This window comes from Indicator indicator, chromosome 38 (genome assembly GCF_027791375.1).
Source record: "Indicator indicator isolate 239-I01 chromosome 38, UM_Iind_1.1, whole genome shotgun sequence".
Lineage (NCBI taxonomy): Eukaryota > Metazoa > Chordata > Aves > Piciformes > Indicatoridae > Indicator > Indicator indicator.
In genome coordinates, this window is record NC_072047.1 from 4,033,247 (window position 1) to 4,171,658 (window position 138,412).

A 138,412-nucleotide genomic window follows, 5' to 3' on the forward strand; every position below is an offset into this window, starting at 1 on the left:
AAAAATGGAAGTCCTTTGAATTCTGCCTCTTCTGGTTAGCAGTGACTGGAGGAAAAGTCCATTTAGTGCATCTGAAGAATCCCAACTTTATCTTTTAGACTCTTTTGGTTCAAAAAAAAAAAAAAAAAAAAAAAAAAAAGAAATTAGTCTTATTAATGTGTATTTCTACTTCATCTACAATAAAAAAAAAAACAACACAAACCCAAGCAACCAAACAAACAACAAAAAACCCACTTTACATTCCAGGGTGTCCCTTTTTGCACTGGGTGACATGCCAGCAGTGGAGCCAAAGAGTGCAAATGGGATGCAGCAGCACCAAAGAGCACAGCCCTGCTGCCTGCACCCCACGGCGGCGCTGGGGCTGTTTCACTCCTACCAAACAGTCCAATTCCCTTCTTTTCCCACAGCAGATCACATGTGGGGAGATTCCTAGGAAACAGAGTGGGGGAATCAGGGAGAACTTTGCTGGCTCCCCCCAGGGAGGAACTTCCTACCCCAGAGCAGGACCGGAGGAGAGACAAGGACACCACAGGGCTCTCATCGAGCCAAACACAGAGTTGGCCCTTCGAGACGGCCTAAGCAAAGAGGTGAAGCAGCAGACCACTGCAAACAGCTTTGGGAGCTCAGCCTGACTCCAAGGCTCACAATCAAGACCTTCAGCACTTGAAAGTACATCCTAAAGCAGAGCCTGAGATGGCAGAGATGGGACTGACTTTACCAGAAGAGCCTGCAAACACTTTCTTGTTCTCACAGCGCTTTCGCCACCCCATCCTCCTCCTCCTGACCATACCAGGACACCAACAGCCCTCTCTTGCTTGAACCAGCTCAGTGATAGCACAGGTGTGCATGCATGGCACCTGCTTGGCACCTGCATGGCAGGGGAGGGAAGGGGCTCACTTGAAAGGTACATTTTCAGCATGAAACAGACAATTGCAGTCAACTCAGCTACAAAACCACCAAGGTGAACACCTTCTTGTTTGCACATTAACTCCAAATTGTACTGAGGCTGATGGAGTCAGGGAATAGCTTTTTTTACATTTTCTCCTGATTTGCAGAAATAAAAGAGCTTCATTTATCCTGTGTCCCCTTCCAACTCTCCCAGTAAGTGCCTTCTGCTAGAAGTAGGAAATGCTAGGTGGAGGTTAGAGGGAAGGGTTACTGCTGGGTTGCTGCTGTTGTTTTCTTTTGAGATGTCAAACACTTCACATGAGTGCAGCACTAGAAACTGCATACAGAGGGGGCACAGGGGAGGGAGGAGGACATACAGCTGAAAACAAAAACTGAAATTGAGGAAGATGATTTCACTGTTACACAGATTCTGTCCACATTGTCAAAGTAAGGCTCTTTTAAAATTATTAAAAGACTTTTTTGTGCATGTTTTTCCCCTCTAAAAAACTTCTGTAAATGTTTTTTTTTTTTAGCTGTAAAATGTTTTCAGGATTGTGAAGAAAAAACAAAACAAACAAAAAAACAAAACCAAAAGCAAAACAAAATCCAAAAAAATAAAGACCAGGCTTCCTAAAAAAATAAAATAAACCAAAAAAAAAATCCCTCTAAAATCTACAGCAATATTATAACTGGAAAAAAGGTCCATTTTCTCTGGTTCGTCAGTATAAAAGGTTCCTTTATTTATATATATTTCAGTTTCTAAGAGGCAAGTTTCCTATCTTGCTCATCTTCTCATGTATGGTCCATTGAGAGACTGCTTGGGCACCCCAGCAGCGTTCATGTAGCTGTGATGGGAAGGGCCAGTGTACATCATGTTCCCATGAGGGTTTGGCTGCATAGGCTGCTGGGGGTAGGCCTGGCTGCCCATCATTCCCATCTGCATCTGCATAGGATACTGTGCTGTCTGGTTCATGTAGGCAGGGTTACTGTGGTAACTGCTGTTCATCATGGGCTGCGTCATCCGGTAGCTGTTCATGGCGTTCAGGGTGTTCATATTCATGGAGTTGACGTTGTAAGGGGCGGTTGGCATGAGGTTGACTCCCATGTTCATGCCCCTCTGGACAGCCAGGGTGCGGGGCCCGGCCTGCATGGCCACTGCGGGAGGGCTGCGGCCATAGAGCTGCTGCTGGTGCGCGGTGGCGGAGGGCAGCGGCGCCGACTTGGAGCGGATGGAGATGTGCCCCTTGACTGGCATCTGCCCCTGCAGCCTCTGCGTGTGCGGGATGCCGATGTTGGTGGCAGACATGTTGCACTGCAGCAGAGGGGAGGTGAGGTTCATGGTGGTGGAGGCCAGGTTGGGCGGAGGTGTCATGGTGGCTTGTGCTTGCGGTGTGCCTGCCAAGGGGTGAGAGGGAGCGAGCTGGGCCAGGCCTGTGTTGGACAGGGAGACGCTGGTTGCATAGGAGGTCACAGCAGGAGAATGGCTATAAGGCATGGCATGAGGGTCCATAATGGTGTTGGTGAGCTGCTGCAGCTTGGCTAAACTGAACGTGGCTGACGGCTGGGAGTAGCTCCCGGCACCAAAATCCCCTGGGATCCTCTCATAGATGCTGATGTTGCCAGTGCTGCCTGACTCTGGTATCTCCATGATCATGGGTGCTGGGGTGAAGCTGTTGTTCATGCTACACTGAGACAGAGGAGGCTGCTGCTGGGGTGGGGGTGGGGGCTGTGGCTGCTGGGACTGAGGCTGCTGCTGTTGTGGCTGTGTTGTTGGTTGCTGGTTACTTGGAGGCCTCTCCACTACACAGCTCTGAGGGGACTTGATGTTGCAGTTTGCTGCAGGCTGGACAGTGTTCTGCTGCATCATGCTGCAACTGCTGCCAATGTTTGCCATTTGCTGGGTGACAACACAACTGTTCTGGGTGAGGCTGCTGGAAGAGGAGAGTCCTCCATAGGAACAGCTGCTCTGGGAAGAGTTATTTCCACAGATGCTGCCTCCCATCGTGGAGTCGTAGCTGCTGGGGTTTTCATAATTCTCTGTAGTGCTCTCAATGCTGCCAAGGTCACTGAAGCCACTATCCACCACCTGCTGAGAGTGGTCTGATACTGAAGGCACATCCATCATGGGGCTGGTCTCCATGTTCTGCATAGAGGGTGCGGACAGGGATCCTTGCTCAGGGCTGATCTGGGTGTAGCTGCTCTCCAGAGCAGGCACGTTGGGGCTGCTGACAGACCGAACAGACTGGCTGGGGTGGGACTGCACAGAGGAAATGGGACTGTTGTGTTCTGAGGCCTGGCAATCTTCAACCATTGAGATCTGAGGTTCCTCCTCAGTCTGGGTGTAACTCTGCAAAGTATGACAAGCTGCAAGAGTCTCCTCACAGTCCTGGTAAGCTACATCATGCTCGTTGCTTTCCTCCTGTGTCAAGGACTGGACTGCTTGAACAGTCTCCAGATCTAGTTCACTATGAGGAATCTCTTCCTCTTCCTTTAATTCAATTAATCCTTCTTTATTACTTTGCTCTTCTTCATGATCATCCTCAGATCCAGGGACATGGTCTGAGCCCACCGACGTCTCATTGGAAGCCTGCTCTTCCTCAGAGTCTGCCTCAGTTTCATCTTTTTCTTTTGCATTTTCCCTGCTGCTTGGTATGCTTGTTTCTAAAAAACACTCTTGCACCTGAGGCTCCTCCTTCACCCCTTCTCTAACAGGCTGTTCCTCCAGTTCTTTTTTCTTTACAGACTCCAGATGACCGTCATCTTCATCATCAGCATCATGATCTTCATTTTGATTTGTCACTACTGCAACCTCCTCTTCTTCCTCATGGTCATGCTCAGGTTCATCCAGTTCTTGCTGTTCTTCTTCTGATTGCCTTTGCTCCTCCAAAACCCGTGGCTTCTCCTCCACCTCCTCTTCTATCTCAGGCTCCTTTACTTCTGGCACTGGACTGCTGTTGCTGTCCACAGGGGAAACTGCTCTTACTTCACTGCTGGCTGTATCTTCTTCTTCTCCCTCCCCTACCTCTTCAGCTTCCATAGCTGCATCTTCCTCTTTCCTCTCCTCAGGAAGAGGCAGCTCTTCCTTCTGCTCCACACTTTCTTCTTGATCTGAAAGTTTGGGCTTACGCCCTAATTTTGAATTGGCCACCACTGCCTCAATTCCCTCTTCATCCTCAGCTGCTGGTGGCACCTTCTCCCGGTTCAGTTTGAAACCTGGTTTCCGACCAGGTCTCTTCTTCCAGTGGACTGGCTTCCGGCTTTTCCCTTTTGGCCATCCCTTCTTCTTTTTCATGGGGGTAGAAGCATCTGGCTCGAGTGAAGAATCCTTTGCTTCACATTTCCTCAGCATAGATAATGGTTTTGGAGTTGAGTTACCTGAAAACACAAACCAAAAGACACTGTTCAAATGTCTGTGTTTGAGCTAAGCAATCAGGGAAGCTTCCCCCAGCATTCCCATCACGTTCACCTCCCTTACCCATCAACACCAGCTCAGAGATTTATTGTGAAGGGTAACAAGAAGGATCAAGGGCTGCTCATTAGCAATCACACTGCACATTACATTTTCAAAGAGCATCAATGCTTTCAAGATTTGGCATGGTCAGGGATCTGAACCTTTCATGCACCTGGCAAATTAAACTCTGGGCTACAGCATGAGGACCTGGGAAGACTCAGCTCCCATGGCAAGTTTTGGTTATCTATGATGTTCAGAAATTAAAATGTCCTAATGCAGGGCAGCATGAGAATCTGCAATAAAAGCATGTTGCCATTTAGAGCTGTATTTTGTGAAAAAGGAAATACTTTCACTTTCTTTGCATGACTTCTGCTTTTAAACACCAACAGAAATACACAGCTGACTAAATTCAGCTAGGTTAATATTTTTCTAAATCTGAGAAATTATGAGAAGCATTCTGGAAACGTTCTGGGTATTAAAAAAAAGAATTTAAAACAAATACTCAATCCAAAACTCAACAGCTCCTTGAAGTTACCTGTAAAACAAATATTGAAATGTGAATAAAGCCATCAATTAACGAGTTTGTTCCACCAATGATTGTTTTTATTAGGGGACAACAGCACCATGCTTCTGTCACACACTTCTTCATCTGTATCTGTGTGACTGCCTTGCACTCTGTAGCCCATCAAAAGGGCAGAACGCACCAGAGCCACCATGGAAATTACTGATGGAGCATCTCAGTGACAGATGTTGCTTCTGAACTGTCAGTGCCCTCTAAGTAACCAGCTCCAACCAAGTAATTTTATTTTATGAATTGAAGATTCAGAGAACTTGAAGAAGATCTGAGAAGCTGAGAGGCAGGATGTGCCATGTGCTGAAGAACAGGATCTCAAAAGAGACAATTAATTATTTCTCTTTGTTATGTAAACCTAAGGGCTCTCCAATTAATTTCTGGAAGTGACCCTGATGCATAGGTTCTTCCACAATCACAGACATCAATCCCACTAGGAAAGCTGAATCAAAAGGATACCCTGTCAGCAGGTCACTGCTATTAAGACAGTTAAAAGCATGCCCCACATTTTCTCAAGACTTGGGAATGCTTGAGGCTGCTTTGCCTGGCAATTTATGCCTCATCCTTCATTTTAGCTTGAAGTTACAAGAAAAGATAAGCAGCTTGCTCCATCCTGAGCTAGCACCATCCAACCCTTGTTGCCACACCGCCTCTAGCAAACCTCCAACAGCACAGCACCAAACATACCGTTAGTGTCATCAGACTCCTCCTCGTCTTTGGACTTCCTTTTAGAGGAGGGCCTGTGCCTGAGTGTGTCTGCTGGGGCTAAGTGCCGAAAGTATCCACTGGGCAAAAGTTCATTCTCCTCTTCTTCGTCCTCCTCCTCCTCTTCCTCCTCCTCGATCTCGAAGGTAGGCTCTAATCGGGGCATTGGTCGCTCAGAGTCAGAGTCCTCAAAGGGCTCATCCAGCACTTCCGTGGTCTCCGAGATGGTCTCAGTGACGACGCTGCTGTTGTGGTGCTTGCGCTTGCGCACTCGCCTCTTGCGGTGGAGAATTGGCTTCTGGAACGGAAGGTGAGAAGAGAAGAGAAGACACCTTATCACATGCAGCAAATAGAGAAACCATGAACAGAAGAGTTCAGGCATCTAAGCAGGACCAGAGGGCTCCCTTCTGGAATCCAGACTTCCCTGGGAATACTGACTGGCACATCATCCAGTTCCAACCCCCTGCCATGGGCAGGGACACCTCCCACCAGCCCAAGTTGCTCAAGGCCTCATCCAAATTGGCCTTGTACACCTCCAGGGATGGGGCAGCCACAACCTCCCTGGGCAAGCTGTTCCAGAGTCTCCCAACCCTCACTGTGAAGAATTTCTTCCCAATTTCTACAGATGCCACCTATATACTTCATGCACCTCTCAGTAATGATCCAATCTGAATTACACAAGACGCAAGGCTCTCACCTTCCGTTTTAATGTTGGCTTGGTGAGAATAGGTGGAGAGCTTGACCGAGGACTCACAGGCTCATCATCCTCCTCCTCACTGCTCTCACTGAAACACCTCAGAAGGGCCCTGTCACTGTCACTGTAGCGCCGGGGCAGTCTGTCACAGTCCTCTGGGAACCTGCACTTGAGTGGCTCCGTGTCCTTCTTCAGCTGTCCCCTCCACCTCTCCATGCCTTCACTGTAGCGCCGCCGGGGAACAGCTGAGTTTTCCCCTTTGCTGCACTGTCCCTGGGGAGCTGCAGGCTGCTCCTCATCTTCGGCATAGCGGCTTCTCGAGGCTGGAGACTTCTCCTCGCACTCTCCACACCTTCCCTGCAAAGCTGCCGACTTCTCCTCGCAGTCACTGCAGCGGCCTCGGGAGGCTGCTGACTTCTCCTCGCACTCACTGCAGCGCCCGCTGGGCACTGCGGCTTTGTCCTCTGCGGGCAGGAGCTGCTCCTGCTCACAGAAGGCTTCCCGAAGCTTTTTGCCTTTGCGGTTCCATCGGCCTCTCCGTGAGGGCTGACTGTTTGCAGGAAGACTGTCCAGGGGGAAAGTGTGCTTGTTTGGCCGGGCAGAGTTGGCTGGAGCAATGATGTCTGGCTTTTTTTCACTCTCTGGAGGTGAGTAAGGCTCTTGCTCCTTCTTCTCCCACGAGATAGATTTTACCATCTGATAGAAACAAAAAACAGATTTCACACTTCACAGAGTGTACTGGGTTGGAAGGGAACCTCAAAGGTCATCTTGGGCAACCCCCTGCAGTCAGCAGAGACATGCCCAACTAGTTCAGGTTGCTCAGGGCCCCATCCAACCTTGCTTCCTGCAGAAGAATCTCTTCCTAAGGTCTCATCTAAACCCAGCTTTTTCCAGTCTGAAGCCATAACCCCTTGTCCTGTCACTCTGCAGGTTCAAAGAGCCTTTTTACTCCTTTCTGAGGTAGTCTTTACCATTTCTCTAGACTGTGCTTCCCTGTTTATGGTTTAAGACACAAACTACCCACCGTAGACTGTGCTGCTTTCTATGATCACGCCAAAGCCCAAGCTTGCATTTGAAATCTGATTAGCACTGCCAGTACAAGCACCAAATGTGCACTACAGAAGTAACAGATTCACTCTTACACTGGTCTCTGAATCCTTTTCCTTTTGCTGCTGCTGTTCTTCATTTTCTCCATCCTCTGTTTCCTCTTCCTCATCTTCAGAGACCACAGAGTTGGAGACTATGACAGGTGTCCAACGCAGGCACTCTGCATCCACGTCTATGTGCCTGACGTTGGTTCTGAGCTTTGCCATGTGCTCCTGGATGAGCTTCTCCCGACGGATGATCACAAATCTAAACAGCAACAGGACTCTGATCAACAGCAGGCCACAAACAGGACAGGCTACCAGTGAAACAGAGCATAAGACTGCAGAACAATGTGTGTGCTGCCATGAGTGACTTCAGAGAGCACAGAAAGCCCATTAAAATTGGACTGTGCTGTCAGACTACCACAGAAAGCACCTTGAAACTGAGGAAACGTGAAATTCTTTCCACTTCTTCTTAATGAGGAAGCAATTACTCTTCCATGGGTAACATTCAGCTGTAGAGTGCCCCTTTTACTAGGTGTTAAATGCACTTGGAGAAGAGGCAACATAAGGTGAGAGATATTGAATGGTAATAAAAGGACTGCTTTAAAACTTAACAGTCCCATTGCCAGAGAGGATTTTATTTAGGAGGCTGGCAGTAATATAATTGTTAAAATAAATATACATGTGTGAAACAGGACACAAAACACAGGTGGAAATCCCATGCAACTTTAGCACTGAACAACTCATGTCACACAGGAGCATCATAAATCACTACAGCCAGCATTGGGACACTTGAGTGTCCAAATCCAGCTTATGAGATGTGACTTGTCCGCAGCACCACTCAATTCCATTCAAATGCATTTCCAAAGAGGTTCAGATGTAACAGGACTCCTCCACTCACTGATCACTGCGGAAGTCGAGCATCCGTAGGTGGTGCAGAGTGGAGGTGATGTCTTGAGGGCAGATTCCAGTCAGCTTACTCAGCTTCTTGATGCTCAGCTGCTTGTCACGTTGATGGTAAAGGCACTCCAATATGACACTTTTCCAGTAAGCCATGTACGAGAGGCGCCCCAGGTCCGATAGGGGCTTCTCTGGGGACCCTGCTTGACCCTCACGCTTTGAGAGCAAATAGCCTGAAGACAGATGAGAAATAAGAGACAGAAAATTAGCATCTAGAGCTTCTATATCCATCCCAGCTTCTACAAAGGCATTTTTCCAGAAAGCAGCTGAATGCTGCCTACAAGACAGAGATGATCATTTTGAAGGATCTACTGAGCAGCCTGGCCAATCATTTTTTGGGGTTCAAACTCCTGTTATTCAATGCCAGAGCATGAGATTTGTAACCTCCATTGTCCCCAGACTCTGGCTGTGGGCAATGCCACGAGATGGCAGCAGTTGTGTGTCTAGAAAACCGCACTAAAGCTGTGGTACACAAACAGAATGCTGAGTGTCATAGAATGGCTCAGAGCTCAGCTTAGAGCTCACCTACTGCAACCTCCCCACCATGGGCAGGGACACCTCTCAACTAGACTCAGCTGCTCAAGGTCTCACCCAACCTGGCCTTGAACACCCCAGTGAGGAAGCATCCTCCCACAGTAAAATCTTTCTTTAAAATATAAAAAGACAAAGACTACAAAAAAAAAGTGAAAAAAAAGTTCCTTACTGAAGTCAATTAGGAACCTGCCATAGCCCTTACGCTGGTATTGTGGAAGAATCATTATACAGGAAACATTGTACTTCTGCTGGCAGTGTTTTTCCTGTTGGAAAAAAAAAACCAAAACAGCACATTAAAAGAGAAGAAAAAGAGACCAGAAGTTATTCTGTAGCAAAAGCTGATACAGAAAACTACAAAATCTCTAAGGAACAGTGCACAGAAGCCAAGTAAAGACTAGGAGGAGAATAAAACGCTTCTTAACACATCATTTCAGTTCAGAAATACAAAAAGAATGAAATCTTGTCCTAACTACCACCATCTTAGATACAATACTGCAGACACCACAGGCTGCAGAGCAGATAAAGCTCAAAGCAGAAATCTGAACAAATCCAGGTGGGGATTGAAACTCTCCAGAGAAGGAGACTCCACAACCCCTCTGGGCAGCCTATTCCTGGGCTCCAGCACCCTCACAGCAAAGAAGTTTCTCCTTCTGTCAAGGTGGAACTTCCTGGGGTCCAGTTCGTAACTGTTGCCCCTGAAGAACTGAGATTTTTCAGCTACTAGCTGCAGATCCAGTTCCTTGGAGGATCCAAGCTCTTCAACATTATCAGGAAATCTGGGGGTCTTCGAATGCAACATCAATAAAATCTACTTGCAACAGATACATAATGTGTGATACAGAATGTAAGGGCTTAAAGGAGAACAATTTAAAGCCTCTGCAGCAGCATTTGTCACCATGGCAAATGCAGTTCCAAGTCTGAAGTACCCAAATACTTACCTTGGAAAAGTAGCCAACAAGGTGACAGCCCTTGACATCATTCTGTGTCAGCACGTAGAAGAGAAATGGCTCCACGTCATAGTAAAGAGTCTTATGGTCCAGGAAGAGTTTGGCTAACAAGCACAGATTCTGGCAGTAGATAGTGCTGACATTGCCATCAACCTTACAGAAAGGAGGAGAACTTCTGTCACTCCATGGAATCATGGAATGGTTTGGCTTGGAAGGGACCTTTCAAGGTCATCTAGTCCAAGCCCTTCCCTTTGCAGAGGGAGCCCTCCCACATTTCATGGCTGAATGATCTATACAGGAGGTCAGCTCCCACTGCTTAATTCTTCACTCTTAGCAACTGAATGTTTCCACAATGAAGATTTTCAGAGCTATGGAATAGTTACCACATTGTTCAGTGCTAACTCCCCTATGAAAGTGAGAGGTTTACTTTTCTAACTTACCTCAAAGACTGAAATATTGTTTTTCCTGTAAATTTCATTGGCTGGAGGATGAAACCAGCCACATTTTTTCATATGCTGTTGGAGAATAGTTCTGCTTTTCATATACTTGAGACAGAATTCACAAAGGTACAACTTGGGTAGCCTATAAGCAAAGATAAAATAAGATCAGAGACTGAAGACACACACTTTTGTAGAGAATTCCTCACTCCTGCAGACAGAGAACTTGATGAAAACAAACCAAGCAGATACTGGCTTTGTTTTTGTGCTTGTCAGGCACTAGGACACAGAATTCCCAGACTGCCAGGTTGGGAAGGACCCCAAGGATCATCAGGTCCAACCGTTCTAGGTCACAGCAGAGCTGCAACGAGCTGGGCCCAGCACCCTGGCAAGCTGAGACTTCAAACTGCCCAATGGAGGGGACTCCACTGCTTCCCTTGGGAGGTGATTCCAGTGTCTGACTGTGCTCACGGGCAAACATTTTCTTCTGGAGTCCAATGGGAATCTCTCCAGCAATAACTTGTCCCCATCACCCTGAAGGGGTATAAGCTACTCCTGGGGAGACTCTGTGTACTTTGCTTCTGTCCTACACTCAGAATCTTCTTAAGACTTCAATGCCTGCTGGAGTAGAGCTTTGCCATAGACACTGAAGCAAAGGAGAATGTGCTCATACCTGGAGTATTCCTGTGGATATGGGGAGGAGTACCAGGTCTGGATTTCATACTTGCCAAATTCAATGACAGAAGGGCATCGGACTTGTGGATCAGGAGGCCCAGTCACTCCTACTTTCTATGCAAGGAGAAAAAAACACTTGTCATGAATTTCCAAGTGAATGACTTCTAAATTAAACTAAACTAAAACATTCTTATCAACATTCTTATCTACACAATGCATCCTACTTGAACTCAGAAAGAATGAGGAAGATGCAGATGCTGTTTTCTGACACTAAGAACCAGTTCCAGTCACACTTGAGCAAGCATGGGAGTCACAGAAGGGAAGAAGTAGCCAAATGAAGTCTCTGAGCTTACTACCTGCACATGATCCACAACCACTTCATTCATTTTTTTCCACCATCAGTGTATAGATTTATTCCTTACACTTCTCCTTTCATCTTAGGTTACCCTACTACCATGGAAAACCCCTAAGGCTTTCTGGATGCACACCTTAACCTCTTCTGCTCTTCAGCTCTCAAGGTCATTTCCCCACCACTCTCAAGCAGCACAAACCAAGCGTATTAGCTTCTATGACAGATTGACTCAACTGGAGTCTGCATTTCTTGCTGGGGGCTTTTGGTTTGTTTAAATTTCCTTTATGAATACTTACTGCCAGACTCTGAAACTTTAACTTTACCTGCAGTGCTTGTTCCTGAATATCTCTGAACAGCTCCATGTCTTTCTCGGTTAAGACATCCTGGCTCCCAAAGAAACGCTCTTCATTTTCCTGTTTTCCATCCCAGCCATCCTGATTGTCTGTAAAAGAGAGAGAAAATTGTCTTCACCCTCATTTCCAAAGGAGCAGCTGCTTTTTAGTGCAGCAACAAACATCTTTTGGATGCATTCAAACACTGCACCAAGGGTTTTTTTTTAAATGGGATTTTGTATTCACATTTGGGACTACAAAGGAAGAACCAGTTCTGGATTTGTGACCATGGAAGAAGTATTATCATGTATTTGACCAGGTCTCAAACTCACCACTTAGGCATTTACAGTATGATGAAGGCATCTGTAACAGTGAGACTGTTTGGGATAAATGGTTTACCACTATGCCTGCTTCCCACAAACAAGGATCACAACCTAAACCAGGAGACTTATCTTTACCACCCAAGAATCATTCCTTCCACACAAAAAAGAAAAAAGCAAACAAACCCCACAGGACACTTAACTCACCCCCAAAGTATTAAGACACAGGATTGTCCTTCCAGCAGCAGCCAGGCTAAAGCACGCAACTATTCTAAACCTTGCATGTTATTGGAGAGGATTTTCCACTGCTTGCTTAGGAACAATTCAAACTATGAAACTATTCAACATGACTGCAAAGATCTGAATACAGAGATTAAATCAAGATCCAGTCACAGATTAATGTCTCAAGCTAGAAAAGAAAACAAGGAAAGCAGAGGTGTGTTCAAAGGAAGGGATGCTCTCTGGCAAGAAGGTGCCAAACTGCACAAAGCAGGCTCCTCTGTGGTGAGAAAATTCAGAAGCATTTGCATGCAAGCCTGTACTATAGATTGGAAACTCATGGCTCTGCCAGGCTGCTTTTCATTATCTGTTTCCCATTCCATACTTCTAAATCACTATTCTTATTTTCATTAACTTCTACATTACTTCTTCAAATGTCACATTACTTAGCACATTTTCAGGGCTACCTGCAAGCCCCTTGTTCCCAAAAGCCACTTTACATCACAGTAAACCTTTAATCCCTCATCACAGAATCACAAAACCTCGTCACCACACAGAGAGGCAAAGGTCTCTAGGCTTGCTTCCTCTTTCCAACTGGCACTCTCCCTCAATGCAACAGGTAACTGTATTTTAACTTTCAGCTCAAAGTTTCCAGCCTCTAGCAATTTTAGTCACTTATACATCCTAGCCTTTGAATGTTTTCTTGGTGTACAAGATACTTACATTGGCAGGGTGAAAAATCTTTACCTGTGGGCCATTCTGAAGTGCTAGATTTCCTGGTACCCTTTTTCCTGATCCTATACTGCTGAGAATAGTCTACCACTTCCCCTCGAGCTTTTCGGCCATCAGGGGACGGGGTGAAGAATTTAGTAAGGCCATCTATGAGCCCTTTGGTTTTCTTGTTAAACTTCAACGTGGCACTGCCATCTCTGCAGAAGTCCAACCCATCTGTCTGCTCCAGGTATCCTCCTTCTGACGATGCTGACTGGCTGGACAGAGTGATCTTACGCTTCCGACCCCGACCAGGGCCAGTTCGAACTTTGCTGAAAGGGCCTTTTGATCTAAAGAATGAGAAGGGGAAAGGTATGGTCAGAAGGTTTGGTAAAGCAAAATTAATCTCTAAGGATTAGTTCAAAACTCCTCCTTCCCAAGACTTACGTTGTGTTTTGGTTCTTTAACCTGTTTTTGGGCCGTCCTATCGGGTTCGCGTAGCGTCGTTTGATCTGGGCTGCTTTCTTCTGTAACAGCTTTCTTCCTTTCTTCCGGGGCCGACATATTTGACATATCCACATACCTGCAAGACACATATCCCGACACTAAATGCAAGGGACGTTTACATAGGACAAAAAAAAAAAAAGAGAATTACAGGCCCTAGACCTTCCAACAGAAAGGGCAGGAACAGTGCCAAAGGCCCCAGTCATCACACACATGCTCACCTTTTGGCATCCGTGTAAGAGGGGGGTCGCAGCACTCCATGTGGAAGCCACGGTCACACGAGTCACAGAACAGCATGTTGTCCTGTTGAACACAGAGAAATTCAGCTCTCTCTAGATGTGCAGCAGCACCAAGCCCTCCATTCGTCACCCCCTCAGAGAACATGCACACAGTTTCCAGCTACAGACAGCCCATGGGACTTCCCAGGCCTCTGCAAGACCATCAGACTCAAACAAAAGCTGCAGATATTTGACTCTAGAATGATTTTAGCTGGGCAGAACATTCACAAGACTGAGATCTCTTCCCTCAGCCCACACTTCACTGTACTCACAGCATTTTTGCCCTGATCTCGACAGGAGCTGCACGTTTTGCACTCAATGCACTGCCACCGCAAGGCCTTCACTCGAACTGTCAACTCTGGAGAGAACTTCAAACAGGACGGATGACCTACAGTCAAGGAGAAAGTCATAGAAGCCATGGCTTGAGCTGCAAGACACCTTCAAGATCATCTAGTTCCAACCCCCCCCAGCCATGGGCATTACACCTCACAATAGGTCAGGCTGCTCAAAGCCTCATCCACATGGTCTTAAACACCCCCAGGGATGAGCCCTGAGCAGGCTGCCCAGGGAGGTTGTGGAGTCTCCTTCTCTGGAGACTTTCAAGCCCCATCTGGATGCGTTCTTATGTGACCTGCCCTAGGTGAACTTTGGCAGTGGGTCCCTTCTCACCCCTGCCATTCTAACAGGCTCTTGTCTCAAGAGCAGCAGCACTGTAAATGGTCACCTACCACTGTTGCCACAGTCAGCACAAGAGATGAGCTCTTCAGGCTTCTTCTCCCGATTTTGCTCTTTTGTACCAAGGCAGAAACTGCAGATTGGGATTGGTTCAGCAACCGGCTGTAAGGGAGACAACAGAAGCACTGAGGAGATCAAGGGAGCATACCACAATATACCAAACCACATAGGCATGTATTTCACATGTAAATAGCATGCAATATGCACCCTGCCTCTCAGATATTAGGTGGTTCTCACCACTGTTACTGCATTAACTGTAACCTGAATACAAACTGGAACTCCAAAACCAAGAGACATAATCCCACATCTTAAAAACAAATGAGCTGCAGGTTGGGGGAATAAAGAATAAGATTGTACTAGGATTCAAACTGGTTTAGAAGAATTAAATAACTTGGAATGTGGAAACCAAGCTACTCCTCCCCAGCTCCTGTGTGAGAATGTGTTCTGCTAAGTATAGAGAGATTTCAGTGCTGCTGTGTTTGCTCAGCAAAGAACATCCTGGCAAGTGCAAAACGCAAGCACACAATGAAAGATTGGTGAAAACAAGACTGGAAGCAGCCAGCTCGGTTTCATACTGCAAATTTTTGGCAGACAGTCAACTCCTTCTGCTGTTTTTCTTGCAAGCACATCTATCTGTGTGATGTCACCAGATTCAGCGAGGGAGGGAGCCAGAACAAATCGGACTGACAGAGTCTTCAGCCTGCCAGCCTCTCAGCACATGTTGTTACTATACAAAGGGTGTCTAGAAGCCAAACGCACTCTATAGATTCAAACTGCAGCCCCTTCTGAAGGCGACTATGGACAAGTGCCAATGGAAAAGTGGGCACTGAGCAACCTGGTCTAGTGGAAGCTGTCCCTGACAATGCAGGGGGTTGCAAAGAGATGATCTTTAAGGTCCCCTCCAACTTAAACCATTCTATGAATCTATGAATGAATTCACTCTGAGATTCAGCACTCCAATCAAAACACCTCATTACTACAGATCCATCACTGAGTCTCAAAGACTGGGAAGAAACCCAATGCCTTTTCTGACCACCTCTATGACTTGAGGTTAAATTGCTGGGAAACTAGAAGGGTAGGGACAGAATTATCTGCCCTTATTCTTTCTGCTGTTTCTTCCCTTGCTGCATAACAAAGCTACCACTGGAATAAAGTTGTTGTTTATTTGGCAATGTTCTCCCTGTCTGACTGTATTTTAAAGCTTTATAGCAAATAAAGTTCAGAGATGGATCATTCTGTACCTGCCAGCAACTTCCAGCACAGAAAAGCCCAACGAGAGGGATCCAACCAACAGACCAGACTAGTCTCCTGCTTTCTAACCTGCTACCCTATACTCATCTTCTGCTGAGAACTCTATCAGAGAATGACATTAACTACTCCCCAGCAATACCCTACCCATGCAGGTACTCATCACAACATCTGATGTCTTCCTGCAGTCAAACTTTGCCTCCAAGTAACCATTACTCCAAACATTGCCAAAGCCCCTCTTGGTATCATCCCACATCACATCACCCTAAGTGCACTGTCTCGTAGCTGTCCATGACAGTAACACCTCTGACATCTTTACATTCACCCTATTACTGAGAGCTACTTCATCTGTTCACTAATCGAGTGAATCAAGTTCAAAGTAATTTTTTAGCACTCGAGTTTCCAGAGTTAGAGAGAGTACAGATGGAGGCCATCTGTTATCAACCACAATTTTTTTTTTTTTTTGAGACAGAACTACAGCCTTCCACACAACCAGCTGGAAGAGAGTGAATCCTAATTCTCCTCCAGCTGGAAGCCAAAGCTTGAAAAGCGTCCTTGGAGAGCAAGGGTGAGCTCTCAAAATGTAATTGCAATGCTCTGGTTGCAGCTCGTTTATGTACTCCACCCAAAACAAAGCAGTCAAATTCCTTACCAGCAACGGGACAGCCCCTTGCTTTAAGAGATGAATTAACAGTTACTGACCTAAACCAGGTACAACACAGCAATACCTGTCAGATACAAAGACCTTCAAAACAACTATGATGGCCTCAAAGCATGTGAGCTTTCTGAAAAGAAGGGCAACCAAGCTGGTGAAGGGTCCTAAGAACAAATCTTATGAGGAGAGGCTCGGGGAACTGGGGTTGTTTAGCCCAGAGAAGAGGAAGCTGAGGGGAGACCTCATTGCTCTCTACACCTGCCTGAAAGGAGGTTGGAGCCAGGTGGGGGTTGGTCCACTGCACAAGTGCCAGCATACAGGAATTTTTCCTCCAGGAAATGGAAAAACAAACAACTTTTAGAAGTACAAATCCTTTTCTAGTCTGCAAATACACTAATTACACATGAAACAGAAGTGACAATTATACTTTAATCTTTCATGTATATTGAACCAAAGCTTTACTGCAGGAATTGCACAGTAACAGTGGGATGACTTCTTTCAGAGTCTGGCTTGCACAGGATTGCTCATTCCCTACAGATGTCACTGATGGATGGTGACTACATGCCAAATGGTCTTTGCTCCATGCTTATCACCTCTGTGGCTGACCTAATGTGGGAGGTCTGACATCTACACTTCCTCACTTCCAGCTATGCTGAAGGGACAGCACTTGCTTGATACTCACTCAAGGGGCAACTCAAGCATCTTCTCTTTCATTGCACTTTTAGCATGAACAACCTTTACCTTCAGACATTGCAATAATTTGCCATCAGCCCCCCTTATCTCTTCCCACAACAGGGGTAGGTATTGTGAGTATCACCAGTATGTCACCTAACACAGAAGCAACACCAAAGTCAAGTCCAGCAGTTAGTCCAAAATATCACAAGGAATGCAAAAAAAACCCCAAACCCCTGCAATTCCCATTTTGGCTTCTAAACTACAGGAAACTGCAAAGAAATGGTTGCTTGGTTGCTTCCCTAAAGCCTAGGCCAGAGACTTGAAACTGAAATTAAAGACAACTCCTCAGCCATTGTCACTAACAGATGAGCAAACTTCATTACTGGTTTTCTTTTTTGCTTGTTTTCATCCAAGCAGTGTTTTTAGGCCAGGGATTTAAACCCAGCATGTCAGCAGCACGTCATTACTACCTGGTAAACCAGGACACCTTGCCAGGGTTTCCTTGCCCTTGGTATTCACAGAACACAGATAAAAAGACCATAAGATTGGAAAGAAAGCAAATAATATTTACTAAACAAAATTTCTGCAGCACTGCTTTATGATTATTTTGCTAAAAAAAATTAAGCCTCAACCTTCACAGACCTCCAGCAAGACATTCAATTTAGTAATACACAGCAAAATAGGCAGAACTGAATGTTCACTTGTAGGCACCTAAATAAGGTGACACTCCCAGCAAACAGATAAGCATTTGCAGCTCAGTGACAACCTACATCTGAGCAAATGAAAAGAAGAAACATTGCAGGTTTAAGATCTGTAAATCTGGATTATGGGATATATTAAGAGCTCTTAAATGGATGTTTAAGACTAAATAGTGCAAGGAGAAAAGATTAACAACAGAGAATAAGAGACAGATCATTAGGAATTCTGGTTTGGGAGGTTGTTCATCTTGTTGCCAAAACTCTTCAAAGAACCAAGAGAAACATTGTCACAATGTATCTGTACTGAATAATTCCATTAAAGAAGAAAAAAAAAAAAGAAACAAACCCAAACCTAACCAATCCCCCCCAAAATCCTTCACCACTCTCAAGCATCCAGTAAGTCAAGAAAATCAGTGAAGAACAGCAAGATTTTTGCACCTGGTTAGGATAAAACACAAACCAGCACAGCAAAGGAAAATAATCACAGTGTCTTCATTACAACAAAACCAAGGGCAACCCACAAACAATAAAACAAAGGAAAATAAACAAAACCCCCAAAACCATCTTTAAAATGCTGTAAGATACGAACTGATCTTTTGGCTTCCACTGATTTGCCAGTCAATGCTGGCAGAATCTCCATAGATGATGTGATATCTTCGAAATTGCTGAAGAAATTAGTATGAGACTCAGCAGGGGTTACACAGCACAGAGTTAGTACATCAAAAGCAGATATCTAGGATGTCAGTTTCAAACACAAAAATGAAATTAGAAGAATTTACTGAAGAACTCCCTTTAAAAATTGCTGCTCTATCTCCTGTGCTTTGTAATGTTATCAACAAACCTTTCAGTGTTCAAGCCGCTCAGACCCAGGCAGGTGGAAAGGATTTAGGGATCACATCTAACAGCCCAAACCACACACACACACCCCTTGCATGTGTTAACATTCATGCACACACAAGAACCTGAGATGAATAACTTATCAGGGGATAAAAACCCCAAAGCCCAGGCCAAACACAGTATTTATAATAGCCTGTTATCATTCACCACTGCTACATCCCGTTTTAAGAGAACCCCAGGAACCACTTCATCTGCAAGAATATCAAGCTGGTCCTGAGTTTTGGCACATGACAAGAAGGCTGCCTAGGCTGCAAAACACACTGTGTCAACAATAATATGCACAGCTAATATTTTCCACTGTTACTACCACTCTCAATCCAGCTGCCTTCTGTGCCAGGCTTGTTTACTTCCAGTTTTCATACCATTTTACAGCCATACTTATTTTAGTACAGATAAAGTTGGAGAAGTACATAGGAAACATTTGTTGACAGAATACTTACAATTGAAAAAAAAAAAAAAAGAAGGCTAGAGGAAGCTGCTGGAATTTTCAGCATCGGAATACTTCCTACATTCCACCAGCCCACAATGCAATGTCCTGACTAGTTACTAGAGGCCATAGCACAGCTCCCACAGCTAAACCAGAACTTCAGAGAAACTTCACTGGGGATAAAGCAGCTGTGCAGATTTGCTTTCAGGGTGCCTACTCCTCCAGTAAAGTCTTCAAACCTTAACAGATCATCAAGCAGCTCTCTCACCAGAGAGCGAAACTGACTTGAAAGAAACATGAGCAGCACACACTCTAAGAACTCAGCCCTGAAGAGGATTATTTACAACAACAAAAACTTTCTAACACTGCTGAAAAAAATATCTCTGCTATGGAGCGAAAAAAAATTATTTACACATTCTGTAATTCCTGGAGACCAGCAGTGAAAGACAGGAATCACTGCCAAATCGATCTTCCATAAACAAAGACAGATTTCCATTTTACTCTACTGCCACAGTAGCACAAGGACAAGAAAGATACTGACTGGGTGTGAATCTCACTCCACAGCTTCGTGTTCAGGTTAGAGTGGAGGGTCAAGGACCCCAGCCACGGAAGAGGATGGAAGAAAGAAGGGGATAAAAGCATAAAAATAGCAGAAAACAATAGGAAAAAACCTTTGGTTTATGCAACAAACTGTATTTAAGACAGGTAAGGGTTGCACACAAAAGGGGAAATAAATCTGTAATTCCAGCATTTCCAGGCTCTCTACATCCTCTGATCTCACTCTTCTGTTCATCTGCTATATCCCATGTCTCTTTTCTTCCTACTTGGTAACAAAGATGTTCTGGGACAGAAAGTGTTTTTTTTTCATCGTGAAGAAAGCCTTTATGACAGCATTAGGTAGCAACTGCGAATCAGTGCTTCACTGTATTTTCAAGGAAGAAGTCAAACTGGCAGTCAAACAAAAACATCATAATAAGAGATGATCTCAGGTTTTCTTTGCAAATCTACCTCAGCTTAAAGTGAGGAGGCTTACATCTCATGTTTTGCTACCATAGCTGTAGTAAGCCTGTCATCATACATTCAATTCCACTGCACAGTAGCATGAAGAGGTAAATTCCCCACAGCTCACTTGAAGTTTTAAGCCCTAAGCACCAATTACAACCTATCATTCTTCCTCTGATTACACTTGAAAATTTGGGCACAGTAGGATCCTAAATGCACATTAGTCATTCCTAACTTACAGGATGCAAGTTAAACAAACCATTGACCTCACCTTATGACTCTCCACTTAATGACAAGAAAATGCCCATGCAAACCGGGTCTTACCTTATCCTTTTCATGGGGAAGGAGACACACTGGAGGGAGACAGGAAAGAGACTCAAAACTCTCCTTCCCATCAGCATTAGTGGTTGCTTTAGCGTTGAGTTGGTACAGAGGTCCATCTTTAAGGAGCCTGCCATGGCCAACAGCACGTTTGACAGCTAATCGTAATTGCTGGTGAAAAACGGAGGCATTGCTCCCTCCAAATAACGCAGAAACATCTTTCTGACCCTTCAGAAAGCGCTCGATGTTCTTCAAGGATGAGCCACTAGACTCAGCCAAGCCCTCAATTGCCCGCTTGATAAGTTTATTCCAGTCCACGTTTGGTTTACCATCCAACTTGCCATGGTTCCGAGGCTTCGGAAGTGCTATTCTCCCGGGATTATCAGGATCCTTGTAGGAGTTGAGACCCTTGTTGGAGACTTTTAAAATAGTTCCATCTTTAACACTCAACTCTAACTGTTCCAGGACAGTTTTGCGGTCCAAGCCGTGTGAAGATGACACCGCATTGCATATCCTCTCTTCTGAAGGACGCTGTTTTTGCTTCTTTACCTTTTTGATTGCCTCCAAAATCCACTCTGTGTACAGCGGGTTGGCGAGTTTTACCATGGTGAAGAACTCTGTATATCCATAGAGTCGTTATCCTTTATCCCGGTGCTGAACGAGCTTCACACAATGAGAAAACAGATTCTCGACTGATGGGAACCAGCTAACCATAGCATACACGTTTTCTGTTCTGAATGACTTCTCCTTGCTCAAACGTTATTTGCTTTCACACTGAAAAGATGAAAGCAAAACAATTTAGAGATTTCCTCATTCTTCCCAAGAAATCCTCCAAGCTTCAGAGAGATGATTTCCACAAAGGCAGAAAGATTTCAGCGTATCTCACCTCAGCTTCTGCTCTGTACACTCACAGCCAGAAGATAGGAAACACTAGGCCTGGAAGACAACAAGAAGAGAGTTCCAAACAGTTAGGGATAAAAAATAAAAATAGCAGCCAACATTAATTCATTAAATACACAGCAGTTTTAATCCACTACTACAGCTCTGAAATGGTGAAGCAGTACTTAAGGTTTTATCTTTGCTATTGGTAAAGCATGCTATTACTGAAATAACTCCTTAGAACCTAAAGAAAAAAGGTATGTCCTTTTTTGTTTCAATCCTTAAATCAGTATAAATTCAATAGCAAGTTTATATCATTGCTGAGCTCAGCCTAAATTAGCATTTGGGAAAAAAAAAGGCAACCCCACTACAAGAAAAATCTTGTGAAAGCAGCAGCTCTCTATTTTTGCACACAGAAGACACTGCCTGAAACTTCAATAGAAAGCAGTGGGAACAGCCAAGAGTCTTGAGCAAACAGCAAGAAACTTTCAGAGTGTAATCACAGGTCTGATTCCCTCCTGCTATGAAAAGCTTTGACAGTTGTTCCATCAAGGAAAAAAAAATAAAAAAAGGAAACACAGCTGGAGATTGTAATTAAATGTTCCACTTTCAGAGACCACAGCAAAGAAGAATACAACATTATCATCTTCAGGAGAGATGAGGCACACTGCAAACACTTGAGGACAAAGTAACAGGTGACCATACACAATGAAGAGGGAATGCTTATGACATTGCTAATTAAAGATACAGATGGGAGGGGATGAGGCTTGACTTCACAGCCTTTACTTGTCTTCAACAAAGATTTTTGTCTAAGCTTGCTAACCGTGTGTTGTACTGGAGTTCTACTGCAAAAGTACACTGACTGAGAATGATTTATAAACTGTTTATCACAGGGAATAACGATTTTCTGCAAGGGAAATTCTAGTCATGAGCTAGTAGTCAACACAGCTCTCTCATTCTGCTTTCTAGTAAAGTACTGAAGAATTTATCCGCACACAGAGCACATTTGCATACAGACAGACATCAGACTCAATTGCACAGCTCCACACAGCCAGTACTGGAAAGATTCTAAACTACTGTTCAGCCCACAAAAGAAGCAGTGCTTACCTAGAGTTTTCTTTACCCCGCGAACAACAAATGGAAAAGGAAAGACGGTCCCTGAGCCCTGCCTGCCTGGCAAAGGCAGCCGTGCTCCCGGGCTGCCCCAGCAAGCTGGGATTCCGGGGCCGAGAAGGACGCAGCGCTCTGTCCTCAGCACAGCTCCGTGCGCAGGACGTTACGTAACCGCTTGGCCAGGCCGGGGCGATACCGGGACGGTCCCATAGCCGGGATCCCTCGCTCGCTATCTGCGTGACAAGCGGCCCCTGCACCTGCTACCGCTCGTCCCCATCCCTAACCCGGATAGGCCCCGCACACGGCGCCCCGAGAGGCGCACCGCCTCAGTTGAGGGACTTACACCAGCGCAATCGGGAGAAACGGGGCGCAGGCCGCAGCCCCGGCAGCCAGCCGGGCCCCGCACCGTTCTTCATCCCCACGGGGACGGGGCGTGCAGCCAGGCTCCGCGTACCGGTTCGGCCAGGCCCGCGCCCGCCTCAGCCGTGCTCTCTCGCGCCGGAGACAGAGCGAGCTCAGCCCACGGCCCCCCGGCCTGCACCGCTCGCCACATCCGCGCCGCGGCCGCCGCCTCCCCAGAGCGTAGGCCCGGCGGGCCCCAAGGGAGCAGACGGCCGGGCCCGGGCCTGGCGCAGAGCGGCGGCGGGGCCGGAACAGGCCGCGAGCCTGGAGCGCCCGGCGGGCCTTCCCCGTTCCCTGGCCACGGAGCTCGCCAGCCGCCTGTCCCCGAGTTCCCCGGCACCAGGTACCCAAGTCGGGATGGTCCCGTCAGCACTACTTACCGAGGCCTGCGAGAGACGGGAACCGAGAAGCAAAGGCCGGACGGCGGCGAAGCCCGAAACTGACACGGCGGCCATCTTGGGTCCGGAGCTCTGCGGCGGGGGGAGGGGGCGTGGGAGGGGAACAGCCCGCGGCGGGCGGGGGCGCGCACGGGGAACAGCGCGGTGGGGCGGGAGCGGTCGCCGCCGCCGGCGGGAAGAGCCTCGGAGCCGGGGGCTGCGGCAAGCCAGGCCCGCGGTGGGGAGGGGCGGCCAGGCCGCCGCCCTGGGGCCGAGCTGCCGAGGGCCCGGCCCGCGGCGCCATATGGAGGTAGAAGCGTGCGGCGCCGGGGCGGGAAAGCGGCGGCGCTCGATGAAGACTGGCTAGGAATCAACGCTTGAGCGGCAGCGGGGAGCCCTCTGCGCTCCGAAACCTCGGGGCTGCTACCGAGGGTATGGCTACCGGCTGCTCCCACCGCCGAGGAGCAGGCGGGAGGGCTAACGGCCGTGGTCTGGTAATAGACGGTTATCACCTGTAAGGTAAATCCATCTCTTAGGCTCAATGAAGCTCGCCCTGGGTACAGTGACAGTGAGGCTTTTCTCACCTAAGGGTACCAGAGTGATGCAGAATTCTGAAGTGATGATGCCATTAAGTTCAGGGAGTGGGTCTGCCTTTGCCTCTGCAAGCCTGCTCGATCCTTCGGCATCGTTGTGAGGTAATTTGTGTAACTTGATAACAGCTTAGATACATTTCGGTTTGCAGAGTAAAAGCATGCCGCCGAAACGGAAGGAGTCCGGGAGCTGTCTCGGTGCTTTTGTGGCTCCACAGAGCACCTGAAATCAAAAGGATTGTGTCCGAGAACAGAGGTTTGCTCTTGGCTCATGTATAGAGAAGCAAGGGCCTCTTACACTATAGCACTGCACTAGCATGTGCTGAAAATTGGCAGAAATAAGCAGAGCAGATTCCCATCTTACAGTATTCTCTCCAAGGTTTTATTCGATTGACAGAATCCCATTTTGTTACCCATGCTGAATGGTTATGTGCTGCATGCAGTTCTCTAACCTTTTCTAACCTCTGGCTCAGTTTCCCAGTTGTGTATTAAAAGTAAAGTGATTATATTATAATAAATAAATATTTCAAATTTAGAGGTGCTGTCATTAAATTACAACTCATTGCTCTTTTGTTGCTCTCAAATGTGCAGTTCATTACAGCAAATTTCATTGGGCATTAGAAAAAGATTGACATTTAAAAAATGCATTTGGTGCAAATCATGACTTTAAAAGAGAGGGACACTGCACAACCTCTCTGGGTAGCCCGGTCCCATGCTCCATCACCCTCCAAGGGAAGAAGTTTTTCCTTATGTTTAGATGAGTCTTCATATTCTCACCTGTGCCTGTTGCCTCTTGTCACGGAACACTGCTGAAAAGAGACCTTTTGACCTCTGCCCTTTAGCTATTGATAAGCTTTGAGGAGATCCCATCTCAGTCTTCTCCTGGCCAAACAGCTCCGGTTCTCAGCCTGTGCTCAAAATTATTCGTGATGGCATCTGCCAGGTGCACAAGGCCAGAGCTCTGCTCTATGGACCTGAGGCACCCGTTGTAATGATGCAAAGGGATGCTCAGCATGGAGTTTAGATGTGTTTTGCATTAGTTGTCATTTTCATGCCAGCTGAATTGTGTTTGCAAACCAGCAAAAGAATACAGTGGGAAACACTTGACTAGCTGCTCCTTGCTGTGAAAAGTGGGTTACTTAACACGTTTTATAGACTACACTAGGCTTTCTACGCTAAAAAAGGTCCCCTTTAAACCGTTCAAGGCAGGCACCGTTTTGTAAGGCCGCAGGCACCGTTATACGCAACGGGGAGGGCAGCTCTGACTACCTCAGTGTGGGCAAGCAGCTCCCCTCAGGGAGGAGCAGGACATGCAGCAGCTCCAGGGCTGAGGAGCATGGACGGTTAACTCTCCGGTGGAGCGGGGGTTGGTGTGCGAGGAGCGATGTCTGCCAAGCCGTGCTTTCCTAAACCGAAGCGTACCGTGCCGAGCCGTCCCCGCTGGAACTCGTTCCCGCGCCGTCGTGCACCACAGCGCTCCCTGGCGGCCCGCGGATGGTAACGTGTTGCTGCCTGGGAGCGGCGCGCGCTCGGGGCCGTCCCGCCCCTTCCTTCGGCCTCCCAAGCGTGGGGCATTGCCGGTCGGCGTTCCCGATCGTGCCTGGGGGCCGGGCCAGGCGACTGCCGGCACCAATCGGTGCTGAGCGCTGCGCAGGTCCCTCGCGTCATCGCCGGCACGCCTGCCCTCGGCCTATCAGGCGTGGTCTTTAGTGGGTCACCCAATCACCGTGCCCGGAGGGGTCAAGGAGGTGTTTTCCCTACTGCCAATCAGCGCACCAGGGGTGGAGCTTGTGGGCTCGAGGACGCGGGCGCGAGGCGGGGGTGGATGTTGTGCGGCAGCGGGGTCCGCGGGGAGGGTTTGCTCTGAGTGCCGCCGCTACCGCTGCACGGCTCTGTCGTGTGCTCCGTCCGCCGCAGCCATGATCCACAGCCTGTTCCTCATCAATGCCTCGGGGGACATTTTCCTGGAGAAGCACTGGAAGAGCGTCGTCAGCCGCTCCGTCTGCGACTACTTCTTTGAAGCGCAGGAGAGGGCCTCGGAGGCTGAGAATGTGCCGCCAGTGATCCCCACGCCGCACCACTACCTCCTCAGCGTCTACCGCCACAAGATCTTCTTCGTGGCCGTTATCCAGAGCGAGGTGCCGCCTCTCTTCGTCATCGAGTTCCTGCACCGCGTCGTCGATACCTTCCAGGTAGGGCTGGTGGGGCCGGGTAGCTACCCTGTTCTCAGGGAGAGCGCCGGGGACAGGAAGCCCTCGAGGTGGGCACCGATTAGTTTTGTCATTTTGACAGACTCACGGAACGGTAAGGTTTGGAAGGGAGCTCTGGGGATCATCCCATCCAACCCCCCCTGCTAGAGCAGAGGCACCCGCAGCAGGTTGCCCTACCTGTGTGGTTACATGCGGTGATATTTCTTGGCAGTGTATTCGCTTCCCGAAGAAGCGAATCACAGGAGTAGCCCCAGAGCAGTGATATTCCCTCGGTGCTGTGGCTGACATGACCTGTGTCAGTTTAGGGTAACAGTGAGAATGTTCTGAAGATGTTCTTCTGCCTGCCAACAAGGATTATGCCTTGTGACCAGCATTCAGCAGAACACAGGCAATGGGCTTGCTTGGTCAAATGAGTATCATGTGAGCTTTTGCTTTTACAGAAAAGAATTACGAGCAGATGGTGATGTGGTGATTTGCCAGCCTCTTGGGGCAGTGTCAGAATCATAGAGTTCTTTGGGTTGGAAAAGACCTCTAATGTCATCCGTTCCAACCATCAACCCAGCACCACTGTGACCCCAGGTGCCATGGCTACACCTTTCTTGCCTCCAGAGATAGTGACTCCACCACCTCCCTGGGCAGCCTGTTCCAATCTCTGACCACTCAGGTGTGCTGAGAGATGTGTGTGTCTGTTGGGAGTGGTCAGTCTGATGTGCTTGCACTAATGCCTGGAGTTTCAGTGTTGTTTCACCTCAGAGGTTTGATTTATTTCTCTGTGGCAAGAAACAAGACTGAAGGATAACTAAGACTCCCTTTGAGAGATTATTGAGTAATTGTTTGTTTTTTTTTTTTTTTCACAGGATTATTTTGGTGTCTGTTCAGAGGTGATGATCAAGGACAATGTTGTGGTAGTTTATGAGGTGCTGGAGGAGATGCTGGACAATGGCTTCCCATTGGCAACGGAGTCCAATATTCTGAAGGAGCTGATAAAACCTCCGACCATCCTGCGCACAGTTGTCAACACCATCACAGGTACAGGGAAATGAGAAGCAGTAAACTGGGGAGGCTGTGTGGCAGTATTCCTGCAAAAGTCAATTAAGACTTGAGTGAAGAACATTTGTGCTGCCCCATGCCATTGGAGAGCCCAGCACAGGTGTGTTTAGGGAGCCCTGGGTTAGTGCTTTGCTTTGAGCAGCACGAACTACACTGGGTTTATTTTTTTTCAACCAAAACAGATTGCAGCTGCAGTTGCAGCCATACCATGACTTCCTGGATGAGTTAGTTCAGTGTGGCAAGGCTTTTTGGTTTGTTTTCAGTTACACTTCTTGTTTTTGAATTGCAGTTGAGAGAGGTGTAAGTTGCACAATATAAACTGAGCCTGGAAGAGGAACAGCCTAGCTACGAAGGGATAGAGGCTCTCAGGGATTAATTATCATTAAGATACATGAGGCCAAGGAGTTGTTCTGGAGCACTTCTGTGGTTGTTGGATTTGTCTTTCTATTTTTGCAGGAAGCACTAATGTGGGTGACCAGCTTCCTACAGGACAGTTATCAGTGGTGCCCTGGAGACGTACTGGTGTAAAATACACCAACAATGAAGCTTACTTTGATGTGGTTGAGGAGATAGATGCAATCATTGACAAATCAGGTATGGCAGTGGCTTCTGGATAAGGTGGGGGTAACTTATCACAGAAACACAGAATCATTAAGGTTGGAAAAGACCTCTAAGACAGAATTTATTTTATTGTTTTAGGTTCCACAATTACTGCTGAGATCCAAGGAGTGATTGATGCCTGTGTCAAGCTGACTGGGATGCCAGACCTTACCCTCTCCTTTATGGTAAAGCTGAAAGATGTGTCTTTACTTTAGGACTTTGAGAAGAAGAGGGAGTCCAGTAGCACTGCCTTCACCAACCTTGTGGCTTGCTTTGGTTGCAGAACCCTCGGCTGCTGGATGATGTCAGCTTCCATCCCTGTGTGCGTTTCAAGCGCTGGGAATCAGAGAGAATTCTTTCCTTCATTCCACCTGATGGGAATTTTCGCTTGCTCTCCTACCATGTCAGTGCTCAGAAGTAGGTGATGAATGTAGATTCACAGAATGGGTTGGGTTGGAGGGGACCTTAAAATTCATCCAGTACCAGCCCCTCTGCCATGGGCAGGGACACCTCCCACCAGCCCAGGTTGCTCAAGGCCTTGACCAACCTGGTCTTGAACACCTCTAGGGAGGGAGTATCCATGGCCCAAACCAAAGATGAAGGCAAGAGGCTGACAAGGACTTTCTGCTCTTGTGTTTGTTCCAGTCTGGTGGCAATTCCTGTCTATGTCAAACACAACATCAGCTTCCGTGACAGCAGTTCCCTGGGACGCTTTGAGATCACAGTGGGGCCAAAGCAGACTATGGGGAAGACCATAGAGGGAGTGATGGTAACTAGCCAGATGCCCAAAGGTGTCTTAAACATGACCCTCACCCCCTCTCAGGGAACACATGTCTTCGACCCTGTTACAAAGGTGAGAGGAAAGAGAGATTAAATCCTTTATTTACATCATTTTGACCTTTCAGCAAATGAAGCTGAGCTGTTCATGCTTACCTAAACATTTCCTGCACACTGCTTTCCTGAAGGCAGTGCCTGTCCTTGGGGTGAGAATTTCTTCTGCATGGTTGCTATACTAGAAGCTGGTCCCTCACTAAACAGCTGAGTGTCTGAGTGGTTGTAGTTCTGCCTGCTTGGGGTGTGCAGAAGATCCAAGAGCTGGTATTCTCCATAAAATCCATTAAAAGCTGTCATTAGAAGGGGACTGTTCTTTAGAGGGTGTAACAGCATTTCTGTTTCACTGCTGCATTTTCTGTTCCTTGAAGTTGCTGTCATGGGATGTTGGGAAAATAAACCCCCAGAAGCTGCCAAGCCTGAAGGGGAGTGTGAGCCTGCAAGCTGGGACTTCAAAACCAGATGAAAACCCCACCATTAACCTGCAGTTCAAAATTCAGCAGCTGGCTATATCTGGTAAGTGACTGTCAGGCAGAGAAGCTGAATGTTGGCTGCTGTGTCAGCGCTCACTTTGCATGTAGCTGAAGTAGCTCTGCAGGCCTTCTGAAGTCCATTCCCTCTGGAAACTATTCTCCATGTGAAAAAAGATGTGTGCTTGGGCTACAAAGGGTGGATTTGTTCTCTCTGATGCTCTGTGAAACTGCCTGTCTGCATTTCCTTGCATCTTGTGCTCACATACAAAGAATTTGAGGGTGTGGATGTGCTTGTAAGGAAGAAATCTGACAATTGGTAGCTGTCAGCTTTTCTCCTTTCTGTTTAGTGCTTGCTAAAACTCTCTGTGCTTTCTGCACCTCTGGTATGATCCATTTGTTGATCCTGAGGGCTGCTCTGCTCAGTCCCTGGCAGCTGCCAGTCTTACCCTGTGTTTGTTTGCTTGTAGGACTGAAGGTGAACCGCTTGGACATGTATGGGGAGAAGTACAAACCCTTCAAGGGCATAAAATACATGACTAAGGCTGGCAAGTTCCAAGTCCGAACCTAGAGGATCCTGGTAGCAAGGAGCAGCACTTTTCTGTTTCTTCTGTCTCTGGCTGCTGGATGCCATCCATCTGTTTAGGGTTGCTCCCTTGCCTCTAGCAGCATGAGCAGCAGAGTCAGTGCATAGGGTGCTGGGGAGCAGGGAAAAGTAATGCTGACCTGAAACCATTTCATCTCTAGCCGAGTCTGAAGTGTTTGGAACAATGGCAGATGGGAGAGGTGTTCAGATCCCTTGGGATTAGTGAGTCATGGGTGCAAGCTTGTATCACCTTCATTTTGCTGTCTTCAAGTACATTGTAGGCATTTATTGCTTTTTGTACCTCCTTTATATTCCTGCTGGCTTTTATACCCTTGTAGAGTGATACAAAGTTGAATTCCCACAAACTTCAACTCCACTGTGACAGTCCAGGATCTGCCCTTCTCCATCACTGGCATTAGGGTGGAGAGCTGCATGGTTCTTGGCAGCAGAAAAAATCATTTAGCCTCTGCCTCAGAAGGACTGGAAGAAGTGTAAAGAGAGATTGACCCATGTTAAGAAGCCTGAGATGGGGGATGGTGCCACAGAGGGAGAAAGAGAAGAAGTGGAAGCTTTTTCTAGGTATTTCATAAGCCATCTTGGTCATCAGGTATCTTGAATCTCTGGAGACAGACTGAAAACCCACCCAAATCTTCATAAGGTATCCTAGGAAGGGCTGATGGTAGCACATGTGGTCTTGTAACTGCTGGATGGAGACAGCTGAATGTACATCTGCTTCTCTTTGTCAGTATGTGGGAGAATCACTACCTCCAGCTTCTCTGGAGGGTCAGGGAAGACACAGGCAGGAGAATTTTTGTGGAGACAGCACTCTGGAAAACAAAGCTGTGGCTGAATGAAGATTATAACTTGTGGGAACTTCTGTTTGTCTCTGCCTGCCCATTGCAAACGAAGGTGATGCCACTGTTCTCCTGCTCACTGCTGTCTTTGCCATAGTTGTGTGCTGGTACCTTGGTAGTTTTTCTGGCTGTCCTACCTCACTGTAGTTCCTGTATCAGTCAGCTGCTGTGCAGGTGGGTTCAAGCCTATACTGAATTTTCCCTGGGACCATTGTGCAGGAGCTTTAGCTGTACCTGCCCATTCCAGTCTGTGCTGCATCTCTCTGTATAGCATCAGTATGAGACTGGAAGCATCTGCACTGTTCCATGTTGTCTGTAATGTGTTCTCTGGCCACTAGATGCCAAGGTGTGATCTCTGTGCTAGCAGAGCTTGTCCCTGTGCTGCTGTACATGGGGCTACAGATTCTGGCTGTGGAGTCCAGATGTTTGTGAGCAGAACAAGGTGACCCTAAACAAAGGGTAGTATCCATTCTGGTTTGCATGTGGTGGATACTTGCAGTGGATGAGTGGTATCTTGCTTGTGGAAGCGCAAGCTCCAGTGCAGCTGAAGCCATAGCAGGTGACCTCACTGCTGAGCATGTCCAGTGCAAATAAAACCTTCAGCAAAGGCATCAATAAAGGTCATTTTTACATGTTTCTGTGTCACTGCAGAGTGGTTTCTGTGGGCTTTGCAAGAAATACAGTTGGCATTTGGGGAAGAAGGAAAATGATGCCACTTGGATTGTGGATAGCAGGTGCCCTAGGAAGATAAATTTCTTCATGCAGCTGTGAGTGTAAAGCTAACATTAATTTCCTGGTCAGTTCTCTTAGTGTTCCCCAGCTCATCAGAATGTCAGTAAATGTTTTGAGTTAGAATGATTTGAGTTTCCCAAAGTCAAGAGCCTGGCTTTGTAGCTACACTGCCCATGTGATAGATACTAAAGCTAAACTTCTGGAGCCTAAATGGAACGTTTTCATTTCACACCTTTCTCTTTATAAAGCAGCTGGACAAGAGAGAACCTTTGAAAGAGGTTTAACTGCTGGCATGTGCACAGACACCACTTAGTGTCACATGGCAACCACACTGCAAGGCAGTAAAGCTGATTATTGAGCTTCTGGTTCACAGTGACATGGAGATTCCTGCCCTGTCTTCTGTTAAAGGACAAGTGCAGCCTTGGGACATTTGAACTAACCTTTGCCTGTGGATGTAAATCTAGCAGGCACCTAAAATTGCTAGCATTACACTTGTCCTTTGTTCTGCCCTGCTGTGCTAAAGAGAGCTGCTGCTTCCCTGTGATTAGATGCAAGGAGAAAGCTTGGAGTTGTGGAGGGAGAGGAGTGTTAGCTCCCAATAACCTGTGATAAGGAAAGGGGAGTGAGCGGAGAATGTGCCCCTCCCACACTGCAGGTTGTCTTCCTCTTGTACTGAAAGTCCTCTGGATAAAGAGGAAGCCCTGTCAGCGTCCTTAAAGCCCCAAGAAGAAGGCTGCAAGGGCATGGCCACAAGCTTGTAGGTGGTTCCTTTCCTTTCTCAGGGTTTCATGTTGTCCTGGATCCAGTCAAGGTAGCGACTGACGTTGGTGTAGACCCCAGGCTTGTCCTTGCGGCCGCAGCCGATGCCCCAGCTGATGATTCCAATCAGGAACATCCTCTCCTCCCTCATGCAGACCAGAGGCCCTCCAGAGTCACCCTGCAGGGAAGCAGCAGGTTAGTAACAAACTCCTTTTTTAGCTTTTGTTTTGTGTCCCCTCACTGGCTTTTGCAGTGCACTAGGTCTTAGACCTGCCCTGTGTAGGATGCATGGAAATAGAAAACAGCACTTCCACATAAGGCACTTTTGTGTTCCTCCCACCAGCCCAGGTTGCTCAAGGCCTCATCCAGACTGGCCTTGAACACCTCTAGGCACAGGGCATCCAACCTCCCTGGGCAACCTGTTCCAGTGTCTCCCCACCCTCACTCTCAAGAATTTCTTCCTCACCTCCAGTCTCAATTTCCCCTTTTCCAGCTCAAAACCATTGCCCCTTGTCCTGTCACTCCCAGCCCTTGTCTAAAGTCCCTCCCCAACTTTCTTGTAGTCCCCTTCAGGTACTGGAAGGCTGTTCTAAGGTTTCCCTTGACACTTCTATCAAGCAAAATTACAACAGAGCTGTTCAAATGGAAAAGCTGTGGACTGAATGTGTGCACTCCTTTTTCTTTGGTATAGCTGCTGATTCTCCACCATTTTTGGGCCTCCATTCTTTCCTCCACCTTTCAGCAGAGCAGCACACCATTGCTCTTACAGGACCTCCTGAAGAGTGTGTTCCCTGTCTGCATAACAGAAAATATTGGGAAATGGTGCTGAGGTGGAGTTTCCTGCTCAGTTTTGAGGCATTTCCTCTTATTTGGGATTTTCAGGCTGTATTGTTCTGGTTTGCTTGGTTAAGTGTGTGGCTTTACTTTCTCAGCTATGAGAGGAAAGGGTAAAAAAACCCAGAAGCCTGAAGTTGTGTTTAACCAAAGTCTGCTAGAACTTCATGGAGCCAAATGCAGATTCTCATAGAATCACAGAATTGGTTAGGCTGGAAAAGACCTTTCACATGGCTCAAAGCCATTGCCCCTTGTCCTGTCACAAGCCCTTGTCAGAAGTCCGTCCCCCCCTCCCCTGCAGCCCTCTTCAGGTACTGGAAGGATGCCCCCTAAGGTCTCCCTGGAGCCTTCACACTCCATTTACTGTTACACACAGTAGCATAAAGGGGAGACCTTAGAGCAGCCTTCCAGTACCTGAAGGGGGTTACAGGGGAGAGCTGAGGAAGGAGTTTTGACAAGGGCTGGGAGTGACAGGATGAGAGGGAATGGTTTTCAAGTGCAAGAGGGGAGATAGGACTGGAGATTTGGAAGAAATTCTTTGCAGTGAGGGTGGGGTGACACCGGAACAGGTGTCCCAGGGAGGCTACCCCCTCCCTGGAGGTATTCAGTGCCAAGTTGGATGAGCTCTAGTGGAAGCTGTTCCTGCCCATGGCAGGGGGTTGGGACTGGAGGATATTCAAGGTCCCTTCCAACCCAAACCACTCTACAATCTTATGAAAGCAGAGAAGAGCAGAATTGGGTTTACCTTGCAGGCATCATCCAGGTTCCTTGTGTCCCCTGCACACAACATGTTGTCTGTAACTGTCCTGTTGTCTAGGTGCTGTGCTGTGCACCGACTGGCTGGGAACAGCCTGACGTGGCCTTCCTTCAGCTGCTCGGAGTAGAATGGAGAGACTGGAAGGGAAATGACCCCCTCAGTACCTTCCTATCCCTCTGGGTGTACAGAGACACATTTAATTTCATTTCTTAATTGCAGTTCAGTTTCTGTAGGTTAGGGGAAAAGTAAACAGAAGTACTTGGATTGGGGAGGGGGTGGCTAAACAAATGTTTCCTTGCCAGAGGGTCTCCTTTTAGTCCTTGGAGGATCTGCTTTGATAGTCACAACAGCTTCTATCTGTTTGAGACAGAAATTGTTTCTTTAGCAAGCTTAAAGGCTGAAGAGGCTTTTGGAGGCTCCAAATTAAAGGCTGCTTATTTTCTGGGATGGGTAAGCTGTCTTTGCACAGCTACATCAATCAGGAGTGGAGTCACAGCAAGTGTCTTTGAAACCCTCTAGCTGTATGAAACAGGATTCTGACCTATTTAATACTGGACTTGGACAGAGAAAAGTGAGATGCAATACTGAGTAAGTGGACAGGAATGTACACTTGTGTTAGAGTGGAATGGAAGGGATTTGTTTGTTTATTTTGGGCTCTGGTTTTACTTTCCTGCTGAGCTGCCATTGTAGAAAGCTGAATGTTGGCAGGACTGTTGTTTTTTCAGTCTAGTTTTGAGTTAGTGCAGCATCCTTCCCCTCTTCAGGAGTTCATCCTGTACTCCCTGTAAGCAATGCTGAGCACAGGCCCTGAGAGAACTTTAAACACACTTTATGCCACAGTTAGAGGTTCAATCTTCAAGCCTGTTCCAAAACCTCTGAGTTCAAATCATGCTTAGGTCTTGTTATGATGGATGCTGATGTAAGCCTATATAATACAGGGAGTGACACTAAGAGCCACCAAAAGCTGGAATGCTTTGAGGGCAGGGCCCCAGATTTTGGCCAGAGCATCTTCTACTTACATTCTTCATCTCTGCCATAGCCAGAGATCTCACATTCAGTCCAGTCAGGCAGCTGCAGCTGTGGTGTTGGGAGGCAGGCAGCACGAACAGTGTCTGTCTCAATAGCACAGTCCTCTGTGTTTGAGTTCAGCTGCAGCAGAGCTGAAGAGTGAGGGGGAAAAAAAAAAAAAACCTCATTCATTAATGACAGCTTGAGCCAGCTGTGACCTTTCCCAGTCATGGATCACAAAAGTTCTTACCAATGTCATTGTTGAAGTTCTCTGAGTCAAACTGCTGGTGCACAATGTAGTTCTTCACTTGGAACCTCTGCTCATTTTCCTCAGGGGTGGCTCTGGAGGTCCTGCCCAGCACAATCTTCAGCTGGCTCTTGCTAAAGCTGAAGAGTAAGTGTCTAAATGTCTTCCCATCTTAACTGGAGTGGACCCCTCCCTTGAAGGTGTGCTGTTGGAGCTTCTGCTTCTCTATATTAGCACTGTTACTGCTTCATTTCCCAGGCAGTTTGACCTCAGGAGGCTCTCTTTGCCTTCATTTTTGCACAAACTGCTTACAACCATCATGGCAAAGCTGCTCTCCCAGCCCCTTGCTCTCAAGTTTCAGATGGCTCTGCATCTCTGCTGACAGCTTTGTTCCTCAGCTATTTGATATCTGCTGTGCCACCTTTGTGCCATGCTGCTGGCTGGCCTAACAAAGGCCTGCCTGCACTGCTCAGCACCTTAACCCTTACTCTTCAGTGTAAAGTTACTGACTGGGATGAAGAGCTTTCACCCTTCCACTCAGGCTCTGCAGGAGCTTCCAGTTGGATGCTTCCATTTTCCAGATCATTTTTCCCCAGCCAACACTGAACCTTCAACTTACCCTTCCTCAAAACAGTGAGCAGCTGACAAAACCCAGCAGGAGCTGATGAGAATTCCTCCACAGAGGAAGTGCTCTCCCGGCGCTCTGCGGTACCGCACGAAGATGGCAGCTTGCCAGGGGTGAGCGGCGATGTCTGCGGAAGAGCCTCCCTTGATCCTGTACTGCTGGGCCCTGCGCTGCCGCAGGCCGCAGCTGGCTGTGGAGGACAAACCCAGGATCAGCTTCTCCTTAAGGAATTCTTGCTGGGAGTGTGGCTTGAGGGTAGAGGGCAGGGTTAAGGCAGCCTGGCATGAACTGTTCAGTGTCTGACTCATTCCTGTTTCCTAGGAAACTTGAATCCTGATTTGAAAAATACAGTAAGGAGAACTCTCTGCCTTTTCTGTTCTCCATTTCTGCAGCCTTCCCTCCTGGCACTTCTGTGAGAGTGGAGCCACAGAGTCCCTTTCTACACCAAAAGCTTTTGTTTCCCCCCCCTCCCCGCTCTTATTATACTGTTAAGAGGCTTAAATTCAATACAAATGGCATGCAGAAAAGTAATGCCTCAAAGAAAGAGAAGAGTTAGGAGTGCTAGGATCCTTACAGCAAGTAGGCACATTGCAGTACTCCCAAGTGAGCTGATTTCCCTTCAGGACGTGACACCAGGGCTCGCTGTCATTGTCAGGGTTCCTGCAGCACAGGAAAAAGAAGAGCTGTTTGTAGTATGAGATCTACAGGGAGTTTGGGGAGACATAAAGGTGGCAGCCTGTGACCCCACTGTATTCCTTTGGAACTGGCCCTAGGGGCCTCTGGAGTTTGCATTTATGGAGTCTGACATTAGAGAGCTATGGACAGGTCAGGTGGAATAGAATTCCTGTTGTCAGTGAATTCCTTTCCTAGCAGCAATCTATTTCCTGGGTTTTAATAACCCATGTGAAAGAGCAGAGCCCTGCCCCGAGAGCAGCACAAGAAAGCTTGCTGGGATTTCCTTTTTAGTTCTCTCAACGAGTCCTTACCGGCAGAAGTTGTGAGTGCCAAGGCCCAGCTGGGAAGCATCTTTTCTCCAAGCAGTGTATACCCTGTTGGCAAGGATTCGGGAATTCCACCTCAAACAGGTAGCTCCAGACCTGGTAATGCTCTGGGTGCCTCTGTAATCTGTCCCTCTTCCAGATTTGCAGCTGATGTTGCCAGCTGCAATAAGAAAGCTGCACGTTAACTGAAGGATGTGAACCCCTCAGATGTTCCTAACTGATTTCCCTTCAGGCATCTCTGTAGCAGCTCTGCTTACCTCAGTCTCTTGGTGTCATAAAGCTTAAATATGATTTAATGTGAGAGTCCCAACTTTACAGACTACAGGAATAGTACAGAGATCCTTATACATGCAAGGTCTAAAGTCCACTCCATGTACCCCCAGCATGTACCTTTGGAACAGGAGGGCACACTGCAGTGTTCCCAGCTGTACTTCCCTCCTTTATAGATGTAGCACCAAGGTCTGGAATCCTCATCTGGGTTTCTGGAAGGATGATGATACTATGCATCATTATAAAGCTGTTAGTAGTAGTCCCCTGTCTGCCATCTAGTTTGGTAAGAATGCTGCTCTGTGGGCTGAACCATCAGAAGTTCAGCTGTCTGAACATGAGCCAGCAGTGTGCTGAAGGGGCCAAGGTGGTCACCAGCATCCTGGATTGGATCAGGAACAGTGTGGCCAGCAGGAGTAGGAAAGTGTCTGCCTTCAGCCCCTCACCTGCAATAGTTGTGGTTGCCCAGCCCCAGCTCAGCAGCATCCTCTCTTCGGGTGCTGTACCTCTGCTCCATCAAGCCATTGCTGTTCCAGTTCAAGCACTCAGTTCCACTCTCTGTGGTGCTCCAGGTACCCCTGTATGCTACTCCAGCATCTTTGTAACACTTAGCTTCAGTATCTGAACAAAAGGGAACGAAATGTTACTGCAAGGACAGCATCCCAAGCTCTGCTGAAACTTGGCTTCCAGGTGTCCAGAAAGGCAGTGCAACAGCCCTGCCAAGCAGGCTGTAAGGTCTTCAGCTCCAAAATGCAGAGTTTTATTGAAGCACTGAGAACAGCCCAGGTGTCCTTCTTAAAAGTTGTTTGTAGCAGTAGCTTTAGAATAAAGAGAGTCAACTTAACTGAGAGCCCAGCGTGCAGCTTCTGCACTCCTGCACTGCACAGCAAAGCCCAGCAGCACTGCTGCCAGCTCCTGGCATGGGGCACTCACCTATATCACACTGCTTCCCAGAGAAGCCCTGGTGGCACTGGCAGAGGAAGAGCTGTGGGGAATAATATGCCTGTGAGCACTGGCCCCCGTTGTAGCATTTGTTTCTAGTGCAGGCTGTGGATAGAAGCACAAGGCAGGAAATGCTGTTAGGTTCCACAGGTGAGAGCCTGGCAATGGCTGCCCATCTGTGCTCTCCTGTCAGTCTCCTTTAGCCTCTTCTCTGCCCCACCTGCCTGTTACTCTCACGTGCTCACATGCAGTGCTTACATTCCTCCTTTGCTCCACCAGCCCCACATGCATTACCAGGAGCCTTCCTCAGCCTCTTGCCCACTTAGTCCTGCCTGAGTTACCTGTGTTCCTGTTATATTTCATGACAGATTTTCTGTGTGGTAACTCCTTCACTGACCAGTGAGTGCTTTTGTAGGCTGATTAGACAGACAATCTCTCATCCTGCACCACTTCCTTTCTCTTGTCTTCTTCATACTCACCTCTGATAGGCACAGTGTGGCAGCGACTCCAACCACTGTCACACCTACAGTATTCTATTCTGCTCCCTGAGAGCCTCAGCCAGGTCCCCCTGTGCTGGTAAATTTCTCCAGATGATTTGTCTGTGCAAATGGCTGTAATTGGAGAAAAGAAATCCTCTTTCAGAGATACAGGGAAAAGACCTGGCTGAGCAGAACAACTCCCTTCTCTTTCCAGGAGAAGTGTGTCTGCAGTAGGAGCATCTTTTGGGCTGCCCTTTCTCCTTCTCAGACCACAGCTGCCCCACATCTCTCAGTGTGTTGCTGGGTGTGCTGATGCTGAACAGCCTCTTGTTCTTTGAAGAAGAGCAGAAAGAGTGGAGAACTCTGCTCTTTGAGTTGTGGATGGTATTGAGGGTCTGGTACTTTGCCTTCTGACTCTCTCATCCAGAGAACCATGACAAACAGCTTTCAGGCTCTGTGCCCTCAGCATCATCTGCTTTTCCCTCCCATGATCAGAAAGCTCCAGGGAACATGGTCCTGGCTTACCTCTAGATCTGGCTCCCCGTTTGAAGCGCAGGTGCAAGCCCTGCAAGCAAAGAAGATGAGTTCTGTAACTGCTCTCTGAAGAGTGGAGAACAAGGGCCCCCAGAGAGCCACTCCTCTTGGTGAGGTCTGGTACAGCAGGGGAGCTCTAAGCAGCTGTCTGTCCTCCTTGTCAGGCAACAGAGTGAAAAGTGCCCTGGGTGCCTCATCATGGAAATCATTGAGCTGCCAGGTGACTGCTTGTCATCTGAGTGAGGTGAACTTGGAATCATAGAATGGTTTGGGTTAGAAGGGACCTTAAAGCCCATCTAGCTCCAGCCCCCCTGCCATGGGCATGGATACCTCCCACCAGCCCAGGCTGCTCAAGGCCTCATCCAGCCTGTCCCTGAACACCTCCAGGAAGGAGGCAGCCACAGCCTCCCTGGGCAACCTGTTCCAGTGTCTCACCACTCTCACTGGAAAGAATTTCTTCTTAATAACCAGATTCTGATGTAGACAGCTGGAGTCTGATGGCAAGGGAGTGCTGTTGAAAGGAGGCTGGCAGAGCACTGTTTGATGGAGTAACTTCTTACCTGGCATTGAGCAGTCACGATTGCTCCCACCAGCAAGAGCAGGCATGGGAGTCTGCCTTCCATCCTGAGTATTTTCCACATCACCTTCAAATCTCAGGTTATCTCTAGAGACAGAAGGAAAATAAGATGTGGAACAAATATTTTTTTCTGATTTAAAGCTATCGTTTCCTTCCTAAAAGTAGTAGTTACTCCTGCACATAGTAATAGTGGCTCTTCAGCTGGCTGTGCTGATGAATCACGAGAGCATGGTTTCGATCATGAGTGTGTGATGTAGATGCTTTGAAGAAATCCAGCACCAGAGATCTGTTTTCTCTCTTCCTATAAAAAATATAATGGCTCCTATACAGACCAAGAGCTGGGAGTGAGCCAGAGTAGGAGGCAAGACAGAATTTCATCCCCAATCTCTGTGATTGTTCTGCAGTTTCAAAACTGAGATAACCTTTAGGCATTGTCTCCCACACCATCAGCTTTTCATTGTCTGCATTATATGATCCCTAAACAAGTAGAAAGCCACCACAATTCTTACTGCTTCCAGAAATTAGGGGCTCAAACTCTTTCTATAAAGTCAGAGAAGGCAGCTGGATAATAACTGGTGGAATTGGAGTATGACAGACGAGTGAGTCATAAATTGGGACTCAGGGCTATAAAAGGGAGAGACTTTGTGGGTTTATAGGCTTTTACTTTAAAAAATAAATTAAGATTTGTTCTAAGCAAAAGGCACAAATATTCCAGTGTCTGGAGCAGAGCAGGATAGCTTAGGCTATGGTTTCTCATCACTAGACAGCACAAAGAAGAGTTTTAAGTTGCAAGTCAGGCTGAAAAGATTCACAGGAACGGCTTCTGAGATCTTAGTTACTCCAAGTCATGTCTTTAGGTCACACCTTGATGATGAGATCCATCTGTTAATATTTATTTCTATTTTTAAGGGCATTTTGGTCTTGGAGGCTGACAAGAAAGGAGGAGTCCCTGTTTTCAAAGCACCTGCATGGTTTGAGCAGGTTTATCCCATCAAGCCTGCTGTACAATCCCCTCCTGCCCCGCTCCTTGGGAGGACGCTTAGCTATCCCTTGGTGCTTGCTCTCCCACTGTGCATAGAAAATTGGTAACAGATGTTGCCAGATGTTTGTTTTCAGTTTCAAGAAAGGTCACAAACTCAGGCCACTCCAGTGGAATGCTGCAGATAAGCCCTATCAAACCAAACTCATCTGGCTGTTTACAGGCCTGCAAGCAGAACCCCACCAGCTGTGTGCTGCCTTAAACACTTTGTGCCTTCTGCTTTCACCCTTGGCTCTCTCTCTGATCCAAAACAGTCCAGCAGTAAGCCAGAAGCCCTAGAAGCATTTTCCTTCTATACTTTCAGGTACATCAGGACATGAAGGTATTCAATGCTCTAAATTTATCTCTGTGTTTTGAAGCAGCAGCAGGAATACTTTAAATCCCCCAAGCACTAAGAGTGTCTTACCTTACTGAGGAGGAATAAGGTCTAAAAGGGATCTGTTTTATCAAAGTTGAACAAAAAGTCATTAACAGAAATTAAAAGTAGTTCTTCCCCCTGCTTTATGTCTCCCAATAACCTATTCTTTCCATCGCAGAATACTTCTGATTCTGCATCTCTAGCACTAAGAGCTTGCTTGCTGCTGGGCAGCTATCCTCAGTTCAAGCAAAAGACTGCAGATCCTTGCAGTTTTTTTGCTGCCTTTTGGAGCAAGTGCTTCTGTATTGCTCTTCTAACCAGAGCAGAGGAAAATCACAGTCAGACTACTGCTATTTAAAATACATCAGCAGGCAGACCTCTGCTTTTGGAGAAAGGAATTAACACAGCAACACAAGCAAATGAAAACTAAATTAAACAAGATAAAACAAAACTCCCAAAAGTAAGATTCTGTAGTCTTCAAAGGCATCAGAGGAAATGGATATTTCCAACTCTGGCTTGGTTTGGGGAATCAGACTCAATAGTTCCTGTGGTTTTGGCTGCATTTGAAAGGAGTCTTGTTTAGAGATAACTGCAGAACAGCCCTCCTCTTTTGTCCCTGCATTGTCCTGCTGGGCAGCCTAGGATGAGAGGCAGAGTCTGATCTCCTCTCAGGAAGGTCATACATTAACCTTTCACTCCTAGCTCTCTGGGACTCTTTCTCTCTCTCTCTCCCAGCAAGATCTTTGTCTGCAACTCTTAAGCTCTTCTGCTAATGTTCTTTGTGCAGGAGCCCTCTGCCTGCTCACTGCTCTAATCTGAGGCTGGAAGCCCTTTTTCCCTTAACTGAAGTTTTCTTGAAAGAGCTGAAAGCCCAGCAGCTTGACCCAGCATTATGAATCCCTTCAAAAGCTGAAAGGCAATAGCTCTGGTTAGTTCATTACCATGGTGCTTCAGTGAGATTTAATAAGTGACAGCAATTAATGCCAATGCCATTGATGCTGAGAAGGGGAAATGCACTTTTTGAATAGGTGCAGAGCAGTACCTACCTTTTTGCTTTTTCTCTTCTGTATTCTGCTGGGATTTACCTTCCAGACCAGCCTGGGTTTGTTTTCTGTGTCTCTGCTCTCCCTGCACAGCTCCTATCCTACTTAAGGCTCAGCTCCAGGGGGTGGAGACTCAGTGCCGAGGGCAGAAGGGCGGCTTCCCCCCTGGCTTCCAGAGGCTCTGGGAGTGATCCAGGACCGGCTGGCTTGCGTCCAGACCGTGAGAGGGAGGCTGTGCAGGGCAGGAGCAAAGCTTGCTTGCTGCAGCGACTGGGGCATGCTGGATTTTGCAGCCACTTTTGTTCTTTCGCTCTTCCAGTCAGGGAGCAGATTTGGTCTTCAGAAGCTTTTCCCCACTGAAAACCTTAACTTTCAGTGACACTGAGATTAAGCTGGAAGAAGAGAGATTTAGATTGGAGATGAGGAAGTAATTCTTGACAGGGAGGGTCAGAAGACACTGGCACAGGTTGCCCAGGGAGGTTGGGGATGTCCCCTTCCTGAAGGTGTTCAAGGCCAGGCTGGATGAGGCCTTGAGCAACCTGGGCTGGTGGGAAGTCCATGGCAGGGACTTGGAACTGGATGATCTTTAAGGTCTCTTCCACCCCAAACCATTCTATGAACCTATGGTTTTGGAGGTGAAGTTGGAGTAGTAGAGGGTAATGAGGTCTCCTCTCAGCCTTCTCTTCAGTGAACACTCCCAGGTCCCTGAGCCCCTCTTACAGGGATCCTTGTTGAAGATAAGATCCTGTTAGAGCTAAAACTCATGCAGAAAGGCTAAAACAACAGAAGCAAGCAGATTTGACACAGATCTTGAAGGCTATAGTGTCTGACCAAAGGCTTTCTCCTAATTATCTGCAAAACAAATATCAAGGTGCACAATGGCAAAGACGGTAAAGCCTAACAAAGTGTATGCTAAACACACACGAGTGTTGCTCAACTCTCCACCCTAAACATCACAGACAGCTGGGATTAGGAAAACACCTCTAGGGAGGAGGAAAGACTCCAGATCTAGAAACAAAGGTCAACAGGCTGTGCTCCTCTTCCTTCACCCAACCCAGGGACAGCTTGTTCGAATAAGAATTGTGCCTTTTGCTGCATTTCTACAAGGCGTTAACACTGCTGCAAAGCCCTGCACCGCCCACCCTGCCGTCTGGTTCCCGGCAATCTCTAACTGCAGCCGGAGTTTTGCAGTTAGTGCCTTTACCCCTGGCAATCCCCAATCTGCTGTAGCTGTTGCTTTAATAAATCAGGACCACCCACCTCTGAACTTTGCAAGACTGTCTCAGTGAAAGTCCTTCTTGGGGTCTGAAACAGGCAAAACGTTCGCTTTGCTCAGTGAAAGGCCCGAGGGCTCTGAAACAGACATGAAGTTGACTTTGCTGAACAGCTTCGGGGGCTCTGAAACGGGCAAGCACCAAGCTCTTACCGGTAAGGCGGCGGCAGCGCGGCGGGGAGCGGAGCTGAGGAGCACATTTCAGTGCGTTTCGAGGATTTTAAAGCAGCTGTGAGCAGAGGGCAGCTGCTGCACTGAGCCAGCCCCGGACCTCCTCTTCCCTCCGTCCACCCCAGGTCCCTGCCTCTAGGGAGGGTGGCAGCCGTCATGCCCGGCCCCGCAGCTCCGGCGGAGTAGGCTCGGCAGACAGCTGGGAGCGGGGCCCCGCGTAGCGGCTGCGGCTCCTTTAAGGGCGGGCGGCGCCGAAGCCGGAAGCGGCGGCGGACGCGGCCAGGCCCGGTGGTGCCGGAGCGCTGCGGCCCCGCCATGAGCCGGCCGCCGGCCCTGCAGGCGCAGACCTGCGGCCCCTGGGAGATGAAGGAGCGCCTGGGCACCGGCGGCTTCGGCAACGTCATCCGCTGGCACAACAAGGTAGGCGCCGGTCGACAACCCCCCTCGGCCCGGCCTTGGCCCGGCGCCGCTCGGCCCCCGCGCTCAGCCCATCCCCTGCTTGTGTCCGCAGGAGACCGGCGAGCAGGTGGCCATCAAGCAGTGCCGGCAGGAGCTGAGTCCGCGCAACCGCGACCGCTGGGCGCTGGAGATCCAGATCATGAAGAGGTGAGGCCGGGCCGCGGCCTGCGCCAGGCGGCGTGGAGTGGCCGCCAGGCGGCGCTGCGTCACGGGGGCGGCCTCCGGGCGCGTATCTAACGGCGGCGGTGGGGGAGTGCTGGTAGACACTGCCTGCCGCTTCCTCCGGGAGGGTGCACGGCCCGCTGCACGCTGGAGAAACCTCATCTCTTGTTTCGTGACAATCTCGACTCTCAGGCTTCTTTCCACTGCCCTCAGCGTCGATGCAGGGCTCTCCTGGGGAGCGCTGGGTGGGGTTTGTGGGATGCGATGCGCTGGTTGCTGTGCGAGGCTTTGCTAGAGAATGGCACCAGACTGTGCCACGTTCCTTTGCCAGGCGCCTTCCCGGAGCTCCCAGGCAGATCTGTGCCTTGAAGGAACGCACAGACTGCACGTGAAATGCACGGAGCTGGGATTGAGTCTGGGCCAACGGAGGACCTTTAGAATATATCGAGTTGTGGAACGGGTTGGGTTGGAAAGGGCCTTAAATATCATCTAGTTCCAATCCCCTGCCTCAAGTTTCAATCCTCTCGTCTTATTGCTGCAAGCCCTTGTCTGAAGTCCCTCCCCAGCTTTTCTGTAGCCCCCTGCATGTGCTGGAAGGCTGCTCGTTCACCAGTTCAGTTTATAAAAGGTTTGGTGTCCTTGTAGGACTTCATGTGACAGCCTAGGGCACATGGATGTGCACAGCTGTCACAGAACAGTTGTCCTTCAGGCGTTGCTCTGGTCGCACTCATCCTGTGTGCCTGTCTCATTTCTTCTCCTTAGGCTGAACCATCCCAACGTGGTGGCTGCCCGTGATGTCCCTGAAGGGATGCAGAAGCTTGCACCCAATGACTTACCCTTGCTGGCCATGGAGTACTGCCAAGGCGGAGACCTCCGCAAGGTGAGGTCACTGGGGTGGTGACCAAGGGCTGCAGATCAGGTTTCTGTTGATGTTTTCTGGGCTCAAGTTGTGCCAAGGGAGGTTCATGTTGGATATTAGGAAAAAATGAGGTCTTGAGCAACCTGGTCTAGTGGAAGGGGTCCCTGCATATGGCAGGGGGTTGGAACTACATAATCTTTAAGGTCCCTTCCAACCCAAACCATTCTATGAATCTAAGAAGTGGCCATTAGGGATGGAGCAAGTAGAAGGAAGAGAATGGGGATGATGCTGACTTCTTTCAACCGCTCTTTTTTCCTCCTATGCAGTTAGACCAAGGCATGAAGCTGTAATTGCTGCTACCAGAGCTCACAATCCCACAATGTTTTGTGCTTCTAGAGAATTTCATTGCTGTTCTTGCAGCCATGAGAGTTTGTGGGGCTGAGCCTTGCTCAGGATACAGGAGGAAGACACTATTCTATGTTGTTTTCTTGCAGTACCTGAACCAGCTGGAGAACTGCTGTGGCCTGCGGGAAGAAGCTATCCTCATCCTGCTGTCTGATATTGGTGAGTGGCAGCAGTGCTTTCATTTGTCTCAGCTGTGGAAGCCCTTTCAATGCTGAATCCACTCTAAGGACCTCAGCAGTGACCTTAATGACTCCACCTTGGACTGCCCTTTGAAGAACATGCTTGTTTCAACTGTGTGAGCTGAGCTGTAGCTGATAAGAAATGGTTTTGCCTGCTGATCTAACATGTTCTCTTGGTGACACTTACAAGTGGCTTTTTCTGTGTCTCAGCTTCTGCTCTCAGGTACCTTCATGAGAACAGGATCATCCACAGGGACTTGAAACCAGAGAACATTGTGCTGCAGCAAGGAGAGCAAAGGGTAAGCAGGAACCATATGTGCTTCATACAGCTACAGAGGTCCCTCTGCAAGAGCTCCCACTCAGGAGAGCAGTAGCTCAGATCTTGTGTCAGATGGGCAGCACTCTGTGTGCAGCTGAGGTGAAAGCTTCTCTTAGATGTCTGGTAGCACCTAAGGTTTTGATGTTCAGCTCTCAAGGGTAGAACCAGGCTGTACCTTTTAACCCAAGATCCAACTCAGCAGTAATGTCTCCAGGTCAGTATGTGTCAAGGCAGTGCCAGCCTTACGTATTTGTCATTTTAGGAGTCTACAGGAGCTTATTTCTGCTTCCATCCCTTCACTGGCACCTTCCCTGTGTAACTTGGAAGAGCTGAACCTTTTCTTTCTCTGCTAGGTTGTGTGCTTTTCACAGGACTTCTCTCTAATGTTCTTGCTCTGGTTTGTGTTTCAGCTGATACATAAAATCATTGACCTCGGGTACGCCAAGGAGCTGGATCAGGGCAGCCTGTGCACATCCTTTGTTGGGACTCTGCAGTACTTGGTAAGGAAGGAGCTCAGCTAGAAGAGCAGCTGCCACTTTGCAGTGGGAGAGAGTTACCTGTTGGGCTGGGCTGGAGCACTTGTCCTGGTGCTGCAGCTGGCAAGGTGTCTGGTTTTTGTTGGCACTGGGTTCCTCAGTGGTTGCTTGCTGTGTGTGTTACCAGCCAGAAGCAGGGGTGCCAGTAACCTCTGCTGCTCACTCAGCAGGGCAGAGCATTCAGCAGCATCTTCAGTCTGTTGTACAAATGTTAATGAGCTCTTGATAAGGAAGAGAGAGCTAAGAGATGGGTGGCTGCATCTCCTGTGTGTAAACTCCCAGGCTCCAGAGCTGCTGGAGCAGCAGAAGTACACAGTGACAGTGGATTACTGGAGCTTCGGCACGCTGGCCTTTGAGTGCATCACTGGATTCCGACCGTTCCTACCCAACTGGCAGCCAGTGCAGTGGTGAGTGAGTTGGGGGCTGGTGACCAGAGTGCAAACTGGGGCTGTCCTGTGCACAGGAGTGTGGTCCCTTGGTTCTTGGTGTCATGTCCCCATGCTCCCTGCCCTTATGGAGGCTGAATCATCACAGCATTCCTGATACTGGCTCTCTGGGATCAGGACTGACTCCTGCAAGACAGGCAGCAGAAACCAAAGCAGTATCTGTATTAGATCCATTAGGAGTACATTTAGGAGCCAACTACCATGCAGGCTGGGGAAGGCAGGTGCTTATTTCACCACTGTGCTTGACTCCCTTAGGCACACCAAAGTGCGCCAGAAGAGCGAGCTGGATATTGTGGTTTCAGAAGACTTATCTGGAGAAGTCAAATTTTCTAGCAGTTTACCCTGCCCGAACAACCTGAACAGGTGAGGAGTGGGAAGCTGTTGTGCTGTGCTGGGATAAAATTCTGCAAAGTGACTGAGTTCCTGTTGGCTGCCTTGCTGTGGTAACTGAAAACAAAGGGAGTGCATGGCACAAACCATGCCTGGGTGCCTCGTCAGACTGGGGTGGCTGTGAGTCTGTTTCTGCCTTCTAAACCATGACCAGGCTGGGTGAGGAGGTTTCACAACAGTCAAACACCTGCAGAGAGCAGGCCATGTGGGGACTGCAGATGCTCTTTAACTTCTTCTGATCCTCCTCTTCTGGGCCTACAGCGTTTTGGCTGGGAGGCTGGAGAAATGGCTGCAGCTGATGTTAATGTGGCACCCACGGCAGAGAGGCACAGATCCTACCTATGGGCCCAATGGATGCTTCAAAGCTTTGGATGACATTTTGAACTTGAAGGTGAGCAGTGGGTCTTGGTTACCCTGAAGAGCTTTCCAGAGAGCAGCTGCCTGTGGTACATGAGAGCAGAGGCTTGAGTTTCAGACCTGGGAGGAGGAGCAGCACAGAATCCCATGCAGCTGTCTCCTGACACTTAGTGACAGGTGCTTTCCTCTTGTCTCTGTGAGGAGCAAACAGCTTCTGTGTGTGTGCTTGGTTCTGTATTCTGGCAGAGGATTCTATGGCTGGAGCTGTTTAATTGCCACGTGGCCTCTCTTTCAGTTCATTGAGGACAAGGACTTTGGCTTAGTGCTATGGAGTAGCTGTAAAATGACTCCCTGAGCCCTGCGAGTGCTTTGAACAGTTTCTTGGTGTCTCAGTCCTGGGATCTCAAGCTCCGATGTGACCAATGTATCTTCTGCCCATTTCATGCTACCATACTCTTCTTGTAGCTGCTTCATGTTTTGAACATGGTTACGGGCACTGTGCACACCTACCCTGTGACAGAGGAGGACACTCTGCAGACTGTGAAGGCCAGGATCCAGGCAGATACTGGGATCCCAGAACAGGACCAGGAGCTGCTGCAGGAAGCTGGACTCGCATTGTTTTCCCAGAAGCTGGACACTAAACACATAGCTGATAGCAAAGTGAGTCTGGATGCTCCCTCCCCTGCTGCTCTCCCCCTGGCAGCAGCACTCCCTGCTCTCTTGGCACCTCTTGTGCTGGTGAGAACACAGCTGACAGCCCTTGCAGGGTGGGCTTCCTGTAGCTTTTGGTGTCCATTCTGGCTGAGGAGAATTCTCTTTATGGTGTTACTGAGGTTTGGTTTTTCTAGCTGAGTCTTTTGCATTCTGCAGGTGAATGATGCTGCAGCTGCAGACACAAACCTCCTCTTCCTCTTCGATACCCAGAAGGTTGCCTATGAGGCTCAGGTCGCTCTGCGTCCTCATCCCGAGAGTGTGGACTGCATCCGTAAGGCCCTTTCCTAGTGTGGGTGTGCTGGGGGAGCTGCCCTGCTTCTAGGCTTCCTGTTGATGTGTTCTTCTCCCTCTGCCCTTCTGTTTGCAGTCCAGGACCCAAAGAGGACTCTGCACTTCTTCCAGCTGCGGAAGGTGTGGGGGCAGATCTGGCACACGATCCGGACGCTGAAGGAGGACTGCAGCCGGCTGCAGCAGGGACAGCGAGCAGCCATGTACGGTGCTGCTTCCCCTGGCACGCTCACCTCTGCCTGGGCTCCTGGGCAGGGGAAGGGCAGCAATGTGGGACTCTGCTGGCATGGGGGAGCTGAGGAGTGGAGCTGTTAATGAGAGCTCTGTTCTCTGACACAACTGCTGTGTGCCCAGTTACCCTGGGGGTATCTGCTTGGGACATAAGAGGCAGTTTTCAGCTGGGGAGGGTGACAGAGCTCCCCTCTGGTCCCTGCAGGATGAATCTGCTGCGTTACAACAGCACCCTCTCCAAGATGAAGAACTCCATGGCCTCCCTTTCCCAGCAGCTGAAAGCAAAACTGGACTTCTTTAAAACAAGCATCCAAATTGATCTGGAGAAATATAAGGAGCAGATTGAATTTGGAATTAGTGAGTATAGTAGCTAGCAAAGAGAGGTCTGTTTATGCCTCTTATCCCCAGAAAGCATCTGCCCTTCACTGTATGAACTTGAGGAGCAGTCACTCTTCTTTCATTCCTGTAGCTTCTGAGAAGCTGCTGTTTGCCTGGAAGGAGATGGAGCAAGCTGTGGTGCTGTGTGGGCGAGTATGTGTCTGGAGAACTGCTTGTCCTAAAGCCATTTAGAAATGTGAATGGGACAGGAAGAGGCAGTGCCAGAGCCTGTCTCATTGCTTGTGTTCTGCCCTGCTTTCAGGAGGATGATGTGGATCAGCTAGTGAAGAAGATGATGGCCCTGCAGACAGACATTGTGGACCTGCAGAGAAGCCCACTAGGTCGTAAACAAGGAGGAACCCTGGAGGATTTGTGAGTTGAGCTGCCTTGTACTGCAGAGGCAGGAGTAGTGTGGCTAAGCTTGCTCACTGCAGGACAGTAGAGGTATTGTCTCTGCAGCCCAAGTCACAGGAATCTCGGAGCACTTTGACACTAGAAGGCAGTGTTTAACTCATTCTATGTCACCAGTCTGAAATGGCAGACTGGTCTAGAAAAGATTGGAGTTCTTGAAAGAGTTGTTCTAGAGAAGTCCTTTGTGTGTCCTGTGCCTTTTCCTTCTAGAGAAGAACAAGCCAGAGAGCTGTACCGGAGGCTGAGAGAGAAGCCAAGAGGTAACAGACATTTATTTACCCCAGGCTCAGCTTGCTTTGTGTGGCTGTAACTTTGGAGAGGCAGTGATGGGCTCTGAGGAAGCTCCCTGCATTCTAGGCCTGCCCATTTGCTAGCTGCAGATGGACTCCATGGGGCTCCTCTGGCTTTGGAGAGGGGAGTTGGGCAGTCGGTTTTAATCTAGGCCAATCTTGCCTTCTGAGCTCTGCTTAAGTTCTTCTGGAGCTCTTCTCAGCAAGCTGTTGCTGCCAGCATAGGCTGCTGCCTCCAGGGGGGAAGAGTGAAAGGCACAGGCTGCTCCTTTTGAGCAGCTGTAGACCCACCCTGCCAGCTCTGCTTTGCAGGTCTCGTGTTGAAGGTGGCTAAAGTCCAGTGCAGTTCATCCCACTCAAACTTGCATGCCCTGAACTTGGGCTGTTGTGCAAAGCAGCCACTAAGAACCTTCTGACTGTGTCCTACAAGCCTGCCCTCCTTTGTACCACTCTGACTCTCCTTTTAGACCAGAGGACAAGTGGTGACAGCCAGGAGATAGTCCGACTGCTGCTGCAGGCAATCCAGACCTTTGAGAAGAAAGTCAGAGTCATTTATGCGCAGCTCAGGTGAGCTCTGTGGAGTCAGCTTTTACTGAGGCTTCAGAGAAGCACTGTCAGCAAGAGGGTTTGTTCTAGAGCTTTGCAAACCAGCACACAGCTCGTGAGAGTTCAGTGTGTCACAGGAAATAAGCTCCAGAAGTATTTTTCCCCCATTGCAGCTGCGCACCTGTGATCTAATCGATTTGTTTTTTCATAGTAAAACTGTAGTTTGCAAGCAGAAGGCACTGGAATTGTTCCCCAGAGTGGAGAAAGTGATGAATCTGATGAATGAAGATGAGGAAACAGTTGTTAGGCTTCAGGAGAAACGACAGAAGGAGCTGTGGAACTTGCTGAAAATTGCTTGTGTGAGTAAAAGGAAAAGAGGGTTTGTGGCACAGGTTGCTGCAATCATTAATAGTAAGTTGGGTTTGTCCTTGGGGCTTTCCTCTGGTAATTTGTATTAGAATTAAAGAAGTTCCAGGCTGTCTCATGCTCCTGGCTGCTGGAACTCAGTGGAAATCATTGCAACCTGAATCTTCTCTCTTGTCCTCAGAGCAAAGTTCGTGGTCCTGTGACTGGCAGTCCAGAGAGCATGAACACATCACGTCTTGGGAGCCCTGGCCAGCTGCTGCTGCAGCTCCCTTCAGGAACCTACAATTTATCAGAATCTGTCAGGAAAAGGTGAGGCAAAGTCTGGAATTTTGTAGCTGCTAATTCCAGCACTCCAAGGCTGAGGCTCCTGCTTTGTGAGATACTGACCCCCACAGGCTGTGTTCACAGGTTGTGTTCAGCTTCCAGCAGTCTTTTCTACCTCCTAGCTGGGCTTCCTGGGGCTTATGAAAAGGGAATCATGTGGATTGCCTCAGTAATAGCGGGTTTGGTTTACCCGGAATGGTTGAGCTCACCTGAAGTGCACTGCCAACAGGAACTGTTGGAGCACTGTTTCCAGTCCTCTGCAGCACAGCTGCCAGAAATATCTATTAGAGGTAGAGGCAGCATCCCTCTAAACCAAAGTGCCATGGAAAACACTTGTGTAGTAATTCCTTGTCCCTTTCAGTGAGGAGCTGCTGCTGGAATCACAGAAACTCTGTAGCCAACTTGAAAATGTGATGCACGACACAATGAAGGATCAGGATCAGAGCTTCATGGTAATGTTTGATACTCTCCTAGAAATGGACTGGGGAAGCTCAGGGCTTCCAAATTCTGCTTCTGTAACTTTGCCAGCACTAAGTAATAGAGGTGATAAGAATCTGCATATTCCACTTTTGGACAAGGAGGGGTTGGGAGCTGTGGGAGAGAGGAAGCACTCATGTGCCCCTAGAACTGCTGACTGACACATTCCCTGCATGCTGGGGGCTGAAGCTGTGCCAGACAATGAAGGATGGGGAGAGGTGCTGGGCTGTTGTACAAAAACACCACAAAAGAGCACTCTCTACATTGGGCTGGCATGGCAGGGAGTGGCAGGGCTGTTAATGGAGCAGAATAGTGTGGGGAAAGTAAAATATTGGACAAAATAAGTAGCTTAAGGGTTTCCTTTGCAGCAGGCACATGGTCCAGCATGATTCTAAATCTTGCTTCCTCTCTCTGCTGGAGCAATCTGAACTGTAAGCTAGCTGTCACCTTTGTAGTTCTAAATCATTTATTCCTTAGGCCTTAGACTGGAGCTGGCTGCAACTTCAGGTAGAAGAAACAAACAGTCCAGAACAAACCCAGATGTAAAATCACTTTGGTTGCCTCTGAAAATGTGCTGCTTCAGGAAGCCAACTGTGAAAAGCTGCTGCCTCTGAGAGGGAAGTTCAAGTGCCTCCTGCTATTGTCACCTGCTGCTTCTGTGATCCACGTGGCCTAGCTTTTAGTATCCACCTCTTGGATGCTTTTTCCAGAAAGACAGAGGAGGAAGTGCCTGCTGTAGCTGCTTGGGAGAAGGTCTGGATCATGCCTTAGGACAGCAGATACTCTGTCTTGCTGCAGCTTCCCTTAGGCATCACCTTTTAAGCTTTCTGAAGAAGAAAGGCAACACCTGCAATCAGCTTGCACAGTCAGCGGTAGATATCACCTTCCTAAGAGACTTGAACTGGGAACTTGATTTCTAAACTTTGCTGATTTGCACTTTTTTTCCCCCAAGTGTAATGGTTGTGCCTACCTGATACTTGTTTCCTGTATGGGAACGAACCTCAAACATGTAAACTTTGAGTTTGCTTTTTTGATACTGTCAATAACATTTGAATGAAAAAGCCTCTTCCACTGTGCAGGTCTCTAAAAGGTGAGAGACAGAGGGATGGGGTCCTGGAGCCCACAGAGGAAGTGGTCACAGTGCCGCTGTGGGGGTTGCAGACTTGAAACGGTGCTTGAAGTTGTACCAGAAAAAAAACCCCAATGAGTGGAAGGGACCCTGCAAGGGCATCTTGTCCCAGACCCCTGCACTCAGCAGGGACCCTTCCAACTGGAGGAGGTTGCTCAGGGCCCCATCAAGTCTGACCTTGAATGTCTCTAGGGCTGGGTCCTTTTCAGATCCCTGGGCAGCCTGTGCCAGTGTCTCACCACCCTCACTGTGCAGAACTTCCTCTTGATGTACAACCTAAGTCTTCCCTGCTCCAGTTCCAAACCACTGCCCTCAGCCTATCCCCATAGGCCCTTCTAAACAGCCCCTCCCCAGCCTTCCTGTAGGCCCCCATCCAGATACTGAAATGCAGCTCCAAGGTCTCCCTGGAGCCTTCTCCAGGCTCAACAGCCCCAACTCTCCCAGCCTGTCCCCAGAGGAGGTGCTCCAGCCCTCTGACCATCTTTCGTGGCCTCCTCTGGAGCTCAGCATTTTATGAGCCTGAGAGACAACACAAACCAAAATCATGTTCCAACTGTGACCAATTTATTTCATTCTGATGTAAACCAAAATTTCCACTACAGCACAGAGACCACCTTTGATAAAAGGTTGTGGAGGACATGCAGGATGCAACACCATCAGGGGGAGAGGTGGGAACTTTCTTCTCTTTTTAGGAACAGACTGAAACCATGGGCAACCAAAGTGAAATGTGGCACAAACATCACAACTTCCATGCATGTCTTCAAGTAGCTCCCTCTGGTAGGCTGGCACTCTCTGGCCATCAGTGCTGGGTTGAAATGATTCTTTGGAAGAAGAGAAAGTTCACACTTCTTGGAATTTCAGAGTAATATTAAGGCCGAAACACACTGGGTTCACTTCTCCTTGATCTTCCAGAGCTCACCTGCTGTCTCACTTCAAGCTGCATTAAGCTTCCAGCTCAAATCCCAGCCCAACTTTGTGCCCTCCAGCACTGAAATTCTTGCCATCAATCAAGCCCGAGAGGGTCAGCTTCACACCTAGGAAATCAAAGGAGACCCTTCAGACTCTCATGTGCTCCCTCAAGTACTCTGAGCCTTACTAATGTGTCTTAGCTGCTACAAGAACTTCTGTCCATCCACATCCGTTACTTCTAGGAGCCTGGGTAAGGCTTCCAGCCCATTTTTTGGACAGTAAAATAACCTCTGGTACAGTTCTAAAGCTGCTTGCTGCTAGCAGTCGATACCTACCAGGGCGGAGGGCATGAGTGTAGCCAATTCCAATGAGGCTGGCATTGTTCACTTTGGCCTGTAGGAAAGAGAAATCACATCAGTTCTGCACGCTGAATGTGCAGGCAGTGCCCAGAGAAAGTGGCATTCCTTCAACTCCCTGCACACTAACCTCCAGCAGAGGTGCACTCCAGTCTTTTCTCCACAAGGCTTTCCAGTTAAAGTAACAGCTCCAATCTTTGCCACAAAGTGTGACCCCAGCAGCTTCCCCCCTGCCCTTCACTGCCCCTTCATAGCCTTTGCAGGGTTGGTTACTCAATGTCAGCAGCCACTTCACAGACCCCTCAGTATTCAGCCTTTGTTGTTTGGGGTTTTTCCCCCCCCTCAACTAAAACTTGTGCAAGAGTGTGCAAGTGTCCTGTTGGGAGCTCAGATTGTAAACTTATTAAACAAGAATTTAAAAGGCCAGAGCATGACTTTTGGAGACACACTGAGCACAGGCTCCAAGCACAGACTGGTGGCTCCTCCACCATGGCCAAGCAGTGCTGTAGGTATTTATTTACTTATTTTCCCCAACATTTCACAAATCTGAGCTGTGAGACCCCAATTTGAATCTGAACCAGAAGCCAGTTTGCTCTCTACCCTCCTTTCTCAGGAACTACTTAAAGCAACTACCTACGCCACAAATACTCAGTGTTTAAGGGAGCCTGCAGTACTTGTAGCAAGATCCTTACCACAATGGAGGTCTTCTCATCCATCTGGTACTTGGAAGCAATCCCAAAACGTGTGTTGTTGCTGCCAGCAGTCCATGCAAGATTGACTGATGTCTCAACCTTGTTGTTAACCTTTTGATAAATGGAGCCACCAAACTCAGTGCCATCATTCCTGGTGGGAACAGAGGCAGATGTGTCAAGCCTTGCCTTGGATAACTCACAGGAACCCTTTAGGTTAACCTTGCCCCACAATCATTGCCCATGATCTCTTGCAATGGTCCAACACTTCCTTGTCTCCATGTTCCTCTGCTTTCTAGCTGGAGCTGCCTGATGCCTGCACACCTTTATGTTACCCAAATTGACTTTCCAACAGCTGGGACCTGTGATTTGAAGTTCTAACAAGAAAGCCCCAGACAACCTGCATGCTTGTCTCAAAGCCAGGCTGCCGTAGCACAGGAAGGGACATGTTTTGACAAGGGCTGGAAGTGACAGGACAAGGGACAATGGCTTTGAGCTGGGAGAGGGGAGATTGAGACTGCAGATTAGAAAGAAATTCTGTACAGTGAGGGTGGGGAGACACTGGCAGAGGTTGCCCAGGGAGGTTGTGGATGCTTCCTCCCTGGAGGTGTTCAAGGCCAGGCTGAAGTAACCTGGGCTGGTGGGAGGTGTCCCTGCCTATGGCAGGGGGGTTGGAACTGAATGATCTCTAAGGTCCCTCCCAACCCATTCCATGCATCTGTGAAATCCAGAAGGAGGTTTACATCAGCTTTGGGAATGCTGAGGCTGCAAAGTGTTCTGCACTGCAGTCGTCTAATTCCACCATCTCCAGAGGCTCTCACTGGGATGGAAATAGAAGCACCCATGCACAGTGCAGCAGGCATCTCTCTCCTCCACCTCTGACATTGCTGAGCCAAAAGCTTTGCCTGGTGGGGAGCAGGGGGAAGCTGCAGTAGTTTAATGAAAGCTTTTTTATCAGAACTGTCACAGAAGATTTTGAAAGCCAAATGAACATTCTCAAGTTTTACACCACTGTCTCCTATACACAAATCCCAAGACTGCCCTCAAACAAGGTCTCAAAAGAGCCCAGGGTTGGGAAGCTGCCTCTGCTTTAGCTGTACTGAAGATGAAGATACTGAATATGAATTATTTCAAAGCAAATCAGCAGCTCCTCTACCCCCCAGCTTTCACCTCACTCCTCAGAGCCAGCTTGGCTCCCTCAGGCTCAGATGCTACTTACACATGGGTGTGCAGCTGGAAGTCTCCTGCCTTGTATCCAAAGGCAAAGTTATTTTGTGAAAGCTTGGACTTGGCTGTATCAAAAGCCATCTGGTACCCAGCCAGCCACCCTTCATAGCCCAGCACTGCCCAGCCATAGATGGTTGGTCCAGAGACATCAATGTCTATGTTGCAGCCTAGGTTCACATAGTCTCTTTTGTAGGAGGTCTTCAACTTTCCACTCTTCTTCCTGCAGAGAGAAAGAAGCCCTTCAGTCCCTGGTGGTGGACAGGTCTGTGTTCTGTGGAGGTCACTTCATGAAATGCCTACTCAAAAGATTAGCAGCTGCTGAGGAGGCCATGGGATAAGGGGGACAGTGGTAACAGATTTATGTGCTGCCACTTTTTTCTCCACCATCTCAAACTCTTTAAATCCTCAAGGGAAAAAAGACAAAAGCACATTTTGCTGTCCCCAGGTCAGTGCAGTGCACTATGGCATCATCAGTTCCTTCCAGGAGCATCCATGACACCCTGCACCCACAGCTGGCCTTAGATAACGTCATCACAAAATACTTACCCTGTGTTTGGTACAAATGTAGTGTCCAGAGCCACCTTCAATCCTTCAGCCAGCTGCAAAGAGAAACAGAGACATCTGCTTAGGACTCTGCTGAGCTGAGCTCTTACATTCCACTACTGCAGCTCCACTTCCAGTCTAAAGACTGAAAACCTGAGCAAAACCTCTCCCCAGCTACCACCCTAGAACTCAGGATGGTGTCTCTCAGTCTGCAGGTTCTGCAAACACACAAAACTCCTGTCCAACACTCCAGACACTCTGGTGCAGCTTTCACTCTCCAGTGTTTTCCACTCCACTCCACAGCTTCTCCTGTCATCTGCAGAAATATTTGGAGAGTATCTCCTTCCTCTTACCTGATCCTCTATGGAAACTTCTGTCCCCAACACGTTGTCTGTGTTCCATTTCTGGGTGAATGTGAGTCCATACTCTTTGAACTTATATTTGGTCTCTAGACTGCCTGAAGCCTTGCCTGTGTCTGTGTTGGAAGAACCAGTTGTAGTGAATTCCTGCCAAGAGCAGAGTAAGAGTTTCACCACTCTGATATTCAAGTACTTTCACATTTTTCACTTGTCAAGTGCCAGTACTCACACCTTAGGCCCTTAGGCCTTTTGCCAGAACCCTCAAAATCTTCCTTCTCTTCCCTACCCCCACCAAAAACCTTGATTTTTGCACCACAACTTGGCTACTCCTTTGGCATCTCTGTTCTTCCTTTTGCTGAAGGCCTCTCACACAGAGAGGTCATACAGCAGATCAAGAGCTGCAGACACAGGACGTGGATGGTAACAGGACACAAACAATGGCACAGCTTGTGAAGCACAAGTGTGCACCACATAAAACCTCACCAGACACAGCAGTACAGAAACAACACTGCAAAGGTCACGCTCCTTACCAGCTAGATCAGCATCCAGCAGGGCAGTTGCATGGAAAAGGAAAAGCTCATTTTAGAACTTAATCAGGGTGTTCATTTCTGTCATGTTTAGAAGCCAACATCATTAACCATTAGCAAATTACTGGAGAATCAAAGCTTCCAGGCAGGAAAGCAGATCATGAGCAGTCAGTAAATAGCAGCAGTGATAGTTTACAGACTACACAGCTCCTGGTACACAATACAAGCAATAATCCACACCTCAACTGAGCCAGAATGCAGCACTACAAAAGGAGTGACTTCCACCACCTGCATGGCCAAGGTGCAGGTGAAGGTGGAGCTACGGCAAACGAGGTCCTGAAGAAGGCTGAAAAGCAGCAAGGGTCACCAACCAGAAGAGCATCAAGAACTGGCTCAGTGTAAGGAGAGGCTTAACCAGTCCCCAGAATATGCCTGTGGCTAACCAGGGAAGTTCTGAAATCCATTCCTGGGTTTGCCAGCCCTGCTGTGAAGTGCTGAGGAAGCTGCTCTACTCCATCTCTGAAGTGGGGATCACAGTGTTCTGTAGTTACCTGAACTGCTAAAGCTGCATTCATCTCTGAAAGGTTCTCAGATTCTACATAAAGGGTCCTGCAGGAGGACTGTTTAGTTTTAATGAAGTCTTGCATTGCAAGCACAGAGGCAAAATGAAGCTGAGTTAAGCTGTGACTCTTATTTGCCCCGTTTGGATAAAAGTGTCAGGGCTCAACAATCTTGTAAAAGACAAGAGCTGAGAAACTCAGCTGCATTCAGAAGCAGAACTGAGGGCAAATTAGGGTGAAGAAACTCTTCTGCTTGTGATGTGGCACTGGGAATGGGGAGGAAAGCATCAAGTCCACGACAAAATGCTTGAGACTGTTTGCAGGCTGCAGGAAAGCAGCCCTGCTGCATCAGCTCCACAGCAGGGCAGCCACACTCCAGCCAGCTACAGCTTTGAAAGTATAAGTGAAGGAGAGAAGCAAAACCTCCTCACAAGTGGTTACCAGCAGCCAGCCCTGGCACAGATCCTGCCATTGCAAGTCTCAGTACTCACCACCCCACTCGAAGACTTGGTCTTCAGCTCTAACTTGACCAGTCCAAATCCTGCGAAGAGAAGAGCACAGCACCAGCCTCACTGCAGTGTCTAGCAAGGTTTGTTTCCAGCACAGCCACAACAGCTAGGGGACACTGACCTGAAGCAGCCTCATTCCACCTTTTAACTGCTATTGGTCTTACTGAGCAATGACTGAAGGAATTCTGACAACCCAAAGTGGGTGGCCTCAGTTTATGGTCCTAAGTCACCCATCACCACCTTCCACAGCTGAAGTCTAAAGGCAGAAGGGGCTTGACCATAGAACTGTTGGGGTGGAAGAGACCTTTGAGAGCATCAAGTCCAACCACTCACCCAGAGCTCATAATCCCACCACTGCTGCTCAATTCCTACCACAAGATACTTTGGGAATCTCTGGGGCACAAGTAAAAAAGACAAAAGGTTCTCAACCCACAGCCACCTTACTCACCATATCCCTTATTGAACACGTCCCTGGCAGCCTTTCCCAAGTCACTGTATGATGGTGGGACAGCCATTGGATCTGAAAAACATTGGGAACTGTTGGAATCCTGGATGTAAGAGCATAAAATCTATCAATGCAAGGATTCAATTATCCTTATGGGTCCCTTCCAACTGGAGAGATTCTAGGACTCTATGAATTCTGTGGGATTAGAGGATCTAAATTAGCTGGGCATGACTGCAGGTTCCTTATCTGAAGATCAGTAAATCAGAGAGGCACTTTTCAATGTGTAAAAGCCACCAGGAGGGGAAAATTACAATCAGTGAATCATGAACTGGCTCAAGAGACACAGAAAAAGCACTTTTGTGACAGCAGTTTAAATTATTGCAACAGTTTTAGCAGCACAGGGGTGGAGCAGAGCTTATCTTTTACAAAATCTTTTTTAAATTCAGGGTGGGGCTTTTTGTGCTGTTGGTTGAGTTTGGACATTTGATGTTTTGCTTTTTGTCCAAATCTGTCACTGGTTGATGTGAAGCAGCAAGAACTCAACTTTACCTACAAGAGATGACAGCTTTTTGCTGTCTCCAGATGCTGCTCTTAATTACCAGGGCTGGTTTCTGACAGCTTGAACCTGGAGGTCACTGTGTCCTTAAGGGCCTCCTGTCCTTACCCTGCTTCCAGACCAGCTCATTACGTGCTCATTCAACCGGGAGGTTTTTAACTCCATCCTTCCCACACTAAACCGAGCTTCACCTTCACCGACGGCTCCCGGTGGCCCCGCAGGTCGGGGCGCAGGGCCCGGGAGTAGCGGTGCCGGCTGCGCATCCCCGAGCGCGGCCCGGCGAGCCCCGGAGCGGCGAGGCCCGGCCCAGCCCTGGCCCCGGCCCCCTGCCTCTCCTCCACTGGTACCGCCACGCGTTACGCAACGGATAACCGAGCGCGGCCCGCAGGACCCCGCTGAACCCTGCGGCCGCCTCTGCTCAGCGAAGCGGCGGCGCAGCTCGGCCGCCGCCGTCCGCCGGTGCCTCCCGGCCGGGAAAGGAGAGCGTTAGCAAACCCCCACCCGCCACCGGCCGGCCCGCGCCTCGCAGCCATCGCCGCCGGCAGCCCGCAGCCGCCTCACCGGGCCTGTGGAAGCGGAAAGGGCTGTGCACGCCCGGTGTCTCGCCGGGGCTCAGGCCGCGGCAAGGTGACCCGAGGGACACCCGCCTCGGACCGGCAGACAGCAGCGGGTTCCGCCTGACAGGACCGCCGTGGGACCCAGATGCGGTGAGCCAGCCGCACGTCCCGGCCCCGCCCGCCCCGCTCCGCCACGGCCCGAGCCCTGCCGTTACCTGCCGGCCGCGCTGCCTCCGGTAGAGGTCTCGGCGCCCGCGAGCCCGCATGCGCCGCGCACGCGCGTCGGGCGCCTGCCGTTACCCGGGCACCGCCCTGCGCGCGACTGAGGCGGGCCGGGAGCGGGCTCCGTGCGGCGGCTACCGGGACCAGGCTGCTCCGCACCCCGTGGCGGGACGGTCCCGCGCCCCGGCCGCTGCAGAGCCTTGTGACAGCCGCTGGTGGCTGGGGAAGGGGAGACCGAGCGCGGGCGAGGCGAGGGCCGGGCCGCGCCTCTGCCCTACCCGGGGAGAGAAAGGCAATAAAGGGAGAGCCGGGCGGGCTTTGATGGAAATAACAACGACGTGAACCAACCCAGAAGTGAGGCCAGCCCCTGAGACTGCTTCTGTCACCACCGCTGCTGCAGGCAGGCCCTGGGGAAGGCCCAGGCTGGCACCCATGGCTACATGTAAGCTTGTGCCAGTGCTTTTTAATGCTCTGAACATTACTGCTAAAATAAAAAAATAAATAATCCAAGAGGGTGGCAGAATTCTCACTTTGTTTATTTCCAATGATTACTGAGGGAAACATTTACACTTCTACAACTTGTTCAATAAATACAGCACCCAGGTTGGTTTGTAAGACTTGGCAGCAACTCCAGAGAAGCAGCAGCAGCAGCTGGGCTACCAGACACCATCTTCAGCTGCTGGCACTGAGGGGGAGGAAAGATTTTGCCTTTGCATCAGAACCCTCTGCTTCTCAGGCCTTAAACAGAAACCCAGCACTTACCTTCTAAATCCCAAAGCAAAAGGCAGTAGGCATTCTCCAAGGGGTCTGACTGCCGCAGCACCTTCCCCACAGGGTGTTCTAGGGTTGCAGTCAACTCAGTTAAGCACCAGAAGGGTTTGTTGTGGTTTTGACAGCTTTGAAGGTGAGGAGGTGCAAGAGGGAGGGACGGAAGGAGGGAGAGATCAAAGTGAGGTCTCACAGTATTAAACCTTCAGGACACATTCTGTGCTCGTGCCATGGACTTCCTTTACACACCAGCAATGTACCATTTGTGAACAGCATCTCAGTGTACTTTGCCTGTTCACAAGGAACCACAGAAACATCTCCTGAGGTTCCCAGGCAAGGAGTCATTCGCTGCGGTCCTTCGGCTCTCGGTATTGCCACTGGATGTAGTCAAAGATGTCTTTCTCACATTCCACTGGCAGGGGCTCCCCAGCAACTCCTGCAAACAAATGACAGATGCCATTTGACACCTGGAAGGTGTTCATCAGAAGTGTTCCTAGCACACTGAGAAAGGCTTTCAAGGAAAGTTTCCCATAGAGCCTGGAAGCAGAAGGGAGGCCCTGTGCAGAGCCCATACTGACCGGTGACCCCCAGGGCACGGATGGAGTACTCATTGATGGTGAAGCCCATTTCCAGGGCATGAGCCCTCATGTTCTTGTTGAAGATGTCACTTCCTGTGAAATACAGCACCCCACAGTAGTACTGATCCTTGGGGATAAGCCTAGGAGAAGAGGGAAAGAAAAGGACAGGTTTAGAACAAATACATAACACAAGGTACCAGCCATTCGCAGTGCAGCCACTGACACTGCTCTAGATTTATTTTAGGTACTCTACTCACCCAAGAATGAAAGGAATTGGATACCAAAGCAAGGTTCAGCACATCTACCCTGACCCCGAAGTTAGTTAGTGGTGTTCAGCCACTACATGACTATTAGAATCACAGAGTGTTAGGAATTGGAAGGGACCTCTGGAGATCATCCAGTCCAAGCCCCCTGCCAGAACAGGGTCACCCAGGGCAGGTTACACAGGAACACATCCAAGTGGGTTTGGAAAGTCTCTAGAGGAGACTCCACAACCTCTCTGGGCAGCCTGCCCCAGGGCTCTGTGACTCTCACAATAAAGAAGTTTCTTCTCATGTTCAGATGGAACCTTCTGGGTTCCAGGTTTGTGCCTGTTGCCCCTTGTCCTGTCACTCTGTCACTGGACACCACTGCAAAGAGCCTGGCTCCTTCTTCTTGACACCCGCCCTTCAGATACCTATAAATAAGATCTCCTCTCAGTCTTCTCCTTTCCAGCCCCAGCTCTCTCAGCCTTTCCTCATCAGACAGATGTTCCAGTCAAAACACAGCAATCTTGCTGATAACTTGTTGTAGATACTGGCACTGTGCAGTGGCCTCCAGAAACCCTGTGAGTGCCATGTTCTGAACACTGAAGTAGAGATTTCAATGCCTGCTATGTAGCAGGCAGCTAAAGCAGAGGGGTTGGGGTTATTTGGTGTCCATACCTGATGTCAATCCTCCTGTGTGGAAAGGCTGTTCCATCTTCTTTAGTGGGCAGCTGACAGACACCCTGTGAGCAAGTAAGGAAATGCAGAATGAAATTAAACAGATCTGAGATCAATCTTCACCTCCCCACCCTGAGACAGCCTCTAAGCAATCCTCAGTCATCCTGGAGAGCAAAGTGAACTCTCACTTTTCTGATTAAGCATGTTGCTAGGAGAGCTGGATGTCACAGCATGGCCAGCCACCAGCATTCCAACACTGCTAGGACTGCAGTCCAGAGCAGCAGACAACTGTTCTCAAGCTGTTCCAATAGCTGAGGGGATCCTGCAGGAAGGATGCAGAGGGACTTTTCATGAGGGACAGGACAAGGGGGAATGGTTTGAAGCTGAGGGAGAGCAGGGTTAGACTGGAGCTGAGGAAGTTGTTCTTCAGTAGGAGGGTGACCTTACCATGAACTTAGTGTCACCTTTAGACAGCACATCTGTGACAAAGTGGACTTTTTCCAGCTGTTCCACAACTTGACGCAGAAGCTTTGGCTAGGAAGGAACAGTGACAGCACAGAAGAAATGAGAACAAACAGTGGCTTGCAGGACATCACTGTACCTATTACTGCATCTGAAATTTGACCCAGAAGGTAACAATTCTGAGAAGAGGCTGTGAAATTCCACTTCTGCAGTGTAAGTCAGGCTGCTTTCACTGGGAAGTGAAACACAAGAAGCTGCAGTGCAGGTCTAAAGCTACAGATATTCTGAATCTGAACATCCCCTGGAGCAATGCAGCAGAGAAACTGACCTGTTTGGATGATTCAGATGTGAAACTGGGATGGGTTAGGAGAACATCCATATCACCACTTGACTCTGCACCTAGGCAAGCAAGAAGCAAAGAAAAATCATAGAAGCACAGAACTATTGAGGTTGGAAGAAGCCTTTGAGATCAGAAAGTCTAGAACCCAGAGCTCACAATGCCACCATTGCTGCTATGCCACTGCACCACGTCCCTCAGCACCATCTCTAGATATTGAGTCTTGCTTATTAGCACAAAATAAACACAGATCACAGAATACCAACCTCGTCTAAAACTGCCACAGACTGTAGCAATATAGTTGGGGTCCAGCTTCTTTACCTCTTCCAGCACAATCTCCTATGTAGAAAGAAAGTTGTGTTTAGAGATGACAGCCACTGACTGCCCACCGGTGCCTCACACCTTCAATAACCCTCACCTGCATTTGCAGCATTTCTTCCCTTGGGATTCTTTTCTCAAAATCTTCAAAATATCTGCAAATGTGAAAAACAGAAGTGTCTGAAGGAGTGGCAAGAGCAGCACCTTCACATTTTAGTCAATTAAAAGTGTGTCAGAGGAAGGAATGTGACTTTTCTTCCTGCTACAGCACAAAACCCTTCCGGTTCTCACCAAACATCTTAGAAAAATTCTTGCCAAGCTACAATGAGAACTCAGAGCTGCAGCTGGACAAAGCTCAGGAGATGGTTTTGCTGCACATTATTTCCTCTGTACATGAAGAGCTACTCTAAGGTGACAGCAATATTCCTGTGCACCCCCACATTACACCCTGGTGCCTGAAGGACTCATTAGGAAAGCCAAGCAAGCTTACTTCAGCCCAATCTGCTGGTGATGTGTCAGCTTGTGCTCAATTTTTCTGAGATCTGGAAGAATTAAGGAAAAAAACCCAAAAGTTACTGAAGGCCTATAGATCTTACAGCTCATTTCCAAAGACACACAGGCCCTGGCAGGGAGGCTGGAGCAGATGATCTCCAAGGTCCCTTCCAACCTGAGCCATTCTAGGATTCTATAAGAAGAAAACTGCAACTGCAAACAAAGGAAGAGGTTTGCAGAGTGACTGCCCAGGTGGGATGAATAGGAATGTAGAGAGCACTTCCCAGTAAAGACTGCAAAAGATCACTCACATCAAAGCCAAACTCCTTAGTATTTTCCATGTAATCCCTAAATATTTTACTCTGGGTATCTATGTAATGCCTTTAGCCTGTACACTTCAGCATCTCACACACTCTCCTCAAAGCCTAGAGTATACTGACAGAAAAAAACACATACTGGAGTGTGAATTGAGGAGCCAGATTTAACACTTACCTTCTAAAGTCTTAATTCCTTCCTCAACAAACTTCCTAGCAGCAGCAGGACTGCAAAGAGACAAAGCAATCTGCCATTAGAACAGCAGGAATCTTACAACACTGAACAGGACTTCAGAATTCACTGCAGCTCTCTAGGTTCTTCAAGCAACTTCAAGAAGTTGCTTCTGATGCTTACTGTCAATCAGCAGAGCTGGCTCAGAATCACAGAATCAAACAGGTTCACATTTTGTAGCATTCCTAGAATTATAACCTAAGCCTCCCCTGGGACAATTTCAGGCCATTGCCTCTCCTATCACCTGAGACTAGGGAGAAGAGACCAACTCCCACCTCACTCCAGCCTCCTTTCAGAGAGCTGTAGAGAGCAATGAGGTCTCCCCTCAGCCTCCTCCAGACTGAACACTCCCAGCTCCCTCAGCTGCTCCTCCCCAGCCCTGTTCTCCAGACCCTTCCCCAGCTTTGTTGCCCTTCTCTGGATCTGCTCCAGCTCCTTAATTTCCTTCTTGGAGTGAGGAGCCCAAAACTGAACCTAAGATTCAAGGTTTGGCCTCACCAGTGGCGCAGTCCAGGAGCATAATCACTGCCCTGCTCCAGCTGGTGCCACTGACAAAGCACCACTGTCTCTGTGCCCATCTGCCCAACAAAAGTGCCAAAGAGATTTCTCAGTCCTCCACCACAAAGTCTGTCATTGACAATTGTCAATTTCTTATCAGCCAGCCCTGCCATGATAACTATGGTGCCTCAGTGTGAGCACTGCAGTACCAGCTCAGACCCATGCTCTTCATCATTTGCAAGCACTCCAATTCTGCTCAAAGCTCCACAATATTAACAGAAGGGAAAAAACCCCAAACCAACCAACAACCAACCAAACCCTACCCAATGCCAGTGACCCGCGTCAGGAGGTTGATAGATGCACTGGTGTCATCCTGTCGGATCTGCAGAAACAAAACAGCACAAAGCAGACCCTCCCATGTGCAAGGAGAAGAGAAACCTTGACAAGATAAACCAGCTTGGCCAGACTCTGCTTTGGAGGCTTAGCATAAACAAGTGCAAAACATCTGCCCTCACTCACACAGAACCTAAAACATTTCCAGAAATAAGATGTGAGGCTTTGGCTGAGCTTCTCATTCCCTGCTCTCTACTTGCCCTAGACTCCACATCCACAATTCTTAAGACTGACATCATTCCCTCCAAAGACAGTAACAGAAATTCCACTAAGCAAGCAGGGCCACTTTGCAAGTTACAAAGAAAAGCAGTAACTGAGAAAAGCAACAAACCTTTTCCAGCTTGCGCAGCTTCCCAGTGGACAAGAACTCATCTATCTTCTCAGCTATTTTAGCTCCTACTCCATCCTAAATATCGGGGATAAAGCAAGACAAGTTAACTTCAAGACCACTTAAAACAATTAAGAGCCAGAAAAAAAAAGAATCATAGAATCCCTGCATGGTGGCAGTTGGAAGGGACCTCTGGAGATTATCAGGTCCAATCTGTTCTGGTGCAGGGGATTGTCAAAAGGAAACCTGCCACAGCAGAATCTTGCTACAGGCAGAGAACCAGCTGAAGCCCCCAGGTCCAGGTGTGAAACCCCACAGCAACCACACCGTATCCCCATTCCCGAACCCCGGCACCGGCAATTGGGAACAGACAGAGGCTGGGTCCGCCCCACGCTTCCTGCGAGCCGCCGGCACCGCGATCCCACTCCAGCCGCCCCAGGGACCTCCCGCCGGCAAACTGGACACCAGCACCTACCAGCTTCTTGGCTTCGGCCCCGCTCTGGATCTTGCTGGGATACCGGGAAATCACCGAGGCTGCTTTCCTGAGGAACAGCGCCGGTCAGCACCGGCGGAGGCGCTGGTGGCGCGGCCAGCCCGGCAGCGGACCAAGCCCCGGGACCAGGGCACCGGCGGGGAAGGGGAGGGGATACCTGTAGGCGTTGTACTTGTGAACGGCTCGGTTCACGTTGCGCTCGTAATTGGCCAGCTCTGCGGGGAAAAGCACGGTGAAGGCCGCGGCTCTGCGGCCCCTGCTCGCTCGCTCGCCCGCCCGCCCGCTCGCTCGCCTACACCTACCCGTGAGGAAATCGGTGATGCCCTCGTTGGGACCCTCCTGGGGAGCCTTCCGCTTGCTCATGTCTGGCAGCGGCGCACAGAACCGCGGCACCGGGCACCTGAGGGAGCAGCACCCGGAACCGCCAGGCCGCTACACCGGGCACGACTAGCAGCAGCTTCCGGAACTGCTTCCGGCGCTTCGGGAAGTGACGTCATAACGACAACCGGCTGGCGGTGGCGCTCGTGGGGCTGTTCGGGGGGGCTCGCGGGGCTGTTCGCGGGTGGGCTCGCGGGGGGGCTCGCGGGGCTGCTCGCGGGCGGGACGGGGACAGGGAGAGGGAGAGGGACAGAGCCGGGCTGTGGTTTCTCTGTCAGTACTGGGACCAGAGCATTCATCAACGATCTGAGTAAGGGCACAGGAGGCACTGTCGGCAGGTTTGCTGATGACACCACGCTGGGAACTGTGGCTGACATCCTCTCAAGCTTGAAGCCTTCTGCCATCACTTTTTGAAGCAACGTTTTCTTACTGAAGGTGACTTTGAAAATGCATCTCCTGGAATGTGCTCCTGAAATTCCCATTCTCCGTCAAGGAAGCAGTAAAACAAAGCAGCATTCCAGCTGTTCCTGCCTTTCCACGGGTTACAGATATTCCTCTATTCTGCTTATTTCAGCGTTGACTTAATTTTAAATTAGGCTGCTGTGCCTAATTGCTCGGGAAATACACCTTTCAGTGAAGAATGTTGCTGCTTGCTCCCTGTAAGAAGCTAAACAGCTCCTCACAAAGACACATTGCACTCCATAAATGCCTGTGTTAGAGCTCATTAGCCTGATATTTTAAAGTCATTTTAAATAATGTGGCTTTCTCTTTAAAGCTGAATAGAATAACCAAATTGCTTTTAAAGGGAAAATTATATCATGGAAAATGATAATTTATGACTTCTGCTCTGGCAGGCTAGACATCAGTTTGATGTTGTTCAGCTAGTACTGCAATGGCATTAAAAGTTGCCTTCCCATCCCAAAACAACAAATGAGTTTTGATTTCTCTTCATTCAATGCATCGTTGATTCCTCCTCCTGCTTTCTGTTTGTTTTCCCTTCCATACTGTCTTGTTCTGTAAATTTAATTCAGGCAGCACATCCATCACATGCTTGTAATTAGCACTTGGAAATATGAAGTCACAGAATCACAGATTCACAGAATGGGAGAGTTGGAAGGGACCTCTGGAGATCATCCAGTCCAAGCCCCCTGCTAAAGTAGGGTCCCAGGAACGTGTCCCAGTGGGTCTGCGAAGCTCTCCAGGGAAGGAGACTCCACAGCCTCGCTGGGCAGCCTGGTGCAGGGCTCCAGCAGCCTCACACCAAAGAACTTTCTCCTTAAGTTCAAATGAAACCTCCTGGGTTCCAGTTTGTGCCCAGTGTCCCTTGCCCTGTCACTAGGCACCAGTGAGAAGAGCCCAGCCCCATCCACCCTTTAGCTGTTTCTCAGCTCCCTTTAGCTGTCTCAGCCTTCTCTTTTCCAGGCTAAACAGGACTCTCAAATGTAGTGAATTTAATCAGAATTACCCAGGTTGAACAGGGCACACTTTGAACACTTTGGAGAATATAGGCAAACCAACCAAAAAAAAAAAAAAGCCCCAAAAAATTCATGACCAGTAACCCTGTAAAAACTGTTGTGACTGAACTGGATGTTGTTGTATTTGGGAAAGCCAAGGTGGTACTGCAGGGAGGAGGAGGTGTGGGGGCCAAATGGGGCAGACCCTGCTTTAACTGGGAGCATGCCTGTTGCGAGACTGTAAGCTTGTGTAGCCTTTCATTACATTCATTTCATCTCTTTTGCTTCTCCTCCCAGCTCTGAAGATGACTTTCTGTCTCCAGGCACGAGCACTAAATATGGTCCCAGCTGTAATTGCTTCTGAGGGTGAGTAAATAAACAGCAGCGTAGTGAGGACGATAGGACAGAGTAATGAGACCATTGCTCTGCCTGCAGTGATTCCTGGGATCTTGGGTGAATTTAGGGTCTTGATTTAAGAGCCTGCACCCTGTGACTCCATCTGGGTATTGCTGGACAAAGAACAAGTAACTGCTGGTCACCAGGCCCCACTTTATCTGTCCAGCTGGGGTAATGATGCTTATCTCCTTTATAAGATCCTTCCAGACGTCCATTTGAGAAGCTTTATGTAATAAGCAGCTTTGACAAATTATCTCAGTGTTTTATACATGGGACTGAGATTCCAACCATGGAAGGTCAGACAGTGTGTTTGGTACTTGCAGTAGAGTCCTTAGCTGTCACCTTAGCCATGGGGATTTTTCTTTATGTACTCCATGCTCCGCTGTCTGCTGTGACTGCACAAGCCTCTTCCTCTGATTCCCTCTCAGACTGCTTTAATGGTTGCCCTCATTCCCTTTAATGATTTTAAATCACTGCTTTTGATGTCCAGTTTATCTTCCCAAAATGCAGCACCCCTGACTGCATCGAATTCACTCCTTAATCCCCTTAGCCTCTCTGATCACTCAAGACCAGAGTTAGATAAACTCTCTCAGGTAGCCTTTGACGTCTTTCAAGCGGCCGCTGAACGCCATGAGATCCATCATGCTTTCCTTGGTGTCAAAAAGGTTCTGCTATTAAAGATTAGGGGGGCTGGAGGTCACTCCAAATCACAGCATTGTTCACTTTATAAGCCCATTTTATCCTGTCATCTAGCATTACCCTTTCAAGATGTTTCTGAGCAGTCCGTGGCATATATCAATTCCTTGCCCTTCAGTCCTTTTAAAGCCTGGGGTTTAAGCACTGATTGATTCATTGAATGTCCCCAAAGTCAAACAATTTCTCTTTTTCACTGTATTTTATTGTCTCTATTTCCTGGTGCCTGACTCAGAAGTGTCCAGCACAACACTGAGCTCTTCTGTTCCTTTACATTTTTACATACATGAGAAGAGGCACCTGCACCGGCTTTTATCCAGCATTCAGCACTGCAGGTGACATTTGGGCCTTTTGGCTTTGCTTTTACAATAGAACTGATCCCCAGCTGAGATTTTCACCCTTGTTCTTTTATTCAGCCTTACTGGCCTTGTTTTGCTTCAGGTCTTTAACCCAGGTCTTTAACAGGACATGCCTGTATGTGTTTAGGTAGCTAATGGGCCAGAAACGAGGATCTGGCCAGCCTGGATCCGTGGGTTGAGGTCAGTGGGATGAGGTTCAGCAAGGCCAAGTGCTGGGTCCTGCACCTTGAGTCCCAACAACTCCATGAATGCTCCAGGCTGGGGGCAGTGGCTGGAAACTGCCTGGTGGAAAAGGACCTGGGGGTGTGTGTCCGTGTGAGCTGAAATTCCCCCCCCCCACCAACAGGGTGTTGGTGGAGAGTGGCTCAACATGAGCCAGGGGGTGCTAAGGTAGCCAGGAAGGCCACCAGCATCCTGGCCTGGATCAGCAATGGTGTGGCCAGCAGGAGCAGGGCAGGGATCATGGCCCTGAACTGAAAGGAGGCTGCAGTGGGGTGGGGCTTGGTCTTCTTTTCCCAAGTAACAAGTGGCAGGACAAGAGGAAATGGCCTCAAGTTGCACCAGGGGAGGGTTAGGTTGGAGATGAGGAAAATTTTCTTTGCTGCAAGAGTGGTCAGGGATTGGAACAAGCTATCCAGGGAGGAGTCTCCATCCCTGGAGGTGTTCAGGAAAGTTGTGGCCATGGCACTTGGGGCCATGGTTTAGTGGCCATGGTGGTGCTGGGTTGATGGCTAGACTGGATGATCTTAGAGGACTCTTCCAACCTTAATGATCTGACAGTTCTATGACTCTCCCAACCCAAAAGTCCAAATTAATGTGCTTGGAATGTAAACCACAGAAAGACTTTTCCATGAGTGCCCTTGTTTGCTTTGCTCCAGTGGGTGTTTGCTGTGGGAGCCTTGACAAATCTGTGTAGCCACAGAGGTTGCTGATAGATGATCTAATCCAGCCTTCATGGCAGGAAAATAAAAATCAGGGCTGTTGTAAGGTTGCAAGCAGCTTTCCTGCTCTCACATTAGTCATTGCTCAGAAACATCTTAGCCAATGTTACAAAATAAATTTAGATTTTGATCCCAGTTTAATAGAATTCAAGCCCAATATATCCATCCTCCTGAGCTTGCTTTAGTCGCATTTAAGGACAAGTGATAGGAAAGGGAGCAGCAGCTCTGACTTCTAAAAGGCATTGGGTTTCAAATTTTCCATCATGAAGATAGAATCACATCACAGAATGGTTTGGATTGGAAGAGGCCTTAGAGATCATCCAGTTCCAACCCCTGCCATGGGCAGGGACACCTCCCACCAGCCCAGGCTGCTCAAGGCCTCATCCAGCCTGGCCTTGAACACCTCCTGGGAGGGGACATCCATAGCCTGCCTGGGCAACCTGTTCCAGTGTCTCCCTACCCTCACTGGCAAGAATTTCTTCCTCTTCTCCAGTCTCAGTCTCTTCTCTTCCAGCTCAAAGCCATTGTCCCTCATAGCCCTTGTAAAAAGTCCCTCCCCAGCTCTCCTGTAGCCAGGTACTGGAAAGCTGCTCCAATGTCTCCCTGGAGCCTTCTCTTCTCCAGGCTAAACAGCCCCAGCTCTCCCAGCCTGTCCCCACAGGGGAGGTTCTCCATCCCTGTGATCATCTTTGTGGCCTCCTCTGGACCCTCTCAACACTTCCAGGTCCTTCTTGTGCAGGGGCCACCAAAACCATGTCATAAAACTTCTACCAAACATTGCTGCCTGCCATAACATTTCTTCCAAAAGATCTTTTCACTGGAGGGGGAGCACAGGATTTCTGCTACATAATTAGCTGTAGAGAATTGAAACCCACAAATTTCCAAGTAATTTGTGTTTAAGAACATTTTATATGTCATAAGTTTTCCATGAGGCAAAGAAATGTGTGTTTATAGGATTGTCACCTAGTGTTTGTCACAAGAAAACAGCTCAGGAAGCTCCATCCAAAGCTCTTCATTGTTTGTGAAGTATCATTTCAAATACTACTTTAAGGATCCTCTGCTTCAGGGGAAAATCTCCAGGGAAGGTTTGAAACAAAAACATTTTGAAATGGCTGTCAAAAGGGAATCAGGAATCTTTGTGTAATGGCTTTACAAGCACAAGGCAGCACCTCCCCTTATCCCACTGGAGACAGAGCACAGGAAGAAAAGGCAAGCTACAGGAATCAGGCTTTCATCAGGGGAAATATTTCCTCCTCCTAACAGTTTATCCTACCACATTGTGGGACTTACTCCCAGGCTGGCTTTCTAAATCTTCCTGCTCACAGAGTGCCCTGAGCACACCTCATGATCCTGCTTCCCCGACACATTTTTCTGCAAACCCCCTGGGTTTTTTTCTTTTTCATCTTGGGAATTGGCTGAACAGAAATGCAGAGGCACAGACAGGTGTTGCAGAATCCACCACAGTGCACTGGAGTCGTACTCTGGTTTGGGCTTTGAGGACTGGTTTGAGGCTGGAGGGAGAAAAGGCTCTTTGCGTAGCCACTAGGTGGAGCTGAGGGACTAAAGAAGCAGCGAAAAAGCAATGCCTGAGCCCAGGACCGTGCAAACCCTCCCGTCATGCTCCAGCAGAAGCAGAGGGAGAAGCCTGCAGAGGCAATCGATGCTATTGAAGTCCCTTCACTCACTTGGCTTTGTGATAGGAGAGAAGGGAGAACAGAATCTGACTGGTGAGATATTGGTGTGTCAGCTCTTCTGAAAGGCCAGGGACGTGTTCTGAGGTGTGAGCTGTGAAGGGGACACGTCTGGCAGCAGCACTCAGACACAGAACTTGCCTGCAAACAACTCTCTCAACTGAGCCTGTCCCTATGTGCTGTGAAGGGATGTGAGGCCACATCTGGAACACTGAGCCCAGTGCTGGGCTCCCTCGTCCAAGAAGGACAGGGACTTGCTGGAGAGGGGACAGAAAAGATGCTGAGGGGAGTAGAACATCTCTGAAGAGGAAAGGCTGAGAGAATTGGAGCTCTTTAGTCTGGAGAAGAGCAGCCTGAGGGGGCATCTCATCAGTGCTGAACACTGGTGAGTGGCCAGGCTTCATTCAGTGGTGTCCAGTGATGGAACAAAAGGTAACAGGCACAATCTTGAACATCAGAAGTTCCATCGAAACATGAGGAGGAGCTTCTTGAATTTAAGGCTGCCAGACCCCTGGAGCAGGCTGCCCAGAAATAGGGTGGAGTCTCCATCTCTGGAGACATTCAAAACCTGCCTAGATGTGTTTCTGTGTGACCTTCTCTGGTGGTCCTGCCTTGGCAGGGGGGGTTGGACTTGATCTCCAGAGGAAATAGCATAACTCTCAAATACAATATCCCTTGTGTCAGAGATAAGGATCTTAACTGCCCTTATCAATCCTGCTGCAAAGACCTGTTGTCTGAGCAGCCTTTGCACATGTTAAGGTGTTAGGCTCTGTCAGTGTGTGTGAGTAAAGAAATGCTGTGATTCTATGAAACAGCAGCCAGCTGTTGTCTCATTTGCTCCACAAAGCCTAAATGAAATTGCTGAAGGTTTAAAGATTTGTATGAGGCAAAGGATGTTTTTCTGCCATCAGTCCTGGGCTGTTCTCAAATTGCTTGAGGATGTAAACAGGAGAAAACACACCCAAACAATTTAATTTGAAATGTCTAATGTACCTGGTGAGAGATTATCTGCTCTGCTTCTATCACTTCTTCTATTTTAAGTCTTCTAGCAGCAGGAGTTCTTGTTTGTTGCTTGCTTGTTTATTGCACAAATGCTTTAAGTATCAAATAATAGCATGGGGTGAAGAAATGGGGGTGGGGAGGTGGAGAGAAGCACCAGAGAAATCTAGAAACCCTTTTAAGCCTGGAGGTTGGAAAACGGTCCAAGGGGAAAGACAGCACTGTGAGACCTGGGCAACAACCAGAGCTGTGGGCAGCAAGGAAAGACTTGCTCTACAAACCATAAAATCATGGAATGGGTTGGGTTGAAAGGGATCTTAAAGATCATCCAGTCCCAAGCCCCTGCCATGGGCAAGGACACCTCCCACCAGCCCAGGCTGGTCAAGGCCTCATCCATCCTGGCCTTGAACACCTCCAGGGAGGAGACATCCACAACCTCCCTGGGCAACCTGTTCCAGTGCCTCCCCACCCTCACTGTCCATGGCAGGGGGGGTGGATAGATGATCCAACCTAAGCCATTCTATGAGTTGTGTATCTTTATTGCAAGCCAAATTTTCAAAGAGCCTTTCTAAGGGAAATGAGTCTTGAAATGTGAGTCTTGCTGGGTGACTCACCCACAGACCATGTGCCATTATTTAGGGTGTATGCAGTCAAATTCTTGCTCACAACAAAGATTTGTTCACATTTCCCTGCTGCTGCTGTAAAGTTGATGGATTTGTAACGTGCTGCATAATTAACCATTGCAGAGGTGCTGCCAAATTTGTAGGGGGAGCAAGTAATGAAGGGGATATAGTAAATTGGGGTGATTACAGATACAGTTGTTTAGCCCAAGCTTAGCAGGGTTTGCTTTGCTGATTAAAGGGGAAAAAAAAACCCTATCTGAAAGAGCACAATTTTGATTAAGCTCTGCACTGCTCTGCTAGCCATGGATTAGGTTATTAAAGTAGATTTTCCCATTAATAAAACAAATGTTAATGCATTGTTTGATGCTAATAATGAAACCATTGTAAGAAGCAGAGCTACTTCCATTAACATTTATCACCTCTTTCACTACATCTTGTCAAGGCTGGGGATGAATTCAATACTTCCTTTGCTCGAGAAAGGTGAATTGGGAAGGCACAGCTCTGTGGGAAGCTTCAGTCTGCTTTGTGTTTGCTGTGCTCCCCTGGACAAAGCTCAGCCAAGGGCTACAGAGAGCTGAACTTTAAATACACCCCATCGAACCATCTGCTACAGCACTTCTCTGGCTTCATTAAATTGTATTAATTCATAGGAGACTGAGTCAAGGAAAAGAACTGCCAAGCTCTTCCTGCTTCTCAGATCTGTTAGCAGGCTGTAAAATGCTCCACCTGCTGTCGTGGTGCTGTGCAGATAAGGATCTGTGTGTCCTTTGGCACTGCAGCCTGGATTCTGCACTGGGTTTGGCTTTACCCTGGGCAGCAAGCCCAGCATGGTTAGGTCTGGCTGTCTTGCATGTGGGCATTGATCAGGGGATGGAGATGTTAAATACCTTGCCCAGCTTTTTACAGAATCACAGAATACATTGGGTTGGAAGGGACCCTTGAAGGTAATCTTGTCCAACCCCTCTGCAGCCAGCAGAGGAGGACTTGTGGTATCTTCAGTGGGCCTCAAACTGGGTGTTGTTCACTGCAAGGAGAGGGTCTGGAGCCTTCCTCTGTCTCTGTTAGAGGCAGTTGTGCATCGTTCCTTTATCTCTGGCAACGCTGTCAGGTAGCTGGGGAGAGGACAGGAGATAAGGCACCTGCATGCTGTTTGTTCTTGCTGTCTAAAGCTCTGTGCAGACACTTAAACTGTAGACATTGCAACACAAACAACTCCAGCTGCAGATAAACTCTGCAAATGCCAGCCTGGGAGAATAGCTGCAGGCTCCCCCTCAGTGACTTTGGTGAGGCTGGCCATGAAATTTCCCCTGCAGCTGAGTTGCAGAGGGCACAGTGAGCTCTGCGGAGCTGTTAGTGCTGCTGTTCGCAGCAAGCTGCTTTCAAGGTCTGCTGGAGCTCTTCGAGCAGGGACACAGCACACACAGGTGTCTGTCACAGGATGTCAGCAGCTTCCATCAGAAATAAATGAAGTCAAGCTCCATTCCTAGGCATCTGAGGGCTGCAGCTCACAGCTGTGTCCTCCTGAGCAGCAATTCAATTTCTTTCGCAGGGCAAAGCGGGGGCCCTGAGTCAGAGGCGTCAATACCGGAACCAAGCAGGGTCACAGAGATGCTGCTGGGCTATTAGGGAGAAGATTTCTGTGTCCTCTAGCAGCATGACTCTGTCAGTTCTAAAATATCACAATTTACAGACGTGCTTCAAAGAGTAAACTGAGTCATTGATGTGATGCTTCAGAAGCATGGACAGACCTTAATCTGTTTTATCAAAGAATAATCTGTGGTGTCAAGACTTGGAAGAAGGCTTGATTGAAAAAGCAAGTGAGGTATGAACACTGGCATCTGAAGAGTGCAGAGGAAGCATTTGTTTGTATAATGAGGGAGTTTGGTAACGTGGACCCTATTTAGGGCTGCATCACTGGCTCTTGTTCCAGCAGGCTTAGACACAAGCCAAGGTTGGTTATCTTCTGCTGGGATTGTGTCTCTGCTTTATGGCATTCTCCAGGCTCATGGTGTTAGAGACTAGACAAAACCAGTAGGTCCTATATAGAATCATGGAATTGTTTGGGTTGGAAAAGCAGAGTGGTCAGGGACTGGCACAGGCTGCCCAGGGAGGTGGTGGAGTCACCAGCCCTGGAGGTGTTCAAGAAAGGTGTGGCCATGGCACTTGGGGCTATGGTTTGGTGGCCATGGCACTTGGGGCTATGGTTTGGTGGCCATGGTGGTGTTGGGGTGATGGTTGGACTGGATGATCTTAGAGGCCTTTTCCAACTTCTATGATTCTGTGATATTTGGCATGAAGAATATTTTCTATTAGGCTGCAAAGGATTATTTCTGGTGGAGAACCCAACCCCCCCCATCCCTTCCATACCTCCATGGGGTTGGAATGGTTACCCACTCACACCTGCAGATCTTCTTTATGATCACCCAGGGCTGCTATTCCCTCAGAGTCATGGGGATCCACTGCTGTTATTTGGAATAATGCTGGAGCTGGGGGCTCCTAATCCCTGCTCTCTTGACAGCTCTCTGCTGTGTGCTGGGCCACATTAATGTTAGACAGGATGGAGCTGAGCAAGTACAGCCTGCTTGAATCTCTGCCCTGAAGTTGTGTACAGCACAGTTCAGCAGCTGGGAATAAACTAAGTTTTGACTAAAATATGAGAGTTTCTGCTAACAATAACTGCAGTGCTTAGGTTTATTTCCCTCTTGAGCAGAATATTTTTTTTCTGAAAGACTTAAGTGGTACCATTTAGGTTTGCCTGTATTCTCCAAAGTGTTCAAAGTGTCCCCTGTTCAACCTGGGTAATTCTGATTAAATTCACTACAACATTTGAGACTCCTGAGGTTGTTTAGCCTGGAAAAGAGAAGACAGAGAGGGGATCTTCTCAATGCTGATCAGAAGCTAAAGGGTGGAGGTCATTAAGATGGGGCTGGGCTCTTTTCAGTGGTGCCCAGTGACAGGGCAAGGGACAATGGACACAAACTGGAACCCGGGAGGTTTCACTTGAACTTAAAAGAAAATTCTTTGGTATAAGGGTGCTGGAGCCCTGCAGCAGGCTGCCCAGAGAGGTGTGGAGTCACCTCTGGAGACTTTCAAACCTGTCTGGACACTGTGATGCTGGGCAAGCTGGTGTAGGTGCCCCTGCTTTAGGAGGAGAGTTGGCCTGGGTGATCTCCAGAGATCCCTTCCAATTCCCCCATTCTGTGACTCTGTGATTCTGTGACTTTGTATTTCCAAGTACTCATCAAAACAAACAAGATGAGCCTCAGGATGCCCTGGGTGGAACAGAGGAACCTCTGATGATTCCAGCTCTGCTGGAAACCAGCAAATACCTTGTAAAAAACAACTAGAGAAAAAAAAAGTCAAATCCCTTTGAGACTCCTGATTACTTTTATTTATTTCCCAGTATTATAAACTGGGTATTTTGGACACTTCAGACCCTGCAGTCTTGGCTTGCTGCTGTTTTACCTCTGGATATGTAGAAGTATTTTGCCTATGAATGCTCACAGCAGCTGTTAGAAGAACTTTAACGTGATAGCTGCAGACGAGGTAGTTGTTAACAAGACCTGAACACTTCGAGAGGCTCCTGTGACAAGCAAGCTCCTGAACACTGCAGGCAGCGGTTTGGAGTTGCTTTGTGCTGCTAAATACCTGCCCTTGGGTGTATTGAAGCCTTTCAGTCAGTTCTGATGCTGAAGGCACACGATGGTCCTGTTTCAGCATTTTAAACAGGCTCTGCTGGAGCTTATACTAATGAAAGACTTTCAAGCTTTGTGTAGTGACAACAAAAAAACCCAGGAGATGTTTCCATGCAACCTTCATGCTTGCTCCCTGAGAACCCAGGGAGTGCAGCATGCTTGATCTCTGCTCTGTTTGTAAAATTGCTCAGGATAAGTGAATTAAAAACACATGGTGTGCTTCCATGGCATTCCTGGGACATTCTGGGCCTCTCTTGCTGTGTTGTGATTCTCTGAGCAAACGTTGTTGCAAGTTTAGTGGCCAGGTTTGTGGTGTTACAGTACAAGAAAGAACAGGAGCTACAATGTGGTGTGGCTGTTCTGTGTGATGGTACTGCAGGCTTTCAAGCTAAGAGCAGATGTTCCAGGGAAAATATTTTCTTGTTTTGTGGAGCACATGGGGCAGGATATCTGAGCAATTCCCATGCAAACAGGGTGGGTCCTCTCACAGAGGTCACTTCCCCTGCTGTTGCAGAAACCTCCAGAGGCAAGCTAGAACCCAGTGGAACGCAGTGATTTGCCTCCTGCAGTTAAGATCATACCTCTGTATATTGGGTGATGAAGATATTTGCAGCTCAGCTGCTTCCATGGGGTTGCCTCCTGTTTGTTCTTTAATAGTATATAGAGAAGGAAGATCCAAGGTCTTTCTTCTTCTTTAAATCTATATTCCACTGCTGTCTCATCTGTTTAATACGTTTCCTTTACAAATCTAGACTTACGTTTTAGCTTAATGCCAGCAAGAGCTCTGGAAGGATTTATTCCTCTGGACCCTAATGTAAAATGAGTAATGCTAGAACTGGCTCCCTTGGTAGCAGCAACACTTTTTACTACTGATTGTCAGAAACAATAAAAAAGAGAATATGTTGGTAGTTTCTGTGCTATTTGCTTCCTGGGATTTGTGTCCTGAGTTAACCTCCACAAATATATTGCATGAGTAACTTTGGAGAAGTTCTCAGCATGTGTGTGGGAGACAAGCAGGGAAAAGAAGTCAAGTTGTTGGTCCAGGTTTTCATCACAAACATCAAGGAAATGAGACACTCATCCCAAGGCTCCATGGGACCTGTTGCACAGTGGGTGTCAGGTGTCCCTCTGGATTCCTCAGGGGACAGAAGCCATCCACTGGCAGCACTTTGGCAGTAAGTCCTGCTACAGCTCTCCCTTTCATCCAGCACACTCTGGGTGGGTGCTGCAGGCAAAGCCTGGATTTAAATCCCCTTGAAGTCCAATTCTCGTAAAAGCTGTGATCTGTCATGTTCTCTAGGCCCCAGCACAGGCTGAGGTCCCAGGGAAGAGGTGTGCTTTTGAAGCAATGGTTAATCATCACTTGGCTCAGCAGCAGGATTCCTCAGAAGCAGGATCTGCTTGATTGGTTGTGTGGGGAAGTGTTCCTCCTTTTTATAACTGGAGCAGAAAGAGCTTCCATGGCCTTGTTTGGTAGATGCAAATACTCTGAAAGCTCATTTGTTAATGAGTTTGATTGAGTGGGTGGGGAAGCCTTGGTGCTGAGTGTACTCCAGAACATTTTCAGTAAGAATGATTGAATTGTTTTGGTTGGAAAAGACCTTTAAGGTGGTTTAATGGCAATGGTGTTGGGTTGGTGGTTGGACTGGATGATCTTAGAGGACTTTTCCCACCTTACTGATTCTGTGATTCTCCCTCTGACTGCCATGAAAGGCATGAAGTGCAGTCAGTGTGAGAAGAGGCTCTAGGGAAAGGGCTTTTCCTTTGCTCTGTGGAATAGGGTGAGGGAAGCATCACTTCTCTCCTTGGCCAGAAGAGGTTTTGCAGAGTTTTAAGGCAGGGACCTGTCACATTCTGATTGCTCTTCCATCGGGTCCTTAATGATGTGATAAGACGTCTGATGCAGTCTGTGCCTTCGATCCACGTCCAGCTCTCTGCTTGCTCTTGGATCTTGGTGGGGAATATTGTTGTCCCACAGCAATATCTGCTGCTCTGTCCTTTGCCATTCCCTGTCTTGTGCTGTGGCATTTTGTGATGGATGTGCTAAGCTACACAAATAAGGCTTTTAGAGCATTTCTTTGGCTCATATTTTACAGCAGTGCAGGTGGTGATGATCCGGGAAGCAGAACAGAAGTGACTGTGCTGTAATTTCAGTGGGGTTTGGACAAAACTGTCCCATTAGGAGTCTTTTCTCCTGGCCTTGTGTTTGTGAAGTTGCTCTTCAGCAGCCTCACTGTGCTGCAAAGGACACAACAAGGATTTTACATTTGGTTTATGTTTGTTGGACTAAACTTCCAGAGGCTTAAAATCTAATATTCCACCTGTCCTTTCTGTCGTTCACTTGAGAAGGACGAGAGGCAATTAAAATCAGCAGCAGTGTCGGGAACATGACAGGAGCTGACATTTTGAGGTTGTGGAGCATTCCCTACGATGGATGGCACTGCAGTAATTGTCACATCTCATCTTTGTCTCCTGCAATCAGCTTTGCTTTTTTTGAAAATGCTGCTGGCCTCTCCAAATTGCAGGCCTTTAGCAACAGCTACCACTTGGGTTTGTTGTTTCTCCTCGGTTTGGGTTTCAGCTGGGCAGAGCTTCCTTCCTCAGAAAGGAAGTCTGATGTTTCAGAAACACCAATGGGATGTTGGGGAAAGAGGTCCAAGTCCAATTTATTTCAAGCTTTGGTTTATTTATTTGGAAACAGCAAGTTGCAAACTTTTAAAAGATGACTTCCTAAATTGGAATAATTTTGTACTCAAAATCAGCTGAAGGATGGAGCTTGTAACAGTAAATGATGCCTCTGGGAAACCTGATATTGCTTTTAGCCAAAGAGATTTATAGAGATAACAATGAGTGGAGATAAATGCAGTGAACTTAGTCTTTGGGAACTAAGACTGATTTATAAGTTTTGGGTTTTGCAGTTTGTACCCAGAGATTGATTTATAGTTTCCTAGAGTAAATTCATCATCATTTAGACAAGATTTTTTTTTTTAAAGAGGGTTGGATCTCACTGAAAAAATCAAGCAACCTTTTGGACTCAGAATTGTTATCTATTAAATAATCAAAACAGATAAGGAAACCCCACAGCTGTGGTTTAACCCCAGCCAGCAATTAAGCCCCACACAGCTGTTCTCTCACTCCCCTCAGTTCCAGTGGGATGGGGAAGACAACTGAGGGGAAAAAAGGTAAAGCTCATGGGTTACCATGGGTTACCATAGAGACAGTTTAATAGGGGAAATAACAACAACATCAAACAGTAGAATATACAAAGTGATGCACAATGCAGCTGCTCACTACCTGCTGACCAATGCCCAGCTTGTCCCCAAGCCACAGTGGCCCTGGCCAGCCCCTCCATGAGGCTGTGTGGTCTGGAATATACTCCTTGGTCAGTCGGTGCAGATGCCTTTGTGAACAGCATCTCTCAGCAGGGCTTGGACCCCCAGCACAAGTTATGGATGTGTGGAGCACAACTCTGCCAATTAAACTGGAGGTGAGCTGTGAACCAGCAGCAAGAGATGAAGCAGCTCCCTGAATTGGCCAGTGACAAAGCCACAGGCAGGACCCTATTCCTTCTTTAATGCCCCTCTTGCTGGACTGCTTCTTAGGTCACACTGACAGCAAGATGGTAAACTTCAGCCTGTGGAGCTGCCTGAGTGCTGCCTGAGATGGTTACTGTTAAATAATTGCTAGAGTCTGTTCTGTGCAACCATTCATTTTCATGTTGCTAGCTCATTGTGGGCTTGCTTCATCTCCTGCCTTTGCTGTACAAAGCAGCATTATGTTTGATTAGCATTGGCTGACCTCTTTTTTTTATTATTATTATTATTCGGTTGGTAAAAAGGTTATTTAAGTTCTTAAGAAGAATTACTTCATCTAGCATTGACCTGATAATTGATGCATTGTTGCTGGGGGTAATTGTGCTGGCTGGGGCCTGGGCTGAGGAAAGCTGTGTGCATACAGGTCACAGAGAAGACAGCAGGGATAAACTGGTAATGTTCTCTAACAAGGGTCAAGACATGTAGTTAAGGAATAATAAAAGCAGTGACAAACCACTTAGCAGCTGGTGGGTTCTTAGGAGAGAGATTGACTCCATCAAAAGCATCTCCTTGTACCTTTCCCAGCAAACATTCCAGTTTTCCTTCTAACTGCAATTAAGGATGTAGGAGAGTGAATGCTTGGGGTTCCACCTGCTGCTGCGTGGCCCAGTGATTGCAGGGATTAATGGGGGAAATACCAGTAAGGCTGACCTAAAAAATGGCTCTACTTTGGGTGCAATTATTTCCCATTGAGGTAAACCCAGCAGCCTGTGCAGAAGCACAGACAGCAGCAGACAGCTGTGTGCTGTACCTGCACTGCTTTCATCACCTGTGCTCATTCTTATGGCTCAGGTTTGCTCTTTTATTATCTTCAGTTTGCATCTCTGAAAAACAAATGCTGCTGTTTGCTGCACTTAGAATTGCCTGCTGTCCCCAGTGCCTGGCACAGCCTGCTCTGAGAAATGAGAATAGGAAACCTTCATTAAAAGTTGATTCCCAGACAAAGCCATGTGCTGAGCTGGTGTTCTGCAAGCTTCCCTCTTGAAAGCCCTGGGAAAACACAGGCTTGAAAGGCTTCTTGAGGCAAGGTCTGAACCACAGCTCTCTTCAGTGTCTTTTGCATCAGGCTACAAACCATGGAGGTATCTTACTGCTTTGTTTTGTTCAAAAACCTTCCTGACTGTTCTAGGCACCAGTCATTAGCACATGTTCTGCAGCTTGCCTGTGTGTTGTCTTGCTGGATCTGCACAGCTGATAGAACCATGGAATTGTTTTGGTTGGAAAAGCCCTTTCAGATCCTCCAATCCAACCATTCTCTAAGTCTGCCAAGTCTGGGGCTAAACCATGGCCCTCAGCACCACAGCTCTGCAGCTTTGAAACCCTTCCAGACATGGGGATTCAGCCACCTCCCTGGGCAGCTTGTGCAGTAGTTGAGAACCCTTTCAGTAAAGAAGTTTCTTCTAATGTCCAACCTCAACCTCCCTGGGGTAACCTGAAGCCATTTCCTCTCATCCTATCATTTGTTCCTTGAAAGAAGAAACTAACCCCCACCTGGCTCCAGCCTCCTTTCAGGGAGCTGTAGAGAGCAATGAGGTCTCCTTCAGACTCCTTTTCTCCAGGCTGAACAACCCCAGGTCCCTCAGCTGCTCCACACAAGATGTGTTCTCCATGTTTACCTTCAGATATAAAGTCACCAGGAAGTTGCATTATGATTATGCAGAGCCTCCAATAATTACCTGCAGCATACCTTTGGAATTACTGTAATAAAGGCTGAGTGTTACCAGTCTGCCCTTTAGGGTTAAGTGTGCTCAGACTATCAATCTGCTCTGCTGATCACAGGCCCTAACCCGATCAAGGATCTGCATTTGCAGTAGCATAAATCTGCCAGTGGTTATGTTCAGGTCTCTACCTACAAGGGGGGTTAATAGCCTTTTATGTTCCACATCCTCAAGGATACAGTGATAATGGGGTTCCAGAGAGCTGTGGAGAAGCAAAATGGATGGGAACTGACTGGCTTTATGTTGATAGATTTCCTTTGGTTATTTTACTGCCTGTTGATAGATTGGGGTGAAAAAGGTAAATAATCCCCACAGTTTGCTGGAATTCAAAGCAGCTCCCCCAGCTTCCTGCACCTTCCTGTCGGTTAGCTGAGGTCTTCACTGAGGTTTGGCCCAATAGTGAAACACAAGGTGGGGGCTTAAATCCCTCTCTGTCTTTCTTCCCTTCTCCTCCCACATCCTCACTGGCCCAGCAATTCTCTTGCAGTTCCAGAAAGTTGCTTTCATAAGGCTTTGACAAGAAGAACACAAATGTCACCTGGCAGACGAGCTGGTCACAGAATCAGAGAATGCTAGGGGTGGAAGGGACCTCTGGAGATCATCTTTGTGGCCTCCTCTGGCCTCGCTCCAACAGTTCTGTGTCCTTCTTACACTGGGGACACCAGAACTGGATGCAGGATTTGAGGTGGAGTCTCACAAGGTCTCCATACTGTAGCTGCACCAGCCAAAGGTACCAGAAATCCAGAGGAAGAACTCCTGTTGCTGGCCGAGGTATGTGCATGCTCGATATCCTTTTTGTCTGAAGGTTTCATCTGGAGGAAGAAACTTCCTCCAATCAACTCTTAAAATCTCTGGGAGGCAAGAAAACGTTGCAATGGAAAATACATTTTGCTGTCCGCAGTGTTTGGTTCAGCATAATTAACATGAATAATGCAAGACAATTTTCTGATAGTTATTATATTAGAGAGCTTAGCTGACTCATAACTGCCCCCATGACAGAGCCAGAATGCAAATGCCTTGGACAGAAATAGCACAGAGGTGGTTTGATTAAAACGTGAGACAGAGTTGGAATTACAAGTATGCAAGGTCTTGGGGAATGACCTTAATGTCATTTCCATCCCTTCCCACCAGCCACCCAGGGATTTTGTATAATCATTTTGAGATGGCTTTTTTTTTTTTTTTTTTTCTTTCCTTCTCCCTCTGGGAACTGACAGAAGCTGCCACTCATGGGAAACCAGGGCCCAGGGTGTTGTGTTTTATTCCTTTTCTGAGCCCAGTGACAGCAGAATAATGATGTAGTGTTTTGTCGTGGTGCTCTCTGAGGAGCTGGCTGCTTTCTCCCAGCCTCAAAGATAATGGATCTCAGGCATGACCATAAGACTGCAGTCCTTGGTAAGAGCCAGACCCATCTCCATGGCTTTCTCCCTACAGCTCCCAGAGGTTCCTGGCTGTGATGAGACACAGAATCATGGAAATGTTTTGGTTTGAGAAGCCCTCTAAGATCATCAAGTCCAGCTGTCAACCACCACACCCACTAATTGTTATCATGAAGTGCCATGGTCACACCTTTCTTGAACACCTCCAGGGATGGGAACTCCACCACCTCCCTAGGCAGCCTGTTCCAATCCCTGACCACTCTTTTGGGAAAGAAATTTTCCTGATCTCCAACCTAAACCTTTCCTGGACCTGTTAAGTTGCTCCTTAAATCTCATTTCTGCAGGCAGATCCCATGCCAAGTGTCTGTCATGGCTTAGGTCCTGCTCCTGCACTCTCCTCCTCTGCTGTCTGAGCTTTTTTGATGCAGTATGGGGAACAGATATGTGATAAAAACTCTTTTACAGAGACTTTTTCTATTTTTATGGCCCAGAAACTTATCTTTCCTCTTCCCATCCCTCCATTCATCCATTACAGAGCCTTTTCTTTTGACCCTTTTCTTTGTCTCTCCCTTTTTTGATACCTGGAGATGTGTGATAAAGACTTATCAGTTATCACTAATCCACCTTTATCTGCAGGGATGCTGCCTCAACTCATCTATTAATCTGTGTGCCAGGGTCTGCCTATTATTCTTCCAGCTGCTGCTGTTTGGTATTACTCTGCTTTTGTATGGTTTGGGGGAAAATGTAGCTGGAAATTAATGCCAGGATTCCATAGAATGGTTTGCAGGCTGAGCATTAAAATGTGGAAAATGTCCAACTGTGGGCTGAATTAAACAAAATGAAGGGAAGCCTGGCTTTGAAACAGGTGATGCAATATGACCACTGCTGGATTAAGAGGCAGTTCCCCCCCAAGGGCATCCAAGGAGTTGTCAGCACAACTGGGACTGAGGTAGATGTTGTGCCTTGGAGCTGCTTCCCATTGGGGTGATGCTTCATGGGCTGCATCTAAAGCAGCATGGCCAGCAGATAGAGAGAGGTGATTCAGCCACACTGTTCTGGTGAGACCCTCTCTGGAGTAGTGTGTCCAGCTCTGGGGCTCTCAACACAAGAGAGACATTGAGCTGCTTGGGAGGGGCCAGAGGAGGACCACGAAAATGAGCCAAGGGCTGTAGTACCTCCCGTGTGGGGACAGGCTGAGAGAATTGGGGAGAAGGCTCCAAGGAGACCTTAGAGCAGCCTTCCAGTACCTGAAAGGGGCTTACAGGGGAGCTGGGGAGGGACTGTTGCCAAGGGCTTGTAGCACTAGGACAAGGGGCAATGGTTTGAAGCTAGAGCAGGGTAGGTTTAGACTGGAGATTAGGAAGAAGTTCTTTACTGTGAGGGTGGTGGGACACTGGACCTGGTTGCCCAGGGAGGTGGTGGAGGCCCCATCCCTGCAGACATTCAGGTTAGGCTTGGTGGAGTTCTGAGCAACGTGCTCTGGTTGGGATGTCCCTGCTTACTGCATGGAGGTTGGACTGGATGCCCTTTAAAGGTCCCTTCCAAGACAATGCATCCTGTGATGGGACCTACTGCCTTCAGTGCAGGCCTTGTGTGGGAGCTGGAGGCTGAGTCCTGCTGTGCTCCTTGCCCCAGCGCTGCTCGCAGTGAGCTGCTGGTTCTGTTCTCTCGTGGTTCTGGTGTGTAACTCCATCTGAATGTCACTGTGTGTGGGAGGTAATGTCTTCATTTCCATGCCACTGCTGCTGTTCTTTGTGCCTCTGGCACATGCATTTGTTTTTGGTACCAGCAGACACAGTAACTGAGCTGTTCCCTGACGTGACCACCACTGTTTGCAAAGGGCTTGGTCCTTTTCCTCCAGCAGAAGCTGCAGGCTGGTGGATGCTGTATCAGCCAACCATGCTTGACATGCAGAATACTAGCATGGCTCATCTTGGAAGGGACCTCAGAGAGCATCTCCTCCAGCCTCCCTGCCATGGACAGGGACACCTCTCAACTAGACTTGAGGCCTCATCCAGCCTGGCTCGTGCTGTGGCCACGCTCTTGCCATGCAGCAGAAGACAGCAGCCTGACCTTCCTTTTGCCACTGATTGTACGTGCAGAGAGCTCAGGATGGTGCCATGCAGGGAGATGTTTCTCAGGCCTGAGAGCAGTGGAGCATCACAGGTTATTAGCTGCAGGGAGATGCTGTGCTGACATCGCTGTGCAATTTGCTTCTGGATCTAAAGCGAGGGAGACAAGAGTAATCTGTCTCCTTGCTCATGTATCCTGCTACAACTTCAAAGGTGTTTGATTTTCTTTCTTATTTTTATTGGATTCTTTCTTTTCCAAGACGCTAGAATTGTTTTAGCAGTTGTCAGCTGCTCGCAGAAGGGCAGATAAGTTGAAATTAAAATAAATAACACTGCAGGAAACACAATTACAGCTTGAAATAGGAGGGTTTTCCCCCCTTCAGCACATTTCAATACCAGGTAGATTAGCTGCAGGCTCCTTTGTGTGCTCCTCAGCAGACTGGGAATGTCTCCGTGTGCCTTTGGGGCTGCGAGGCACAGGGGCTCCAAGGCACCTCAGCCATGCATTATGGTTAGCAGTGTAAATGCCTGAGCCTCTTAGCCCAGCACTGAGTCAGCGAATCCTAAAATCCTTTTGGCTGGAAAATCCCTTCAAGACCATGGAGTCCAACCAGTCTCTAACTGTACTGAGTCTGGTGCCAAACCATGGCACTCAGCACCACATCTCTGCAGCTTTGAAACCCCTCCAGGGATGGGGATTCAGCCACCTCCCTGGGCAGCCTGGTTTGAGAACCCTTTCAGTGAAGAAATTTCTTCCAATACCCAACCTAAACCTCCCCTGGTGCAGCTTGAGGCCATTTCCTCTCATCCTATTGCTGGTTACTTGGGAGAAGAGACAAGGAAGCAGCATCCTCAGTGGTCCTGGAAAGAGGAGATGAGAAATGTGTTCTGCCAGTGCATGTGAGCAGTGTGAGACTGCTTAAAATGCTGTAGGAAGACCTCCCTCACCTTGACTCATTCCTTTGATGTTGCAGGGATGGCTATTTATGGATAGGTTAGCTGCCTTCCTGAGGAGCATCTCCATGAAAATTGCTCCTTGAGGATTTCTCTGGACTGTTGTATTCTTTCCCAAGTGATGCAAAGGGAATTCTTCACATGAAGACATAATAAAATTGAGTTAAAATAGAGGAGATGAAGAAAAAAGAGCATTTATTGAAGCAGAATGGAAAATAAGAGGTCTGGAAAACTGAGCTGCCTCTGAAAGCAATTGAGGCAAAGACCTGCAGATGCCAGCACAATAGATTATGGAAATTAGTCAGAATAAATAGGTCTGGATGGCTTCAGCAGCACTGTTGTGTCAACTGGCCTCATTGAATATGCTCTGCAGCCTGTAACTGTTTGTTTCTCTGCCACATGCCTTTTTCCACAAGCTGAGAATGAGCTTGAAAATGATACCTGAATTAATTTGTAATTTCCGCTAGAGTCTTGGTGTCCAGTGGAAAGAGCAGTGGTGAGGCAGATCACACCACGCTGCTGTTCTGCTTCAAAGGGGCCCTCAACAGTGATGCCAAAAGGGCTGGGGTTGGAAGGGACCTCTGAGGATTATCCACTCCATCCCACTGCCAGGGCAGGAGCACCAAGAATAAATCACACAGCAACATATCTGGATGGGTTTGGAATGCCTGCAGAGAAGGAGACTCTGCCACCTCTCTGGGCAGCATGGTCCAGGGCTGTGCCACACCCCAAGTGAAGAATTTTTTCCTTATGTTTTCTGTGGAACTTTCTGGGTTCTAGTTGTGTCCACTGCCCCTTGCCCTGTCACTAGACACCACTCAGAAGGGTCTGGCTTTATCCTCCTGGCACTCACCCTTTAGCTTGTTCCTGTTTGTGAGCTGTGCCACTGGACTATGGCAAAAAGGTTTCAGAAAAACCCAAATGGCAGAAATCTGTCACTTGTAGAGATGATGTGGAGGGCTGGAGGTCTAAGATTTGATTAAGAAAATGAAAACCTAGAATGGATCAAATCTTGCCCTGCTTTGACTTCATGGCGTTGGCCACCACTTTGCACTCACTTTGCATTCACATTTCATGGTTATCAGTTTCTGGGTTGGAGATGTTTGATAATATTTGCAGCTCTTTGCTTTGGCAGAAAAGTTAAGGCCCAGGAGAGAGAAAAGACTCTTCAGACTGAAACCAAGCCCTTCAAACTTCCTCCTCTGGTTCCTACATGTGAAGTTCGGTTACTTCCTGGCTGTGTTCTCCTCTGCCAGCCCAAGCTCCCTGGCTGAGCTCTGCAGCTCGTGATAGATCACAGAGCTGAGCTGCTGTGGTCTAATTCTGTTAGATTTTGCCATAGTAAATCAAGAGAGGTTTAATTTGGAAATTTAATTTAGACATGCCTTAGGGAATATAAGTCCAGAGATACTGCAGTGATGCTTTTTCATGTGTAGGTAGACATACACATCCCTCAGCTTCTCAGCCTGATTCCTCCCCAGTGAGAGGAGGCTCAGAGCAGACTTTTTTGTTGTTGTTTCTTCTTGGAATAGAAACAAAATGTTGTATTGACACCCAGGGCTTCAAGACCCATGCAGGTGCATTGATACAGGTTAGGGCTTCATCTGCTGGAAAGAAGCTCTGGGGAGAAGGACCTGGCAGTGCAGGTGGACAAGTTCACCTTCAACCAGCAATGTGCCCTTATGGCAAAGAAGGTCAATGGTCTCCTGGGCTGCATGAAGAAGAGTGTGGCCAGCAGGTTGAAGGAGGTTCTCCTTCCCCTCTACTCTGCCCTGGTGAGGCCATATCTGGAGTCTTGGGTGCAGTTCTGGGCTCCCCAATTCAAGAGAGACAGGGAATTGTCAGAGAGAGTCCAGTGGAGGCTAGGAAGCTGCTGAGGGGCCTGGAGCAGCTCTGTGAGGAAAAAAGGCTGAGAGCCTTGGGGCTGTTGAGCCTGCAGAAGAGCAGCCCCAGAGGGGATCTGCTCAGTGCTCAGTAAGAGCTAAAAGTGGGGGATAAGAGAGTGGGGCTGGGCTCTTTTCTCACTTGCAGTGGTCCATGGGGTTGTTCTTCCCCAGATGCAGGACCCTGCACTTGCTTTTTGTTGCATTTCTCTCCAGCCTGATTAGTTTTTTCCTTTTTTGGAATGGAACTCATTGTTCTGATATTGGCACAGATGTAGAGGTGGTGTCACCACCAAACAGACCAAGATAAGAAGGCTTGCTGAGAACCAGGTTGTACTCTGAAGGTGGATGTTGGTGGTAGAGCTCATTTTCCATCCTGTGTGGGAACAGAGCCAGCTTAGCATGTCAAGCTCTTGCTGAGGAAAGCCATATGTATACAAGGTGCTAGCTATCAGCAGAAAAATATCTTTTGGTGTCTTTGATGAGTGGAAGAGTGAGGGTTAGGCTCCTCCAGAGGACTGAGCTGCAGCTATACTTGTAAGTGTTGCTACCATGGGATGCTGACATATGTCACTGTAGCTGCTGAAAGGAAAAGGAATCCAACAATATTGGTTTATTTCACCTCTACCCACAAGAAGTAGTTGAGAACAAACCAAGCACAGTCAAAGACCACAGCTTTAATTCCTTTTAGGGTAATGAAAGTTTTCTGTTCTTCAATACACAACTTTAGATTTTGGCAATTAATGGTTTTTCTTTCTGGCCTCATGCTCTTTGGGTGTTGGGGCTAAGCAACATTTTTACCGACGTCTTGAATCAGATGATGCACATCACGATGAAACCTCCTTCTAAGGGAAGATGAATCTTAGAAGCCTAAAATCTGATGAATTGGAGTTCTTCTGACAGCCTTGAGGTTCTCAATGGTGCCTGCATATCCTCCTTGACAAGGATCATGTGGTGAAGAATCACAGAATGGAGAGGCTGGAGGGCCATGGGCTCTTTCAGTGTTGCCCAGAGACAGGACAAGGGGCAGAAAGTGCAAACTGGAACCCACGAAGTTCCACCTCAAATTGGGGAAAAACTTTTTTGGTGTGAGGGTGCTGGAGCCCTGGAGGAGGCTGCTGGTTTTGCATCTCACCTGGACTCTATTACACATCCCATTGCAAACCTGTCCCTCACTTTGGTAGGAGCACATCTGACTAAGTATGGGCTTAGGCTTTGTTAGAATGGCAGAGGTTTACCAATCAGTTTTGCTGCCTTCCTTTAAAGCAGGGAAGGCTGCAAAGAGAGCAACCCTTCCAAGAATTTTTACATGTGTCATTTCTCATCATGGTACTTGAAGGGGATAGTAATTACTTAGAACAGCTTAATTATCTTGAAAGCAGGGCAGCACAGCTATTGTCTGCCTTCACATCTCGGTCACAGCATGAGGGAGGTTGAGAACTCCTTAGGGCAATGCTTGTGGACCCTTCCTAGCCAAAATTTCAGGCTGGGCACATCTTTGGTGGTGCTCCTTAGAACGGTTCTGAAGGCCTCAGTGCACCAGGAGATGTTAAAATCAAGGGGAAGCTGTAGCTGTGAAGTGACAGACTCTTTGTCCTTGTCACTCATGGCTCTTGGAAGTAGCTTGATGGGAGGATGTGGACTTGTGGGCTCGGGGTTTGTCAGCCCTTCCAACCAGCCTCTGCTCTGTCCTGGTGAGGCTACATCTGGGATACTGGGTCCAGTGCTGGGCTCTCCAGTTCAAGAGAGACAGGGACTTGCTGGAGAGGTGGCAGCAAAGGGCTCCAAAGATGCTGAAGGGGACTAAAACGTCTCTGATGAGGAAAGGCGGAGGGAATTGGGGCTGTTTAGTCTGGAGAGGAGCAGCCTGAGGGGGGAATCTCACCAGCAGTCAAAGGGTGGGTGTCAGGAGGACGGGACCAGGCTTTGTTCAGTGATGCTCAGTGACAGGACATGGGGGAACAGACACAAACTTGAGCAAAAGAAATTCCTCATCTAAAGATGAGGAGGAACTTCTTTTGATTCTAAGAGATGCACAGATACAGTTCTGAGAGAGCTTCCCTTACAGTTCTCTGGCTTGCCTGGAGATGGCAATGTGGCTGTATCGTTGTCACCCCGTGGGCTACTCCCAGGAACACAGGGAAATGCCATTGAATTAATAACACAAAGAGAAAGCTTAGGTTTGGGCCAGCACTGCAGAAATACAGGGAGTAAATACGTTGGAAACATACAGCTAATGCAGCTGAAACACAGCTGATGTCACTAGATGAGAAGCTTTGTGAATGGCCAATTAATTTTTTATTGCACCCTGACACCCGACATACTCTGAACGTCAGGGAGCATCCCTTGCGGGGAATGGGTTACAATCACCACCGGCAGCCACCCAAAGCCTGCCCTGAGCTCTCCAGGCAGACCCTTCCTTGGTGCTCCTGGGCCTGGGTCAGGCAGCCTAGGGGGGTTGGTTATCAGTTTAAGCCCGGAAACTTAAATCAATTTCTTCTTCCTTTGAGGCCTAGAGCAACCCAGTATAGTTGAGAGGCGTCCCTGCCCATGGTAGGGAGGTTGGAGTAGATGAGCTCTGAGGTCCCTTCCAGCCTGAGCCATTCCAGGATTCTGTGGTTCTTTTTCATAACATTTTGCTTGCTTGTGGCTAAAATCATAGAAACCTCAACAAAAGGAACTCAGTCAATGTCTGTAATGTCTGTACCCGAGTGGAGTTAAGTGTAGAATCCCCTTGGGTCCTTTGGATCAAGAACACAAGGGAACTGGGAGATGATATAATGTGGGAGCCCTCTTTTATCTGAAGCTCCAGGGACATTAGACATCTGTTTATGAATTTTTTTCACAGGAGACAATGTCAGCAAATTAAACACAATGGATTTGCTCACTGAAATCTCCTGCCTCCTGCTGGGAAGCAGCTCTGCAGGGAAGGACATGGAGTGCTGGTGGACAGCAGCATGACCACGAGCTGGTATTGTGCCCTCATGGCCAATGGTCTTCTGGCTGCATGACAAAGAACGTGGTCAGCAGGTTGGGGGAGGTTCTCCTCCCCTTCTATTCTGCTCTGCTGAGGCCTCATCTGGAGTATTGTGTCCAGTTCTGGGCCCCTCAGTTCAAGAAAGTCAGGGAACTGCTTGAGAGAATACAGCAAGGGGATGATGATGATGAAGGGGACTGGAACATCTCTGATGAAGAAAGGCTGAGGGGCTTGGGAGATCTCCTCAATGCTTATAAAAGCTTCAAGGGTGGGTGTCAGGAGGGTTAGCCTGGCTCTTTTCATTAGTACCCAGTGACAGGACAGGAGGCAGCAGGCACAAATTTGAACACAGGAACTTCTGTCTAAACATAAGAGGAACTTCTTTCCTTTGAGGGTGGCAGAGCACTGGTGCAGGCTGCCCAGAGAGGTGGTAGAGTCTTAGTCTCTGGAGTCATTCCAAGCCCCCCTGGATACCATCCTGTGCAACCTGCTCTGGGTGACCCTGCCCGGGCAGGGGGGGTTGGACTCAACCTTCAGAAGTCCCTTCCAAGCCCTGCCATTCAGTGATCCTGAGCTGTTCCAGCTGGGATGTCTCTTGCCCTGTGCTGGTGGTGTTGCTTGAGCCCCAGCCATTCCATGCTAATACCTCTGGTGTCGGCAGGCGAGTGCAGTGTAAATTGTTACTTCGACATCTTCCACTTTGTAGTGTGTTGAATAATGCATGGAACAGGCTGTCAGGATGTACCTGCACCCTGCCAAACGCCTGAGATCCTGCCTGCTCGGGTTGTACTTTAAGAGGTGGCTATTTGTTTACGAAGCACTTCTTGCTCCAAGAAGCCTCCCTTTGCACGGTTGCCGTCGCTGCAGATATTGAGGGAAGGGCAGAGGGGACATTGGAGCTGGTGGGTTGGGTGGACCCACAAAATGAAAGAGGATGGCTTTGCTCCTTTGGGTCTGGATTAGGTTGCTCAGAGCCCCATCAGGCTTGAATGTCTCCAGGGGTGGGGTCTCTATCTCCTCCCCCTGTTCCAGAGTTCCAGAGTTCCACCACTCCCTGTTATTGTTAGGAGGCTGAGCAGCAAATCATCCTGTGCTTGTCTTTGCTCAGGCTGTCGTTTGAGCACCCACTACCAGATAAACTGGGTTAGGTGGACTATTGGATTGACCTTCAGCTGGACTTGCACTTTCATGGGCAGAAGCTGTTGACAGCTCTATTGTTCTTGTTGTCTTGTGGAGCTGATGGCTCTATCTGTGTGGAACGGAGGAGCTTTCTCTCCTGAAGTTTGAAAAGCTTTTGAATCCTTGCACAGCATTTGGTACAAGAGGGCTTTTAAAATGCAGGTCATCATTGTTCTGTGTTGAGCTCTGGGTAGTGAATGTGGCTGTTTCCTCTTCAGCAAGTTCTATTTATGCTGCAATGATGCTGCAGGGCAATTTCTGTATCATTTCTGTGCATTTATCTTTGTTGATGATGGTTTATTTGAAGAGGTCTGTCTTTATACTGTCAGTGACTTAATGATGAGAATCAGAGCTTTAGGATTTGCAGGAGAAAGGAAGCACTTGACAGGCACTGCTGAAATGGTTTAGCCAATCTTTCATTTTAACAATAGGGAAATAAAAGAAGCCAAGTGCAGAAATAGCTACTTTTGAGGCAGAACGTAATGCTCATCAGCATAGATAAACACAGCAAGGGCTGGTTCAGCACCGTGTCCAAGAGTCATGTTCAAAAGCCATGCTAAAAACAATTGGAGAGGGCTCCTTCTGCTCCTTCTCTTCCAGAATGGATTAAAAGGGATTTAAGAGGGAAAATATGAGTAGTGCCTGGAGGTAGGAGTCTGGAGGGCTTTCTGTAGAATCACAGAATTGTTTTGGTTGGAAAAGATCTCTAAGATCATTGAGCTCAACCTTCACCCCGAGACCACCATGGCCATCAAACCATGTCCACACGTATCTGAGGGGTGGGGGTCAGGACAAAGGTGCCAGTCTCTTTTTGGTGCCAGTCTCTTTTCCAAGGCCTTCTGGGGACTTCTGGAGTCCTGACCATTGAACCCTGTGCAGATGTTTGCAGCTGGGCTCCCCAAACTCCTAGTCATGCTGTTCTGTCACTTCCTGGCTCAACCCATCCTTACATGACCTGCATGTTTATGTTCCTCACCAAGCAAAGCAGCTTCCAAACCCCTTTCTTAGAAGCTTTTCTTTCTCTTCCTTTTTAAGCACCAAGTTGCTGAAGGTCAGTGTGCTCCAGCATGACATCAGATGTGACACCACTGCTAATCTAATAAGAGGAAAACAGATGTGGGAAGCTCCTCTGATTTCCTGCTTATTAAGATCAGATTTGTCCTGTGATTATGATTTTTTTTTTTTTTTGCCTTCTGGAGATGTGGATGTTTAGACAATGCTCTTAAAGATGCATCTGAGAATTATTAAGAGCTGCTTTGGCACAGTGTCTTCCCTGTCTGCTGTTGGCACTGGTTTAGTAATGAGATAAATGTTATCCCCTTCCAGAGTAATTAGGACAACTGTTTTATATGTGTGTGCATCTCAGACAAGTGGGGAAATGCTGCAGATTTCATAATCTTTGTCATTTTTACCTTTCTATTTTTTTCTCTAAAGACAATTATCTGGGGTAAGCAAACTCCTCCTGTCTCAGCAGCCAGACTTCCCAACAATGCCTGCCTGGTTCTATTTCTTATTTACTGCTGAACACCACTGATGTCTTTCTATTTGCAGTGTCCTATTTTTCACACTTGATTGGATTTTTGTTTGAATATTCCTGCTTCCAGACACCTATTTATACCTCTGCAGTTAGGAGAGCTGGTATGGTGGTGTCAGTCTGCAGAGACCAGTTTATTTGGGTGGTCACAAGCCCTACAACTCATTCACAAGATGGACTTGAAATCTCTCCTATTTATGTTATGGATTTGGTGATTCCTTCTCTTGTTGTGATAGGATGAGAGGGAGTGGATTTGAGCTGGGAGAGGAGAGATTGAGGTTGGAGATTAGGAAGAAATTCTGTACAGTGAGGGTGGGGAGGCACTGGAACAGGTTGCCCAGGGAGATTGTGGATGCCTCCTCCCTGGAGGTGTTCAAGGCCAGGCTGGATGAGGCCTTGAGCAACCTGGGCTGGTGGGAGGTGTCCCTGCCCATGGCAAGGGGTTGGAACTGGATGAGCTTTGAGGTCCCTTCCAACCCAACCCATTCTCTGCATCTCTAAAGCTGTGCCAGGCAGTGTGCTTATACTTTTTGGTGTCTAATAGCATTGACAGTTATCATGAAACTTTAAACAAGAAATGCCAAAGGTTCATTGGTTTTCAAACCAAAATGAAACCCTGGGCTGAGCTGGTTCTCTGAAGGATGCCATAAGGGTGGCCAGGTGAGCGTGAAAACACAGCAGGGGTTATTAGCTGAATCCCCAGAACTCCAATCTGCCCATGTGGGTACACTGCCAGCAGATGTTCTACTGCCTTCACTCAGTGTGGTGCAGCTGTTGTTCAAGCCTTGGAAATATCAGCTCTTGAGATGAACAATGAAATCCAAGGTTGAAGGTAATGATGTCTGAAAGTACACCAGGAATAGCAGGCAGGCTTGATGACAAAGAACACAGGGATGTCCTAGCAGTGGTGAGCTATACCTGCCACCCTCAGATCATTTGAAACCCAGCCAAAAATTCTTCACTTGGAGAGTGGCAGAGCCCTGGACCAGGCTGCCTGGAGCAGCTGTGTAGTCTTCAGCCCTGAATTGATTCCAGACCCACCTGGACATGTTCCTCGGTGATTTACTCTGAGTGATCCTGTTCTAGCAAGGGCTTGGACTGGATGGTCTCCAGAGGTCCCTTCCAAACCCTACCATACTTTGGTTGTGTGTCCACTTGCCTGTTTCCCATATTATTCCCTGAGGATTGAGTGCTGTGGTGTGGATAAGGTGGAACAAGGAGGAGGTAAAGTTACTCACAGGATTTACAGCCTCAATCCCTGCTGTCTTTGTGGACCTGCTCCAGTGTCCATCAAATTGCTGAAGAGAGTGCTCTGAACTGAATCAAGGCTGGAACCCAGAAGAACAGAGCTGCTCCAGGTGTGTCAGGATGATCAGGAGTCAAGAATTGAAGGATGCTGTTGTAGTCCCAGAGCTTGCCTCTGGCTGCAGCATCTCTGTATTTGTTGAAACACCAGCACAAAGCACTTTGACTCCAGGCTTTGACTCTTTTCATTGGAGGACACAGATGGCAAACACCAGAGTTCCCTCTTGTCCCAGTGTCTGCAGGGAAACGAGTGCTGTGCAAAGGGGCTGCAGGGTCAGACCCCTGCACTTGGGTAGGGTTGAATCCTCAGCTGGAATTGCATCTGCTGCACTCTGTCGGTTTTACTTTTGCTTAACAGACCATAAACAATTTGTTTACATAGACAGCTTTTCATCTTCCACAGTGAATCATAAGTGAGCTCTCCAGGGATCAATCCCTGGTCTGGTTGTTGCTTTTCATTTATATACCAGGCTTGGATGATTTAGATCATCAGTGTTTCCATCTGAATTCAAAGGCAGCTGGTTTATGTCTTTTTGCTTGCACAAAGAATCTTACTGAAAAGGCTACATTATGGAGCTGGCAGATTAAGCCTTGCTTTGGAATACTCTGCTGTAAACTAGGAAAGAGTTGTTATGACCCATTTGCCAGAGAGAAGAGAATCCCAGTCCATCAGTGCTAAGAAGAGAGGCCCCTCTCTCCAAGTGGTTGTACTTGAGTGGTGCTCTGATGATGATGAGATTTTACTCTGTATTGACTGAAGCGACAGAAAATGTGTGCTGCAGGGGACAGTGTCTCACAGAGAGAGCTAGAAAAAGATCTGAAATGACAAAATGGGCTGAGGTGATGCCCTAAAGGTCACCAGGTGGGCATTAAAGTATATCCAAGCATTGGCAGTAACTGCACTTTGTCTTACAGTCTTCTAACAGCGTTCACCTGGAGTGTTGGGTTCAGTTTTGGTCCTCTCACTCCAAGAGGGATATTGAGGGGCTGGAGTGTGTCCAGAGAAGGGCAACGAAGCTGGGAAATGGTCTGGAGAACAGGACTGGGGAGGGGCAGCTGAGGGAACTGGGATTGTTTAGTCTGGAGAAGAGGGGGCTGAGGAGAGACCTCATTGCTCTCTACAACTCCTTGAAAGGAACTTGAAGTGAGGTGGGGTCTGTCTTTTCTGACAAGGGAGAAGTGATAGAACAAGAGGAAATGGCCTCAAATTGTACAAGAGGAGGTTTAGGTTGGATATTAGGAGAAATGTCTTTGCTGCAAGAGTGGTCAGGGTTTGGAAGAGGCTGCTCAGGAAGGTGGTGGAGTCCTCATCCCTGGAGGTGTGCAAGCAACCTGTGGCCATGGCACTTGGGACAGAGGTGGTGCTGGGTTGATGATTGGACTGGATGATCCTAGAGGTCTTTTCCAAACAAAATGATTCTGTGACTGTATTGATACCTCCAGTAGCTAGAGGTTTCCAAAATGACTACCAGCTGTCCAAGTTTCACATGTCATTAGATATTTAAAAACTAACCTCTCCTTCTGCAGGAGCCCTAATAATGCCTGAATCTTGATTAAAAGGCTGCCCCTTGGCATGCCAGTGGTGGGGTGATTTCCTTTGCTCCATTGCAGAGGTAACAAAGATTAATAGCCCTTGGTGTTGATATTAACCATGGAAGAGAACAGATGCTGCAGCTACTTAGTTGTGAGAAATGCTGGATGAAGCACTGTGATTATTCTTTCCAACTGTACCAAACCTGCTTCATCCAAATTAAGCCTTTGGAGGTTCTGCTTTTTCCTGTCAAGTTGTTTATTTTAAAAATGTACTTTGGAGCAAATATTTCATTGCCTTCTCACCTTGCATGTGGTGATTGCTTATAATAAGAGTCCACTTTGAGCAGCAGTTGGCTTTCTTTCCTTCATTACATATACAGAGACCCACAGAATTTTTCCTAGCCCAGTAAACATAATTTGTACTTCACGACACGTTATGAGTTCCTCGTTGTATGAATGTCTTAAAATGAATTTATAAATAATTTTTATGGTTCAGTGAGAAAAGCCATTAAGGTGTTTAAAATGTTTGGAGGTGCAGGGAGCTGGAGGAGTGGTTTGATATATATGGTACAATGGGAGCTGTGAGCTGTAAGGGAATGCTGGTGCAGTTTAGCACAGAAATCTAGAGGGCTTCAACTAGAAATGATTAAAATTACATGTGGTGGAAACAGGAGAGAAGAGAATTTAAAGATGAAAGAACAGGGCCAACATTTAGCAATAACAGCACCGAGTTCATTTACTTACTGTAATCTGTTTAGATCTAGGTAAATGTTAAATGCATTTGGAAATGTTTAAATAAATATGTGCAGATCTGCAAACAATCCAGCTGGAAAAGCATGGTCAGCAGCTCCCTCCCCCACACCTCTGCAGCTCTCTAGTGTAAGAAATTATAGACTTGTAGAGTAGTTTGGGTTGGAAAAGACCTCTAAGGTCATCCAGTCCAACCATCAACCCAACACCACCATGGCCACTAAACCACGGCCCCAAGTACCATGGCCATACCTTTCTTGAACACCTCAAATGCAAAAGTCTGGTGGTGGGGCTCCAGGCTCTCATGGCAACTCTTAATGACCCTGGACAGCAGAAGATCTAAGAGAAGCTCTGCATTATGTGAACCCTGGAACCTCACAGTGAGTTTCTGTTCACTCATTCCCTTTTTTATCTCCCTCGTAAACTGCTAAATCTGGTGCTAAATTCCAGGGCAATTTGTGTAAGTTGAGTGAATGAGAGCTGAGTTACATCAACTACCCACAATGAACTGCTCAATCACCCTCCTTTGGAAAGAGAACAATTAATATCAGATCTGAATGGCTTACATGTCCCAGGGTAAGGTTTCTTAACTCTATTTTTGGACAGCGTTTTTAATTAACTTTGAATGAGCATTTGCACATAGAAATATCAATGCAAACGTGTGCAAGCAGCTTTATGTGTGCACCCAGCTGCCACCTTCTCCAGATAGGGATTTGATTGGATTCTGCTTTGCTCTTGCCAACTTTTCCTTGGGAAGGTGCCGACAGGCGGGAGAGGGAGCAGGGCTGCAGCACATACCCAGTTTCCAAACAATCCCTACCCTTCAAATCCCATGATGATTAATTCTCTAGAGATATTTATTTAATAATCTAAAGTGCATTGCTTGATCTTGGCTGGAGAGGGACTTTTCCTAATTTCTAGCAATAGGACAAGATGGGAAATGGTTTGAAGATGAGAGAGAGTAGGTTTAGACCAGATCTCAGGATGTTCTTCAGTATGAGAGTGGTAGGATTCTGGCTGCCCAGGGAGATTGTGGCTGCCCTCTCCCTGGAGGTGTTTGAGGCCAGGCTGGATGAGGCCTTCAGCAACCTGAGCTGGTGGGAGGTGTCCCTGGGCAGCTTACAGATCACAGAATGGGTTGGAAGGGACCTTCGAGATCATCCAGTTCTTACCCCCTTTCCTAATTTCCAGTCTCAATTTGCCCTCTTCCAGCTCAAATATTTTCTTTCCATTTTGGTGTTTTTCATGAAAGAATTGAGTTGGTTTCGTTGGTTCTGCAGGGGGCTAGTTCTGCAAGGGTTCCTTGCAGGGGTTGAATGCTTCCACCTCATTTTCCAGGACATTTGTCTGAGAGCAGAGCTTGAAAATGAGAGGTTTTCTCAATTGCTGGAATTCCACAGTAAATGTCAGTATGAATAGAATTAGAATTTTTATATATCACCACCCTCTCTTCTGCTGCAGGTAGGCAGCAAAAATACATGTGCTGGCTGCTGGTAAAATGTCATTGCTCTGCTGTAAGCACTAGTGGGTATAATCCAGATGTGGGGCTGATATTTTGTCTGCTAGAGGTTAGTTTATAAAAGGGCATGGAGAAAGAAGAGGAAGGGAAAGGGCATTGTGTTCTGGAAATGATGACAGGAGGTTTGTTTGCCCTGGAAAACCAGTGTTTAAGTGAGGCTGATGTCACTGAACAGCTTCTTTCCACTTCAGATTTAGATAAATTGGTATAGAAAGATTTGGGGTTTGGGGTTTTTTTCTACACTGATATGTGTTGCTGTGGGAACAGGAGCTGCTGCCTTGGTAGAAATTATCTTCATGAGCTGAGGTGCAAGGGTGTGGAAGCTCTGTTTGTACAACTAAAGATTAATAAAAGTTAATGTAGCTGTGCAGGAGCATTGGGATGACAGCAAGGGCATGGACTCAGAGATTACAGCAGAACCACTTCTGGGTTCACAGAGTGGTGTGGGTGGAAGGGAGCCCCAAAGATCATCAAGCCCAAACCCCCTGCTAAAGCAAGGTTCACTTATAGCAGTGGCAGGTCACAACATCCTCTAGAGTTCCATTATCTCTTGGTACCTCTGATAGATCCAGATTTTAGGATTTGGTAATAAATTCAATTGTAACAGGAAAAGGAATCACAGGATTAGAGAATGGTGAAGGTTGGAAGGGACATCTGGAGATCATCCAGTCCAACCCCTTCTGCTAACCAGGTTCACCTAGATCAGGTTGCACAGGAACATGTCCAGGCAGGTTTTGAAAGTCTCCAAAGGAGGAGACTCCACCACGTCTCTGGGCAGCCTGCTCCAGAGTCTCCCCACCCTCACTACTAAGAATTAGGTTTCCATCTTAATTATTCCTGACATTTTCTCTGGGATGCTGTGCTATACTTCAGGGATTTTCAAGTTTAACATTGAAGCCATTTTTTATTGCATGGCAGTGTGAACAGAATAAATTGATATGGGCTGGGGTTTAGTTGTTTTTTTGTTGTTGTTGTTATTGTGAACTGTTTAATTTTGGATGATTGCGTCAAAGGGCAGGAAAGTTTTTACCAAGTTAATAAAGTTTAAATTGAATTCTCCTGTAACCACTGCACTTGAAGGATGTCAGCAAGGCTGAGGGGCTGTTGCTCTTAATTGGGATAGCCTGATAAGGAAAAAATTGTGTTCCAGGTATTGATTTAAAAAGACACTCCTGGTGAAATGGAGAAACTCACATTATGTCAGGAGCTAATCTGAATGAGTAGAACAAGCTTTTACCCTCCAGTCAGATAAAAATCTATACATAATAATACAAGATTATGTTGCTGGCTAATGCAATTTAGTGAGGTTTAGGGCAGTTCCTGCACAAATGATGCTTAGGACTCTGTTCTGTATTAGACTAGAATGGTTTGGGGTAGGAAAGACCTCTCAGATCATCCAGTCCAACCCTTAACCCACCACTGCCAGGACACCACCAAGCCATGGCCCTCAGTACCACATCTTCACAGTTCTGAAACCCTTCCAGGGATGGATTGGGACTCTACCACTGCCCTGGGCAGCCTGAGCCAGGCCTTTGCAAACTTCAAGGGGAAGAAATCGTTCCTCAAGTCCAACCTAAACCCTCTCTGGTACAACTTGAGGCCATTTCCTCTCATCTTGTTGTATTTTGTCTTGCATTCTTAGAGAACATCTTAAGCATAATGGTGCATCCATTGTAAGGCAATTCTGGCATGCAAGAAGGATTTGAGTCTCTATTAAATTGTCAGGTCTGATTGGATATTCTGTGCAAGTTTTCCAGGAAAATTAAAATGATGCTGTTAAATGTTGATTTTCCTACAAGTAAGTTAAGGAAATGGATTAAGTTGCTAAATTCCAACCTGTTTGGAGTGTAATGAAGCAGTGTTCTGTTTTCATTAGAAAAAAGCAATGGATGGTGGAATGATTGGAACCAGGCTTGTAATTCAGCTTGCAATACCCCAGTTTGTGCCCACTGCCCCTTGTCTTATCCCTGGGCACCTCTGAGAAGAGGCCAGAACCATCCTCATGAACTCCACCCTTTAGCTCTTGCTGGGCACTGAGAAGATCTCCTCTCACTCTTCTCCAGGCTAAAGAGCCTCAGTTTCCTTCAGTGGAGATCCTCCTCGTGGCTTTTTTACTTTCTACCTTTCCAGGAGCCTTGTTTCTAAGACTGGCTTTCATTATTTCAGAAAATAAAAAAAAACCCAAGCCATGAAGCAAATAAATCCAGTCTCTAAAACTGGCCTGAGCAGCTTCTTCACAGGATTGGATTTTCATGAGCTGCTCCTGCTAATTAATGGCTACAGAAGCAATCTAATTGGGGAACAGAAATCATATCACTTGATCTAGCGAGGCAACAGAGTGCACATGTTGAAGAAGAGAGAGAGAAGTTTTATAGCTCACTTAAAAGGGAGGGGGGAACCCAAAGCCTTCAGGAATATTACAATTGCCTCCTGTTCAGAGACATGCAATTAGATAAGCAATTAGTTATGGATTATTCACTCGGCTTGACTGGTGGATACTTGAGCAGCACGTTAACCTTGAAATGTCTGCTTTTATAGCCCTTATTGTTCACCAATAAATTACATCTGCATTAAAAAAAAACACCAACCCACCCTTCCTGGGCTTCATCTTGCAAAGAAATTTTGCTGCTGGGAGACCCAGACGTCACAGGTACGAGCTGGATGTGCATGTAGAAGGTGATCTTCCTTGCCTAGAAGAGTTTTAAATAGCTGGGGGGAGGAGAGAAGAGACAGGGCAGTTTCCTTTGAAAAGGACAAAGCTTAGCAAAAAACTTAAAGCTCAACTGGTTCTTAACCAGTCAGTCTCTATCAAAGTGTAAATCCTTCCTCTTGATCTCAATGAGCCCTGCACCCAAGTGTGATGTCCCTTTTCTGTCTCACATTCCTCAGAGTGTTAAGACTGCTCAAAACCAGACAGGAATCAGCATCCAGGAATCAGCATCCTGGAATCACAACCAGCCTCAGGTGACGCTAGAAATGGGTTTTATACAAGTAGTCTCACCTACCTATTGCAGCAGAGGAGAGAAAATATGGCTATGAGGGCAGGATGAGGGAGCTGGGGGTGTTCAGCCTGGAGAGAAGATTCCAGGGCGGCCTTAGAGCTGCCTTCCAATGGCTGAAGGGATCCTACAGGAAGGCTGCAGAGGGACGTTTCATGAGGGTTGTCTAGACACAGAACAAGGGGGAATGGTTTGAAGCTGAGGCAGAGCAGGGTTAGACTGGAGCTGAGGAAGAAGTTCTTCAGTAAGAGGGTGGTGAGGCCCTGGGTATGATCAGCACTCACAGGAGCCTGCACAGTAGGACCTGTCTGTGCAGTGAAGGACTGGAACTTTCATTGAACATCTTCCACCTCTTTGGATGTTCAGTGGCAGGCTCCCCTGGTGTAAATGTGCCCCCAAAGTGGCACCATACAGCTGTGTGAACACTGGCAATAACTGGCAGGAATTTCATCAGATGAGTGCAGTTAGATCAGAATTGAGCTAACTTTCCCCTGAGCAACTCTTGTGCTCCACCTGCTTTGTGCTGGCCAACAGCAAAAGCCACTTCAGCTGCAGTGTGCTGGCAGCTCATTTTTCTCCCTGCCTTGCCTAACCAGCTGCTGCATTTTCTCAGCAGTCTTTGCCTGACCAATACACATCTGCTTGGGCTCTGTTTTCTTGTTTTAAAGTAAATAAATAGGAGAAGCAGGAGGCAGCTGAGAGATATTGGCTGCTGTCACACACAGAGTCGTGCCTCTGCCCTGTTGCCTGACTCTATTATTGCATTGCCCTGGTATTGAGCAGTGTTTCTGTCTGACTGCACAATCAAAGGGGATGACTATTAAATGCCTCCTTGCATTTCTCCATGCAATCCATCACCAAATAAATTCCAGATGCAGTCAAACAAAATCTAAAGCGAAGGCAATTAACTGTGCAAAGCAACTGGTACAGCAGCCACCTCCAGCTGGACACGGTGATCTTAGAGGTCTTTTGCAACCAAAAAAATTCTGTGATTCCAAAGCCCAGGACCTGCAATGAGAGACTGGCTCACATTGGCCAAGAAAGCCAACAACATCCTGACTTGGATCAGGAGCAGTGTGGCCAGCAGGTCTAGGGATGTGACTGTCCCCCTCTGCTCAGCATTGGTGAGGCCACACCTTGAGTCCTGCGTCAGTTCTGGGCCCCGGACTCTGAGAAGGACCTTAAGGGGCTGGAGTAGGTCCAGAGAAGGGTAACAAAGCTGGAGAAGCTTTAAGAAAGAGAAGCAAGGCTCAGCAGTGTGATTCCCCCAATCTACCATCAGCTGATGACATAAGGAATGGAGAGCAAAGTTTTTATTGCTTGAAGGAGGAAAGCTGGTATTTGAATTCAGAATAAATCAGAAATATTAATGTGTGTGAGAAATGAGCTTAATGATGTGTTTAAAAACTATTAACTGAGTGTTTCTCATTAGTGGCACTGCCTAATCGTTCCTTGGAAGCAGGCAAAGAGAGGGAAGCTCTATCCTGAAGATCAAATAGTGATTCAAAATTAATTAATCCAGCATTCTAGAAATCAGGTGGCTTCAGTGGAAATACTACCTGAGTATTTATGTCTTGTGGGCAAAATTAAAAAGAAAAATGCCTTAATTAGTGCCTTTTCATTCAATCCAGCTGACCTATTTATTTTTAATTGAGCTAGAGTGTGCTAAGCATCCTGTGAAAGTGATAATTGCAGTAGTAAACTTTTTAACATATCCCTCTGGACTCAGTACCTTGTTTTGTGGAGAACATCTCAGAATAGTGGAGAGAATTGGTACCTTGCTGTGCTGGGAGCTGCTGTTCTGTTTCTTCTCCAGCTGCTGACCTGCTTCACGTTGTGTAAACACCTTCTGGGCCTTGTTACCCATCTTTGCTTTGAGTATACCAACATTTGCTTTGCCTGCCAGGCTGTGTGAGGTGGCTGAAGGAGCTGTTTGGAGGGACAGTGCCATAAGTGCCTTCACACCAGCCCAGGCTGCTCTCAAGGCCTCATCCAACCTGGCCTTGAACACCTCCAGGGAAGGGGCATCCACAGCCTCCCTGGGAAACCTGTTCCAGAGTCTCCCCACCCTCACTCACTGTCAAGAATCTCTTTTCCAGGAGCAGACCATGATGTCCTGGACAGTTTCATTCTTAATAGATAAATGAGAAAGGAAAAGCAGCTCAGAAACAGAGTGAAAAGAGGGACTGGGATCTTTTCAAGAGCCTCCTGTTATGCACTGGATGATATTATCACAGCCAATGAAGGCAAGTGGAGCTGAAGGGCTGGTGGTGGTGTCACACAGTGCTGTTTTTCTAACCTTTCTTCTGGAGATTCAGAGGTTACTGAATTTTCCACACACTAATCCCCAGAAATGATTCTCAGCATTGCAGCCTGAAGAATAGCTCCCTCCAAATAGACTATCCTCAAGCTTTCCCATGAAGAATTAAAAGCTAATCTGAATTCCCAGTGCTGAAGCCCCCAGTATTAGCATCATTTTGGCAGCTCTTAGGTGAGGCTGTGAAAACAGTTTTGTTAGAGACTGTCAGAGAAAATATCACACCCCCCCCCCCAGATTAGATTTGTGCTGTCCCCGTGGTGGTTTTTAATGAGGATCAGTTTGGTGATTCTGATTGTGGGAAAAGGAAGAACATCCTGAGCCTGCCTGGCTCCTCCAGTGCTCAAGAGTGTGGTTAGCTGCTGGTGGCAAGCAGTCAGCTTGTATTAGTCCCTTGGTGTCTTACAGAACTGAACCCATAGATCTCCTTCATTCTGCAACAGATCTTTACTGCTGGGTCATAAATGTGATTCCATCTGGCTGACAGCGTTTGTTGGCTCCCTGCAATGCTTCTGTGCTCATTCCCATGACAAACAACTGCTGCAGGGAGAGTGACCTGTAACAGGATGAATAAAAGCAGCAAACAGACAGGAATTGTGGTTTGGATTCTCTCTGGTTGCTTTCTGCTTCCTTTTCTGCTCAGCTGATGCAGTGAGAAGAAATTAGTCAAGTGATAGGATGAGAGGAAATGGCCTCAAGTTGCACCAGGGGAGGTTTAAGTTGGACATTAGAAGAAAATTCTTCACTGAAAGGGTTCTCAAAGACTGGCAGAGGCTGCCCAGGGAGGTGGCCAAATCCCCGTCCCTGGAGATGTCTTAGAACTTGCTTTCCAAAGGTGGCCATGGTGCTGTGAGGTTGGTAGTTTGGAGTCAGTGGTCTTGGAGGGCTTTCCCAACCTTTCTGGCTCTGTGACTCAGAGTGTGGCCCCATGCTGACACCCATCCCTGCAAAGCAGAGCAGAGTAGACATTGAACAGCCAACTTGATGTCCATTTGTCCAGGGCATTGCTTCAAGTCCAGATCCTGTCAAATACTACCACAGTATCTAAAGCAGATCTGGGGTTAATTCAGCTGTTTTGGGGCTGTTGCTGACTTTGGCTGTTGTGTTGTGTGCTGGCCTGGAGCCAAAGGTGCTGGAGCAATATTTGCAAAGAGCATTTTCAATCTTTCCTGCAGTTCCAGTTTGGTGAGGTAGTGATGTGCTACGTGAAGGACCTTTTGCAGTGACTCAGGAAGATGAGGTGAATGTTAAAATGAGTGGACATTTAAACCCTCATTGCTATTTTAATTATCCTGAGTTTTAAGCCCAGGATGACATCTTTGCTAATACATTGAAGATGTTTAGTGCTATTAATTGACTCATAACAGGGTGGCAGTGAATTGATGATGTCGCTTAAAATACCGACTGGCGTCTCGGAGCTATTTGTGCTTTGCAGTTCCATTAAATGCCAACTGCAATTTGTATTACAGCCTGCAGGAGACCTGACTGGTGATGAAGTTACCTACCAATGTGGGCTTAATATCTGTCAGTGAACATTTAGTGTAAACTGCATGATCATGGAGGGCTCTTCCAACCAGATATATTCTGTGATTCTGTGAATACAGGACGTGGACCTGATGGAGTGGGTCAAGAGGAGACCACAAAGATGACTGCGGGGGGCTGGAACACCTCTGCTACGAGAACAGACTGAGGGAGCTGGGGTTGTTCAGCTCTGGGGAGACCTTAATGCAGCTCCTGAAGGGGGCTCCTGAAGGGGGGCTGTTTGCAAAGGTCTGCAGTGATGTGATGAGAGACAATGGTTTGGAATTAGAGAAAAACAGATTTAGATTGGTTCTGTACTTTATATTGGAGCACAACTGATGGAAAATGCTTTTAATCTGGCAACAGCCCAGATGCTCTTTGCCCAAACCCCACAGTGCCCAAGCATAGCTGGGGTGCATGGAGAGCTGTAAGCCACTCACAGCTGCCCAGCACACAGTTAGGTCAAGAGCTAGCCCAAAGACCAGAAACTTCTGCCCAGCACAAACAATAATTTATTTGCTGTTAATCACCCTGCAGAGGGAAGGAAGAGTGGACAGGAAAAAAAGAAGGTGCCAGTAGAAATTGCAGGGTTTCAGGCTTCCTTAGATGAGCTGAGGTTTGGGGGAGGAATGCTAATTCCTGGATCTCTCATACGCCTGATCCAATGGAGTACCTTGAAATAGAAACTGTGCACTAAACAACTTCAAATGTCACCATGTTTGCTTTGTGGCATTAATGTATTGATTCGCACGTCCTCTCACAGCCAAGGAGCATGACTCCACTGATGGAGTGGGAAAGTACATTTCTGATTGCTTTAAACGTCAATATGGTCAAAATGCTACACCAAGGAAAGGCAGGACAGCCTCTACCTGTGCCTCAGAAACAGGCTGCAGCTCTCTTTCTGCAGAAGGGAATGCCTGCCCCTAAGACCATGCAGTTGAAAGGGAGCATCTGAAACATGAAAGCCTGAAGAGACAGCTCTGAATTTTGCTGTCATTTGTTTGCTGCCTGTCAGCTTTGAACAGATTAGGCTAAACCTGGAGAAAAAGTCCTTCAAGGAGAAAGAAATTGAGATGAAAACAGAGCCTGGACAAACTTGGAGCTAAACTCTGTTAACCAAAGAGAAAGGAAGAGTTAGTCCTCACAGGTAGATGGAAATGTTAGCAAGGGATGAGCTGAAGTTTTTACTGCCTCTGGACCACCAACACATCCATATCCCTGGTGACATCCAGCTGCTTCACCTGGCGAGTGGGTTGTAGCTACCAGAAGCCCACACAGCTGTTGATTGACACTAGGATTTGGAGTATTAAGAGATTAATTTTGATTTCCTGGCTCAGCTTGGACCACAGCTTTCTGATCCCCCTCGAAAATCCATTAGGATGCTATGAAATGTAGAGGACTTGCAGAGCATCCATGCAGCATCAGCACAGTGCAGGGCTGAGCTGTGCTGTGGAAACAGGAGATCCTTCCATCTGCTGTTGTCTTCACTGCCACGTCTAATCCTGTTATTGTGAAGGTCCACATCTCACTTTTCCACAGCACACAAGAGGAGCTCTTAGCACAGCTTCTCCATAAGCTGAGCTGCTTCCCACAGCTGGGTGGGAATTTATTTCTTCCTCTCAAAAAGATGCTTTTCAGTTTCAGACAAAACTGGGTTTGTCAGCTGGATGGATTTGATAGTTAGATAAATGTGGTTTATCAAGGGAATGGATTAGGCTGTTTGCATTTTGTCACCACAATCTCAATCCATCCTGCCAATAAAACATATTCCATCAAAGCTTTCGGCCACCCTGCTCACAGAATGTGTTTTGTCAACAGCCTAAATCCATCCTGTCAACAAAATCCATTCCGAAGGAAAATAACTCAATCTCTTCTGTCAACATCAGGAGTAAAATCTTCATTGTTAGTGTGTAAAAAAACAAAGCCAAAGCACACAGTTAACAATCCTTATTTTCAGGCCAAACTAAGAGAGAAAAAAAAAAAAAACAAACCCAAAAGTCTTCATCAACTTTGCATATGGGAGTGGAAACGTGGGGAAGCTTCAGCTGAGTAGATGCTGAGGGAACTGGGACATCTCTCTTAGGAAGCAAGGCTGAGGGACTTGGGGCTTTTTAGCCTGGATGAAATCTTCTCAGTGCCAGGGGGATGTGACCAGGCTTTGTTCAGTGGTGTCCAGTGACAGGGCAAGGGGTAACAGGCACAAAGTTGAGCACAAGAAGTTCCATCTAAACATGAGGAGGAACTTCTTTAATTTAGGGGTGATGGAGCCCTGGAGCAGGCTGCCCAGAGAAGTGGTGGAGTCCCTGTCTCTGGAGCCATTCCAAATCTGTCTGGACACCGTCTTGTGCAGCCTGCCCTAGGTGACCCTGGGGGGTTGGACTGGATGATTTCCAGAGGTCCCTTCCAACCCCTACCATTCTGTGATTCACTATAACTGGAGACCTCCTGAGATCAGGAGCACATGAGCAGACAATAATTAGGTTGAGTTTCCGAGATCACTGGAGGCAGCTGTTTGTGTGTGCACATGCAGAGATAGCTTTGCACAGGAGCAACTTCAGGGCGCACTCATTCCTGGGCTCCCCCTGAGAGCTGATTCGAGGGGCACTGGGATTTTTGCTCCTCCTCTCCTTCCCCTGCTCACCTCTCAATAATATAACATTCATTTTCAAATTTTATTAAAATAGTCTCAAAGCAAGATTGCAGATATTAAAGTCTGATAGCTGCAGCTCCTCTAAAGTGTTTCACTGCTCATTCCCTCTCTCAAAAGTGTGGTGAATGCTGGCAGCAGTTTCCATTTCAAGCCCCAAGTCAATAAAGATTGATTGTATCATTTCATAAAAGTCAGATGGGTTTTAAGGAAGGTTTAGTGGCTTTGGGTGCCTACCTCGAGATGCTGCAATAAGGATGGGGATTCCTAAGCCTTGTGCCTTTCAGACAGGATGGGCTTGGCCAGTAACTGCCAATTGGGTATCTCTCTCTGTTTAGCCCTTATCTGGGGCTAAACTGCACCAAATGATCCTTCTCCAGCAGAGAAGGGGTTTGGGAAAAGGAGAACCAAAATCTGAAGTTTAACAATGAGATGTTTGCTTTTGTCTGTGTGCAAGGGAAGATTGGCCACCATGGGTCCTAAAGCCTCAAACATCAAAGGCAAAAGGACTTTTTTCAATATTGCTTGAGTGAAGAGTCAGGTGACTGAAACCAACTGCTTCATTTTGTAGTTCTTGGGGTTGATACCATCAGGATAACCTTAGGCAGGGGAAGGTGATGGAAGAGATTTGATAATCAAAGGCAGATAAATATCTAACAACTCCTTATCTTTTCCAATAACTAAAGAGAATATGCAAAGAGACCATCCTGGGGCCATTCCAGAGCAGGTTTCAGCCTGCATCCTGGCCTGTCCCAACTGCTGATGTGAGTACAAGTAAAAAGCCTGGTGACAGATGCTGTTGGGAGCTGCATACTCAATTAGAAATCCATCTTGAGCAGCAAGGTGTCACATAGCTCACTCCCAGCTCAGGAAGGGCTTGCATCATCAAATTGATTCAACTTCTTCAGTGTTCCTCTCCTGCAGGTGAAATTCCTGCTATTTGAGAACTAGCTGCAGCTTCTTACTCACAGAAGCCTTCCCTTCCTCCATGTGCTCTGTGCTAATTATCAGCCTTTTGAACTGCACTATTTTGGGATGTATTGTGAAGTGAAAAAGATTCCTTTTCATCACACAAAGCAGGATAATAAAAATGATCTCCACAGGGCATTCCACAATGGGCTTTTTTGCACCTACAAAATACTCTTAAGTGTTTAATGATTTATTGATGTAGCTGCTTTGGCTTCCTAAGCTTTCATTTTGTTTAATATGCAGACTGGCTTCCAGACCCTTGATTACACCACTCTCCTTGATCATTTACAACTTCAGATCAGCTTAGCAGGCTCTTCCCCAGCTCTGTTTCCTAACACTTGGCAAAGAGAAATAAACAATAGCAGCAGGTGTTTATTTTTCCTATTAGTGCAGGGCTTGGGTCTTGCATTGTGGCTCCTGGAAATGGGATGCTGCACCTTCATCAATAACAGGACTAAGTTATTCAGGGCAGGGATCAGCTATTAATTACATGCACGGAATTTGATACCACTGCAGAAATGTTGTCCCCATCTGACCAAAATAAATGGCTTCTCTGCCTGCCAAATTCTCATCTGGGTCACACAAGCACTAATCCATTGACAGCTTGGCAGAATGACTTCAGGATGAGAGGAAATGGCCTTGAGATGTGCCAGGGGAGGTTTAGGTTGGGTATTAGGAAAAAAATTCTCCTGCAAGAGTGCTCAGGAACTGGAACAGGCTGCCCAGGGATGTGGTGGAGTCCGCATCCCTGGAGGTGTTCAAGAAACCTGTGGCCATGGCATTTGGGGACATGGTTTACTGGCCGTGGTGGTGTTGGGTTGCTGGTTGGATTCAGTGATCTTGGAAGGCTTTTCCAACTGAAATGATTTCCTCTTGTCCGATCATTTGTTCCCTGGGAGAAGAGGAACCCCACCTCACTGCAGCCTCCTCTCAAGGAGCTGTAGAGGGCAATGAGGTCTGCCCTCAGACTCCTCTTCTCCAGGCTGAACACCCCCAGGTCCCTCAGCTGCTCCTCCCCAGCCCTGTTCTCCAGACCTTTCATCAGCTCTGTTTCTCTTCTTTGGACCTGTTCCAGCCCCTCAATGTCCTTCTTGGAGTGAGGGCAGTGAACCCAGTACTCGAGGTGTGGCCTCACAAGTGCTGAGCACAGTTTGTTTCATTTGGTCCTTCTCTGGACTAGAGCAGCCTTCCAGTTCCAACTGCAATTCCCCCATGACCACATTTCCACAATATGTTGAATAAAAAGCCCCACAGAAGAGCATCTTCTTCACCATCATCACAGCCACAACAAGTAGCTTATTTTACTTCCAAGAACTTGCTTCCAGCTTCTGCTCAGCACCTGTGTGTTCCTAGTGCAGGACTTCTGTATTTGCATTTTTATTAAAACCTTATCAGGGCTAAAGCCTCCATTTGTCACAGTAGAGTTGTCTGAGGCTGGAGATCAGGCAGGGTCACCCACAGCCTGGTTTTGTAGGTGTTTTATCATGTCCTGGTAGTGGTGGCATTCATCAAGACAGCACCAAACAGCCCTCCCTCTCCCATCCTAGGCACAAATGGTGACTTTGCTCCTACTGCCCATTACCTTTGCTTTCTCACTGATGCTTCCTTGGCAAGCTGCCTCTGCAGAGCATCAGGGCTGCCATGAGACCTTCAGCCATGTGATTTCTCCTATTGCAGGAGGGCTGGGTGGAACAGGCACTGATTAGAAGAGAACTCAAATAGAAAACATCCAGATAAGGAGGCAAAGGAATCTCTCTTAGCCTTTAATCCTAGCAATTTAAAACAAAGAAGCAGCAGGGATCTAATTCATGGAAGCTTTCTCCACAATGGCAAAAGATACTGCATGGCCCTGCAAAATCCAGGGCATTCATCCAGCAGCTTGAATCATCTCAGCTTAGGCAAACTTCCCCTTTTCTGAAGAAAAAAACCCACAAACAAACACAAAACCAACACAAAAGCCCTGTGATGCTCTTTGCTTTCTGAAATGCTCTCCTGGAAGAGGGATTCAGCAGCATAAATTCATCCATTAATTGGGATCCTGGACCACAGCTCTGAAGTTGTCACTGCTTTCTCCAATGCATTTCAGCATCGCTTCTCAGACACTAAATTAAAAGCCCTTTAATTTCCCCACAACAGAAGCAGCACGTAAGCTGACTTCAGTTCCCAAGGCACTAGCAAGCTTAAGAGCTTGTTTCAGCCTTCACAGACTCTCCCCCCACAGAATCACATGCATGGGGGTTGGAGCATCCAGACGCCATCAGAAGTCTGATGTGCAAAGTGTCTTTGAAAATTTACCCATCGAGCCAGAAGGTCAGACAGTGGCCAGGTGTCTCCCATGGGAAATTTCCATTCTTGTAGGTTCATGTTATTAACCTCAACACAGTTCCAAACCATGTGCAATACCAGAAAGTCTTAACTCCCAAAGTAAAGTCAACAGAGAGGCTGGAACTGAAATTATTAAGGGAAGAGCTGGGTGGGCCCAATTCCCCTCTCAGCTTGATGGACTCCATTAAACTCAGCTGAGTAACTCCCAGGTGCATCAGAACTGCCTCTCTCTGACACCTGCTTGCCCCACACAGCAACTCCATCAAGAGGAGACACAATAAGAGGTGGCAGCAGTTGCCTCCTACAGAAGCTTTACTGGCTTGCTCTCAAGCTTTCTTGGTTCAGAGAGCAAAGATCTCTATTACCAGGAGCTGGAAATAACTTAACAGATGAAATATTTCAAAGTGGACCTCTACAGATAGATAGCATCATTTTTATTCTTGAATTCTCTAGGGAAGAAGCCACCTCTCACCTGAACTATTACCTAAGCTTAATGAAAGAGAGAAGTAGAAAGGAAAAACCAAGCCTGTGTCTCTCCATTTGTAAGTGTCCTTTTATCCTTCCACTGCATCACATTAGAGGCACTGGGCAGAGCCTCAGCATGGCACCATGAAATGATGAAGAGCCAACTCCTCTCCATACTTGCTTTCAGCTCAGAAGGAACCTATTAGTTCCATGCAGAGCATTTCCTGGATGCAAAAGAGATACAGATTGGTCCAACTGATGGGACTGGGGAACAACAGCAGGGTGATGTCTCTTCTGTCTTCTCATTTCAGTTACAAACATGCTGCTGCTATTGGTATAATTTATTCTAGCAGCATGGAATTCATTATAACAATACACGGAGCCCTCAACACAAGGAGGACATGGACCTGAGGGAGAGGGTCCAGAGGAGGGCCATAAAAACGATCCAAGGCCTGGAGCACCTCTCCTACAAGAACAAGCTGAGAGAGCTGGCTGAGTTCAGCCTGGAGAAGAGAAGGCTCCAGGGAGACCTTACAGCAGCCTTCCAGTAGCTGCAACTCTTTCCAAGGGCTTGTAGCAATAAGACAAGGGGCAATGGTTTGAAACTGGAGCAGGGTAGATTTAGGCTGGACATTAGGAAAACCTTCTTTAAGGGTGGTGGAACACTGGAACAGGTTGCCCATGGAGGTGGTGGAGGCCCTATCCCTAGGTACATTCAAGGTCAGGCTTGGTGAGGCTTTGAGCAACCTGCTCTAGCTGGGGATGTCCCTGCTGGCTGCAGGGGGGTTGGTCTGGATGAGCTTTAAAGGTCCCTTCCCACCCAGTGCATTCTGTGATTCCGTGACTCTATCAGCCATGGATTAACTCACATTCCCTTAACTTTCATTATCAAAGCTTCTTCTCTACTTCCTGCTCTTCACCAAACCCTCCAGTTCAGCAAAGTTGCTTTCCAGGTGAGCAAATGTTCTTGCACCCTCCACAGAAAATCCACCACAGATCCATGAGGCAGGCTGACGGTGCTTTGAAGCAAACAGTGGCTAAATCTTTGGGAAAAAAACCCCTCACTTGGCACAAAATATTTTAAGCAGCAGAGCCAGTTTCCAGCAGCACAGAGGAAAAGAGGCTTAAGAGCCCAAGCGGAACATTCCCAGCACCGTAAAAGCTGGACAAATAATGGCAACATTTCTGCAAGTCTAAAGTCACCTGGTGATAGATGGGAGGATTAAGCTCTGTTGAATAAGTTATCCTCTGCAGAATATATTTCAGCCTCACAAGACTGCCTGATAAATAATGGACATATTAACTGCCTGCAGTTTGCAGAAGGTATTGTTTCTTAGGGTGGTAAACTATCCCTTTAATGCACACCCAAAATCCCCACCCCCACGCTGAAAAATCTTCATCTTTACAAAAGAACACAAGGAAAGTAATCTGCATCAGCTCCTAAACTGGAGTTATTGAGCTGTATTAAATCCCATGAAGGCTGTTTGTTCAGTGCACTTTAATATCCTTCAATAAATGGAAGCTGATAAATTGACCCAGGGCTACTCTGAATCTGGAGGAGAATTAGGAAGGTGCTTTTATTGAGTCACTCCCAGATTCAAATTTCTGCTAATTCCTTAAAAAAAAAAAATCAAAGACTTTTTAAAGTCTGCAATGTGGCAGTGATGAAACTCACCAGGAGCTGGCTGCTATAAGCTTGGCTTCATCCTATGTCCTCATCAGACAACCCAGAGAGTCTAGAAGGTGGTTCAGGAAGTAAAATCTAGGAGTAATCAGACCAGAAGGAAATGTTTCAATGCCAATCTTGCTGACAGTCAGCAAGACAAAATGAAAAGGGAAAATGAGCCACAAATGCTTTCATAACTACTCAGTGCTCCACTGTGCTTAAGGGCAAGGTCTGGCTCTGCCTATAGAGAGCTCCAAAGCTCCAATTCCTCTGGTTTCCAGCATCCTTCCCAGGAGGGGACTTCACAAAACAACACATTGCCAGTGACAGGCAGGTTGCATTTCTCTCCTTTCATTCCATTACTTCCAGCTGTTATATTTTGCTATTTACTGAGTCCTGGCAAGGTGCTTAGGTCCTCAGCGTTGCTCTGCTGTGTCTCTTCCTTTGGTGTCAGAATGGGTTCACCTGACCTGTGTGAGATGCTGTTCTACCATCCTCACTAATTATGCTGACATGACTGGTGAAGAGGGTGCCAAGCACCATGGCATTAGCATTCAGCAGCATTTTCTTGGGATGAGAAAGGAGAGAGCACAGAAAGAAAAGGAAGGAAGAGATAATGAGGGAGACAGTGACCTTTCTGAGGTCTCATTGCCAGAGACTCCTGCATTAGCTCAGCAGCTGTGCAATTAGCTCCTGTCATTACTGTACCAGGGGCAGGACCAAGGAAGTGATTGTGCTCCTTGACTCAGCACTGGTGAGGCTACACCTTGGATACTGGGTTCAGTTTTAGGCTCCTCACTGTGAGAAAGACATTGAGTGGCTGGAGCAGGTCCTGAGAAGCATCATAAAATTGGTGATGATCTAAAACCCACAAACAGCATCTGGCAATATAATGCCTTGAGCAGCCTGGGCTAGCAGGAGGTGTCCATGGCAGGGGGTTGGAACTGGATATCTTTAAGGTCCCTTCCAACCCAACCCATTCTGTGATTATTATAATAAAATTCAGGTGTAAGGGAGGCAGTTGATGCTGGACAGTGATTTGAAAGGCTGGGTTTTAATTTTGGGATTCCAACTGCTAGTGCTGTTGAATTTGAATTAATTTATATTTCTAGCACCATTCTTTCCTTATTTAGAGACTAAAGAAAAGTTGGCTGTGAGTTTTACACAGTGATCTATTCTGCAGCTACCTTTTTAAATTGGTACTGCAGTTACCACAGCAACAGGGAAATGACTTAGTTATGATTTGAAAACTTTCCTTACAGAAGCAAACCTGACAGAGTGTCATGAACAGTCTTGAAGAAAAGAAACAAGGGTGTTCCAACCTAGATCACTCAGTGTTTCTGGGATTGCTGGAGCAGTACACTGACAGCTCTAGAGAATCATTAAGGTTGGAAGAAACCTCTAAGATTACTGAGTCCAAGCATCAATCCAGCACTGTCAGGTGGATCTGGAGAGTTTCCATCCCTTTTAGCTTTCTCAACCCATCACCTTCCCAAAGGCAATGATGCACAACAGCAATTTTATAGCTAAATCATGGACAGGAGGGGGAGGAAGGTTGAGATTCCTCTGGCACTGAGATTTTGCTGCTCAGAGGATTGTGCTGTGCCTGCTCGTTGTGGGGTTTTTATGTCACCTATTCCAATGGGCAGGTCCAGGGAGCTGCTTCTTCCCCTCTATTCTGCCTTGGTGAAGCCTCATCTGGGGAGATTATAACCAATTAATTTCAATCTAACCTGGCCAAATTACTTCCAGTCCAGACTTTTTACACTCCCTGTTACAATCTAACATAACCTGGTTACTACTTGAGGCATCTTCATTTCAAATGTAATAGATTTGTACCTCTTTCTCTTTCAAAATGCAAAGCTTGTGGCCAACAGCTTAACATTTTTACTTTTTTTTTTCTTTTTACTGTACTTTTTTTCCTTCAGGCACAGACTTAACATTTTCCAAGTAGCCTCTAAATAGCTTTTTTTGTCTAGGGACCTGTTTGAATACTCAAACTGAAAAATTATTTCTTTCCTTTGGTTGCTGTGATTGCAGGCTGCTCTTCCAATGCCAGCTGGCAGAATTAGGTAGCTGGAGAAGAGCTTTTGTGCTGCACTACCTAAAGGGAAGAGGAAGATTTCTTTTGATTTCTGCAGCAGAGATATAATTCAATTATTGAGTTCAATGAAAGAAAACTAAGCAAGCTACATTTGTTAGGTTTTTGCTGTTTTTTTTTCTTTTAGAGTAATTTTTATGAATGTAAAGCCAGTGGTTTTAGAGCTGCTTGCTGCATTCTTATCCCCACACAATCTCTTCTTCAGATTGAACTTTGGTAGCATCAGTCTGACAGTAAAATTGGATTTCAAGGCTTGCTGCTGTCAAAATGCCCTTTTTCCTTGGTGAACTTGCACACAGTGATCAGGAAAAGAAATTTTCAGCCCAGTGTGTGACACCTGCAGTAATTACTAACTGTGCAGGTCTGGGGTTAACCAGAGGACAGTTCATTAGATATTCAGAGCAGCACAAACAAGCAGCCAAAGGAAGAATTGAATAGAGCAGAAAAATTATTTCTGGGCTTTGCTGTATCTTTTAAAAATCAATGAGTTCCCAGCCTGATCTCCCAGTGCAGGGGATGTTCAAATAGAGCCAAGGATGAAGGTCACTGGGGGAAGGTTTGAGTGTCAGATCCAGGGGCTCGGGTTGTCCCAACAGCTCTTGCTGTGCCCTGGGATGTCAGACACAGACCTACAGCTGGGCAGGTTCCTCCAAGCATCTCACAAAATATATCCTGCTGTGTATTGCTGGCCAAGCATCCTTCCCTCCTCCTCCTGATGTGAACAGGGTTTCAGTGTGAATAAAATGAGAGGCACTGGCAGGTGGATAAAGATCTAACAGACGCTGGCTGACACCATGGTGAGCGCTGGCAGCGCACTGCTGGTAACTCGGGGGCAGGTAACCCTCCTGCCCCTGATCCTTTGGCACTTTTGGGGTTACTTTGCCCTTTGACCCTTGCAACCCAGCACTACCATGGCCACTAAACCATGGCCCTGAGTGCCATGGCCACACATTTCTTGAACACCTCCAGGGATGGGAACTCCACCACCTCCCTGGGCAGCCTGTTCCACTCCCTGACCACACTGGAAGCAGAGAAAATTTTCCTCATCTCCAACCTAAGCCCCCCCGGCACAATTTCAGTCCGTTTCCTCTCCTTCTATCACCTGAGACTAGGGAGAAAAGACCAACCCCCACCTGATTGCCCTCCTTTCAGGGAGTTGTAGAGGGCAATGAGGTCTCCCCTCAGGAGATAGATAAAAATAAGTGTGGGACCAGGCATGGAAGCTTAATTAAATTCCCTCATCTTGTAGTCTGTCTTCTCCTCATGCAGCCCTGTAGTTAGGATTGATGCATGTTTGGGCAGCATGAACCCAATTACTGCCTTTTAAACCCAGCAGTAGTTGCCTTTCTCCAGGTGAGCCTTGTGGGTTTGATTTTTTTCTCATCGGGGTCTAATTTCAGCCAAGGAGCTGCAAGCAGCTCTCCCGCGGCTCAGGGGCTCTGCCATTGTCTGTACCTCACGGTGTCAGTGCAGTGACAGCCATGGTCTGCAGAGCTGTCACCCGAGCCACTGCCATCAGCCTGCATTCTGCTCTCTCTTTAATTAGTGTCACTTTTGGTGCTGCCCAGCACTCAGAGACTTCTTATTATCAAAGTGATCACTGCAAGGGGTTTTTCCTCACCCATCACACTGTCACTGTCCCCCTGTCCCTTTTGCCACAGCTTCTTTTTACTTTTTTTTTTCCCCTGAGTTTTTACATGAAACTTCTTCTGCCAAGTCAATTTTTCTGTGGTAATTTGGTCACCTCTCCAGATCTGAGGGATTTCTTGGGATCCACAGCTGCTAATCATTTAATTTCCATAGGTTTGGGAAGAAAAGATTTAGTGGGTGAGTAAAAGTCTGTCTGGTTTGCCAGTGTTCAAGAAAGACGTGGCCATGGCACTAGGGGCCGTGGTTGAGTGGCCATGGTGCTGCTGGGTTGCTGGTTGGACTCTATGATCTTAGAAGGCTTCTCCAACCTTAGACTCTATGATTCTATGGCAGGACACCTGTGGGTTATCAGACACAGCCATCCACTCTTTACACTGAGGGTGGTGAGACTCTGGAACAGGTTGTGGATGCCCCCTCCCTGAAGGTGTTCCAGGCCAGGCTGGATGAGGCCCTGAGCAACCTGGTCTAGTGGGAGGTGTCCCTGCCAGCATGGGGGCATGGGCCAGTTGTCATCTTGTAGAATCACAGAATCATAGAACCATAGAATGGTCTGGGTTGGAAGGGACCTCCAAAGGCAAGCAGGGACACCCTCAACTAGATCTTCACCTCTGAGAGATCCTGCAGAACACTGGGGTGGGATTGTTTTGGTGGGAAATTCAATAAATAGTGAAAAACTAGGAGGAAAGGATGGAAGTAGAGCTGCCACCAAAGGCAAGATAACTCTTGGGCTTGCAGGGGAATAAAAACTAAGCTGTCTCACAGCTTTATTATTGCCATTGATCACATTTATGAAGATGACATGAAGTTGCAAACTCTTCTAATACCAAAGCCAGGCACTTACAGCAATGCAAAGTGGTCTATCACAGAGTGTGTTTGACAACTTTATTACTGCAATGGACTAAAATTGCAATGGGGAAATACAGGCCCCATCAATTATTTGGAAACAAAACACGGTAGCCAACATGTTACTGTATAAAATTTCTTATATTTTGGTTTTTTTTATGAGCCTTAATAATTACAGAGAGCAGTTACCAAAATGTACAAGCAAGAAGAAATAAAGGGAAATATCACAGCCAGAGCAGTTCCTTTTTGTTGCATCTCTTGCAGTCATCTGGGGCATCTGTTATCACTTGAGTTCACAGGGACTGAGCCAGCTCCAGCTGATGTTGATGAAAGGATATTTGTTACAGAATCACAGAATTGGAAAGGTGGGAAAAGCCCTCTGAGATCATTGAGTCCAACATCAACCCAGCACCACCATGGCCACTAAAACATGGCCCCAGGTGCCATGGCCACAGGTTTCTTGAACACCTCCAAGGATGGGGACTCCACCACCTCCCTGGGCAGCCTCTGCCAGTCCCTGACCACTCTTGCAGGACAGAAATTGTTCCTCATGTCCAACCTAACCCTTCCCTGGCACCACTTGAGGCCATTTCCTCTCCTGATACAAGGTGGAATAGACCAACCCACTTCATTCCAACTGTACAAGGCACTATTATCGCCAGCAAGGGAATAATAATAATAATAATAATAATAATAATAATAATAATAATAATAATAATAATAGTAGTGGTAGTAATAATAATGCTGCAATGGGCTTCAGATGTGTATGTAATGATCTGCTCTGCAGCTGAAGAAATGTAATGTATTTTTGTTTTGTTTCGTTTTTAAATTCTTTTGAAATGCCTTCATCTGAGGCATTGAAGCCTGAACGTGTAGAGTAGGAGCTGCTCACACCCGAGGTGAAGAGCTGTGGGCATACAGCCTCAGGTCCTGACTGGCTTCACTTGACTAATTCATATCTAAACTCTATCCCTGTCTGCCAAGTGTGGCCATTAATACTTAGACAGGAGGAGGATTATAAAACCGTTGCTGATTTGGAGATCCTTGAGTAGTAACTGCTATTGAAAAGGTGGCTGGGGAATGGAAATGTATCAGACATCCCTTATCTTTTTCAAAACCTGCTTTGCAGAATAGAAGCTGGAGGTTAACTTAGCATGAAATTTATTATTCACTTAAATACTGCACTGCTATTTTGTGTTCCAACTGAACGATGTTTCCTACTGCTTGCTATCTGAGGGAACAGTCTGCTGCAACTACTCCATAATTGTTCTACTAATGTGTACTTTATTAAACTCCTGCTGTTTCCCTGACTGGTTTATCTACTAAAAATAGGCTGATTAATAAAATGAATGTCTGATGGATCCATCTTTATGTATTTTCCCATGGAATTAGACAGTACCAAACAGTAATTTGATCCTCTCTCCCCCCCCCCCCCCCCCCCCCCCTTTTGTTTTTTTAGTGTTAAGCAATGTCAGTTCTGTGCAACAGTGCCAGTGGCTTGCTGGTAAGATCTTCTCAGTCTGAATTCACATCAGGTTGGCAGTGCTGGGATTTCAGGTGTTAGCTGGGCTGCTGCATCATGCAACCATGGAACAAACGATGGTGCAGTGAGCCCAAGTGAGCTGTGTCTGCACAAGGCTCTTCCCTTAGGTGTTAAGCTTACCAAATCTGAAAACAAACATGGCTGGGAAGCCTCATTGGAGCCACTTCTGCATCGTCACCTGCTCTGTGTCTTAAATTCCCTCTGTAGAGTCAGGTGGGCACAATACAGGTTTGTGAGTCTGTCCTTTGCCTGCCTCTCTCCAAATCACAACTGCAGCAGCATTTCTCCATCTGTTTTCAGGCTGCAAAGACATCTGAGCAGAGCTCTGGTGGCCGTGGCTGTGCAGGTGTAGAGCAGCATTTTGCCCTTCCCCTGTGTGCTGTATTCAGATGTTAATGATGTGTTGTCTGGAAGCGACAGCCATGGCCCAGGGTGTCGGTGCAAGGCTCTTCACTAAACACTTCAGCATCACCATGCTCTGCACATCATAATATTTGCCCAGCTCGTTTGAGCCTCTTGCTTGTCCCTGCAGGGTTTTGGAAGGAGAAATGGGACATTGCAGAGGACTCGGTTGTCTTCCCATCAGCAGCCATGTCCCTGGATTGATTTGATGGCAGCCCCCTCAGTCTCTAATGCTATAAATAAAAGGAGGATCAAGAGTTCTGCTGACAGAAACAATGTGTTAAATTAATCCATTAAAATCACAGAGCCATAGCATCATTAAGGCTGGAAAAGCCTTCTAAGATCACTGAGTCCAACCAACAACCCAACCCCACCATGGCCACTAAACCATGGTCCCAAGTGCCAAGGTCATACATTTTTTGAACACCTCCAGGGATGGGGACTCCAGCACCTCCCTGGGCAAATCACTGAACCATTAAAGTTGGAAAAGACTTCTAAGGTCAAGACCAAAATGATCATCAGGTCCATTTCCTTTCCAGTATCTATAATCAACATCAGTGATATTTTTGCCTCCCAAACAAGAATCCTTAGCTGGATTTGAGGCCAAACTGCAAACAGGGGTGAAGCAGTCTCACTCACAGCTCTGTTACTGCACTTAGGTACAGAGTGCTCTAAGTGCAGGGGAAGGAGCTTGCTCCGTCCTGCACGCAGCAGGAGGGGCTATGGAGTGCAGTCAAACACAAGGCTCAGCAGCCCTCCTCTAGCTAGGGCTTGCTTTCTCCTCAAGAGTTTTAATCTTTCCTTCCAGTGCAGCCTGCTCTTCAGTTGCTGATATGCTTAATTCACTCCAAGTGCCCACAGGGAGAGCATATTTCATACTGGCTTTTGACATTTTATATTTTAATTAAGCTTACCCTGTAGGAAATAAGATGCTAACAACTAGGCTTACCTCAGTAACACAACATGATGCCTAGAAGGAAATCTGCTCCCTCTGTGTCCCTTCCAAAGCCTCTGCTTTTGCTGTGTGTAACATCTCAGAGAGAGCAGGCAGGCTGTGTGCAGCCTCCAAGTCATTAACAGGGCATGCTCCATGATTGCTGCTGCTGCTGCTGGTGTTATTGTTATTTTGGACTTGATAATCTTAGAGGTCATAGAATCATAGAATTGTGAGACTTCTAAGATCACAGATGGTTGGATTTGGATGGCCAGATAGAAAGGGTTCCAGCCACTTGTCCTATTTCCAGGCTAGTCCCAGAAGGTACAGAAAACCAGCCAGAAAACTTCTAGCCTTCAATAGCTTATGGACAGTGTAAAAACCAAAAGATGAGAATCCAGGATAGAGACAGAGGGGCAGCCCAGAGAAACAGTGAGGCAGCTCTGTCTGGTGTGAGCAGGACTGATTCCAGCCTGGCTTTCTGAAAGAGGAGAGGAGGAGGCTGAGTTCTGTGTTAGACTTTGGCATTTTATCTCCTGCTTGCTGCAGTGATATTGCTTTGTTAACATTTGTCCTGTTGTGTCTCCTGGAGCAGGAGAAGTGGTTAAGGAATGGTTTATCTGTGTGTGGCTTACAATGTCTAGCCCTTTCCATCCAAATCTATTGTGTTTTGAGAAAGTTTGGAGGAAGCAAAAACAAATAAAGTGCTGTGGCAGTGAGGGATGACTCTTGCTAGGCTGGAATAAAACCAACCTGTGATTGTGTGGTGTTCTTCATTTGCTTGATGGGAGAAGAGCAATCTCCTGTTGCAGGAACAGAGCTAAATCACAGGTGGCCTCAAAACAATTTCCAGCTTTGCCAAATATTTTTATGTAGCAGATACATTATTGAAATATTTTCTTTGCCTCCTCTCTCCATTTGCAGTGTATGCTAATAGCTCCTTGCAACATGGAGAGATTGGAGATGTGAATACATTACTATGTGACAGAAGGGAGTGTTCAGGCTTGGTATGAGAGCAGGGTAGCAATGCAGATACTGCTGCTGGTGGGGCTGAGATGCCTTTTCCAGCAGCAGTTAGGAGAACAGAGCTTTAACAGCTGAGTGCCTCTGCTATGACCAAGGGAAGAAGGAATGTGGCTGTTAGGTATTTGGTTTTTCCCTCCCTCTTTGTTCAAGCTTGGCTTTAATTGCAGACTGAATTCAGTGGGGATGCAGAGGTTTGTGACATTGGCATCTTACCCTGATGGGCTCCTTTGAGCTGCCTCTGGTAGCTGGAGATCCTCTGCTCCATACCAGGCATCTGAGAGGCTGCCCATTTACCAAAGCTGCTTCTGCCAGTTTAATAGTGTCCTCAGAAGACACAACCACTTTAGTGTGAAGGCTGAGCTGCATCATTTCCATGCCCTCTTGAACTTGTTTTTCTGATGCCAGACTGCTTTGTCTTTCATTTCTCTGATGAGAAACACTCAGGTCACAGGCGTCTGGGCTGTGATGAACAGAAGCTGCCCAAATGCACAGCCCTATTTCCAGCACCATCCAGTGTGACAAGTTGATTTAGCTGTCCAGGTCAAACCATTCTTCTCAGCTGACTGAAGCAGCCACCCGGGGTGCAGTTGTTATCTTCGGCATTAAGGCTTTGTCCTGCAAGGTGCTGGGTGCTTTTTGTTATCTTGACTGGAATGGAGGAGGCAGTTAGGACAATGCTTCACCAGCCTATGACTAATGTGTGTCACACACTTTTTGTCAGGATGGGGCACAAGGTGCCTTGCCCAGACCTTTCCAATGCGGTGTGTTTAATGCAGCCAGATGTGACCTGATGTGCCCAGGAAGAAAGACAGCAGGACAAATCATTCCATGTAGGTGCTTCTGGAGAAGAGAGACTCAGAAAATGCTTTGAAAGATAAAGAAAAAAAAAAAGAAAAAAACCCCTAAAGATAGAGAACTGAATGTAATTCTCTGTTGCAGGAGTGCAAAGTAAGGGCTCTGATCCCTGCTGGAGTTAAAATGATTGAATCAGGGCAGCCTGGTATTGACCAAGCACCTGAACTCCAAATATGATTAGTCCTGCCCTGGCTAGTCAGAAACCAAGAAAAAATAGTTCCTATTGTCTCCATAGTGCCTCAATATAAATAGCATCCAGTGGTTTCTATGCAACAGCAGTTAGCAAACTTAATAATGTGCTTGGTGTTTATTAAAGATGGTGAAGCTCCAGCCTTAGCAAGCTGGGTTCAGTTCAGGCTTGGTAAGAAAAGAGCAGAGGGAGATCAATGAATCACAATGGGTTTCCTTTCCCTTGGTGCAGTTTAAAGTCTGCACACAACTGAATCCTTCCAGCTCTGTCATTTCTGTTTGGACTCAGGAAAGGTCCGGGAAGGACAATTTCATTGCTCTTGCTCCTGATGGCTGCTCTCTGAATCACAGAATGCACTGGGCTGGGAGGGACCTCTAAAGGTCATCTAGTCCAACCCCCCTGCAGTAAGCTGAGACATCCTCAACTAGATCAGGTTGCTCCTGACCCTGAAGGTCTTCAAGAATGAGACCTCCACCACCTCCCTGTGCAACCTGGTCCAGTATCTCACCACTCTCCTAGTAAAGAACTTCTTCCTAATGTCCAGTCTAAATCTGCCCTGCTCCAGTTTCAAACCATTGCCTCTTGTCCGAGTGCTGCAGGCCACTGTAAACAGTCCCTCTCCAGCTTTCTTGTAGGACCCCAGGTCCCTCAGCTGCTCCTCCCCAGCACTGTTTTGTCAGACCCTTCCCCAGCTTGGTTGCCCTTCTCTGTGGACAAACTGCAGCCCCTCAATGTCCTTCTTGGAGTGAAGGGCCCCAAACTGAATCTTGGTCTCCATTCTGTAGCCATTTCTGTCCTTACTTTGTGTCATTACCTTTCCTTCAGACAGCAAATGAGACCTGCACATTCTTGCTGCTTCTGAGCTTGGCTTTTTATCAGGCCTTGGTTACAAGCACCCCTCACACAGATGGTGTTAGCAAGTTAAATTTCAATTTTCCATGGCTGCACTGGCAATTGCTGAATTTAAATCTGGAATAAAGTGGTGTTCAATTCCCAACGCCCTGCACAGTCTGTTGGTCTCTGCTGTGTTAATATTCATTCATTAAACAGCATTTCCTTGAATAATCTGTACTAAAAAGATCACTGATGGTCCATCTCTGTGCCCCTGCTCTGGTGGGAAAGTCACCTAGGATGCTACAGGTTTCTCCCAGCTTTCATTATCTCTTCTCTACTGTATCTACAGCTATAAAATAACCCCCAGAGGTCTGTAAAGGCTTTGAGTGATGGTCTTCCATTAAAGCATGTTTTATACAGGTGTTGCTGAAAGCAATAACGCAGAGAGGTTTATTCACCCCAAGCAGCCCATAAATAGTGCAGTGTAATTTTCAAATGGCCTCATCTATATCTACAATGCCAGTGCAGATAAACTCCATGGCTGCTCAGATAAGCTACAGCACAGGAAGCAATTGCTTCCAAAAGTTTGCATGTAGCAATATTTTGATGGCACCCAAAACACAACAGAAACTGCTGGCAGAGAGTCAGAGAAACGTTTGGGTTAGGAAAGACCTCTAGGATCATCGAGTCCAACCAGGGCCTCACTCTGTCAAGTCTGATGCTAAACCATGACAAGATGAGAAGAAACTGTTTAGTTTTGGGCTCCTCATCCCTAGAAGGACATTGAGGGGCTGGAGCAGGTCCAGAGAAGGGCAGTGAAGCTGGGGAAGGGTCTGGGGAACAGGGCTGCTGAGGGAGCTGGGGGTGTCCAAGCCTGGAGAAAAGGAGGCTGAGGGGAGACCTCATTGCTCTTTACAGCTCCCTGAAAGGAGGTTGGAGCCAAGTGGTTGTTGGTCTCTTCTGCCAAGAAACCAGCAGAAGGAAGGACAAGATGAAATGGCCTGAAATTGTGGGGAGACCAACCCTCACCTGGCTCCAGCCTCCTTTCAAGAGCTGTGAGAGCACTGAGGTCTCCTCTCAGTTTATTTTTTAATTTTCCTTCAAGCCTCCAATCTGACAGCATCCCATTGGCACTGGGGGGAGGATTTTAAGTGCAAGGCTGTGTAAGATCAGCTTGTTGGAAAAGAGGAAACCCATGTCTTGGAGAAGCAGGTTGCCAGTGATACAGATGTTTGCTGCTGCCTTGTCCCAACTTTGATTTCTGTGCAGCATGAACTCAGATAGCAGCCTTGGAGAGGGAGGCTGGCACCTTCAACTCCTCACCCAGAGTCATTATGCCTGTTCTGATTTCGTTAGCACACACTGGGGAGCTTCTCCCTTTAATATCAGGCAGCAGCATGCCTGAGCTGAAGCTACCTGTTGCTGTGCTTGCACGGTGAGGCACCATCTGTGCAGGGTGGCTGCTCTCCAGCTGCTCTGGAGCAGGGCTCGGGGGGCTGGTTGGCCTGGCTGGCAGAAGGAGAGGCACACAAAGCCCAGGGCTGCTTCCATTGTAGCTTGTGAATGAGCTCTGCTCGTTCTGGGGGCAGAGAGTGCTGGTTGTGCACTTGTCCAGTGCCTTGCAAGGGCTTTGCTGCTCCCCTTGGAGTTTTAGGGCTGCTGCTGTAATGCAAGTAATGTTCTCCTCCATTGTTTCCTCTCTGCCCCCAGCCTCCTTCATCTGCTTGTTGATCTCACCTCACTTGCTGCTTTCCTTTGTGTTCCTTGTTTTCTGTTTTCTCTTCAAAAGGTCTGAACATCAAAGCAGTGTTCACCAATCCTCACCTTGCCTGTACACCCTCAAAACAAATCCCATTTGGAACCAGCAGAGCAGTTCCTGAATGTTATCTCAGGGCTTCAGCCACACAGTTTGGCTTCTGGATGTGGTGCAAGTTCAGGTTTTGGCAGCTCAGCTGGTATAGATTCCTGCTTTTGATGATCCCTGCAAGGCAGGAGTGGCTGGCATACAGACACGCAGAGCAGAAATCATTTGTCTGGCATCCATCTCTTTCTGATACGTGAGGTGACACCAGCAGCCCTGCTCAAGTGTGTCCCCAGCTTTCTGATCAGCCTCTTTGAGCACTGAAAGGCCACAAGAAGGTGCCCCCAGAGCCTTCTCTTCTCCAGGCTGAACAACCCCAACTCTCTCAGCCTCCCCTGTCTCATCTCTCAGGTTGTTTTGCAGAGAGCCCAACACCTGCTGCAGCCAGCAGAGCTGATGCTGTGCCCCCATGCTGCTGTGCTCAGCCCCATGCGGTGCTCTGCAAAGCAGCACATTTAGCAGCTCCCTGCTTCCACCTTCCTTGGTCCAGAAAGAGCAAAACATCCAAAGCAAACAAGCTGCCAGGAGCCTGCTGTTGCTGTGAAAGCTGAAGCAGCTGTGTGAGGAGCAAATGCAGGAACCATTTTGGGAGGGCTCTGACTTGCATCCTTCCCTTTGCCCTTAGGAGCACCATGCACAGCTCAGCTCACTCTGAGCCATTCCTCCTTCATTATCCACATAGCCCCTGGCCCTGTAGCCCTGAAAAGGACCTCCTGGCTGGGTGGGGAACAGAGGAAAACCCAGGGGGCAGCCCTTGCTTTGTGCCAGTTGAAGCTGCACCAAAACTGTGGCCTCAAGTTGCACCAGGGGAGGCTTAGGCTCTATGTGAGGGAAAATTTCTTTGCTGCAAGAGTGGTCAGGGATTGGACCGGGCTGGCAGGGAGGTGGTGGAGTCCCCATCCCTGCAGGGGTTCAAGAAACCTGTGGCCATGGCACCTGGGGCCATGGGTTAGTTGCAGTGGTGGTGTTGGGCTGATGGTTGGACTGGATGCTCTTGGAGGTCTTTCCAACCACAATGATTCTGTGATGCTAAATATCCTCACTTGCCTTGGAGGAACCTGGCTGTATGACTTGGGCTTTTGTCACATGTGCAGATTATTGGTTTCTTTTTTTTTTTTTTCTTTTTTTAGGTTCATTTCCTCCAGAAACAGATGCTGGGTTTGAGTGGTAGCCTGGTATATTAATTACTGCACATAATGAATCTCAGAAAATGTAATAAAGGACTAATTGGTGTCAATAAAAATAACACTGACAAATGCTGCCTTTTATAGTGCAAGCAATGCTGGGCACTGCATAAGCAAGAGGGGGAAAAAGTCCACCTCCAATGGAGGATACTCTACCATTTGATTTTTTTCCCCCTTTGCAAGAAGGGCTTTATAAAGAAATGCTAAATAAATAAGACAGTGAGCAGATGAAGTACAGGTGTTGATCAGCCTTGCTGGCTGTTTGCATTTGATGTTATTGATTCCTGCCCAGGAGTGTTTGTTTTCAGCTCAGGAGGATGTGAGCTGTGACAGTGTGATATTGAAACACGAGGTGATGGCACCCTGGATTCCTTCCTGCTGTAACAGAAACACTGCTTTATACTCCCTAGGCAGACACAGTGCTCAGGGCATTCCCATGGCTTCCAAAAAATCCTGGATGTGTTCAGGCACACCAACCACTGAATCTAAACCCAAGGGTGGTCTGGAGTGTTGGGTGACCCTGCACTTGCTCACCTGGAGTTTCTCTGCTGAGTTTCCCAGGATTGCTCTCGGGTTATGAGGATAAAGATAAACTGATGGCTGAGGCCTCAAGGTGCTGAGAGCTCAGTTCCTGGTGAAGCACTCTCCTGGTGAGAGAGCAGCTCAAATACTGGGGTCAGTTCTGGGCCCTCACTCCAAGAAGGACACTGAAGGGCTGGAGTGTGTGCAGAGAAGGGCAGCAAAGCTGGGGAAGGGTCTGGGGAACAGGGCTGGGGAGGAGTAGTACTTCCTCCAAGTGTGTAGCAGCACCCAGCTGCCTTGGCTTTCTTACACCAGCCTCTTCTGCTCGTCAGGCTCCTGTCATGGGATGTGCTGATAGCTTGTGTGAGTTATCAAGGTCAGTGTAAAAGTACTGCTGCTCTCCAGCGTGGAATTTCTTGTTTTTCCTGGCGGCACTAATCAAGGCTCAGTCACAGCAGCGCTGCCTTGCCTGCCTTCTGCTGACATCGTCTGTTTCACAGCTGAGGGTGATGGTTTTGACATGTTCTTGAGTTCCTTGACTTAAGGCTCTCTGAGTAAATTTTGTTCTTGTTCCATTCTCAACAAGTTTCTCTTGATGTTTCATTAGCCCTGATGTCCATCCCTGCTCTGCTCCTCTGTCCTTGACCTTCTGTTGCCTTCCCTCTGTTTGCTCGCCTGCTCCTGCCTTTAAATCAAACCTTGTCACCTTGATGAGATTCCAAGTGAGGTTTGCAAAGAATCACAGAATGGGAGGGGTTGGAAGTGACCTCTGGAGATCATCCAGTCCAACCCCCCTGCCAGGGCAGGGGCACCCAGGGCAGGTCACACAGGAACACATCCAGATGGGGCTTGAAAAGTCTCAGAGAAGAAGACTCCACAACATGTGCAGAGTTTCTTTATTCTCATAGTGATGCCACTGCTCAGTGATGCAGATAAACTAATTTAGCAAAACCCATAATATCCAGGAATGGTTATTTAGCATCCTTATGGATGTTCAGAATGCTTGGTGGTTGGGTCTCTAATTTTGTCTGTAGCCTTTAGCTACAGGAGGGTTATTAATAAGCTCCATGTCGTGTGTCTGCAGATGTTCCAAGATCTCTTTTCCTGGGGAGTTATACAGCATACTAAACTTGCATGCACTGCAGCCTCTCCACCACAAAGGTATAAAATGAGAACACTTGGATCAATCCAGGCAGGCAACTGAAGGAATATGGTTATTTTAGGCAATAACTTTAATAGAATGGGAATATGCACAGCAATAAACGGCCCCTTGACTTCACAATGAGCCTGGCAAGGGTCACAGCACAAGGTGTTTATTACTGTAAGAGTCATTAGTGCTGAAAAGACAGATTCCAAGGCATTTGGATTGGCACTATCAAATGTCATCTTTGATATAAAAATGTAAATTTCACCAGTGCCTGTCGACTCTTTGTTCTGAGTTGATTATCAGAACAAGCACTTCTTCATCCGGCGGCTGCTGCTCTCAGCAAATTGAAAAGGGAAGCAATTAGCAACTGCCAGATTCTCACTGATATGGGACTGCTGCAGCTCCTTCCTTTCACCAGGTACTTGAATTGCTCTTCCCTTGTGGGGGAACTTCTGGGGTGCTTAACACAAGAAGAACATGGACCTCATGGAGCAGGTCCAGAAGATGCCATGAAGATGATCAGAGGTGGCAGTACCTCCCCGGTAGGGACAGGCTGGGAGAGTTGGGGTTGTTCAGCCTGGAGAAGAGAAGGCTCCAGGGAGACCTTAGAGCAGTCTTCCAGTACCTGAAGGGGCTGCAGGAGAGCTGGGGAGGGACTATTTCCAAGAGCTTGTAGCAATAGGACGAGAGGCAAGCCTTAAGACGTAGTGATTGAAAGTGTGGAGAGACTTCTGAAGATCAAGGGTTCATCAGGAATGAGGAAGAAAAAAAAATCATTTCTAATTGATCTTGGTGATTCTCTGCCACATGCAGGAGATTGAGCTGGATGCTTCATGGAAATGAAGCCAAACAAGTGGCAATAAAAGTGTTATCCACACAAGTGCCTAGGTGACACCTGGCAGAAGCTGAGTGACAAAGTGTAATAAATATTTGACATGTCCTGTAAAGCTGTGACACTTGGTCAGAATCCATCTGAGTCACAAAGCACCTGGGGCATCATAAAGTCTAATGGCACCATTTCAGTTTCACCCATTTGCTTCTGATGCTTTATTATTGGCATCTTTCAGCCCTCGATTTTTGAGCTTTAAATTCACGATTGCAGGCATGGGGCTTCAAAAACCATCAGAGGACTGAGTCCTTTAGATGGGAAAGATTGATTTTTATCTCCCAGTCTTTACCATTTTCCAGCATTTTGGCACAGCTATGACTTGTGCTGAAAGCTTTGCAGTGAATCAGTGTCCCCTGGAAGGGAAGAGGGAGTTGTAAACTCTCTGGGTTCATTGGAGCACCGTGAGCAAGGTGTGCAACTGGAAGGGAGAGAAGCCAAGTGCGAGGCACCCAGAAAGAAGTGAAACTTCTTTGGTGTGAGGGTGCTGGAGCCCTGCAGCAGGCTGCCCAGAGAGGTCAGGGAGTCTCCTTCTCTGGAGACTTTCAAACCCACCTGGACACATTCTTTTGCAGCCTGATCTAGGTGCCTGGCTTTAGCAGGGGGCTTGGGCTGGATGATCTCCAGAGGTCCCTTTCAATCCCTACCACTCTGTGATCTTATGCTTCTAAGTCCAAATGTTATCCCAGCACTACCAGGTCACCACCAAACCATGTCCTGCAGCACCACATCTACACCAGGGCTGGGGCCTCCACTGCTTCCCTGGGCAGCCTGTTCCAGGGCTTGACAATCCTTTTAGGGAAGAAATTGTTCCTCGTGTCCCTGTTGTTTTATTGCATTGTAGCAGGTGAGAGCTGGATGAGCTCAGTGATTTGTGCAATCTGATACCTGACTGGTGATCAAAGAAAGCAGCAGGAGCTGATTATGCAATAACTTGCCTACAGGAAAAGGTTCCTTAGCCCTCACCCTTGAGGTTGATAGAGGTCATAAGGGAGCTCTTCAGAGGAGGGGAATGCAGACCTGGCCGGGATTAATCAGCTGCTGCTTTCCTGGAGAAAGATGTGATCAGCTCACATAGCAGAGGGATGGTATGGGGAAGCTCTTGCAGGGACAGCAGGGGGCTTGAGAAAACAGAAGTAAGGAGGCAGGAGCTGCTTTAAGTGTTTTGAGCAGAAAGTTGATTGATGCTGAAACAATAAACACCCCCCTGGAGCCAGGGACCGAGGCACAGATATTGATGTGCTGCTCTGTAGATAAAATAGCTTGTGAGGGGAAAAGCAGAGGCTGCAGCGGGTTCTGGTGCTGTGGAAGTGTTGATCTGCAACAAATTCCTGTTTGTTTTTGGAGGGCCCTGAAACTGTAAGGAAATATTCTCCATCAGTCTGTCTGCCATCAGCATGCCAAGAGGTGCCACAGAGTGATGGTGTCAGACCTTATGCTGACTCCATTTGAATGCACTTTGGACGCTGCTTTTCCCGTATCTTCCTTCAGCTGAGTAGCTGCTTGTGCCTGTGCCTGCTGTGAAACATGAGCTGGGCTCCCCACCCTGGGCTCTTTATTTCGGGGGATTGCAATAAGGTGCAGATAATGTTGACAGTTTCAAATGTGTGCACAGGGCTTTTATCCCATTTCATAGAATCATAAGATTATTAAGGTTGGAAAAGCCCTCTGGGGCTTCAACCCAACACCACCATGGCCACTAAACCATGGCCCCAAGCGCCATGGCCACACATTTCTTGCACACCTCCAGGGATGGGAACTCCACCACCTCCCTGGGCAGCCTGTGTCAGTCCCTGACCACTCTTGTGCAGAGAAATGTTTCCTAACATCCAGCCTAAGCCTCCCTTGGTACAATTTGAGGCCATTTCCTCTTGTTATGCAGAGACCACCACTCACCTCCCTACAAGCTGCTTTCAGGTAATCTCAGGTCTCTAGAGACCTGTTTCAGCTGAAAATTGGTGCAAGGCAGGCAGGAATGCCACATATGGGCTTCACTTGGAAGGGTCACAAATCTAACACAGCATTTTTGAGTGGCCTGCAGGGAAACTTTGCTTGCTTGCTTTTAGCAGTGCAGTTCTTCTTCTCCTGGGTCAATTATTCACACAGTAATAATAATAAAAAAATTCTTTACTTTAGCAGTGAAAATAAGTAGGAGGAAGATGTGACAGAGGAGCTGATCACAGAGCCAGGGCAGTGCTGAAGCTAGTTGAGCATTAGAGGCAGAGCAGCTGGCTCAATGTGTTTACTGTGAGCTCCTGAGGCTGGTTGGTGATTCTGGGCATGCCTCTGGCCCTGCACATGAGATATGTTTGCCCTTGTTCTGTTTGTGAAGTAGCCAAGTGAGGTTTAAATTCTTCCTGCCTCGGCAGCTCCTTGCCAGTGTAACTAAGCCTGGATTCAAGGAATAGACTTTGATCAAGTGCTTGGACCTGATTAGTTTTAGTTGACCTTTAGGGACTTTGTCCCAGTTCAGCTCCCAGTGGGTGGTTGTCCATGTTACAAACCCAAGCCACAGCTGGCACTGGGGGGGGCCCTTGGTGCAGTCATCACACAGCTTCCAATCATCCACTGCTCAGATCTTCAAACCTTGTGATGAGCAAATGCTCATCAACCTCTGCTGGGGCAGAGAAACTTAGATGAATAGCTGAGGAGTGCAGTGAAAGCAGCAAGAGGAATTTGGGTAATTTCCCTCCTTGGGAAGCTAAATGGCAGTGTCACTGCCTTTAATGACAGCCCTGCAAACACGGAGCCTCTGCGGCAGCAGGAAGGGATATTCTCCTGTCATGGAGCAGCTGCTTTGCTGCTCTCTCTTCTGAGGCAGCTGGAAATTTGTGTGACCGGGGAAGCTGTTGGTGTAACAAAACCTCCTTTCTCAGTTTTGTAACTTCTTTCAATCCCTTTGGTTTCTGCTTGCTTTATTCCAATAGATTTTTCCATGGGTAGGGGAAAAAAAAAATCCCAATTTCCTGCTGCATGACTCTGGGTTGTAAGTCAGTGGCAGATTTATTGGTGTTCTCCAGCAGTGTTCCATATCCTTTTATTTATATTTGTGCTCAACACCGGCCAGGTACCTGGTAACTGAGAGGATACTTAAGCAAATAAATGTCACCTTTGCCTAGAAAGAGGAATAGTACTGGAAGAGCTTAGATTTATTCAGATCTGTGGATGATAGAAAGGAGATTCTCATGGGGTTTGGTTTTTTCATTCTCTGCAGTCTGTAGGCTTAGACTTGACAAAAAAATATATTCACAATACTCTTTGCAAAAATAATTGGTCCATATTTCTAGGGCTTGGTGATGAATAAGTCATGAATCATGTCACAGGTGGCTTTAGGTTGCATATTAAGTACTTAGCAGTCGTTTATTTAAATAAGTGTCAGTAATTTGTCCATGGGAATGGGTGATGGGCAGGGAAGTATCTGCTGCTCTCCTTCCAAGTGAATTAACAGTTTTGAGAATCCCCTCCCCAAAAGTGCTTTAATCTTCAGAGCCTGTGTCGTTTGCATTAAGGGAAGAGGCAGAAGGCACAGGCAGCTCTGCAAGCTGTCAGCAGAGCTGGGGCTGTGCTTCAGAGAGAGACTCTCCAGGGACAGGATGTACAGGAGAGAAGAGGACATCAGGAGCAGTTCCTCTGCCTGCAGACAGTGATGTGGGAGGGCAGGGACAATGAACTAATCTGTGTGAAGTTAGAAAGGAGGTGGAGAGGAGGCATTAGCTGGAGAAACAAGTGTGGCCAGGGTTTTTAATTATTAATTGATTGAGGGGATGAAATACATCTGTACCATCAAGGGAGGGAAGCAACTGTGCTGGAGCAAGGGCAAGAGTGGGCCAAGGGATGAGAAAGGATATCAGGGGGTAGGGTGAAAGCACTGCAGATATAAATGAGAAGCTGGGAGGATATTTCCTAGACTGCTGTGGAGGAGGAGAAATGCTCCAGAAGGGAAGAAGAGGCCAAGGAGGAGAAATAAAATGAGTCATTGGCAGGCAGTTTTCTTCTGGGAGAAAACCCCAAAGCCCACTGGACATGGACACCAGAATGGGGCAAGGTTTGCAGAGTAACTGGTGGTGAGGAGTGACTGTTCTCAGCAGTGCAAGGGAAAGATATTTCTTGCAAGGCCCCATGGGGGAATGGGGAGAATGTTGATTAAGAGCTATCCACTGTTCAAGGTGGAACTGTACTTCAAAGAGGCTCAGGCAGTGCAAGCTTAGCTTTAGAGGGGGTCTCAAACAGCAGCTGCTTTTCTTCTTCCCCTTGCCTTTCTTTATTTTGTTTTCCAGTTGCTTGCTTTTTAAACTGTCCTTTCTTCCTACCCTGCCTTTAAGAGTGAGCCCAATTAGTGCTGTGATGTGTTTACAAACATGAGAGCTCCTCTTATTTTCCCAGTGATCCCACAGGCTCTGTGCTTCATGCTCTGTGTCCAGGCTGAACCATGATGTCTTGCTGTGTGGTGCATTGCCATGGAGATTCACATTGCCATAGCAACTTGCACCTTTCCACAGGCAGCAGAGAAGGCAGGGACTTTACAAAAGGGAAACAGTAAAATCTCAGGATCTGGTATTTGGACATCAAGAAGAAACCAAAAATTTTTCTGGCCTGGCATACTCTGCTTTGAGGGTAACCAAAGCATTAAATGCTTTAAAAAACAGAGTTGTCTTAGTTTAGGCATTAGGAAATAATGAATCTTTTGAGCAGGCTTGGCCTTCACACAGGGCTTAACAACCCCCAAATATATTTAGGCACAGGCACTGCAGAACAGCTCCTGCTGTCCAGCTTTCTGTTGCCAGTGAACCAGACCAGGGAATCAGTGCAGCAGGTATCCTTGCCTCAGTTTCCACAACCATAAAATGCAGTAGTGTGGAAAGAAGTTTCTCCTCCTGTTCAGATGGAACCTCCTGGGTTCCAGTTTGTCCCATTGCCCCTTGTCCTGTCCCTGGGCACCACTGACAAGAGTCTGGCTCCATCCTCTTGCGCCCCACAGGTCCTTTAGTTCTTGCTGAGCATTGCTCAGATCCCCTCTGGGGCTGTTCTTCTCCTGGCTCTCTGCCCCAGGGTGAGAGCTGCTTCAGAGCTGCTCTAGGCCCCTCAGCAGCTTTGTAGTCCTCTGTGGAAAGAAAATAATTTCAGTGATGGAAAAGTCAAGGGGACCTGGCCTGGCCTGCTGGGATCCAGAGGCACTCTTAAACCTTTAGCCATGGTAATGAGTTGACAGTGGGACCCAGCTGGGCAGAGGAGAGGTGCCTGGGCTTGGCCTCTCATCACTGTGGTTCCAGGCTGGTTTTCTGTCTTTGTCCTCCTCACTGTTGCTATTTTTCTTTCTCTCTCCCTCACTTCTGCTTGGCACCCATGGTACAACAGCATCTTCCCAGCCCCTTCCATAGCTACTGCTGGCCCTTTGGTGGGTTATGCAAAATGATGAAGTTGGCTTCAAAGCCTTCTCCTGGGGAGGCGTTCATTCTGAGTGCAGCCAGGGTGCTTGAAAAAGTTTCCTCTCTACTGGCGCTTGCTGCAGCCATTTCAGTTTGAGCTGTTCAGGCTACTGGTGAGTGATAAAAGCTTCCACAATTTAGAAATCTTTAGCACTTAATTCTTGGGAATTGCAGATGCTCAGCAAGTGTTGTGGTGTGCCCTTTATTTGGCAATCAGAAGACAGCAGTAAACTGCTAGAAACAGTTCAACTGGGGAAAAAGAAAGGCAAAAGTCCCCCTCAGTCAAGAAATGACTGTACACAAACCCACATATTTCATCTCTCTCTAAAGATGTATTTCAAACCAATTGGGAGAGATTAAAGTTGGCAACTTTGCAATAAGATGATTTTTCCTCTCCTTTAAGGTAATAGCACGGTAGATGGAGCTTGCTCTCGGAGAAGCCCAGCTCTGTTCGCTTCCCCTTTTGAGTGGTGCTGTTTTGAAAGGTACAATCAGTTGCTTTTGTTGCAAGCATCTCAACATGTACTTTCTTCTGTGAGTTAAAATCAATGGCTGATATAATCTCTGTTGGAAGTCAGAAATGGAGCTGTTGGTTGCAGCTACTAAGCAAATTTTTGTGAAGATTCACTCTGGCAGCCTTCCCTTCCAGATGTCTCAACATCTGAAGTTTTATCCCTAACACAAGAGGATAAAATAAGTTTTGAGGGCCTTGAGCTGCTACTGAGAAGTTTGCACTTCGGTTCCCTGCCTTGATGTCATCCCTGGCTGCCATATTTCTGTTCTTAAAATCCTACAATGATGACTGCTGGGACTTTGCAGACTAGAAGTTGGGGACCTTCCATGTGAGAAACTGCTCAGTTATTTGTTTGTATTAATAGAACCAGAGAATGGCTTGAGTGGGAAGGGAACTTAAAGATCATCCAGTTCCATCCCCCCTGCCATGGGCAGGGACACCTCCCACCAGCCCAGGTTGCTCAAAGCCTCATCCCAGCCTGGTCTTAATCAACTTCTCTGCTCAGCCTGTCCCAGTGTCTCACCATCCTCCTAGTAAAGCACTTCTCCCCAGTGTCCAAGCTCAGTCTACCCTGCTCTAGTTTCAAACCATTGTCCCTTATCCTATCACTAAGGCAGAAGAAGTTTCTTCTCTCTTGGCCTGTAAAAGGGATTTGGATTAAACTCACAAGGGCAGACCTTGGGCTGTTCATACTAAAAGGTGTCAACAGCAAAATTCCAGCTGTGGAGTCAATGGATGGGCAAAGGGTCACTGTGGTTGCCTGGGAGGAGAATGGAGCTTGGTTTCTCAAAGGCAGTGTAGGACCTCGTGGGAAAGGGCATCTGGTAATCAATGTCACTCAAAGCTTTGCTAAGCCAGCTTTGAGCATAGCTCACTTTTATTAGATGCCCTTCAGAAAGAAATCTTTCTTAAACAAAATAAATACATAAATAAATAAAATATCAAATCACCTGCCAGGGTGCTTTGAGGAGACTTGCAAGAAAAAAAATCACAGCTGGTTGGATCCTTAATTTTTTGCCTGCAGCCTGGCCAGCTAAAGTGCAATGATAAAATCAGCTGGAGCCCAAAGAGCAAAGACAACAAATGGCTATTTTACAATATGTAAACAATTACAGAATGACATTTGGCTTTAGGTTAATTTCTCTGCCTGCTCTGGAAAATTGCCATCTGTAAGCAAACAGATTGACTCAATTATTTCTAATGAGAGAGAGAAAACCAAACCAACCCCCAAAAAAGGGCTAAAGCAGCAGCGCTCAGATAATGACATCAGCATTAGGATGGACCTCTGTTAGCTTCAATGGCAGGTGGAGAAGTAAAATTGATCTCCTCTGCTAAGCTGTGCTGCATAAATGAAGATTTTTTTTTTTGATCTATTGATTCCCTGTGGATTGCTTTGCCAGGAAGATGCTAACATCAGCTTATCTGAATTAATAGATGGTGTTAGAGGAGGAGACCGACACCAATATTGCAGCATTTTGCAGACCACAACCTGCATTAAGACATGATTCAGATTTATTGTTCCATATTTGCCATCCTTGTACCCCTGGGGCAGTGGATGTTACACCTGGCTGGGGGTCTTGGTTTAGGGTTGTGGTAGGACAGGAAAGAATGGATTGAAGCTTGAGAAGGGCAGATTGAGACTGGAGATTAGGAAGAGATTCTTGACAGTGAGGGTGGGGAGACACACTGGCACAGGTTGCCCAGGGAGGCTGTGGATGTCCCCTCCCTGGAGGTGTTGAAGGTCAGGCTGGATGAGGCCTTGAGCAACCTGGGCTGGTGGCAGGTGTCCCTGCCCATGGCAGGGGATTGGAACTGGAGCAATGCAGCCACAAAGTGAAGAGGCATTGGGTGTGCAAGTAACTGTCATAGAGTCATGGAATGGTCTGGGTTGGAAGGGACCTTCAATATCATCCAGTTCCAACCCCCTGCAGCCAGCAGGGACACCTCCTACCAGGCCAAGTTGCTCAAGGTCCCCTCCAACCCGCCCCTGAACACTGTCAGGCTTCCACATCTTCTCTGGCAACCGGTTCCTGTGCCTCACCACCCTCCTGGGGAAGAATTTCTTCTCAATGCCTACTCTAAATCCAGCTTCTTCCAGCTGCAAGCCATTAGCCCTTGTCCTGTCACTCCATGTCTTTGTAAATAGCATTAAACCATGATGGAACTCAAA

At 47.6% G+C, this 138,412-nt stretch overlaps 6 protein-coding genes across 10 annotated transcripts; 2 read left to right on the top strand and 4 right to left on the bottom strand.

Annotated features, from left to right (window-relative positions):
• Positions 1-1,515: 1,515 nt before the first annotated feature.
• KAT6A (lysine acetyltransferase 6A) lies at positions 1,516-22,349 on the bottom strand. Of its 2 annotated transcripts, XM_054396693.1 has the most exons (19): positions 22,311-22,349; positions 21,211-21,260; positions 20,328-21,098; positions 14,395-14,503; positions 13,939-14,054; positions 13,610-13,691; positions 13,332-13,467; positions 12,921-13,234; positions 11,626-11,744; positions 10,949-11,064; positions 10,279-10,420; positions 9,830-9,991; positions 9,061-9,154; positions 8,299-8,530; positions 7,452-7,662; positions 6,313-7,005; positions 5,598-5,913; positions 2,663-4,263; positions 1,516-2,587 (listed from the first exon to the last, which is right to left on the bottom strand). In XM_054396693.1, the coding sequence occupies exons 3-19, from the start codon at positions 20,928-20,930 to the stop codon at positions 1,673-1,675; spliced, it is 5,961 nt and encodes a 1,986-aa protein (XP_054252668.1). In that variant the 5' UTR covers positions 20,931-21,098; positions 21,211-21,260; positions 22,311-22,349; the 3' UTR covers positions 1,516-1,672. The 2 variants fall into 2 exon arrangements, with proteins under 2 accessions (XP_054252668.1, XP_054252667.1); XM_054396692.1 differs by having other exon boundaries at positions 1,516-4,263.
• Positions 22,350-25,604: 3,255 nt separating this feature from the next.
• AP3M2 (adaptor related protein complex 3 subunit mu 2) lies at positions 25,605-29,437 on the top strand. Of its 2 annotated transcripts, none has more exons than XM_054396700.1 (8): positions 25,605-25,877; positions 26,753-26,924; positions 27,402-27,539; positions 27,645-27,730; positions 27,829-27,962; positions 28,191-28,398; positions 28,748-28,892; positions 29,317-29,437. In XM_054396700.1, the coding sequence occupies exons 1-8, from the start codon at positions 25,605-25,607 to the stop codon at positions 29,415-29,417; spliced, it is 1,257 nt and encodes a 418-aa protein (XP_054252675.1). In that variant the 3' UTR covers positions 29,418-29,437. The 2 variants fall into 2 exon arrangements, with proteins under 2 accessions (XP_054252675.1, XP_054252676.1); XM_054396701.1 differs by having other exon boundaries at positions 26,753-26,762.
• Positions 29,438-31,790: 2,353 nt separating this feature from the next.
• On the bottom strand, positions 31,791-42,802 carry PLAT (plasminogen activator, tissue type). Its single transcript, XM_054396699.1, has 15 exons — positions 42,749-42,802; positions 41,492-41,880; positions 39,032-39,135; positions 38,463-38,502; positions 37,938-38,069; positions 37,450-37,563; positions 36,963-37,137; positions 36,640-36,731; positions 36,235-36,409; positions 35,823-35,908; positions 35,243-35,438; positions 34,627-34,763; positions 34,388-34,528; positions 33,357-33,505; positions 31,791-31,955 (listed from the first exon to the last, which is right to left on the bottom strand). Exons 3-15 carry the CDS (start codon positions 39,110-39,112, stop codon positions 31,797-31,799), a joined length of 1,677 nt encoding a protein of 558 aa, XP_054252674.1. The 5' UTR covers positions 39,113-39,135; positions 41,492-41,880; positions 42,749-42,802; the 3' UTR covers positions 31,791-31,796.
• A 445-nt stretch (positions 42,803-43,247) lies between these two features.
• Positions 43,248-52,067, top strand: IKBKB (inhibitor of nuclear factor kappa B kinase subunit beta). Its single transcript, XM_054396696.1, has 21 exons — positions 43,248-43,352; positions 43,444-43,538; positions 44,316-44,433; positions 44,907-44,976; positions 45,207-45,295; positions 45,726-45,815; positions 46,134-46,258; positions 46,553-46,660; positions 46,949-47,078; positions 47,510-47,704; positions 47,915-48,029; positions 48,126-48,249; positions 48,483-48,634; positions 48,747-48,808; positions 48,918-49,027; positions 49,277-49,326; positions 49,824-49,923; positions 50,114-50,261; positions 50,450-50,577; positions 50,954-51,044; positions 51,547-52,067. The coding sequence occupies exons 1-21, from the start codon at positions 43,248-43,250 to the stop codon at positions 51,613-51,615; spliced, it is 2,274 nt and encodes a 757-aa protein (XP_054252671.1). The 3' UTR covers positions 51,616-52,067.
• Positions 52,068-52,750: 683 nt separating this feature from the next.
• VDAC3 (voltage dependent anion channel 3) lies at positions 52,751-59,682 on the bottom strand. Of its 2 annotated transcripts, XM_054396723.1 has the most exons (10): positions 59,651-59,682; positions 58,326-58,397; positions 57,860-57,909; positions 56,812-56,814; positions 56,276-56,428; positions 55,926-55,978; positions 55,372-55,599; positions 54,156-54,306; positions 53,443-53,500; positions 52,751-53,232 (listed from the first exon to the last, which is right to left on the bottom strand). In XM_054396723.1, the coding sequence occupies exons 2-10, from the start codon at positions 58,390-58,392 to the stop codon at positions 53,141-53,143; spliced, it is 855 nt and encodes a 284-aa protein (XP_054252698.1). In that variant the 5' UTR covers positions 58,393-58,397; positions 59,651-59,682; the 3' UTR covers positions 52,751-53,140. The 2 variants fall into 2 exon arrangements, with proteins under 2 accessions (XP_054252698.1, XP_054252697.1); XM_054396722.1 differs by lacking the exon at positions 56,812-56,814.
• Positions 59,683-60,202: 520 nt separating this feature from the next.
• On the bottom strand, positions 60,203-66,177 carry POLB (DNA polymerase beta). 2 transcript variants are annotated; one of them, XR_008489440.1, is made up of 15 exons: positions 66,096-66,177; positions 65,951-66,008; positions 65,776-65,842; positions 65,304-65,378; positions 64,903-64,961; positions 64,028-64,077; positions 63,534-63,585; positions 63,144-63,198; positions 62,992-63,064; positions 62,717-62,787; positions 62,374-62,460; positions 61,927-61,991; positions 61,004-61,143; positions 60,686-60,861; positions 60,203-60,553 (listed from the first exon to the last, which is right to left on the bottom strand). XR_008489440.1 is itself a non-coding variant. In XM_054396584.1 (14 exons), the coding sequence occupies exons 1-14, from the start codon at positions 66,154-66,156 to the stop codon at positions 60,767-60,769; spliced, it is 1,008 nt and encodes a 335-aa protein (XP_054252559.1). In that variant the 5' UTR covers positions 66,157-66,177; the 3' UTR covers positions 60,203-60,766. The 2 variants fall into 2 exon arrangements, 1 of the variants encoding a protein (XP_054252559.1); XM_054396584.1 differs by having other exon boundaries at positions 60,203-60,861.
• Between the last annotated feature and the right edge of the window lie 72,235 nt (positions 66,178-138,412).

What these genes read in the sequence shown, in the direction of transcription:
- POLB (XM_054396584.1), bottom strand. Translation starts at nt 66,156, where the DNA reads ATGAGCAAGCGGAAGGCTCCCCAGGAGGGTCCCAACGAGGGCATCACC. An exon ending in ACGCGGGTCACTGGCATTGG is followed by an intron (nt 64,078 to 64,902) that starts GTAGGGTTTGGT and finishes GTCTCTTTGCAG; the next exon opens with TCCTGCTGCTGCTAGGAAGT. An exon ending in AGGAATTAAGACTTTAGAAG is followed by an intron (nt 63,586 to 64,027) that starts GTAAGTGTTAAA and finishes TAATTCTTCCAG; the next exon opens with ATCTCAGAAAAATTGAGCAC.
- PLAT (XM_054396699.1), bottom strand. Translation starts at nt 39,112, where the DNA reads ATGTGGAAAATACTCAGGATGGAAGGCAGACTCCCATGCCTGCTCTTG. An exon ending in GCTCACTGTTTTGAGGAAGG is followed by an intron (nt 34,764 to 35,242) that starts GTAAGTTGAAGG and finishes CTTACTCTTCAG; the next exon opens with CTTTAGCAAGAGCCAGCTGA. An exon ending in CTATGGCAGAGATGAAGAAT is followed by an intron (nt 33,506 to 34,387) that starts GTAAGTAGAAGA and finishes TTTCCCTTCCAG; the next exon opens with TCTCTCCATTCTACTCCGAG.
- IKBKB (XM_054396696.1), top strand. Translation starts at nt 43,248, where the DNA reads ATGAGCCGGCCGCCGGCCCTGCAGGCGCAGACCTGCGGCCCCTGGGAG. An exon ending in TCATCCGCTGGCACAACAAG is followed by an intron (nt 43,353 to 43,443) that starts GTAGGCGCCGGT and finishes TTGTGTCCGCAG; the next exon opens with GAGACCGGCGAGCAGGTGGC. An exon ending in ATGACATTTTGAACTTGAAG is followed by an intron (nt 47,079 to 47,509) that starts GTGAGCAGTGGG and finishes CTCTTCTTGTAG; the next exon opens with CTGCTTCATGTTTTGAACAT.
- VDAC3 (XM_054396723.1), bottom strand. Translation starts at nt 58,392, where the DNA reads ATGGCTGTCCCACCATCATACAGTGACTTGGGAAAGGCTGCCAGGGAC. An exon ending in AAGTTTCCATAGAGGATCAG is followed by an intron (nt 55,979 to 56,275) that starts GTAAGAGGAAGG and finishes TTCTCTTTGCAG; the next exon opens with CTGGCTGAAGGATTGAAGGT. An exon ending in TTCCAGCTGCACACCCATGT is followed by an intron (nt 54,307 to 55,371) that starts GTAAGTAGCATC and finishes TGTTCCCACCAG; the next exon opens with GAATGATGGCACTGAGTTTG.
- AP3M2 (XM_054396700.1), top strand. Translation starts at nt 25,605, where the DNA reads ATGATCCACAGCCTGTTCCTCATCAATGCCTCGGGGGACATTTTCCTG. An exon ending in GCGTCGTCGATACCTTCCAG is followed by an intron (nt 25,878 to 26,752) that starts GTAGGGCTGGTG and finishes TTTTTTTCACAG; the next exon opens with GATTATTTTGGTGTCTGTTC. An exon ending in TACCATGTCAGTGCTCAGAA is followed by an intron (nt 27,963 to 28,190) that starts GTAGGTGATGAA and finishes TGTTTGTTCCAG; the next exon opens with TCTGGTGGCAATTCCTGTCT.
- KAT6A (XM_054396692.1), bottom strand. Translation starts at nt 20,930, where the DNA reads ATGGTAAAACTCGCCAACCCGCTGTACACAGAGTGGATTTTGGAGGCA. An exon ending in TGCTGACTGTGGCAACAGTG is followed by an intron (nt 14,055 to 14,394) that starts GTAGGTGACCAT and finishes CCTTGACTGTAG; the next exon opens with GTCATCCGTCCTGTTTGAAG. An exon ending in TTCAGGAACAAGCACTGCAG is followed by an intron (nt 11,065 to 11,625) that starts GTAAAGTTAAAG and finishes CTCCTTGCATAG; the next exon opens with AAAGTAGGAGTGACTGGGCC.